This window comes from Natator depressus, chromosome 18 (genome assembly GCF_965152275.1).
Source record: "Natator depressus isolate rNatDep1 chromosome 18, rNatDep2.hap1, whole genome shotgun sequence".
NCBI lineage: Eukaryota > Metazoa > Chordata > Testudines > Cheloniidae > Natator > Natator depressus.
The window spans coordinates 20649893-20794071 of NC_134251.1; the positions used below are offsets into that span (position 1 = coordinate 20649893).

The 144179-nt window shown below is 44.9% G+C and overlaps 1 protein-coding gene across 2 annotated transcripts; it reads left to right on the forward strand.

Moving 5' to 3' along the window:
• The first annotated feature begins 2611 nt into the window (after nucleotides 1-2611).
• Nucleotides 2612-120998, forward strand: AJAP1 (adherens junctions associated protein 1). Of its 2 annotated transcripts, XM_074933935.1 has the most exons (6): nucleotides 2612-2889; nucleotides 50135-50910; nucleotides 97861-97948; nucleotides 102889-103131; nucleotides 105162-105293; nucleotides 114761-120998. In XM_074933935.1, the coding sequence occupies exons 1-5, from the start codon at nucleotides 2861-2863 to the stop codon at nucleotides 105232-105234; spliced, it is 1209 nt and encodes a 402-aa protein (XP_074790036.1). In that variant the 5' UTR covers nucleotides 2612-2860; the 3' UTR covers nucleotides 105235-105293; nucleotides 114761-120998. The 2 variants fall into 2 exon arrangements, with proteins under 2 accessions (XP_074790036.1, XP_074790037.1); XM_074933936.1 differs by lacking the exon at nucleotides 105162-105293.
• Nucleotides 120999-144179: the final 23181 nt, after the last annotated feature.

Sequence of the window (144179 nt, forward strand, 5' to 3'; positions counted from 1 at the left end):
TGGCACAATGAACCCAAGTTTCCCGAGTCCATAGGCAGGGGAGTTGTTTAGTAAAACACACAGCATTTGAATCTAGCCTTTCTTCTGAAACATTCCCCAGGCCTGCTGACAGCAGTGCATCCCCCACCACCCCGAACTCTACTGTAGACACAAGAACACAAGACGTTGTCAGCGTTTTAACCACATTGTCTCAACCGGCTTTGAAGAGGTGTACAAAACATGGTGGGTAAAACACTTGCTGTTGGTCTGTGCTAGTGGTCTCACTAATGCTTTCACTATGGAGATTCATCACCCTCACCAGAAGCGGGGCATATTTCAGTGCCCTGGAGGTACAAGGTACTGAATATAATATATCCGCTTCTCCAGTGAAGGAGTAGACCAGAAGTGCCACTGTTTATTGATCTCTCTGGATTATCGGAGGAGCAATTTTCAACATTGGAACGTACCACATTAGACTATTGTTGTCAGTCCAGTAATCCTGCCCTGCCTTTTATCATGCTTCCAGAGGGGGGGCAAATGAAACCATAACAGTGCCTACCAACCTATGGAATTCACTGCCACAAAAGGAGATTGCGGAAATTATTGTGGCTGCAGATTAGAAAAAGATGAGGGATTTTAGGACCCGGAATGTCATTCCCTGGTATGCGGCTAGGACAAGGGCAATCAAATGTCCTGTGATTGCCAAAGCGGCCAAGTCACAAGTCCTACCCTATGTACAACCGTGCACAACTGGCTCAGCACACTGCTTATCCTCCTCTGAAGCATCATGCACTGGCCACTGCTGGAGCCTGGGTGGGCCAGCGGACTACCCCAGCATTGCAAACCCTACGGCCCAGTAAAACGCCTGGCTAATGTGTAATGTTAGATGGGGCTAGGATGACCAGATGTCCCGATTTTATAGGGACAGTCCCGATTTTGGGGGGCTTTGTCTTCTATAGGTGCCTATTACCCCCCACCCCCATCCCAATTTTTCACCCTTGCTGTCTGGTCACCCTAGATGGGGCAGAAACACCCATTCCCAACCCTGAAGGGGAGCGGCGAGTGCCCCGGAGGACAGGGATCCATTATTACCCGTTCAGTGGAACCAGCGCAGCAGCGGAAGGGGGTCTCCCACCTGCATCCACCCCTCTGCCCTCTCCCACCTGCATCCACCCCTCTGCCCTCTCCCAATCATGCAGCCCCAGCACACTGCCCAGGCAGTCCTCCCGCCCCCCTTCAGTTCCCTCCCCCTCTCCAACTCCCTCTCCCTCCTAACCAGCCCCTTCATCCCCCTGCTGCACTGGGGACAGGTGGGAAACTTCCACTCCTCCACAAGCCTCCCAGTTGCCATGGAAACACTCTCACGCGCTCCAATCCCAGCCCTCCCTAGCTCCTGAAAGGCTGAAGGGAGGGCGATTGAAAGGAGCCGGTGACGGCACAGAGCTCGGGATAAACCGCCAGGCAGTGCAATCACCCTCCCCGTGCCCTGCCTTATAACCCCACACAGCATAACCCCGCAGCCCCTGCAATCCTCCCGCCCTCAGATATGCGGGGCAATCCCCCATGCCTCCCTGTGTAGTGCAACCCCACTGCAATCCCCTATGCAACCCATGCAGTGTAACCCGTCTATGCATCCCCAGATGCCCTGCAATCCCCTACATACCCCTACCAGTGCAACCCCCCAGATGCCCTGCAATCCCCTATGCACCCCAGTACTGCAACCCCCCAGATGCCCTACAATCCCTGTGCAACCCCCAGATGCTAGGAGTGCAACCCCCCAGATGCCCTGCAATCCCCTATACACCCCCAGAAGTGCACCCCCAGATGCTAGGAGTGCAAGCCCGCAGATGCCCTGCAGCCCCAGATGTGCTGCAATCCCCTATGCACCCCTAGGAGTGCAACCCCCAGATGCCCTGCTGCCCCAGATGCGCTGCAATCCCCTATGCACCCCTAGAAGTGCAAGCCCCAGATGCTAGGAGTGCAAGCCCAGAAGCACTGCAATCCCCACGCAACCCCCTCTCCTAACCACTGCACCCCCATGCCAGTCCTCACGCCCCCCGCGCAACCCCCCCCCCCCGGCCGACCCTGACGCCGCCTGCGCTGGGCCCGCCCCCGAGGCCGGGTGGGTGTCCGTGGGGGCGGGAGGGGAAGGGGGGGGTCCCGCTGCTAACGGGGTTCAGCATCCTCCGGCGGCGGGGGGGGGCGAGTGACGTCAGCCGGGGCTGGCCCACGCGGGCTTGGGACCCGCTGCCCGGGCGGCGGGCGGCGCAGAGCGGCCGGGGCAGCGCGCGGGGCCGCACCGAGGCACCGCCGGCTGCCGGGCCGAGCCCCTCCCGCCTTCCCCGGCGAGCCCCGCCCGGCGAGCCCGCCTCCCATGGGCTAGGCAGCTGGCGAGCCTGTCGGCCGGCGGGCAGCGCCGGGCTCTCCCGCGCGCCGGAGACGCGGCTCGGCTGCGCATGGGGCTGGCTGGCGCCTGGCGGGGGACGCGCGGGGCTCCAGCACCTCGGAGAGCGACCTGAGCCCGCGGGCAGGAGGGCGCTGCCCCCGCCTCGCCCGGCCGGCCGGCCGGCTCCCTGGGGCTCCGGCCCGGGCTCTGCTGCCCGCGGGCGGCCCCCGGCGGCGGCGCTGCGCTTCCGTCCGCCCCGGTTCGATGCGGGCACGTCGGGGTTCCCGGCCTCCGCCACGCGTCCTGCCGGCTGAGCGGGGCGCGGGCTGAGGTGGAGGGCGCCCCTCCGTAGCCCGCCTCGCGAGCAGGGGAGAGCGGGCGCAGGAAGGAGCCCCCCGGGCGCCAGCCTGGTTTCTGAGCCCGTGGTGTCACCGCGGGGCGGCACAAATGGCTGGGGAGAGGAAGATCTGATCCTAACATATTTGAAACGTGACAATGTGGATAAAACAGCTTTTAGCAATCAGGTAAGAGGCGCGAGGGCACCCCCCCGACCCCTTGGTTTTGGATCGTCACGAGTTTGTGTAGCTGGGTTCCTGGGATCACATTTTGTTTAGACATCCCCCCCCCCCCCCCGTAGCTGGCGTGGATTGTACAAGATGAAATGACCTTTTGCTTCCTCCGCTGTAGTTTTCGCCAGGCTAACGTCTGTGGGGCAGTTTCTCTTGCAGAGTTCTGGTGAATCAATACATTGAGGAGAAACCGGGTTAGTTAAAGATTAGACCTGGCACTGCCAACCATGGTCAGTAAGTTACTTTTCAGCCCAAGTGTTGATCTGATTTGCCCAATCCTTGGGACTTTGGTAGGACCAGATTCCTGTGTTGGGCGGTTGGGTATGAAAATGCAATGCTATGTGGAATCACTATTTCAGTCTGTGCATCCATGTAATTATATAGTTCTACATAGGCGCAGTCCACGCACCAAGAAAATACCTTCTCCAAGCACATTGAGGATGTTTGTACAAAAGTATGCATATATATAGATATATAAAAACATTGCATAGAGGTTTTATCAACATGCTGATGGCTGCAGTGATGCTGACTGAAAAACTGCACTTGGTTAATGCGTGTGTCTATATATCTGTTTGTAAATAACCATGTATATATATAAACACGTGCATATACTGCATAGGTTGTATGCAGGTGTATGCAACAGTCTCTATGTACACATGGAAGCATATACACAGACATCTGTGTTTGATATATGTATTTGGATGTTTAACTAGAAGGAAACAGTGGATGAATAGAGCCGTATAATAAAATAACTCTAGCATGTAAGTATCTCCTTGTTCGTCATCTTTTAAGAATGGAAGAAAAAAACAATTCTTTCTCTTGCCTCTAAAGTGATAGGTTGAAATAAATCATTGGGATTCAGATATTAATCTGATAAAAGGATTTATGCAGCTAGGGATGCATATTTACACACACATATATAAATTACAAGTGCTGAGGAACGTCAGACATGCTAAGGATAAAGGGTACCAGCTGTATCGAAGGCTTAACTTCTGTGTGCAAGTATTTGTGTTCCTTGGAGATTGAACGTTTTGATACTCTCTGTAGAGTGATGGGGAGAAATTGTGAAAGCAAATGTGTTTTTCTTATGTCTCTCCACTGGGATGCACTAGACTCTTGCTTTGGACAGAGAAAGAAAGGAAAAGGAACCAGATTTTATGAGCAAACTCCCACCTCCGCTAAAATCTTTCCAAACACAGTGAATGATGATCGAGATTCATTGCAAAGCTATGTGACTCAATTGTCTGTTTTGGGGGTCGTGTGTGTGTGTGTGTGTGTGTGTGTGTGTGTGTGTGTGTGTGTGTGTGTGTGTGTGTGTGTGTGTGTGTGTGTGCATTAACCATTATTCTCAGACTGATACATGTATAAGTCTGAGAGTATGGTTAATAGTACACTCTTTGAAATGCAGAAGTAAAATACCAATCTTGTAAAATACTCCAGGAAGTTTCTATGTAAGAGTAGACATCAGTTGGTTTATTGCATCAAGATAGTATCAACCCGATGTAGGATTATGTAGGAGTTTTCCTGTCACTATGGAAGGACATATGGTGCAGTGTTGCAGTGAACATTCCAATGAGCATATTTGTTAACATTTAGCAAATCTGTTTCACTGAACTGTACTAAATAAAGGCCTTTTCACACAGATTGTGCTTTCACAAAGGGAGGGGGGAAGCAGCTATGATGGGCCTTTTAAAGAGTTTTAAAGCTGAGATTGGGTATTGAGTTGAGTGTGACTCGAGATGGCTTGTCTACTTTCAGAGAAGTACTCAAACAGACCCTAGCTGGTCTTTGTTCCAGACAAAACAGAAATGCTCATTCAATGCCCTATCAAATTTAGTGTCTAATTTTCTCAGTGCTTTGCCTTTTGCCTCCTGTTTTCTATGAACTCCCGAAGCAGCAATCAGAAAACTCGCAATTCTTCCAGGTGTTTCTTCAGTATAGTGAAGGGTATCATGTGATTACTTCTGGTAGGAAAGTAGGTAGACAGACAGACAGATGTGTGCAAGTTGTAGATTAATCAAGAACTACAACTGAAGGGGAACAGAATCTAAATGTTATGTAACACATATTTATTACTGCTGTGAAGTCATCTGGCTGAAGTCTTGTTCTTACGATGATGCTGCATATAGGAATCAAAAGCATGATTCTTTCTGCTGATGTTTGAATAATTAAAAGAATCATTATCTTTCTTTATTTTCATTGTGTTTTAGTGGGGTTAAATTTAAAGTGGCAACATAGAAAAAATGGCCAGTGAAGAATAATACGTTGCTCTATGATTCACAGCAAGACACGCCTAAGTGAAATTAAAGAGGATTGTACTATGATTTTGGTCGAATGGGTAAGGTAGAGTTTAAGTCACAAAAATAAGCTGTGTCTGCTGTTTGGAAGAATGTTATTAATGTGTATGTTTTTATTTTCCTGGTGGGACAGTCATATAGCCTCTTCCAGTCTCTTGCTGTAGGGAGCTGCGGGTCCAAGTGTCTGCTAGACAGACTTCTCTGCTCATTCCAGCTTACTGCCCTTTGCGTGATGGTTTGCTTTGCTGTATAGCACCAGTACAAACTACTTATAAAATTGTGCTACGCAGCTGTCACTCTGCAACTGAAAACCCCGGGGGTGGGGGGGAGTGAGGCTGCTGAAATGGACAGGTTGAGATGAAAGTAGTGAACAGTCCTAACCTAGCAGGGGCATTGACAACATGAGACAAGAGGTCTTTTCCATCACTAAGTCGCCATGTGTCTGCAGCACAGACCTGGTCTCATTAGGGACGGGGGCTTTTTTTTTTTGTTGGTGGTGAGCCTTGAGCCTGGAGAGGCCAACAGAGTAGGCAGTGTGGACTGAATTCTGAGAGAGCTGTGTTTAGGATAGCAGAGACCTTAAGCACCTGATCCAAAGCCCTTTGATGCTAATGGGGACTTTCCCACTGACTTCCCTGGGTTTGGGACCAGGCCCTAAGAGAGAACTGTCCACGGACTTTTAATCAAGCTCTCGCTTAAGCTCTGGAGTATGGAGAGGTTTTATTGTTTATTTTTATATACTTTATATTATTTTTCCTGAGCTTCTTACTGTGAGATTAGTATATACACAGCCACCCACCATATCTGGGGTGGTGACAGCCACGTGATTAATTCAAGAGCCAGGTGCCCAATAAATGGATCATGCACCTTGGACTTGTGGGAAGAGGGCAGTGGATGCAGGCAATCTCCCTGCACCTATTGTAACATCCCAGCCCTTAAAGCATCTTCAGACTGTCACAATCAATCAGTGAGGGAGATGCTGTTTAGTAGCAAGGATGAGGTCTTTAATGTGTCTGTGGAATGAAAATTGTGTCCACAATGACCCTATGGAATTACTGCTAGCTCAAGTATGAAAGATATTTTTCATTGCTTCCCCCAACTTGAATTGACTGGAAGGTGAAGGCAACAGTGAAGTAGACAGGGTTGTGGTGTCAGCCTGGAACTTGCAGAAGACAATACTCATGGAAACATCGCAGACTCTGCTCTTTAGTGCTTAAGCCTTAAACTATCAACATGAAAACCATGGCTATCACTTCCCTCTCCTGATCACTTTAGGGATTCCTTTGTTATTCCTCTGGAGTCCGACACACATTTCCATCTCCTCAGAACTGTAGTCCCTGCTTGGCTTTATCAGCTCGCTCTCTCTGCCTCTGTTTCATTTTTAAGAAGAGATAACAAGTAACTTTACTCCTAACCTTTTCTGCTGCTGTAGCCTCTCTCGCCAGCTTCCGCTTCAACTCTGATTACATTCTGGCTTTATTTCTGACCTTTCTCCTGTAATTTTTCTCATTTTCCTTTAAGAGCCACTAGGGAAGCAACATCAAAAAAAAGCAAAAGACCCTTCCGGCTCCCAGTTCACCCCAGCACCTTCTCCCCCTCTAGGCCCTCATGGCTGAGAGGGATGTTTCTCTGGTCCCCCAATGAAACTGATATCTCCTGCTCCAAGGGCAAAGCTGCAGGGTCTGCAGCAGCAGTTGTCAGCTTGGAGACCAGTTGTGCTCCTAAAGCAAGTAGGAACAAGACTAACTCCTAGACTCTTAACTCCAGTTTATCTTCAGTTCTAGCTTCTTCATTTCTTTAAATGGGAACTTTCCACTTCCAAAATTCTTCTGGGCAGAGAGAGTGAGTGATCCTCAAGAGACCCAATCTCTTTCAACAATTTTCTAATTACCCCCCCAGCCACTGAGAGCTTCCATTAATAGTTGTTATCCTGACCAGCACTGCAACTACCCTGATCCATCCCACCCCACCCCACCCCACTCAAAGACAGGAGTTATTAGTGCCATGTCCAGAAATGTGATTGTCCTGTGGTAAATTGGACTGCAGCTATGTATGTATAAACCCAACAAAATTGGAAGCTTCACATATTAGCTCTTCTTTCTTTTAGATGTAGCTGTGAACATTCCTTCTTTAGGTGGAAATTGGATATTTTAAACAATATTGCATAGTCTTTACAGCATTTTCAGATCAAAACCTATTGGTGGTATAAATAAACATGTTGCTTGCAGTTTCCCTTTGGTTATGTAAAACAAGTCACTAAAAGCATATAACCTGGCATATTTGCATTGAGATAACTTTAATGGCCTTACAGTTAGTGCTGAAACAAAAAGTTAACGTGCATTTCTCTCATCAAGTTCACACAGATTCAGCCAGCCATCAAAGATGTGAACCTTGCATTCTCAGTGCTAGTGTGAATACCAAATAGTGGGAGTTAATGGTTTCCACTAAAGAGGTTTTCACGTCTAGTAAATCCATGCCGTGTCTGAGTCCCAGCAAGCTGTTGCTGGATGAATTGATTGCCACAGAAATTCATCTAGTGTCAGCGACTATGATAGTTATCAGCTACAATAATACTTGAATAAACTGCACTTTTATGCAGCAGTTCATCCCTTGTAACAGGCAGCAATTTCACAGATGAGAAAAAGGGAGATGTGCTGATATGAACACCCCTCTTCCCGGTGGTATGAATAATTGTTGTAATAATATTGGAATCATCACAGTATTGCCTTTTATTGTGTGTATTCAACAGAGTGAGAGCTGGAAGCTGGCTGAGTCATTGAGCAAGCACCTCAGCCTGCAGATACTTTGGAGGCTTTTACTCTGGAGCGCCTGGTCCCTGGGCTGAGCGCACCAAGGAGCTTCGTAGAGATTGTACCTCATGTTCTCCAGGGTGGGGTCCAGCTTGCATTTCTCTCCTATGCTCGAACCATGGAGCAGCAATAATTTCTGCATGAGGCATGCCTGAGTGCTGTCCTAAAATGCCTCTGCTGGCCCTAGGAAGGCTACTTGCCAGTCCAGCGTTCGCTTACACAGTGACCCACTGATTCCTAGATTTCCCCAACCCGTCTTTTGGAAGAGTGCATCGTAGCTCATCCGTATCCGTAAAAAGGATACCTTGGATTGTTGTATGGATAAATGCAATGTTAGAATGATCAACTGGCTGCCCATCTGCTCTGGGGTTTTGAACAGTACTGCTTCAGTTTGCCTTATATAACAGTCATATGTTTAAAATAAGTCATTGCTAAATTTTCTTCAAAGGGTAACGTGCAAGCGGCGTCTAAACTGCTGTGAAGATTAGCTCTGAAAGCCGACTGTATGCCTGATCTCAATTTTTCTGTTTGAAGTCTGGCCCAAGAGGCCTCATTGTTACCCAGTGCCGTTCATGTGTGTATACAAGCAGTGGGGAGACATGAGCTGAGCTGCCTCACTCAGCAACTTTATAGGGTATATGTGGCCGCTCTGGGCATGTCTGAGATTAATTATGAAAATATGCTTACACCTTTAAATATAGCTAAGGGGAGACTGACTAGGAGGAAAGATTAAGGGAATTAAATATGCACAGCCTGGAAGAATGGAAGACACAGTTCTAGTGTGCAGATACCATACAGAATGGAGGAAAGCATTACTGTAATTAGTTAGGAGTGATGATAAATAGTTTACAGTAACTCAAGACCAGTCCTGTTTGGATACTGTAGAAAGAACCCCTTCTACCTCCTCCTCCTTCACAGAACAAACCGTATTGCCTAGGACCAACCCAGGGAATGGATCCACAATCCAAGATAGTTGGTGGAATTCAGACCCCTCAATATCCCGAAGTCCCAGCTTGGCAAGCACCTCTTGGGTGCTACCACTCTAAGGGACACTCAGAGAAGCCTAGTGAAAATGAGGAGGGAATGGAGGGGGAAGGCTTTTTCTTGTTTTTCCTTTGGACTTGCCAAAGCTGGGGACCTGGCCTAAACATCCAATACTGCACGCTAAATAGTCCCAGAGATGAACATCTCCCATTTTATGGGTGGTGACAGTGAGGCACAGGGAGATCATGGCCAAGATTTCCAAAAGTGACTAGTGGTTTTGGGTGCCCAACGAGGCCTGATTTGTCTGAAAGTGCTGAGCACCTGACTACTGCACTAAAGTCACTTGGAAATAGAACAAGTGTTTAACAGTTATAAATATCTATAAGACAAACCTCTGAACCCAACTGTTCCTTTGAAGAAAGAGTCAGAACAGCAATGCATATTTCTTTGTGACTCATTTTATTTTGACCTCTGCTATAGAGCTTGGTGGTTACAACCGACATAATTTCTTATGATAGGGATGCACTTAATTTAATTTCGCTCTGAAAGATGTTGATGGAATTTGGACTGCTGAGAGGTTTAAACTCAATCTCTGTTGCCTGAACTTAACTGTGGGAGATTTACCCACCTTCATCCTTCAACATTAATTTTAGTTTTAGGGAGATTCTTTCTGAATTGAATATTTGGCCTGGCATTGAATCTCTGCTACTTTCCAGCTTTTATCCGTTTCTTCTCTGGTCTCAGCATCTGTATTAGTCAATTCTGCATTAAAACCTGCCTCCGACCATTGTCTTGGAATGGCTTTAAGCTGATTAGTACATATCTGTTAAGAGATACGTGCTCAGACACTATGGTGATGGGTGGCACTGTAAAACCCTAAGATAGATAGATAGATCATTAACTAGAAAATAAGAGAAATTCTTCTTCCTGCATCATGTATTCGATAATTCTGGGAAGTATTTTAATTAAATAATACAGGGAAAGAGCTTTGTTGGTTTTAGTATTCCAGGTCCTCTAGGAATGAACTGTTTTCAGGCAGACCCTTTGCAGTTCAGCTCTGACCCAACAGCATAAACATCTCAGTTTCTCTAAGGTGCAGAAGAGTATTAGGAAGCAGATCCTTTTTGATGAGGTTTACTAGGTAAACGAGTGAAAATGAGTGGTATGGAAGAAAACACAATTTATATTAGCAGAGCTAGCTGCAGTTACACAAGCGAGCATACAAACATTTCTGAAACACACACAATGTAAGACCAAGGTGCATGGTACCGTTTAAAGAAAGGTCTCTTTTGGGTTTCTTTCTCCTGAAGGTGATTACTCTTTGGAATTCCTTGGCTCAGAGATTCTCTGGCCTAACAGGTTCCACATTACTGGGAATGAAGAAAACATGGAAGACAGGTATCAGTGGGTATATCAGGGTATAAAATAGGATTGAATATTGAGCAGTGAAGAATCATGTTGTTTAATTTAATCTCATGTGTCTCTCAAGGTGTTTCTAAGGTGCCCAGTCACCATAGTATTTGGGCACAGGGGCTCACATGACTCACAGGGTTGAACTTGCTAACTACAAAGTAGGAATTTTTTTTCCCCCTCAGCTCATATTGATGAGGAGCTTGAGGTCTTCATCAGCTTCCCGTGGAGCACCGAACAAGGAGTAAAGATGGAGGGGGCCAAGGAGCATAAAGTCTTGAGGCCTGCTAGCAAAACTTTGGGGCCTTCCATACAGACTCCTTCCATTACTCCTTGCATGGACTCTTGTCACCTCATGCTTCAGAGTTTACACCAGTCTATGGCTATTAGGGATTAGTATGAGACCTCCAAGGGGGAGATTATCCCACATCTGCCTACTGCAGTGTTTCTTGCCCCTTATTCTGAAGCATACGGTACTGGCCAGTGTCAGAGACAGGACTAGATGGACCGATATCTTCCCCTCAACTCCTTAGTTTTACTCCTAAATTAAACCTCCCAGTTCCACCCCCAGCAGCAATCAGCTGGGTCCAGCACCAACATCAGCTACCCTGCCTCAATGTTCTGGCTGTTCCCCCTTCTAACTCCAGGGAACCTGGTCTCCAGAAATCACCCTGGGAACATCCCTTAATACTCCAAATAATAGACATCCTGCAATTTCAGGAGAGCCTCAGTTCTTCCATTCTTCTTTTTCAAAGATTATTTAAAGAGAAACGTTGATACCTAGAAAGAGCATGATCTGTTGTTGCAGTGTGTCATACACATTAACGTTCAGCTGAGCAGTGGCACCTGAAGGTCTGGAAAGTCACCTGAACCAAGCAGTACGGAAAAATCTTTTCTTCAAGGTTTTGAAGACTAATATTTCATCTGGAAGGCCCCTTTCCAAGGAGATCATTTCAGAGCTAACAGGATGGATCAGTAGATAGTGGTTGATTTGCCTAGGATTTCCCTGTGGATTTTAATGATCTCAGGTGCTGGCTCAGGCTAGGTACTTGGTGAAGTGGAAATGCTAGTTAAAAGTTTCAGTGTGAATAACAATAAGGAGCAGACAGCATATGGCAAAAGGGAGTTTAAGTTCCTTGCCCAGCCAACCCTTTCAGCCTCCTGATGTCCAAAGGTGGGATAAAGACATCAGCGGAGAACCCCAAATGCAGGGGAATTAGGATGAGTTGGAGATTAATTTCCTTAACATTTCCTTCTATCAGTGCTCAGGGATGTAGCATTTCTGATGCCAAGCAACAATAAGAGGGAGAGCAACCAGGCTTGCTGGAGAGGGATGCACAGTTGTGCCTGAAATAAGCATGTTCCCAGGCAGTGGGGACATTTAAAAGAAATAGAGTCAGCTAGCATAGAGATAATGGCCTCTGCCAGAGTGATACCTCAAATCTTATCATTGCCTGCAACCACTCAAGTGGTGAGAAGGGGGAAGAGACAGCCTGTGAGATCAGGATTCAGTTGCATTAAGACAACACTGTTTCTCAGCACAGGGTCACCCTCCCATCCCAGCATATAGCCACAGAGAAATGCTTCTGAGCTTGCTTCTCTTATAACCTCTGCAGATAGCATATTCCACTCCAGCTGAGTCCAGCTCCGCCCTCCCCACCCAGGCTGGGCTCTCTGACAATCAGTGAAGAGAGAGCAAATACCTGGGTGAGATCTGTTGTTCAGGGAGTTAACACTCATCAGGCCAGCTGCTGGAGGGGTCTATACACCAGGTACTAAATCCTTCTCTCAGCTACAGGGACTTAAACTGGAGCTACTCCATTGATTCTTCTGGATTTACTCTGATGTATCAGAGCAGAATCTGGCCCCTGATACTCCCTCTCCTTCCATGGCAGTTCCATTATTTTTTCATTTTAAGTTGTTTTGTGAATTCTAGAGCTGGTGGAAGGTGTGGAATCACCAGGGCACAGGCAAGACTATGCACCCTGCCGTGCTGTGCCTCTGACGGTGTCTGGAGAACCCCTTGTCGCGGTCAGACTGGAGCACGGTTTGTACAGCCTTTCTGCCCTTGGCCCTCGGCTCACGCTGCTAGCTGGGTTCCTAGCTTTGATTCTGGTTTTGGTGCTGTTCGATCCGGGGGGAGGGGATATCTTTTATTGGACCAACTTCTGTTGGGGAGAGAGACCCGCTTTCAAGCTGCACAGAAAGCTTGTCCCTCTCACCCCGCCTGTCCCACCTTGTCTCGCTAATATCCTGGGCCTGACACGGCTGCGGCTACACTGCATGGGACCCAGCAGATATTTTGTGTGGACCCCTGAACATCTTTTGACCTCAGGTATTTAGCTGGCTCCCATCGCTGCAGTGTCCGAGTGCCCTGCAGCCTAATGTATTTATTCTCACAATACCACTGTGAAGCAGGGTAGTACTATGATCCCCATTTTACAGATGGGGAACTGAGCACAGAAAGACCAAGGCCCTAATCCTCCAAGGTATTTAGGCTCCTAACTTCCATTCAAATTAGTGGAGGTTAGACATCTAAATAGCTTTGAGGATCTGGGCCTAAATGACTTGCTCAAGGCCCACAGGAAATTAGAACAGCAGGAAATTGTACTCTGGTCTCTGAAGTCCCAGATTATGCCCCTAATGCCTGGATCATCTTTCCTCTCTCATAATTGACAGTAGCTGCTGGCTTGTACTGAATTGAAGTTAGAGGATAAAAGCTACCGTGTTCGTTTGCTGATCTCCCTAAGCAATGCAGCACCCGCCCCCTCTTTGCTAGTTATCATGAAGACATTAAACTTAAGTAAAAAAACCCCACCCCGACTCTCTCTGGGCATAAAGCATTTGACACTCTTCGTAGAAATGTTCATTTTCAATTTTAATCTGAAAAATGCCATCTCTGAAGAATTGTGATTTATAAATAAAGGGAGGAATTATATTTCAAGTCAAATAACGTGTTTTTTTTTTAAAAAAAACCATGCTCTGAAGGTCTTTCTCACAAGCTGTAATTTAATGGAAATGTTATTGCATTGGCAAGTGCATTGTATTCTTTCTTATAATAGCTACTGGTACGTAATAAATTCTGATGAGTAATACCACCAACAATTATAAATACAGTGCTCTTTTCACATGATACAGCATGTGAATTTGTGCTTGCTGCTTTAGGATATAAATGCCATTTGTTCGGAGCCCTTGCCTGCGAGTATCACAAAATGTTTCTGTATTTCTGTAATGAAGAAAGAGGATCTGTACATATCCAGCAAGAGAAGTGTGGTGCACAGGCAGACAAGGGGTATGGACTGAATTTACTTCTGGGCATGTTTTTAACTGCCCACAGTACAAAATGCTGTCAGTGTAATGTATGTGTCAAAGCTGGGAAGCAGGGCCAAACACTGGAATTTTTCTCAGTCTTTAATCTAGTGAAATCCCAATCGAACTCCAAGGGAGTTTTGCCTGAGTAATGGCTCTGTAAAAGCTGATTTAAAAAGCTCACAATCTGGTCCTGTCTGTCAGTAGTAAAGAGTCTCTTGCCAAAGGAATAAGGTTTGTGCTGGCATGGTGTGTGTGAGCCTGTGTTTGTGAGCTGAAGGAGCGAGTGAACGTATGTGAGTGTGCCCCAGTGAGGCAGAAATGAGCGCACAAGGGAGCTTGTGCAGATGTAGCTGTGTGTGTGACAGAGGGAGTGCACGGACTGAGCGAGAGAGGAAGGAAGGGGGGTTGTGCAGGTGTGCGTGTGAGAGAGAGTGGAAGGCTGAGTATGTTTGAAAAACTAAGTATGAGGGGAACTGAGGGTTTGATCCTACATGTTGAAGTCAGTGGCGCAGCTCCCAGACTGGGTAGTTTTAGGCCATGAATAAGAAGTGGAATGTATAAAGCTTTAAAGGGATAAAATCCAAGACGTGTGTCCCAGAACTTAAATGCAGCCACTTCCTCGTCTTTTTATGGTACTGAAATAAAAACACGGTTTTATGGAATTTAACCACAACCTCTTGGCAATCATTCACTCCCATCTATAGGGCACTTTGTCATAGCAATGTGCTGCTTAAAACCTACTGCTGCTGTAGAAATGTATGTTTTGCTAAACTCTCAAGCATTGGTTTATAGTTCTATAAATAAGGGATGTGAATGGCAGGTTAGCTGAGTAACTATATTAGAAACTGTGATGCTCAAGAGTTACAAAGATTGGTTGATCACCATTCAGGAAGCGTCTGGGTAGGTTAAGAGCAACTAGTCAGACCTGTATGTTTTGCTATTTTAATGTCTATTATTTAAGATAAGTGGCAGAGCTTGGACTAGACCTCATAACTCCTTGCTTTGTACTTAGTCCCCTAGACTTGACCCTGCATGCTGTAGAAGGCTTGGTGCACCATGTGTTCTGGTGTGAGCAATGTCACCTTTTCCAGGTGTAATGTTTGCCCCCATATAATTAATTCCCTAAAATGACACAAGACCTTGTATTATGATGTCACCGCCCCCTCTTTCTCAAACAAGGCTTTAAATGATGGAGTGTTAATTAATGCTAAATTGACGTGGATTAGAACATCCACTTCAGTACCCAATGAAACTGCAGTGATTGCCATGGAAGCAAACAGGAAATGAATGAATAATTATTTCCTGCTTCTTCAGTAGTGTGATCAGACATCTGCCTTGCCCCTTTGGAATCACTTTCACTTGACCAGTTGAGGTGCTACATTGTGAATCTCTGAAGAGCACGTGTGTGTCACGTACCCTGTGCTAAATCTCCTGTGTTTTTAATAAACTTTTTCCCTGCTTGGAACTTCACATGTTGGAATTTTTGATTTGAAAAACGCTGCATCTCCAAAAGGAATAAGCTCATTTTGTTACAAGCAGTTGACATTTAATAGGTTTTCTCATGAATGAATGGGGAGATGCTTTATATGCCTTATTGTTCCTTGCTTTATAAGAGGCTCTGTACTTCTCTTTAGCAGTGAAGTTCTATAAAGTGAAAAATTCAAAACTTATTCTGGGTTCCAGTCAAAGTGACACACTCTCTGCCAAAATTAATTTTGATAGTTTTGTTGCAACAGAACGGAAACATTTGTTATGGGCTTTACCTTGAGACTAGGCAGCACAAGCTGCTTTTAAGAGGAAAGGATTAAATTCGTTATACTCTCTTTTCATCCTTCTCTGAACTGAAAAGGTCCAGGCCCCTAAGCTTTGCAAACCTGCTGTCATGTGGACATGGCACTGATCTCTCAGATCACACATGCCCTGGTGCTCCCAGCTGGACCTTCATTTTTTTGCAAGTGCAAACAATTGTGGGGACAAGGTTGCTCCCATGTGTATTGTTGGGTCTTTTGCAAAGATAAGTTCTGTTCCCATCAAGAGCTGAGTTTCCTCTGCTCTCTGTGAAAGCATCTCATAGTGATGGTGAAGTACAGAAGACCAGACCAAGGGTTCTTCAGTAGGACTTGTATTTTAGAGGGGGTTGGGATTGACTCAATACTAGTTTCACATTGGCCTGCAAGGATCCAGGGAGTCCCCTATTCCTTTTTTTCCCAGGGAATGTAAGAGATGATGGCCATAATGCAAGATGAGGCTATAGCTTTTCAGGTATCAGAAATTGTAGTATGATATAGATTTGCGATTTAGAGATGGAAGGGACCTGTTAGATTATTTAGTCCATTCTCCCATAATGATAGCACAGGATGTGTCCATGTAGGCAAAATTGGGTTGAGAAGATTCAACCACACATTTTCACTGGATCTATTTGTTCAGGAGGAGTCTCTCTTTGTTACTCAACTCATGGGGATAGCTCCTTCTGGCCAAGTATGGCCAAGGGCGCATTGCCCTGTAAAACCTGCGCCAAACATGTATGGTCAGAATAAAAGTGCATGTATGGGGAGGATATTTTAGGCTCCTGCTCATAGTTCACAGTGAATTCTGTCACCAGAGCTCAGCCAAGGGGCCTAATTCTCCTCTCACATCAGTGTAAATTAGGAGTAACTGTTGAAGTCAATGGAGTTAAAGTGGTGTAAGATGGGTGCATTTGGAGTATTCTTGGGGGAAGAACAGTCAGTTACAACACAGCTTGTGTTGCATGGACAAGCCAATGGTGCGAGGGGTGAGCCCTGAAGAACAGCGCCTTCACTGGTGCCTTCACTTTCTGAAATCAAGAGCCAGATGGCTATTAAAGTCACAGTGACACCAGCGTGAGTGCCTAGAACTATTGTGTCCCCATGGTGCAGTGTGTCCCTGTGGTGAAATGTGTGTGATGTGTCCCCGTGGGGTGTGTGTGTGTGGGGGGAGTAGAAGTAAAGGAGTGTCAGGCACAAAAACGTGAAGCAATGGAAGGCCAAGAATGGTGGCCTGCCAGCCTACCCCTTCCTACAGGAATGCCTACAAGAAGCTGAGGTCAGGCTGCATCTGTGTCTTGAGGAGATTAAGCAATAATGAGATTGAATGAACTGTAAAGCTTGAAATAAAGCAACGAGGAAGGAGAAACCCCTCATCCTCATCTCAGTCTGCCAGGTTGAGACCCTGGACTCCCCTTTGCAGAGAATTATTTGAAATGTTTTATATTTCTTGCAAAAGTCTTTTCTTTTTAACAAATTGCAGCTCAATCTAATATCTGACTCGCAATTCGACTTGACAGCCTCTGGGCCCACAAACATGCTCCTTGCAAAAAATAATGCCCCCAAGGAGTCACATTCACCTTTATCCTGCAGAAGGTCACCCCTGCTGTGACTGTCACCATTATTGCCTCAGTCAAAAGTCTGCATGCTGCCAGCATGAGGCTGTGATCTTCTTCTCTGTGTGCAATAAGATGGCCGTGGCAAAGGGAATTCCTATCCTCCACAGAAAGGAGGAGGAGAAGAAGAAGAAGAAGAAGAAGAAGAAGAAGAACGTGCTTTACACTAAAGGAATGTTGTGGACCTCTGTGTGAAGGGGTCAGAGCCATTCCCCCGGGATTGCTCTTAGTGTCTTAGGTTTTTTGTTTTTCTCCATCTTTTTAGCTCGTTTTCATTTTCTGTTACTTAGAACCGAGCTATAAACCTCCTCCAGAAGCAAGCCGCAGTCAGCAGTTTCAGCAGCCTTCAAAGATGGTTTTTTTTTTTTTTATTGAAACTTGTGCTTTTAGGGATGAGATTGACACTAGAGCAGAAACTGGGACAGACAAGGACCTCCCTGGCACAGCAGAATGGGCTGACATGAGAGTTTCCAGGGTTCTCAACATTGGTTGTTATAGCTGTGTAATTTTATTTTGAAAGCCTGGATGCTGGCAAAGTGGTTAAGCCCCATGCTTACCCATAGCACTGTATAAATAATAAACAGATCAGCTATTGCACTGTGGAGGGTATCCCTGTTCCTGCTGCCTCTTGTTCTACTTGGAGTAAATGAATCGTGTTTCTTCTGCTAGATACAAACTCAGTACAGAAGAGACTGTCTTTGTCACATACACCACCCAGCACAATGGGGCCTTGATCTATGACTAGGTACTACCACAATACAGATAATAATAGTAATGATTGAATTCTACCCTTGGTTTTGTAGCCATATCTTTGTATCCATAGCCTTGTTGCACCAGGGCAGACATGCTTGAAGGCAGTGGAGTGGCTACGTCAGAATCTCTCACTCTTCTCCAGCACCTAAACTGAACCTTGCTTGTTCCAGCTCAAGAAGCCTGCCTAATTTCTCTGGTACATGATTGATTTGTCCTTTTAATGAGAGAAGTGCCCAGGAAATGAGGCAGGGCTCTTTAATAAGAAAAAATGACTTGCGTGAAGATGCAGCACCTGGAGTTGAGAGGCCATGGATTTTTGAAGGCATGAGACCTGCTCTGGAAGATTTGCTAAAGTCTTCAGTTACATCATTTTCACGCACAGTTTCTGTTTGGTTTCATCTAAAAGGGAAACTTCTTTGACTTCCTGTAGACAAAGGTGTAGGGGCTGAGTCTTCTCTCGCTTGAACTGGTTTTAAACCCATGTTACTCCATTCAATTCAGTGGAATTACTCCTGATTTACACTGGTGAAGGTAAGAGGAAAACCAAGGCCCCATGTATTTTAAGGCCCAACCCTGCAAACACAACTGAGTGTAGTGCTTACTTCTGAGAGTAACTGAGCACATCCGGAGTACTCACCATGGTAAGCACTACTCTCAGTGCTAAGTATTTGCTAGATTGAATAGTGTCTCACTCAGAGCTGGACATCACCAGCTGTGGCAGCTACAATGACATATAATGTAGTAACAATTCAACTTGACTCTTTTTTTTGCTGATGTAGGTTTTCACGAGTGGCTAAATTACCAGGTATTGCAGCAAGTGTGCAGTGAGATGGAAGATTCATTAAGAAGAACAAGGCAAACTTCCCCTCACCCCTTCACCTTCCCCTTGACTGTTGCCTTCTGAGCAGAGAGGACACCGAGGCAGTGTGGAGACTTGTGTTCTCACTGATCACATAGGCATTGAACAGAATCATCCGACGTGTAATAAGCAGCTGCAGGGAAGCAATGATCAAAGAAGCTAACGTTTGCAACAGAGCTTGTGCCACTGACATTACCGAATAACAACTGCACTGCAGGTTGCTGGGCTGGCTGGCTAGCTGTCTGTGGTGCGTCTCCTTTTTTTTTTGCACCAGATATTATGCCTTCATTTCTTGTAGTCTCTTACGCTGATATTTTAAATTTTCTTGCTTTTCTTGTTCCTTTTGTGTTCTGTAAACGTTTGTAGATGTTCCTTTCTCTCTTGCTTCCTCAACTGTCATTGGGTCTTATTTTGCTACCACCCTTTTGTCCATCATTCATTTCCTTGTGGTGATGTTCAGAATTTTTGATGCACTGTGCACTAGCTTGCAAAAGTACCTGCTACTTTAAAATCAGAGGGTCAGAGCCTGAGCTCAGTTACAGCAGTGTAAATCTGGAGCATCTCCACTGACTTCAATGGATTTGCACCCTGTCCCAGATCAGAATCAGGACCAGTTATTGTCAGTGTCCATCTAAGCCTCAGTTACGCATGTGTGTACATGATTGTGTAAGGCCATTGTGAAAAAGCAACTACACAATGGACTTAGGGTATGTCTACACAGCAAGAGCTGTGTATGGGTTAGCCTACTGGAGCTAGCTTGAATCCAGATAGTGCGGATAATAATAGCAGCAAAGACATATGTGCCCAGTGTCTGTGCCAGGCTTGTACCGCCCGGGCTGTGCTGTCTTCACCACTGTTGTTACCCGCATTAGCTGCATTCAAGCTAGCTCAGGCAGGCTAACCCATACACAGTTCTTGCTGAGTAGAAATACCCTTTGGCTTCGGTTCAGCAACTAACTTAGCACCTGCCGAACTTGAAGCATCTGAGCAGTCCCACTGGAGTCAGTGGTTCGGTTCACATGCTTAAAATTAGGCACATGCTCAAGTAAGTTACTGAATCAGGGCCATGGGCCATTGTCCATCGCCCGGGCTAGATGAATGAAAGAGGCATGGGGCCATGGGGGTCTGGGAGCCCCTGAAACAATTGTATTTAATTCCAGTGGTCCCAGGGATACCAGTGATCGAGATAGAACAGCCCTTTTAGAACATCCAGTCCCACTACAGGAGCCAATGCAGGATTGTGTCCTAGAGCATAGATTATAAGTGTGTTGTCCACAGAAGTTACAAAAGTCTTCCTTCCACTAGCCTGTTCTTTTATGACAAACAAACCCCAAACTGTCACCTTTCCAAGGGCTAACTGGATTCGTATCCCGCTTTTAAAATGTTGATTTGTTTATTTTGTCATGTAAAAAAAGCTTGATCATTCTGCAGAAAATCTGGTTGGTTCATAAATTGATTAGACAGGCAATAAACGTGAAAACGTCTGAGAATTCAAGAGCAAGGTAGAGCATCCTGTCAGAAAAATAACTCATTTTTCATTTGTGGCTATAAGGAAAACACAGGTTCCACATACAGCCACATCGATCACTGTCTGCATCAAGGATGCCAATAAACTAAATCTGGCAACTTTACTTTTCAACTTCTTGATGAAAAAATGAATATTGCATTGCTCAGCTTTGGAGCAATGGCAGCAAATTGGATAGCATTTGTAACAAGGGGTATGTAATAAAATAACCCCCTGAAACAATAGTGTGGCTTGTATCACACTGTTACGATGATGATTATTTATTTGTACCGCCCAAAATGGGCTTGGTGCTGAACAAACACAGGGGAAGACAAGATGCCTGCTCCAAAGAGTTGATAATCTGAGGGTGCATCTACACCGGAGCTGGAGATGTAATGTGGAGTAGATGCATGTGTTCTAGCTTTGATGGAGCTAGCATGCTAAAAATTGCAGCATGGCCACAGCTGGCGGGATGGACTAGCTGCCAGAGTGTGCGCGCAGAGGTCTTTGATGGGATTGTATTTGGCAGCAGCTAGCCTATCCTGCTGCGTGTGTTACCGTGGCTTCACTTATATTTCGCTTGCTAGCTCACTGAAAGGTAGCATGCCTGTGTCTGTTTGAGCTGGAAAGGTTGGGAATCATTAAGAAAGGGATAGATAATAAGACAGAAAATATGATAACGCCTCTATATAAATCCATGGTACGCCCACATCTTGACCACTGCGTGCAGATGTAGTCTCCCCATCTCAAAAAAGATATATTGGAACTGGAATAGGTTCAGAAAAGGGCAACAAAAATGATTAGGGCTATGGGGATAGCCTGGAGCAGAAGCAGGGGAAGTGGATACTGGGAGTGAGCCAGGGTTGGGGATTAGTGGGATAGAGAAGCAAAGGAGTCAGGAATGGAGGGATTCAACACCAGAGTCAGGGGAAAGAAAGTTGGTGGGAGGGGCAGCAAGCCCCATAAGTTCTGGCTGAATTAGAGGGCAGCTGTTAGAATCTGCCCTGTCCCCTAATAAGGGAATCTGTTGAAGGTCATGCAGTAGTAGCCGGCCTAACCCTCAGGTCCTTTGAGTGCTCAGGCGGGCCCTCGCCAGTGGACCATTCTGCCTCCATAGCTCAGCGCTGCTTTATTGTCATTCATCTTCCTGCACCCCAAATCCCTGGGGAAAGAGCAACATCATAATATTTTGTCAGCCACGAGGGGCAATGGGACTCTGAGGTAAAAGCTCATCAAGATGCTGTTTGATCATCTGGGGAATTAACAGACCTGTAATTTTGAAAGGAATATGTATTTAGTCTGGTCAGTCAAATCAATATCATTCTGAACTTGCCTGGGCCTGAAGCTAACGTATCCTGTTTTTATATATTCCTCATAGCATTAGAGATAATCTCTAAACACTTTGGTTGATTGGTTTCATACATAGGTCACGGTCGTTTTCCTTTAAAAACACAACTTTTGTGTGTTTTAATGCTTAGGTGAGGTTCTCTAAGCCCTCTGGGTATGAACAGGAGATAAGCACAGAGCGTGCAGGCTTCCCCTACATGCACTGACCACAGCTCTGGGTTGGACGGTCCCGCTCTCGGGATAAGAGAAGTTTTCCAGGCTAACGCAATCTTTCTCTGCTTAGCCTGCCTGAAAAGGGGGCAGCTGTGGTCGTGGCTTGTGTGGTGTGGGCCCACCCATTGAGAAATGAGCGGAGGTCACTAAACACACTTCAAACAGTCCATTAAACCCGCACAGACAATGGTTCTGAGTCACCAGGATGTTCGCTGGGTTTTGTGCCAGTGTAACTCCCCCGGTTTCAATAGGGTTATACTGCTATTGAGCTGGGGTAACACTGAGGTGATTCATGTACTCTGTGTCATTTCTAATCCCACAGACATGACGCTTTCAGCTCTTTACAAGTCTATTTCCTGGGCTTATTTACGTTTTTTTTTTTTTTTTTAAAAAAAAGCTCAACAACCCCCAGACCTTCCTATTTATTTTAATTTCTCTGCCTTTTCTTAGTTGCACATTTTATTGGGATGGTTCGTAAGTAACTCTGATTTTCCTTGTACTCTTTAAAAGCCAACAATTGTGGACCCCCCCCCCATGCCGCTATCAAAGTAGCTCTTGTGTTTTAGTTCTCTGGGTGCATGCTAGGCCTTCTGGCATAGGCCCTTGTCATTCACTGCTGCAGCAAGAAGGAGTAAGATCTAGTCACCGTCCTATGGGAGCTCCTCTAAGGACATCCATATATGCTGCATGTCTTGGGATTCCAAACGGATTCAATTAGATGCTTGCTAATTAGGGAGTATAAAGTGAATAGACAGTATATCCTTAGCCTACCCAATAACATAATGTGATAGCTCATTATAAACATATAGGTCATGTTCGTTTTTGAAGTTTAGCTATTGCTTTTGCAGTTACTCTGCTGTATATTGAATTGTATCTGTTTTCTCTGTGTTGTGGATCCTTCCTTTGTCTTTCCAACATATTGATATTTTGAATACATGCATGTGTGTCACGCCAAGAGCCAGATACACTGCTACTAATTAGATATTTATATTTGCACCCATCGAAGGCCTGGTGCTTGCTAATAAATACAATGGCTTCCAGTGGAGGGAGAACCAGAAAGCTGTGTTTCCTTTTGGTTTGTTTTTGGAGCTTTGTAACCTGAAAATCTGAGTTAAGGAGTACAACTTTTCTAGAAAACTTTCTAGTGGATTTGGAATTATTACTAAGACAAATTTCCAAGAATGTTCTGTTTGATTTATTTAACTCTTCCCACTAAGATTCTGAACCAGTAACGGCTACCAGGGAGAATCAAGGAGGGAGCTGCAGTTCAAAGAGACAGGTGCAGTTTTTAGTTTAAACAGCCAACTCATACAAAACCCCTTTGTCAAGACTGGACAAACGCCGAGTGTTATTTCAGACAGTTGGATGAAATGCCCTACTGTCCCTCCAGAGCACACTAAGTACATGCAGTGTTTGGAAAACTCCATTGGAAGCCTGCATTTTCAGAAACACTGACAGTGTGCAAAATTGTTGCAGACTGCAACAGAGAACAGAGTCAGAGGAGAGGAGCTATCAGTGATTTCTTTAAATGGCCCCTGTCTTAAAGAGAATGGACGTTCACCAGGGAAGGAGAGATATGCTAGGCACAATCTGCACTAGAGGGTGCTGCTCTGACGAGCTGAAAAGAAGAGCCGTAGCCCTGAGAACTCATGATTTATTTCTCTCTCGAATCTCTGCAGCCTCTTTCTGGGGACTGTGGCTGTGAAATTCTGGCCATCCCATGTGCCCGTTGATGCATTTTATTTCCTCTTGTATTTGCCAGCTAATCATTCAAAAATGAGGTATTTTCCAGTGCAATGGGGATACCTAATGCTGCCAGACCAGAACGGGAAGCATTTTACATCCATTCATCCCTCACTTGGGACTAGAGTAAATGGTGATACTGAATGCTGGGCCATGGACAGTTTGGTACATGCCACCGTATTCCCTGCTGCCTTGTTGGAGGATTGAAGGAATTGATTTCTTACCACAAGATCCTAGGGATTTTAAGAACAGAAAGAGTTTTTCCACACGAACTTACTGGCACCTTTTAAAATCTATTTTATCCCCACCTTGTATTTCACCAGCCTCTGCTCTTGTCCTCCAACCCGTTTTCCTTCTCCAGACACCAACCATTTCCTTCATATATACTCTTCATATTCTCCTTGCCTCTGTCATCATCCTAGTGACACCATCCTTTATCCGCCGCATGGAACACTTTTGCACAACTTCCCTTCAAGTTTCTGTAATTTTTGGTGGCATACTTTAATTCTGGACAGTCTCACCAGTGTGATTAAAGCATCTTTAATCAGACACAGGCCCTTGCTGTGCTGATCAATTCTGGATCCAGGTTTGCAAGTGGATCCACACTTCCCCCAATATTGGGTGTCTTTGAATGTTTTGAGTTCATTATAGAGACAGGACTTGAGCCATAAGGTCCCGACACTGCACTGCATACACTTCCCCCCGTGGAGAACAAGTGACACATGACAGATGTTATTCATACCACGATATGCTCTCAGATACTACAGGGCTGAGCACAGTGAAAGAACCTTTGCAGAACAGAATCTGAACTTTCCACGACTGTGAAGGTCTGGATGTCAGATCCGGGGTTCCACTCGAGGCCCATTTTTCTTTTTAATTGCTCACAGCATTTCCAGGAAGAAAACCCAGCTCCTGTAGCCTTTCCTCAAAACTTCTATTTTTCAGGTCCAGCTGGTAGCATCTTTAATTGCCTTTTTCTGCCCCTTTCAATAGAAGTGAAGCCTGTCACACAGAAAAGACAGAAGCTGATGCCATGCGTCCTACAGCTTTCCTAGCACTTCCTTGTGATTTCTGAAGGATGAAATTATAATCCAAAGACTCTTCCTGGGGGACCGGAGTGTACATGGTGGGGTATAGACTGCTTCGAGCAGCAGCAGGTCAGAGCAACCTGTGAATAACCGAGCTTGGATTTTAGATTTCATGGGGTTCTTCCCTTGTTTCACCACCCTTCCCTTTCACCCCGTAGCCTGAAATAATCCCATGAGAGCAGTGAAAGCACCCAGAGATTTGTGTCTGACATTTTCTTCGTGTTAGTTACAGCAAATCTCAGGTAATTTTTTTTTTCTTAAAGGATCTTAATTAAAATTATCTGGTGCTACATGAGCCCAGTGCCAGTGCACCGCTATTGGTGCCCTTTGAATCACTCTCCACTCACTCCCATGCATGTCAATGCGGGGCAGTAGCCACGAAGACTACACAATGTGCTGCAATGAGGTTGGGTACCGACCTCAGCCGAGAATTGAGCCTGGTGTGTGCCAGCCTGCACTTATTTCCCTGTGTCCTGTAGATGAATTTGTGAATAACAAGGCCATGGCCAAAATTTTCAAATCTGGGTGCCTGAAGTTAGCACCTAAAGATCAATTTAAGCGCCTAGATATAGGTCTGATATGTGTCTGATTTTCCAGAAGTTCTAAGCACCCACAAATCCCATTGACATCAATGCAAGTGCTCAGTAACTCTGAAAATATGAATTTAGGAACCTGATTTTAAGCCTCCAGCTTTGAAAAATTTGGCCCACGGCATTAATAGAGATTAAGCAGCTGGCCCTTGTGAGCTAAACTCCTAATTCTCGAGTGTTCCCCACACATTGTGTGCCTAGACTTGTAGCACATTGAAGGGCAAACCATCCGATGAAGTGGGCTGTAGCTCACAAAAGCTTATGCTCAAATAAATTGGTTAGTCTCTAAGGTGCCACTAGTCCTCCTTTTCTTTTTGCGAATACAGACTAACACGGCTGCTACTCTGAAACCAGAAAAAAAAGTTTCTCATATCACTGAGAGGTCAAAAACATTCCTCTGGTACAGAGATGAACTTCACCTTCCCCATGGCCTTGTCTGGGCTCCTAGGACTGGCAATGCAGGGCTTCGGATGTCTGCTAAACAAGGTCCATACCCTTAGCCAACCTTAGCTGGACCATCACTTGGTTTTGGAACTCTCTTCTCTGTTCAGTATAAGGCACAGACACAGGATCTAAATCTCCTCCCATGGTGATTTTACCCTGGGGTAACTCATCTGACTTCAGTGATGTTACCCCTGATTTCCATCAGTGTGTGCCAGAGGCCTTCGGGTGTGTTGGATTGCTGTCCCCCCCTACTGTTACTCACACCTTCTTGTCAACTGTTGGAAATGGGCCATCCTGATTATCACTACAAAAGGCTTTTTTCTCCTGCTGATAATAGCTCACCTTAATTGATCACTCTCGTTATAGTGTGTATGGCAGCACCCATTTTTTCATGTTCTCTGTGTGTATATAAACTTCCTACTGTATTTTCCACTGCATGCATCTGATGAAGTGGGTTTTTGCCCATGAAAGCTTATGCTCAGATAAATTTGTTAGTCTCTAAGGTACCACAAGTACTCCTCGTTCTTTTTAGAGTTAATAATGGTTTTGATGTATGTGCTGAATTGGAAAGAATCTTGACTGGCCAAATTCATCCCTGGTGCAACTCCACTGACTTACAGCGAGGGACAGACTTGGTGTACTGTGTTCTTAGTTACCATCACATCTTGTACTGAGCACAGACCCAATCATATGTCAGCAGATGCAAGAGACCACTGGGTATTAATTATGACTAGGCTTGAAAAGATTAGATTTTTACCAGTAGTTGTCAGTAGATGTTGATTTCACCGTACGCATTGGCCGTACACACAAACCAATGAAAAAATATTGCCATCAATAATAATCAAAATGTATAGATAGGCAAAGTAAGAAAAATGCTTCTTGAGAACTTATTGGAGTTTGATCTGAACATATTTACTAAGTATCTTTTGACATGGGATGTTGGATCATTTGTATTTTAATGGTTATAAAGCTTTAACTTTTTGACTCCCAACATCTGCTGTCATTAAATAATTACTGTCTGACCCCCTGCAACTGTGAAAATTTAATTAGATAAAAATTGGAAAAAAAATGCTTAAAAATAAACCTCAAGGAATTACCCATGTAAATGATAAAAGAATGAAATTCGACCAACCCTAATTATGACCTTTCACTCTGACTTCTAGTCACATCTGAAGGTTATTTATTTGCGTTTGGGGGAGCTACAGATTGTTGCAGAAATGCTATATTACTGCACCGTTCTCCCTCTGCTCTTCACCTCTCACATCTGCACCGTCCTCTCTCCATGTGTGTATCCTCAAGATGTTTGGGACAGCATAATATGCCTGAAGCAGAGGAATTACACGTAGCTTTTTAGGCTGGGGTTTTCATCAACACCTGCAGAAATTGAATGGCTACATCCCACTGAAATTCAGTGGCAGGTGGGTACCTACCTCTCTTTGGCTCCTTTGAAAAGTCCAAGCCTGAAAGAACTTAAGAGGGGAAAATGGCAACATAGAATCATAGAATATTAGGGCTGGAAGAGACCTCAGGAGGTCATCTAGTCCAACCCCCTCCTCAAAGCAGGACCAACCCAACTAAATCATCCCAGCCAAGGCTTTGTCAAGCCAGGCCTAAAAACCTCTAAGACAGTGGCAGATTAATAATTTTGTGGCCCCTAGACCCTGAAATAATTGCCCCCCAGCTCACCTCCGCTCCACCTCCGCCTCCTCCACGGAGCGCGCCGCCAGGTCCTGCTTCTCCCCGCTCCCTGCCAGTGCTTGCGTGCGAAAGAGGCTCGCGAAGGAGGGGGGAAGAGAGGGGAACGCGGCGCGCTCAGGAGAGGAGGCGGGGCCAGGGCGGGGATTTGGGGAAGGGGACCAACAGGGGCAGGGAGGGGGCGGGGAAGGGGTGGAGTTGGGGCGGGGCCTGGGCCGGAGGGCGCGAACTGGCACCGGGGGAAGCAGCCTCTGGCTGCTATTATAAATTTGCCGCCCCTGCAATTTTGCTGCCCTAGGCCTAGGCCTTGTCGGTCCAGGCGTTAATACGCCGCTGCTCTAAGGTAAACATGCAACATTAAGGATGGGACTGGTTGTTGGATGTACAGGGGACCCAGACCCTGATTTGCTGCACAGGTTATGACCTGATCTTGCAAACACTCCTACGCGCTCACAGAAGCAATGCCTTCTGGACATATTATAGCTCCTCTCACATGGTGATTGCACTGGGGCAACAGGCTGCAAAGAGCCTTTTCCCTCCCATGCGCAGTGAGTCCATGGAAGGAGACAGTGAATGGTGTTCTCTGAGCTGAAAGGAGGGCTGCTGAGAGGGAACCTGTGTGGGTGGGGATGGCACTGGGCTCCAGTTGTGACAGCATAAGGTGGCTCACTGAGCTACTGCATCCATTTACATTAAAAGGTTTGACTAAATGAATCTAATGGGAATGGTTATTTTTGCTGTTTACCCTGTTCGATTGAGCTAGGATTGTTCTTGTTTATTCCGTGAACTCTAATCTGAATACCCAAGTGCCTCTGGGAACATAAGGGTTTTCTTTATGCCTGGTTTATGCTGTTGATATTCTGCTGGCTTCTGCATTAGGCACTGGGAAGAGTGGACTAGTTTAGGAAACAGGGGCTATGTTCCCAGCTCTCATCCCAGCCCCTTCCGCACCCATGTGCTCCAAGACTCATTATCTTCAACACCCAAAACCTTTTTTAGAAACAAAACTCTGGCTGAACCTGTGGTTATGTTGTGCAATCTTCGGCTGTGGCTCTCTCACATCTTGTTTCTGCCAAAACTGGAACCGGGGAGTGCCAGGCTGCTCTGAGAAAAACTATTCTCATGGTGGTTCCATCTACAACCGGCAGTGCTTGTCATCTTGCCTCTTACCCTGAGATTTTCAGCCCACTTCGCCCTGCTTCAGCCCTGCTTCGGGTCTTGTGTGTGGTAGGAAATCAGTACCTGTTTTCCACTACAGTCGTACCAAGAGCTGTCTAAAGTGTAACCTTGTATAAATCGATGGTAAAAATCCTTTAGCCCTCTCTAGACTAGTTCTTACACTGTTGGTAGCAATGAAGTGCTGCAATGCGCATGGCAAAGTTACTAGTTTTCCTAGTCTAGATGCACCAGGCAGGTTGACTAGTTTGAACCTGGCTTGAACTTTCTGGGGTTCGCCCCAAACCAGGTATTGGACATGAGCGCCATGTGAAGAGCATGCCACAAACCCCAAAGCCTTGTGAAATTCACTTGGTTTCTGTTTTTTTTTTTTTTTTTTAAAAACCCTGAAACCCCTTTAGAGGTTTGCTCTGGCATATGAGACCGCCAAGCAGACCTAGCTGGAGCTGAGCGCAGGTGACTGATGAATATCATGGGGACTTTTTGGAGTTTGGATGGTTTAGATGCTAAACCAGGTTCAGCTGGGTAGTTTGGGCTCCTCTGAATGTTGAGATTTAGGACCCTCGCTTGAGACTCCTGAGGTGTGAAAATTCTCCTGGACCTGAACTGCAGGAATTGTTTGTACACACTTTGCAATCTCAGACCAATGTGCTTTTCTCATCTGTTCTCAATCTTGAAAGGTGCTGGACCATCCTGTGTGGTGTTGACAGCTCACAGCTTCCCACCTCCTTCAGCGAGAGGAGAGGGTGTTCAGCACCTGGCCGGTTTGAGCCCCACATGAGCTGTCTGATCCACAATATTCCCATAATCCACAGAGACCTTCCTACCAACACTACAAAAAGAAGGATTCTAGATGGACTCCTCCTGAAGGTTGAAACAACAGACTGGACTTCTACATAGAGTGCTTCCGCCGACGTGCACGGGCTGAAATTGTGGAAAAGCAGCATCACTTGCTTCATAACCTCAGCTGTGCAGAACACAATGCCATCCACAGCCTCAGAAACAACTCTGACATCATAATCAAAAAGGCTGACAAAGGAGGTGCTGTTGTCATCATGAATAGGTCGGAATATGAACAAGAGGCTGCTCGGCAGCTCTCCAACACCACTTTCTACAAGCCATTACCCTCTGATCCCACTGAGGGTTACCAAAAGAAACTACAGCATTTGCTCAGGAAACTCCCTGAAAAAGCACAAGAACAAATCCGCACAGACACACCCCTGGAACCCTGACCTGGGGTATTCTATCTGCTACCCAAGATCCATAAACCTGGAAATCCTGGACGCCCCATCATCTCAGGCATTGGCACCCTGACAGCAGGATTGTCTGGCTATGTAGACTCCCTCCTCAGGCCCTACGCTACCAGCACTCCTAGCTATCTTCGAGACACCACTGACTTCCTGAGGAAACTACAATCCATCGGTGATCTTCCTGAAAACACCATCCTGGCCACTATGGATGTAGAAGCCCTCTACGCCAACATTCCACACAAAGATGGACTATAAGCCGTCAGGAACACTATCCCTGATAATGTCACGGCAAACCTGGTGGCTGAACTTTGTGACTTTTTCCTCACCCATAACTATTTCACATTTGGGGACAATGTATACCTTCAAATCAGCGGCACTGCTATGGGTACCCGCATGGCCCCACAGTATGCCAACATTTTTATGGCTGACTTAGAACAACGCTTCCTCAGCTCTTGTCCCCTAATGCCCCTACTCTGCTTGCGCTAATTGATGACATCTTCATCATCTGGACCCATGGCAAAGAAGCCCTTGAGGAATTCCACCGTGATTTCAACGATTTCCATCCCACCATCAACCTCAGCCTGGACCAGTCCACACAAGAGATCCACTTCCTGGACACTACGGTGCTAATACGCGATGGTCACATAAACACCACCCTATACGGGAAACCTACTGACCGCTATTCCTACCTACATGCCTCCAGCTTTCACGCAGACCACACCACACGATCCATCGTCTACAGCCAAGCTGTACGATACAACCGCATTTGCTCCAACCCCTCAGACAGAGACAGACACCTACAAGATCTCTATCAAGCATTCTTACAACTACAATACCCACCTGCTGAAGTGAAGAAACAAATTGACAGAACCAGAAGAGTACCCAGAAGTCACCTACTACAGGATAGGCCCAACAAAGATAATAACAGAACGCCACTAGCCATCACCTTCAGCCCCCAACTAAAACCCCTCCAACGCATCATCAAGGATCTACAACCTATCCTGAAGGACAACCCATCACTCTCACAAATCTTGGGAGACAGGCCAGTCCTTGCTTACAGACAGCCCCCCAACCTGAAGCAAATACTCCCCAGCAACCACATACCACACAACAGAACCACTAACCCAGGAACCTATCCTTGCAATAAAGCCCGTTGCCAACTGTGTCCACATATCTATGCAGGGGACACCATCACAGGGCCTAATCACATCAGCCACACTATCAGAGGCTCATTCACCTGCACATCTACCAATGTGGTATATGCCATCATGTGCCAGCAATGCCCCTCTGCCACGTACATTGGGCAAACTGGACAGTCTCTACGTAAAAGAATAAATGGACACAAATCAGATGTCAAGAATTATAACATTCATAAACCAGTCGGAGCACACTTCAATCTCTCTGGTCACTCGATTACAGACCTAAAGGTCACAATATTACAACAAAAAGACTTCAAAAACAGACTCCAACGAGAGACTGCTGAATTGGAATTAATTTGCAAACTGGATACAATTAACTGAGGCTTGAATAGAGACTGGGAGTGGATGGGTCATTACACAAAGTAAAACTATTTCCCCACCCTCCCCACCCCCCACTGTTCCTCAGACGTTCCTGTTAACTGCTGGAAATGGTCCACCTTGATTATCACTACAAAAGGTTTTCTCCCCCCCCCCCCCGGCGCTCTCCTGCTGGTAATAGCTCATCTTAAGTGATCACTCTCCTTACAATGTGTATGATAACACCCATTTTTTCATGTTCTCTGTGTATATAAATCTCCTCATTGTATTTTCCACTGAATGCATCTGATGAAGTGAGCTGTAGCTCACAAAAACTTATGCTCAAATAAATTGGTTAGTCTCTAAGGTGCCACTAGTACTCCTTTTCTTTTTGCGACTATTCCCCATAGCCTCTTCTTGAGGGAGCTTGGTGTTAAATGACTCCTCCTCTCCCTACCTTAGGGTGACCTGGTTCTGCATCATCTATAAAGACTTCAGGAGATGGATACAATGGTTTTGGTCTTTGAATATTCAAGCAAAGCATCCAGAGTGCAGCTGTTTCACTATCCGCTAATTTTCCTCCATATTAAATCCCAGCCTGTCCAAATGTTGCCAGTTTAATAGCTCCTGGAGGGAGAGGGAGAAATTAAGCAGCTTTACACATCTTTAAAGTTATTTTGTTAAATAATGGTTTTATCAGGAGGTAATCCTGAAGCTGAGTTCTGTAATGTAAACATGTATTGACGTGGCCCATTTAATTTACCTGGATACTTCAATATGTCAGCTTTGGGGACTTCATAGCTGATCTCAGCTTTAAGTGTTTTTAGAGCCATGTTTTCTAATAACTATAAACATATTATGTTACCTGGAGTCGGATATTGTTTCATAAGGGACTATAAACCCTACCAGCCCTTTTCTGCCAGGCGTTATCACGTTGATTTGAGAGGTGCTCTTTTGGGAGTACAGCATTACTCATGTGAGTAAGGGTTGTGGAAGTAACATCTCAGGAAGATGACTGACAGAGACTAGGGTGACCAGGTGTCCAGTTTTCGACTGGAACACCAGGTCAAAAAGGGACCCTGGTGGCTCCGGTCAGCACCGCCGACCGGGCCATTAAAAGTCCAGTCGGCGGTATTGCGGGGCTAAGGCAGACTAGTCCCTACCTGTGCTGGCTCTGCGCTGTGCCCCGGAAGTGGCCAGCAGGTCTGGCTGCTCAGTGGGGGCACAGGGCTCCATGTGCTGCCTCTGCACTCCCATTAGCTGGGAACCGCGGCCAATGGGAGTTGTGGGGGCGGTGCCTGCAGGTGAGAGTAGCGTGCCTCTGCCTAGGAGCTGGACCGACTGGCTGCTTCCGGATGCAGCATAGAGACAGGACAAGCAGGAAGCCTGCCTTAGCCCCCCTGCCACGCTGCTGACGGGGAGCTGCTGGAGGTAAGCCCAACCCTGAACCCCAATTCCCTGCCCCAGTCCAGAGCCCCCTCCTGCACCCCAACCCCTCTTCCCCAGCCCCACTCCAGCACCTGCACCCGCAGACAGAGCCCTCACCCCCTCTTACACCCCAACTCTCTCTCTCCCAGCCCAGTGCCCCTTCCCATACCCTGAACCCCTCTGCCCCACCCCCCCCAGCCTGGAGCCCCCTCCTGCACCTCAAACCCTCATCCCTGGCCCCACCCCAGAGCCCTCACCCCCAGCCAGAGCCCTCACTCCCTCCCGCACCCCAAGCCCTGCTCCATCCCAGAGCCCTCTTCCGCACCCTGGACCCCTCATTTCTGGCCCCATCCCGGAGCCGGTGTAGCTACAAGGATTTACACCTGCTGAGGCTCTGCGCCTGTATTTCAAAAACAACCAGAGAGCCTGCAGAAGTGACTGCCTCGCAGAGAGAGTTTAGCTATCTGTATCCTGTCAACATTCAGGCTGCTCCTTCCAGATCATTGGGGCTGCAATGTACTGAGCCATGACCAGATACAAGAAAGCCAAGGGAAATGAATGGCTAGTCTGAGCGGCTGCCCTGGTGAATATCTTTTGTGTATCCCATGAAGTTTGGGGCTTTCTGTAAAATACCCCCAAGTGGCTGGCCTGATTCATATTCTTCGGAGCCATCTTTCCTCAGTGTGGACTGAAGCTTCTATTAACCTATAGAGGAATCAAATGAATCCAAAATGTGACAAGAGCAGAGAAGAGTAAAATATTCAGATTCCTCCCTCTTATTAGCCCCTGAAATCTGTGTGGTCCGGCCACATGAATGCATGTGTTTCTCTTAAGCTACCCGTGGATAGCTTTCACTATTGAAGGGTGACCTTCCTTTGAGGAACAATTTTCCTAAACTGTATATCCAAGTAAATTCATTCTCCATCACTGGAAATATGTAAAACTAGACTGGGCCCGTCACTGGGAAATATACTACAGAGAGAGGCCCTTTACTGGCTGAGAGATGTGACCGGTTAACTCTATTCTGTTGCTAATTTCTGGGACTCCTTAGTGTACCTTTATTGTGTTTTCCACAGTCTTACTTCCCGGGTTTGCTCTTTGTATTTGAACAGGGTCTTCCTGTCTTCTTCTCTCCCAGCCCAGCTATCTATGCCATTCACTCTTGCAGTGCTGAATTGCCATGTATTGTAGGTTCATAAACACAGGACAGTGAATACACTTCAGGGTTTGGCCCAAAGAAAAGTTGAGCTGAGGAAAGAGAAACGCTGCAGCACAAACCTAGATAACTGCAATACCAGCAAAGGGAGCACAGACAAATACAGGCCATGTAAACTGCTGTCTGCAATGACATTCGCCTCTCCAAACTTCCAGTGTGAATGTCATCCTTTGAGACATGCCTTTTTTTTTTTTCCCACAGGAAGAGAGTGAATTCTTGTAAATTCTCTCATAATAAGTCATTTTCTGCACTTCATTGCAAGAAATAAAACTGTCCTGGCAAAGATGCTTCTTCTTGCTCTTCAGCACACAGACAGTATCTGCCTGATTAAAGGCAGGCTGCTGTGAGGAAGCCAGGTTTTGCTGGAACAGAAGCGAACATCACTTTACAGCTCTCCTTACGGCAAGTGGCTGTACTGCCGGCTTTTGTGCGAACATTTTTTTTTCTCAGTTTTGCTTGGTCTTTGGAGCTGTAAAATGCTCTGAGTTAATAAATCATCAAAAACAAGGACATAACCTTGATTCTGTGTGCAATATCAATACATTACTTAACGCAATCATGAAATGGAAGAACAGTTCCATTTGTATAATTCTGCATTAAAAACCAGCAGATCTCTGCATTTTAAAAGCAGCCTGCAAAGTGTCTCCACCACCATGGGAATGAAGGGCCCCCTTTTTTAATGGGAAATAAGTAGCCTATGAAAAGAATGCAAATGAGCATTTTTGTGCCATTGCCTACCCTATAGAGCCACACTCCAGTCGTGCTTTTGTGGCTTCAGTGAAATGGATTTGCAAATAGCCTGCAAGCTGGTGACAATTTGTGTGTTGCAATTTGTCTAAGCCATTCTGTGGCTATGATCCTAGTTAATTGCTTTGACAGATTACCAAAATCAGGGATTTCGAGTCTGGTGGGCACACAGTGAGTATCTTAATTTGTCAGCTGCTGGGATTAACCCCTTCCCTGCCACATAGGATGTTAGTAGCTGTCCTGGGGTCCCACCTTCGTCTTGCTGGGAGCCCATAGCCCTTTGTGAAGGAAAGATATTTGTCTGAGGGCCATCTCTCTCAAGGGAAAGCGCCTTCTTCTCTGGTCCTAGGCCTGCTATTGATCACATGATTAATATAAAGCTAGTAGGAAGTGATTCCTTCATTAATTTCTGTTTGCTGAGTCCCTCTAGGTATAGTCAGGGATTTCAAGAGGCAGATGGAGGGTGTGTATGTTTTTGACCTTCTAGATCCTAAGAACATTTCACCCCAAACCCAATATGAAATACTCTTTTCCCCCCCATTTCCCTCTTGCTGTTCATCATAAATGTTAAGCCTATATTTGCTTTATTCCCTGTTCTGAGTGCAACTGTCTTGCTGAGTTTCTTTGTTGGTGAATCTCAGAGCACTCTCTCTCACTCTTGCTCCTGTGTCATTTGCTCTCATTAATCCTATGCTGTAAAAAATCAAAACCAAAACTAACCACGCTCCATGCTAGATGTGTGTAGGAGCAGGAAGTTAAGCCCATGTTCTGTGGGTGGAGATATAAATGACACATTGTGGGCTGACCGCATCTCCATTTATTTACTCTTCTATGGTGCTAAATACCATGGTATCTGAGCATTTCCGCTCACTTTGAGAAGTTGTGCTCTCTTACACCAGGGCAGTGTTTGGCTCAGCAAGTCCGGTAGGTCTGTAGAATGCTAAACAACGCAGCTGGCTGAGATCTGACATCAGTTTTGCCCCATGGCCCTACTCACAGGTTTTGAGTGGCTTTCAGTAGTTTCCAGCAGCAGGTTATTCAAAGATGTCTCACTGAACTGGCTCGTGTTTGATAACTCTCTGGCAGGGCCATTTGCAGCCACTCTGTTGCGCAGCCCCTGCTAAGCCTTTGATTCTGTGTGAGAAATCGCTGAGACAGACCAACAGAGACTAGCCGTTCTCTGGGCAAGCAGCAATTGAAAGCTGCCCCGAGTGACGCAGAAGTGGATAATTTCCAAAACAATATCACTTTCCCAAAACAGAGCTGGATTTTACAGACCTGAAAACATGGCACCCAGTGAATTAGAAAACAGGCCTTTTCCCAAAATACCAGTTTTTCTGAAAGGATCTCTTTCTTGTCCAGTAAGGGCATCTTCAAACTGTTTTGACCTCCTGCTCCCTGAGTCGCAGAAGCACAAATAGCTGGGATAAAGAAATTAGCTAGTGCAAAGTCAGGGACTCAGTTGGCCATTTCCTCAAGGCCTCACGTCTCAGCATTTTCCCTTCAGCCAAGGAGAGTTACCTGCGATGTGCTACATCTGCCCTCCACACCACATTGCTGGGCCACTGAAGAGCAATGCCGGGCACCTGGTCTGCTGGAGGCTGAGCACCTTGTCCTCTTAGAGGGAAGATTTGATAGTGTAATACAAGTAATTCATAGTAATAAACAAACGCCAACCAAGATCAGGGACCCACTGACCCAATGTGGTACAAACACATAGCAAGAGACACTCCTGCCCTGAAGAGCACACACACAGTGGTAATGGAGAAGACAGGCAAAGGAAAGCACTGTTATCCCCCTTTTACCAAGGGGAAACTGAGGCCCAGAGAGGCTAAATGACTGGCCCAAGGTCACATGGGGAATCTGCTGCAGAGCAGAGAACTGAATCCAGATCCCTGAGTCCCAGGCCAGTGCCTCAACCACAAGATCATCCTTCCTCTGGGCACTGGAATAAAATGCTTGTGGTTGGCAGTTCACACTAGAGATAGAAGACGACTTCTGGATCAGAAATGGATAGCGCCGTCAGCTGCAACTCAGAGTGAACTCAGCCCATTCTGCACTTTGCAAAGGTTGGATCCTCGTGCTGTGCTGTAGTTCATCATACTCTCTGTATGTCCGATAAGTCTGATACCACCTTGGGGACCAATACCACATACGGGATTGAACTCACAGAGAGTTTGGCCAGCTCTGCTGGGTCCCGTCTACAAATGCTACTTTCAGGTCAATGTTGTTTATAGTTTGGAGAATCTTTGTCTATTTAACCAGTTAATCTCGGTTTATTTCTGTTGTCACCCAAATGGCAGCTGTGCAAGGGACTTTCATTGCACTTCTGAAGCAGCAACAAGTAGCCAGTCAATTGGAAGGAGAGAGCATCAGAGATTGACTTCTGCTGTGGCAGATGATTGGCCAGCTCTGAGCAGCTCCAGAGGGCAGGTCAGAGTAGACTGTAGTGACAGCAAAGAACACAGGCAGCCAAGGCAGCAGAGTATCAGAGTTTCTCCTCCGCCTCCCCGCTAGCCCCACAAAGGGTGCGCTATCCTCGCTATCCTCGGAGATCTGTTACAGTCTCAAGAGGCCTGTCATTTCCACTAGAATATTGCAGGGATCATATCAAAAGGAGGGAAAGAACATTTGTAATGGGATCCACCTTTGAAGAAGAAGAAGAAATCCTCTCTCTGCGAAGACAAGAATAATGCTCCTTTTCAAAAAGAAAATTCAAAGGCAGTCCGGGCTAAATAAATAAATACACCAAGCCCCATGTGAATCCCGCTGATTTAGCAGTTCGATTGTTGTTCTTTTGCCAAAGAGTTGCCTGATTGCGTGTTCACTTGCTAATTCACTACATGGAAAGCACCTATTTTCTAAATTAGCAGCCAAAGGTGCAGTCATTATGAGCGTGTGCATGCGAGTGCAAAATGGGAAGCTAATGTTGCGAGTCAGGACAGAAGGTAATTTACTCCAACCGCCTTCATTGTTTTGAATGAAATTGTTTTTTCAAGTTTCTGTTTGCGGGGTATCACTCAATGCCAAGTTCAGAACCCTGGTGATATTATTATACTAGGAAATACAAATTGCATCATTATCTTCTTTGGAAAAAACAAACACAAACTTTTCTTTACTGCTCATTATCTTTTCCGACCCACAAGATAACCACTCACGTATCTAAAGAATGTTTGTGTGGGATCAGATTGTGAAACTATACAAAAATGGTGGACCCCAATCTGACATGAGGAGGTAGATTTCCAGAATGACAGGACACAAGCCACCTCTCTTGGGATGCTGTCAGACAGGCTGAGAGAGGCCTGGGGCTGTGTTTGCTGTCCACTATGCCACTCATTTACCCATGGCACAGTCAAGGGCACAGGTGAGCACTTAGCGTATAGGGAATAACAACAACAGCAATAATAGCCTTACACTTACACAGCATCTCTCCTCCGGAGATCTCAAAGCATTCAGGGATCTCAAGGACATTAGCTGAGCATCACAGCGCCCTTCTGAGGCAGGGACTCATTACAATCCCTGTTTTTACAGATGGGGAAAACATGGCACAAGGAGGTGACGGGACTAGGGGTGCTCAGAGCCAAGATTTGAACCCAGAACTTCTAAGTCCCAGAGCTCCTGGCTATCGATCGCTAAATGATGCTCCCACTACAGATGCAGCAAGCTCAGGGGAGGAGCTCCTCTGGGTATGTAGGCTTCCTCAAGCTGGCCCAGGGGAGCTACAGCATAGACTTTAAAAGGGTCATTTCTTTTTGAAGCAGCGCTATAAATGGTTGGCTGCTGACCCAAACCTTGTAAACCTCCTGAGCCTAGAAACTGGGCTGAGAACTTAGTCAGACCAGGTTTTCCTAAGAGTTTTTCCAGCACTTCTTGTTCCCACCCCAGCAGGGAGTACAGCACAAATAGCGTTTGGCCACTCTGCTTCTGGTTTAGGCCAGAGCCGGGAAGTGAACAAAGTTGACTAGAAAAAAGAAAAGGAGTACTTGTGGCACCTTAGAGACTAACCAGTTTATTTGAGCATGAGCTTTCGTGAGCTACAGCTCACGTCATCGGATGCATCTGATGAAGTGAGCTGTAGCTCACGAAAGCTCATGCTCAAATAAACTGGTTAGTCTCTAAGGTGCCACAAGTACTCCTTTTCTTTTTTCTTTTTACGAATACAGACTAACACGGCTGTTACTCCTGAAAGTTGACTAGGACATTTAAGACTCTTCAAGCATGCGTCAGTTTGAGTTTAGCTCTAAAAATGGGTGCAGGCTTTAGGGGCTGCTTCTCCCATCCCTGACCTTGGATGAAGAGGGAGGAAACATACATTCTTACCGCCGAATGGATGGGGAATAAAAAACGTTGCCAGCAGAGAAGTCATGGAGCTGCTGTAGCAAAAGCACAGTTTTCAAAAGGATATTGCCCTGGCATGAGCGTGGAGTGGAGTGATTTGAAATTATTTGTTTCGAACTCCCTCAAATTTCTGAGTTTGGCTGCATCATCATCATCATCAGACTTGAGCCTTGGACATGAAAGCACAGCATTGGACTTTTCAAGATAAGCAAAGAGTGCAGTTTGCCGAGAGCCTGAAATTACTGTTTCCTAAATGCCAACTTCCTACTTCATCGAAGCAAATTGCTCTGTTTGAAAGTTTTTCCCCAGTATGAAAGTCCCTCTTTAAATTCTTCCAAACATATCACTTAAAGCAGAAAGCCAGGCACTTGGTTCTTCAGAAATGTCTTGCTCTGTGTTCAGAATATGAAACACAATCATGTTTTTTAAGCAGAGGGACCCTCCCTGTCAACCTGCCTTGGTTCCTGCAGCAAAGTTATAAATTTGAAGTTGAGACGACAAAAATAGCAGCGCATTGATGCCACAAGCGCAAGATTAAGGCTCCACACCTCGATCTGGCAGAAAAAAAAGGGGCCACCTATGAAGGAGTAAACTTTCCTCCACGCACAGGTAAGTGGATACCAGCAAAGGTGATGCAGGGTGAAACCAGCCAAGCAAACAGGCTGTACCTCTCAAGCTTGTCAGCCTAAAATTAGGCACCAAAACTCACATCCAGGCATCTAAGCAGGTGGCTTGATTTTCACTAGTGCTGAGTACCCACAGCTCCTGTTCAAGGCAGTAAAAGCTGTGGTTCCCTAGCTGGACACCAGGCCACTCTTATTCAGTTGCCTAAATACAGTTTTAGGTGATGAGCTTTAAGCACCTACATTTGGGGCTGTGCTGGCCTTGGCTGTGAGGACAGTCATGCTCTGGGTCCTTGGAACAGACAGCATTGGCAGCCCCTGAAATCTGCAAATGTAACCCCTTTTCCCCCATACAGCCCTGAGTGCAGGAATTGCCGCTCAGCATTTGCAGGAACTGAGCTGCAGAAATTTTGTTCTCTGGTGAATTTATTCATGATCCTTAATTCCAGAATTAAATCCTGTGCCTGGGCGGTGGATTTGTGTGCAGCGGGGACCCTGGACCCCATCAGGGAGCTGTGGCCTAGCTCCGAAACAGTGGCCTGCCACGCTCCTGCAAGTGGTGTGTCCAGTCCAGACGGGGAACAAAACGCCGTGTGGGAAAGTGGACCCCGCTACCGTGACCAACAGCTGTGCACTGTCGTTGTTGGGCTTGTAGTGTCAGTGAGCCCTTAGCTTGATCATCCTTATGTGTCGGCTGCTGGCGGCCATTCCAGGGCACGCTGAAGACACTGTTGGTGCAGGTAGAAGAGGTGCTTGGAGTTAGTTCTATTGAGGGATCATAGAGGCACATTTTCACAGCTGTCAGACCCCCAATTCAAAGGCACCATGCCCACCTCTCTGTCTCTCTCAGGTGAAGCTGACCTAGAACGCTACAGGCAGATTCTCACCGAGACGGTTGCCAAATGTGTGTCAGAAATGATTAGTGTGAAGGAGAGGAGAAGAACCTCCTTGGCTGACGTTAGGGGACAGGTAAAGGAGAATGCGTCAAAAGCTGGACCATCAGCCTTCACGCCCTGGAGAGGGTTGGGGCAAAGGGGGCTTCACAGCAAAGCTTCTCCCACTATCTCTTTTTCACCACTTCTCACACATGCCATGTTTTCCTGTCAGCTCAGTCCTATGGGCCCTGGCTCTGTGTTTGCTCTGATGAAGCGGTCAGAAGGGATGTCTGTCAGAAGGCAGGGGTTTCCTGCAATGGCAATGCTGCTTCCAGTAAATAATACACCTCTGGTGGGCCCGTGGCTAAAACTAGTGTAGCAAGATAGGCACCTTCCTGGGGGCATCTCACTTTCAAGCAAGAATAGCCCTGCCAAACTTACTACCCCAGAGCCAAATCCATCCTGGGGGAATGCCACTTACTTCGGCAGGACCAGGACAAGTTTGGCCTCCAGTAACTTTGTCCTGGAGACAAAGAGAACATCCCCTGGGATCAGTATGCTGGGGTAAAGTGACTCCCCCTAGGGAGGATATCCCAATGTACCCCTATTCCCCCAATGTCTCTATCCTGAGCTAAAGCACTCATTCACTACTGAGAATTAATGACTCCTTGGTGAGAATACTCATGGCCAAACTCCATCCCTTAGTATCTTCAGTTAACTCAGTTTAGGCACAAACCCTGCCCTTTATAGTCACAGTCACGGGGTGGCTGTCTGCAGTCACTTGAACGCTACCAGCCTTGCTCCCGCTCAGACCCAGAGGTTGCTGCCTCATGCCCCCATTCTGGGCCCTGCTCAGATGTGCAAGGGGAACACCCCCCTGTGCAGGGAATTGCAGGCGCTAGCCTCCCCAGAAAGGGGTCAGACAAGAGTGGGGTCTTGGTCCCCCCATTCCTGGGGCAGTGACAGTGGCTGGTTAGAGGGGAGGGAGAACACACTTCACCCTCTCCCAGATAGTGGAATGGCTGCTGCCTTGTGTGCCCTTTTGGCGACCCGGGAGGAACCCTGGCTGTGATTTCCTCTGCATCAGCCACGTGTGATGCAATGTTGGTCGCCAGAGGATGGGCCCTGTGCACCTTGCCTTGCCCTGGAAAAGTCACTTTTACTGCAGGTGCTGCTGATGCTGGCCCTTGTCTTCCTCTTGTTTGGGCACTGCATGGCTGTTCTCTGCAGTGGTACAGTGAGGACAGGAATTTGCTTCATCGTCCTCATTCTTTAGTTCCATTTCTGCGGCATGTGCTGAAGAGCAATGCCTTAACCCTCTCCCTCGGCCTCCCACCTCAGCCCTTCTCTCTACCAGCTATCCCCAGATTCTGCCCTAGCCACGCAGCCAACCTGTCAGAGCTGCCACCATCCCCTGGCCTTGGGCCTGAACTTCACATTTCCCACATATCCACTTTCTCCCAGAGACCTTCGCTCCCCCACCTTCTACCAGTCTACCTTCTTTCTTACAATCAAGTTAAAAGAAAAAGAACCTAATTAAAATCTAAATAACAGACTTGTAATTATCACAGTGTTTAATCCTAGATGTTGTGCCTTTGACGCACTATAATTTAATTTCATGACTAATTACAAACTAGCAAGAAAGCCAATCTATTTTTTGATAAAAAAGATGTAGTGCAATAGATAATGTACTCTGGAAGCCTGTCACAGCCAGCCTGACACACGCTCTTCTTGGAATGAAACTTTTCCAGCAACAGTTTTAACCAGTGCCGGAGCCATTGGGACAGTTACCACTAACGTCTCATGTTAGCCCCTGATCTGGAAAATACTTACCACTCTTGTGCTTAAAGTTAAGCGTGTAGGTGAATGTTTGCAGGAGTTGGGGTTCCTGTGGAAAGCTAAGGCTTTCTTTGCCTCGCATTAGATAACGTGAGTGAATTTAGAGCTCATAATGCGAGAGACTGATCGCGAGAAAGATGGGGGGAGGGGGGAATGATACAAAATGTCATTGACATTGTTTCCCATTTTTAAAAAATTGAAATTCAAAATTTTGATAATTTTTCTTAGAAACTCCAAAAATTCAGGGCAGCTGTAGAGCTGGTCGTGAAATGGGGAATAAATATTGCATAAGCATTCAATATTTTCCTTGTTTTCATTGAAATTCAGAATTCTCTGAAAAAATTCATTGCAACATTGAACTTCTGCAAGCCCCAAGCAGCTGCACTGATAACACATATGCAAGCCCTGCCATTGCATCTCATCCCTGGGCAACAGCAGCCCCTGCTATTTCATTTCCCCGGATGCACGCACACAGCTCTGCCACTGTGCCTTGTTCTTGCATGTAGCACATCCCCTTATAGTCCAGTCTGCATGTCTCAGCACATCAGACTGTTTAGCCTAACTTAGAACTTGACCCCATGTCTCCAAGTGCACCAGCCTCTCAGCTACGTGTACCTTCAGCCTATTGACATGTTTTTAATGGAATAAAACGCCTCCCTTTGGAGTATTTGGCAATAAATTATTTCAACTGCTGAGAATGTTTTCCTTAAAACTGTTCTTGCTCCGATCTGCTATCAGTGAAGAAGATGTGGGTAGGATAACTGAAGAGAGGGGAGTAGCCATTTCTGTGTGACTGACAATGATGAATGTCCCAGAAGTCCTGCATCTCAGAATGGATGGGCTAGTCTGGGGCTAATCCGAAGAGTATTTATTATGTGACGGATTCCACCTAGAGAATGCTCAAAACCTTATCAAGATCTTCCACTATGGACTAGTATCCCTAGTAGCTAGCAAATTGCTAAGTAATGGCCTAATTCTAAAGGCAGGAGCTGCTCCAGTGGTTCTATTCTTCACCATCCTGAGCACCATGACCTGACAAAGGGCTTACAACATGGACCCGACCTGTGATTTTGAGGATGAGGAGCAAGAGGGAGGCAGTAATTGGTGGATGCATTAATCCTGCCTTTAGCTTGCTTTATGAGGGAGGGAGGCATACGAATGGGATGCAAAGTTACCCAGATCCACGTTCCACCTTTTCCTGTGGTTCCCCCTAAAAGTTTAATGCAAATCTGAGTTAGAAATACCTGAAGTAGACAGAAAGATGCTGTCCAATCCCAGAGCCCTTTCCACAGAACAGAACCAATTCATGTTAATTTATGGTAATTAATTATTTCCACCTTTATAGCCAAGGATGACTCTATCTAAGCCACCTATTGCTGTGCTAGCCACCCAGTTAGGATCTCAAAGCAATTTACAACCATCAGTTAACCCGTAAACCTCATGAGCAGCCAGTGAATGTGATCATCTCCATTGTAGAGATGGGAATGCAGAGGCATAGAATGGGAACATGACTTCCCCACTGCTATATAGTGGGTCGGGGAAGAATCTGGCATAGAACCCAGGAGTTCTGACTCCTGGTCTCCCACTCTAACCTCTTAACACACTGTGCCCCAAGGGCTGAGGGGAGGGAGCACCCTTCTTGGAGAGCACCAAGGGGCACTGGCACTGAAGTGTGCCTCGCTTGTTCCTTTGGAGTGGCTGCCACAGACTTTTCTGTCGGGCAGCAGAGTCCCTCCCCATTGCTAGTTCTGAATAGTGGAGTGGTGTGTTGCCTAGACAACCAGAACTCCTACACATTGCTATTTATTCTGAAAGACATTTTACCTTCTCTGCTGTTGCGAAATCCTAGGAAGAGTGGGGGTCACATAAGATTCCCTCCTGCGAGGTGATGGGGCTTCAGACTCCTACCCCAAATGCCCCCTCTTGAGGGGAGCCATTAGGCAATTGGGCAGTTTGCTTGTCTGGCAAAATGTCATTTAGAGTAAAGGCCCCTGACCTCACTCCACTCAAATGTACTGTAAAAAATAAGGCTAATTGGGATGTCCACATAAAACTGGGACAAGGTCAGATGCCAGCCAGCCAGGCATTATTAGCATTCCTGGTCTTTGCATTGCAGCAGTGCATGGAGCGTGCTAGGCACTGCCCATCCCCAGGAAGACCTGGTCTCAGCCCTTGTAAGCTTATACTCTAAGGGCAGGATTGTGTCTGGGAATGATGCAAGGAGCCTGTGCATGTGGTCCGGGTGGTTATTTTTGCTGTGTTCAGGCTGGTTTCCTCTGAACTCTTATGTTAGTATCTGCTAAACCTCCTTGAAACAGCAAACACGCATTTGCAATCCTCTGGGCTGCCTACGTGTTCCTGTGTCCATCCTGGCACTGCTTTTTACTGGTTTACTGCTAGCACCAACGTGCTGGCTGTGCTCGTGGCTGGCACGCTGCGTACTCGTATTGGGATTGTGGCCATGCTCGGGGCTAGGTAATTGCACTCTGCTGCGTACACTTTGGCAATGCAGCCGGGTCAGCTATTGGTGTGCTTGTGTATAATATGTAGACTAGTAACTACGAGCCTGGAGTTAGCAATTTTTTTTAATGCGCTGGTGTTCCTAGAAACAGAGCAACAAGGAGATATTAGGCCAGTTTCTCAGCTAATGTAGATTGACATGGCTTTGTGGATGTCATGGAGCTGTGCTGATTTACATGAGCTGAGGACCTGGCCCTATTATTTCAGCTTGGTCATGTGACAAAAGAACAAGGGAAATATGAGGAGTGTGGAATATACCATATTCTTGTAGGCTGTGAACCCAAAACCAGGGAGAGTTTGAATGGGTAATTGGGAAGATCAAACACAGCAGCTGAAGTGTGGCCACAATCAGAGTATGGTTGGACTGGGCTTGGCTGTCAGCATTTACAGGCTACTAACAAAAGCACATCGTTCCCATCCTGTTTTCTTCTTGAGAAACAGCCAAACAGCGAGTGACTGTGTATGTGTGTTTGTGTGCACAGGCCATAAGAATGTACTTCTTCAGCGGGATATGTTGTCAAGGAAGGCAGACTGCATCTTTCATTCCTAGCAAGGAGAAATTCCAAATCATATTAAAAAGTTAGACAAAGACCGAAATGGAGTCTGACACGCCAGTAGAATGACGGCAGGGCTGTGAATATTATTAAGGTGAACCTGTGTTTAATGTTCTCATTGGAAAACTGAACTCCTGGCTTCTAACCAGCAGAGAGTGGGTGTTACCGACTGAGCCACAGACATGCAGCATATGGGAAATGGCCCTTATGCTGGAATACAATTACTTTCACATAGCAGGTATGGCAAACCTAGGCTTTGAAAATCCAGCAGGGGACCGTGCTGCATGTTTGACTCCAGAGAACAAACCCTGGTACACATCCCATAAAAATGTATGATGAATAAAGTAACAGATTTGAACTTTTCTAATAACAAAACAACAACTCTGGCCAGTAGCTCCATTATGTGCTGTGAGATATACTTCTATCAGACTGTGAATTCTGCCGTCTCAAAGAGTTTGCCGCTTAGTGCAGAGAACACGAGGAAAGCTGGTGAGTGTGCAGTCATTTCCTGAAATCTCTCAGAGCGTCAGGAATCAGATTACTGTATGGAAAACAAATGGAAAAAACAATAAAACTGAACTGAGTTTTGGGAAAAAGACGCCACCCCTAGAGACCCATAGAACAGGGTTCCTCTCCGCAGCAGGGGCCACGCATAGGTGTGAGACAGGAATTCTGTCTCCCCTGCCCATTCCGTCCTTGGCTTCTGTGCAGCAAGGGGGCATCTGGTGCCAGTTGCACTGTGGTTTTTAATCTGATTTGGGCGCGTCTACAAGGAGCCGGGCAGAGCTGACTAGCTCCTTTGGCATGCTCTGCCAAACAGCCCGCAGATAAGAACCGCTTGTATTGCTGCTGGCAAGAGCTGGGCTCACACCAGTGACTTGGAGGGGAAAGGCTACATCTGCCATTCCAAGTTTGCAGGATGGTCCAGCCATCCAGAGGCAGGCTGGTATAATGCAGCAGCCACTGTGAAGACCCGGGGATGGTTTGGCGGCTCCCTTTGTCTTTCCTCCTAGTGCACTGAGTGTTACTTCAGAGTGCTGCTCTAACCACACTGCTCCACCTGCTTTGAATCTCTGCTCTGACTTCCCATTCTCCACCACATCAGAGCCAAGCTTCTTGTCTCTCTTTAAGGCATTTTCATTATTCTGCCCATCCCTGCTGGTCAGCTGTTGTAATGCCCTCCCCTCTGCTTTCCCAGTGGTCTTAGAATCATAGAAAAACGGAACGCCCCCCCAAATGAACTCTCTTTGGGTTTTTTGGCGTTCCCTCATTTCACTGCCTTGTTCCTTTCACAGTTTTTTGTTCCATTTTTCTCCTTATTTCAGCCAAAGAGAATGGGGCACGATCAGGTACTCAGAGGTGAAAGGACTCAGATTTGTGCTTGTGTTTCAGTTGTGGGGGCAAAGCATGAGGGCAGAGCATCTAAATCACGTCTAAAAATTGTCGTGAATTTTGCTCTGACCTCTCAAGGTCCCTTCAGCCTTACATTTGGGGGGGGTGTTCCATTTTTCTGTTGAATAATTGGAAAGATTAAAGAAGACGGAAGTTTTGAATGAAAAGTTTTGACCAGCTCTGTTTGCAAGTACAGTGACTTCTAAGAAAGAGGAGGAGGATGTGATCTGGAAAATATGGCCCTACGCAGAGAGGTAGCTTTTTAAACCAGCAGTGGACTGTGTTTCTGAGTGTCTGGGCCTTAGTCTTATCTACCTTCATTTACTCAGGCACCACATGGGTGTCAAAGTGTTACCAGAAGAGAATGGTAGGTATTCGCCTCTGCTTTGCACTGGCATGAATGACTGCACAGGATGTCAGGCAGGAAAGGGTTAGTCCATCTATTCATGAAAGGCACCCATTAACTCCCACTGACTTCAGTCCCAGCTTTCCTTGGGTAAATGCTGTATAAAACCAGCTAAGGATTTCAGGAGTTTTAACAGTAAGAGTAATTAACCACTGGAAGTGCTTACCAAGGGTCGTGCTGGATTCTGCATCACTGGTCATTTTAAAATCAAGATTGGATGTTTCTCTAACAGATCTGCTCTCGGAATTATCCTGGAGAAGTTCTGTGGCCCGTGTTCTACAGGAGGTCAGACTAGAGGATCACAATGGTCCCTTCTGGCCTTGGAATCTATGATTTGGCCCAGTGATTCTTTAGAGAAAAGGATATGGGCGTGTATCTAAGACATTGCGCTGATTATCGTTTTAGCAAACTACTTTAGATTAGTTAAGTAAAACTTTAGTGGCGGGGGGCAGGTTAAAACTCAAAATTTTGTAGTCCTGGAATAAAAGTGGAGAAGAAGAAATGCTTCAATATGAAAGAAAGTCTGAGTATTTTAAATCAGCTCAAAATAAAAAAGTGACTTATGGTGACAATTCAATGCGAAGTGCAGCTCTTCGTTTTATGTAAAAAGACTAATTAAAATTGAAGTGCACCCCACTGCACTTTCTTTATTGCCTGTAACATACCAGACCCCTTAATAAAACCTAGAGCGCAGGGTGTACTGCAGGGACGTAAACTGGTAGTTAATGATGTAATATACAGTGAAGTGCAGTGCTTAGCCAAGCAGGTCAGCCTGGTAAATGAACTCCGGAGATAGCTGCTCTGTTTGAAGCACCTGGTTCATAACAGTGGGTTACACATGAGGAGGAAGAGTGCAGCCACTCTTAGCCTGGAGCTGATTAACAAATTTGCATTCCATGCACTTCCTTATGAAAAAGAGAACATCACGTAGAATATTATCAGTTCCCTGGCCTGTTCTGTGTTAACTCTGTATACCTCTCTGATCATGCCAGATCTGGCCATTCGTTATGGACAGTCAGCAGGCTGTAGTTCATCTATTTTTCTGTCCCCTCTCGTTCTGTTTCATTTCATAAAATGTTTTACAGCCCCGTGGAGGTGCAGTGTAAAAAGGAAACACAGACCCTTTTATTCCAGGATCACGTCATCACAGAAAGGAGAGAAGTGACCCATTAAGTCAATTTTCCTAGATGCTGTTGACAACAGAGGTTGAAGGATATAAACATGATCCCATAAGGAAACTAAACACATCATTAATATAATGTTATGTTGTTTTAAAGCTGTGTATTGGAACTGTACTTGTGTAAGTGGCCTCAGCATTTAGCTTGGTACTCTTGCTAGACTGTCCCTGGCATAGCTATTGGTATCTGTATTTTGAATGAAGTTAGGTATGTACCCAGATCTAGAATGTTGCCATGCCAATTTGACCATTGCTGACAGGACAGTTCCTGAAGATCAGCACCACTGACGTTCTGCAGAAGAATGAGGTTTCATTTCCTGTGGGCTACTTTCCTTATGGCTTTAGTGGCCTGGATTTGGGATTGGATTTAATTAGCGTGTAATGTCAGGTCTACTTTGGGAGCTTGTGAGAATGCTGCAGGTAGGGAAAATGGATCAGTCAATGTGTGTGTGTGTGTGTGTGTGTGTGTGTGTGTGTGTGTGTGTGTGTGTGTGTGTGTGTGTGTGTGTGTGTGTGTGTGTGTGTGTGTGTGTGTGTGTGTGTGTGTGAGAGAGAGAATTTCATCTTACTGGATTCTACCCTGAAGTTTCAGAAAAAGGTAATTTGTTGTACATTGATATATTTTCTGTCTTTGAGTTCAGAAAACTCTTGCTGCTGACCTTCTCATTTAATTGTCTCATCTCCTTACTTCTAATGGGCATGGACTCCAGGTAGATAAATAAGAAGGAGACGTAGGGAAAGGTTTTTTGTTTTATGTAGAAAAAAAGAATTTGATATGGAAAACCTGCATTTGAGATGCAAAAATTAAAATATATAAATTTATAGATAAACATATTTAAAGGCAGGGAAGGGAATGAAAATGACTCCTGTTAAGGCACTGTTATTGAACGTTTCTGGTGTGAATCTGTACATTGATAATTAATTAATTACACAGAAAACCGGGGGAGACATCTTACCAGCAAGTGAAATGTTTATTCTTCATAACTACAAAGGCAGCCCCAAATTTTGCAATGTGTTTCATACAAGCAGTGTGGAGTATCCTTGAAGTCATTGAGGCTCAGGGGTCTGTGCACACCATCGGTTGCAGGATCTGGACCTTAGAGGTAGATTTGAATTAATGAAGTCAAGCCTTTTATGCCAGGATTAGTAACATGAGTCTCCTTCTCAACCCGGCCATGACTGGAAATGCCTCTAACCACTCGAGTTAGATTTAAGTTTGTGAATAAAGAGACGGGCTGTTGGGAGCATGACTATCGGTTATATACTGTATCTAGCTAATATACAGTTCAGCTAAGAATGCTGAGGTCAGAAATGCACACACACTGGACATATTGCTAAGGACTTTTCAAAGTAGAATCCATTCTTGAGTCATTCAAAGCATGGCAGTGTACAGTTCCTGTTTCATACCCCTACTTAAAAAAATATTTAGGCCAAAATTTCAAAACTGGACATTGATTTTGGATGCCCCAAGTTTTGGGGGTTCAACTTAAGACACCTTGAGGTCACTTCTGAAAATGTTGCCCTTAATATGTAGAAAAGCAGATGGCTTATTCTTTTGAAGCTAGAGAAGTCATTTTCATTATGTTTCTTCTGGTCTGGTTATCAGATTTTTCTTCTCAACATGGGTAAATCTGGCATGCTACTCTAATAGATACATAAACATTGCATTGTAATCTGTTACATAAATCATTTTCTTTCTCTTTTTCTAATACAGTTCGATGTCTGTCCGCAGGTCAGGTTGCCCGGTAGGAAGCCGTGCTTGGATATTAATAGCCATGTTTCAACTAGCCATGGATTTCACCATCTGTGAATCTGTAGCCCAAGGCCAAGGGTTTAGGCTCCTGCAAAGGCCTTCTCACTGGCATAGATTGTCCCATAGTCCTTTGTGGAGTTTTAAAAATGGACAGCAACTGAGGATTCCTGGCCCTTTTTGGAACCATGTTTCTTCTCATCCTGAACGATCTCATGGGCAAATACAAACATATCATTCAAAAAGGCCACACAAAGCCACAGACCAGTTAGCAGGCTTTTATAAAAGCATGCAGTCCAAGCACTCTGCTACTGCAAAACCAGCCCCTTCTGTTGTAGATGGGAGCAGCAGGAGTACAGACCAGCAGACTCATTTGAAAAGGGGGAAAAGGCACCTCCGAGGAAGCAGTTTTGATCACAGAGACAGGAGGCCCACCGCGGTGCCTGAAGTAATTGTATGGGGCCCAACAGGGGAAGAGGACTCCATAGAAACCAGTACGTTCCCTGGGAATTATGGCACCACCACAACTTCCGCTTTACAAACCAGAACGACTACTGTGGCAACCACCACCACTTCCACTTCCACCACTGTACAGTCTAAGGGGTTCACAGCATCACCCGTGCCAGGGCTTAACAGACACAAGAACAACCCTGGCAGGATTAGCACAACGGAACCCTACACCAGCCACAAGAGCAATGGAAAAGAAGCCCGTCCACCTAAGTTAATGGGAGACACTACAGGTATTTTCTGTCTGTTTATAGGGTTTTGTTTTAACTGTTGATCTGGTCTAAGTAAGAGCAAACAACCTATTGCCGAGGGCAGAGGTGTGTCCTATATGATGGGCACCAATGAGGAGACGGTAGTGCGGGACAATGCCACAATATAAACAAGGTGCAGTGTCTGACGAAGGCTTCATATTGTGTTGGCTTTGCCAGGCTGCAATCATCGTTAAGGAGTAATTAAAGAGAACATTATAGTATAATGTCCAGGTTTCAAAACAGTTAAGCAATATTCAGTTAGGGAAAGGTGGGTGAACAGCTTTGAATAAAATGAAAACTGACCTGAATTTTTTTCTGAAATTTGATCTAAACTTTTTTTGTGATCTGCAAAACATTTGTATACTCTTTCTACTGTATTTAAATCTTCCTCTGCCTTCTTGGGTTCCCCAGGAATATAGCAGTATTTTTGGTTTGATCAGCAACAGGAAATCTCACAGGAAAGACTAGCCCAACAAGATTTGCAGCCTGGTTTTGCAAACTCAAGAAGCGTCCAGATTCTGGGGTGTTTGTCCAACAAAGTATTTTGCTGTTCACATATTTCTTTCTAGTCCCTTTCATACAATATGTCACTAATCATATACACACTGTGGTTGCTAGCTCTGAACTGCAGACAGATTCTATATGCAACATGCAAGTCTTAACAATCCCTGAAAAGTGTAATAATAATCAATGTATTAATGTGGCACTCTGACACAGTACAATATGCAAACAACCTAGATTGTTGGCGTTTCAGCTTTGGTGACTGCAGAGAAAACTGAGTTTGGTTTTCACTATTCTTTCCCTGATTTAGATGCCGTTTTTCATTACACAGAAGCATACAGCAACACCTGCTGAAGTCATTATCATAATTGTTTTCTGCCTTACAGTAGTACTTTTTTCTCATGCAGACTGGACACAAAGGTTACTTTAGTGCAAATTAAGCTGGGAGAATTCTGCTAAAGAAATCACAAACCTTTGTGTCAATGAGAGCTACCGATTCCTTTCATTTCTATTCAGGACTCTTCTCAATTGCTCTTCACGAACATTTGTTGAGCAAGTGCGTTTGCAAGAATGTTCTCAATCAGAGAACATGCGGTAACTATCCATGTTGTGATACATATGCATGCGTGTTGATGATAAATGTGTGTGGGCCATCTCAGAAGCTCTTTTTGGCCTCAGGAGTAGGAACAACTTCACTTGACTTAGGTGATCAGACACACCAAGTTCTGAATACTCAATGAAACAGTCGAATTGAGCAATTCATGTGCTGAAATGTGATCACTTACAACATTCCTCAAGTTATTGTGATTAATTAATGTATTGGTAAAAAATCTGCAAATTTGAAAAAAAAAAAAAGCTACAAAAAACCCCATGTTCTAATTTCTTACTAGAGTCAGGGGATAAATCCTTCATTAAACTGTTCACTGTGACTAGTTTGTTCAGCATAATTCAGGCTCACATCAGAGACTCCCATCTAGCCTCTGCCAGGGGTTGTGAGCTTCCAGCATCTCACTGATAGAGTTGGTTTCTGATCAGACTGCAGTGTAAGTGTTAGCCGGGGATCTCAAATGCTCCCTATTCTCCTCAGCATCATGTACAGTGTATGATATTAAAAATAAAAACAACCCATCAGGGCAGCACTTTGGATTACCTAGTTCCCTGAGGAAGATAGTAATGGGATCAGGCTACAGGCATAGAGCATTGATTAGTGCTTAGTACTGGGACACAGCACCTAGCAAAAAGGGGTTCTGGTCCAGGACTCTTGGTGCTACCACAGTACAAGTAAATAATTTTAATAATAATAAGCCTGGGGTTGTGTTAGAGGCAAGGTCTTCTGTCGGGTAAGAATGTTGCAGAAAATTGAGAAGAATTTGGGTTTAAAAATGAACACTGGGTAAGCCGATGAGAACTCCGATCCATCATCTTTATGCAAGACATTTGCTAGGAGTGTACAGCGTTTGCCTATTGCCTCTATAAATCCACAAGCCTAATTAAATTTAGTGCAGCACTCATTTACTATAGTATTTAGTAATATTTAGAAAAATATACTATTTTCCACCGACACCATTTGCTGTGTGGGAAAGCAGTTTTCCATTTATTCCAAATTATATTTATTTATTACTAAAGTTATACCACGGAACAATATTATGTATCTTGGCCAATTAATTCACATTACATGGACGCTGAGTAGTCCAACAAGTCAGATGCTTATCTGAGAAAGAATTATAGGGTTTCATGATGCAGTCTCCATCCTGATTAATTTCTCTAATAAACCCTCTTCAGAAAAAATGTCACTCCTAACTTCAAGAAGTTATTCATATCTGTGAAAAGGAGCCCTGCCTACACAGCAGATGAGATGTCAGCCTCAGCTGGCTCAGTTAGCGACAGAATATCAGTCACACTCTCCAGCACAAGAAATCTAACCAGTTCATACTAAGACATTTGATGGAATGCTAAGATTTACTTCCCAAACCACATGTTGTTTTCAAAGCAGATAATGTCATCAAGTCCTATTGTTATTAGCAATACTTACATCTGTAGCTAACTACATTTGTACACATGCGTCTGAAATCAAATAGGTGCCTTGCACTGAGCAAATTCCTGTTTATTGCTGTGGCTTAATTGCAAATGGTATAACACTGTCAAAATGTTACAGGGTATTGTTGAGCTGCTGGGATATCAGAGGAGTAAGTCAGAGGAGAGTCTTCCTCACCCTGGACAGATGACATAGGCTTTTTGTCTAAAATGTGACTCATCATTTATTATCCCTGTAATGTCAAGATTCATTAACTGTGTTGCCAGTCAGTGGTCCTGTATCTGGGACACCACTCTGTGATCTAGGCACATTGCCTAGGTCAGTAGTTTGTGTCTAAGTCGTTGCCTTCTCCTCTGGTCTTTATATCAGGTAGCCAATGTTATGATATTTCAGAATTGACCAAGGTTTACTGAGTAGTTCGAAGATAACACTGGCAGTTTGGTAAGGGTATCTGACAGATATATGTCACTATTCAGGAAAACATTGCAATATGTTTCTACTTGAACTATCAAATGACCACTGATAATTGTCACTGCACAAACTGGCCTTCAGCAGATTTCTGTCCTGCCCACTGGGATGACAGAGAAATGATCTCAGTAGATCCAGTAGAATGTAGGATTGGGATATTGAGGTGGTGTTTTTATTTGCTTTTCTCACCATTGTACTTTTGGTTGAGTTGATCTGTTCAGTACACGGACTTCAGCAGAGCCACTCCACAATGAATTTGCTCTCCTGGCTTGGCTCAGAAGTGCCCACAGTGATTGTAGTGAAGTCTTAAATTTGTATTGGTGATCGACCTCTGGAGGTTCAGTCTGGAAGTGTTGTCCACCATTAGACAGTAGCTGGAGCAAGCCTCTAGAAGGATTCCTGCATTCGGTTCCTGGCTTAGATGCTGACTGGGTCTATTAAGTTGATGAAATAACATAACAACTCGGTACTGCAATTTACCCATCCGTAAAGGGTCATGGGGTGCTCTACTCACCAATGGGGGGGGTCTTCCTTCTGGCAGTTCTGGGGATTAGCTCCACCTAGTTCAGCACCTCCTTTCTTCTCTTCCATCATTGCCGCTCTCCTCCCGCTCATGGAGATGTAGTACAGCCATTTCGTGACTCAGCCCTTCAGCCAGGTCACACTGTGTTTTTCCCTTCCAGGGGAGTCTTTCAAAGACCCTCTGCACCAAGGTTTCTACCCCCTTTCTTTCTCCCTTACCTCAGGGAGAGACACTGCTGGCTTCTTCCCTTGAGAATCCTGGCTTGATAGGAGCCCTGCTTGTTCCCTCACAGATGAGCTTCCTACTAATTAGCGCCCTCTACACAGCCTAAATCTCCCCCATTTGCAGCTTAATTGGTTGATTGGGCCCACCTGGCCTAATTCAACTCTCTCAAGGTAGGTGTGGGGAGCACACCCCATCACAGGTACACACTGAGCACTTTGTGACTATCATACCCCTTTCAGATATCTAAGCTGGGCTCCCAAAACCTGAGGCACCTAAAATCAGTAGTCACTTCTATAAATGTAGGCCTAGAATTCTAGTGGCTCTGCAGTTGTGTGTGAGGCGTGTTTAACTGCTGTACAGTGAGGCCCTACAATATACAGCACATAAGGAGACAAACGTAAGCATGTTCTAATGAAAGAAAACCCTTTGATCTTCATAGCTATTCATAGTTTGTTCTCCAGCTTAGATCAATCAAAACTCAAGGATGAGATAGCATGGACTGAGATGGAACAATGCTTGGTAATTTTTATTTTGGTACTGGAATTCGCTTACACCTTTTCAAGGATGTTCCTCCAGCTGCTTTGTCCTTGTCAGCATGATGCCTCCAATATCCTTTACCGCGCTGACAGTCACAAAGTTTTGCTGCGGCCTGACTGATGTGGCTCTTGCTGGGATTTTACCATTTGTGGGTATTTGAACAGCTTCCTAGCCTCAGCTTCGCAGTCCAGCTCAGCTGTGAGAGCTGGATGCTGTTCTAATGAGAATCACAAATGAAAGGGCAACGTGCATCTCCCAAACCCTATATTTGGGTTTAAATCCATGGTTGTTAGTCACCCAGGGCCGAGTCCTGTGCCCCTCGTCCAACTGAGTATCCCTTCCTCAGGCCGCAAAGCTGCTTGAAGCGACAGTCGCTAGGTTGTTCCTGAGGGCTCTGCAGGACAGTGATTCACAGAATGCTAGTGGATCTGCACAGATCAACAGGCCTTCATCCTGCCCTGCCTCCACATAGCCTGTGCTGAGAGATTCCAGATCCAAGCCAGCCTGTCCCAATTCTCCCATCCTGTCCCAATCCCCTGAAGGCTCATGCTCAGCCTGTGCTTCTAAGATATCTGGGAATTGAAACTCACCAGCTGACTTTTATCTTTTAGCTCTTAACTCTCATTAAGGAGTTTTCAAAAAGATTTGAGTTTTCGTTAATTGACCTCTTTTACTGAATAAGTGAATACAATAAAATACTTCTGTTGGCTAAAGGACCTTTCTGACCTTAGCTGTCCACCCTAACTTGAATAAAACCTAAACTCTGAATATCCCTTTGTTTTCTTCATCTGCATTAAATCATAGAATCCCAGGGTTGGAAGGGACCTGAGGAGGTCACCTAGTCCAGCCCCCTGCTCAAAGCAGGACCAATCCCCAATTTTTGCCCCAGATCCCAAATGGCCCCCTCAAGGATTGAACTCACAACCCTGGGTTTAGCAGGCCAATGCTCAAACCACTGAGCTGTCCCTCCCCTCCCCATATGCTGGCTGCCTCAGAGACTTTTTTTGTGGGGGGAGAAGCTTTCCACTCAGCTCTTTCTCACTCCCTAGGTTAAATCCTAATAAGGGCTTGCAGTTGTTTAGGTTTAAAAAAAAAAAACCAACACAAACAAAATGAAGACCTCCCCCAAGATGGTTCATGATTCATACACTGGGGCACAAAAGGTTAAAATTCTAGCAGGGGATGAGATGGGTAGAGAGTAGATGTTTGATAGAAACTAGTACATTGTGGGAAACTGATGAAATAAATAAGAGGATATATGTATATACACACAGTCTGGGCGAGATCTTCCTCTAAACTCCAGTGATGGTTAAGGGGTGTGAACTGGGATGGAGCATCCTCAGGGAAGGAAACCTAGGTAAAATAAATATTGCTCCAACATCTAATATAACCCCCCCTTTTAAGACAAATACCCTATATAGGTACTTACTGATTTCACCTGCTCAGCTTCCCATTGGGACACCAAATTATGTCTCGGTCCCTGGTAGTTTGCTCTTACAGTGTGTGAGAAATACCAAATATTGCTGTGCTGAGCTGCATTAAATTGGAAGAAACATTACAATAGCAGTGGGGTCTCCCTGCATTTCCCGTCACTTCTGCATGGAAGGGCAGCAACCAACTCTGTCTTTAAGCAGTGAGTAAAGTATCCTGTCTTTAATAATGCCATACATATGTAAGGCCATGCATTTTTCAAATTCTGCTGCTCTCTGCTACACGAGGCTGAGGCAATGGAAGTAGTTATACTTTGCCTGGAAGTACCATATGGTTAGACATTAAGACTATGCGACTCGTCTGTACTTTTTTGTCTAGTTCAGTGAACATTACAAATCATTGTCTTGCAGTCTTGTTACATTAGTGTTACAATAAGCAGAACGGATAAGTAAAGTAAAGCTTTCAAGGCTGGAACACTTCCGTTTTCCACAACAGATCCAAAAAGTAAAGATTTCTATAGTGTTTACTCCCTGAAAGATTCAAATGAAGAGAAATAAGCTTTGGTAATAGAGAAGGTGGATGTGAAAGACCATGGATTGTACTGCAGAGCTGCAAACAAATAATCAAACTCAGCTGGCCTACAACAAAACCTCTGTTCCAATCCCACACTGTTTCATATGGATTGAATGCTGTTTACCTCATGAAAATGTCTCTCTCCCTCTGTTTCTGTCATGCACACGCACGTACACACGAACACACACCCACCCGAACTTGTGCATATGCACACAGAGACACTCATACTCAGACATTGGAGTCAGTCCAGATTTAACCACAGCAAGAGAGAAAAATGTGGTTCCTATACTTTATGGGATGAATGGTACAGAGAGATAGGACTAAACAAAGTTATTGAATATTAATATTCTCTAGAAATGCTCTGAATGTAGCAGTTGACACTACACCACCCATAGATGCACCTGTACACCTATGCGATGTCTTTCCTGCTCAGTGTATACTAACAATAAGGGCCTTGGGAACAATCTTGGTATTTCCTCGGGGATTAAGAATTGCTACATCGGAGAACATCAGCTCCATCCATCTGGTTGTTAATCCCCAGAGGTGCTCTGCTCCTCAGTCCTATCTTTGTTAATGGGTCTGTGTCCAGTGTGATCGGCCAGCATGCATTTTACTATTATTATTTTAAAGCAGTGCAGGTGTTTGTTGAACATTAGTGATAGCCCTGCCAGTGAACAAGATCTGCATCTTGAAGACCCTGGGGACCAGATTTTGGCTCCCATTTCAGCCCCTCTGGAACATTTGGTATCAAAAGGGCCGTAAATTGCCTTAACAAAGTGACCGAGCTTTGTCCTGGCAGGGGGGACCCTGCGTGCCTTAGCATCGACAAAGGCGCTCTATCGTCTCTCCTTCCCTCCAGATGTGTCTGGGGCCAGAGTGTTGCTGCATCCCAAGAACGCTTGGATGGCAAAAAGGCCCCATTGGGGCTGTTACCAGCTGACGTAGTCATTTGGAACGGCATCTGCGCTATTCTACTCTCTCAGGGACAAATCAACCCCCAATAGCTCTGGGAATCAAGGAAGCAAAAAGGTGATGTACAGTTACCTTAGCCCACCCGACTGCCTCAGCCAGATTCAAGTATTGGGGACAATATATTGAATACATCCTGTAATCCAAAGGTAACTGGTTTCCCCGTTGTTCATAAAAAGTCTTCCTATTCAATGACTGTATTGCAGTAACAGAAAACGCCTGGAGCCCTGACATGTACTAATGCACCCTGGCATTAAATTAGTTTTGAGATAGTTAATTCTGATTAGATACCTAGCCTATTAATACTTCTATATATAGCTAACAATACATCACTGTTTCAAAACCCAGAGGACTGGGTGGGAACTTACTTGAATGGGAATATAGCAAATGAAGAAAGAAGAATATGGCCTGGGTTAAGTGGCTGTACCCAGACCTGTTCATCTGTAGACTTTCATACTTTCGAGGGAGAGTTTTTCTATGGAAATTATACTTTATTTTCTTTGCGTTAAGTAGACTCCACTGATACATGCGTAGACCCCAGTTCTGCAAACACTGACGTGTGCATTCAGATCTGTCCATTGGAGCAGTCCAGTGTTGTTATAATATTAAAGTTTGTTTATATTGTGGGAGTGCTTAGGGGTCCAGGCCATAGACCAACACCCCATTGAGCGGGGCACCCATACAAACAGAGAACAAAAAGATGGACCCTGTCTCAGAGAGTTTGAGAGATTGCTCATATACATAAGTGTTTGCAGGGTCCTGGCCAGAGATTTTAATTTACTTATTTTTATTCTGGTCCAAATCTGTGAGGGTCTCACTGTGAATATAGAATCTGCACTGGTTGCTGAGTGCTGGGCTCATTCCCTTCATACAGTGCCTCTCCGCATTTTCCAAACCAGGCGCCCCCTCCCAGCCTCTGCTTCAGTACCTTCATCCTTTATCAGTAGTAATGAGGTGCGCCTCTTGTCCTCTGGATGTCATTGGTGCCCTATACCGTTACCTTAGAGACCCTGCAGATTTGTGTTGGAAGGCTGGACTCCCAGAGGCAGAACAGGTAAAATGCTGCATTCAATGTACGGTTTGTTTTTCTTTAGAAACCACCCCCCTTAGGCAAAAATTCTCTCCCTCCCCCACCTTACTGAATAAAGGGAAACCAGAAAACAAGATTTATCTGTGAGCCACTAGCTGCAAAGCAGCTCTTAAGGTAAACTCATGTGGAATAGAAAATATTCTGCTGGTAAGTAGGAAAAAGATAGAAAAGTGAGTGTGTTTAATATAAAGTATATACGTGAAGAGAAAGACTAGTCGCGGGTGGTGGATTTAATTGTCCAAGGCTTTTTGGAGTTTTGGTTTCCCATTGAGGCAAATAAAATCAGGTATGTTTATCTGTGTGCAACCCCAATTTGTTCTGTGTGTGGCACTCCAGGCATGTGTTCACCCGGGCATAGTTTACAATTATGCTTTTCAAAATGTACACCTCCTTTTGGGGGGGGGCTGTCATAATCATTTTACAATAGAGCATGTAAAGAAAGAAATAATTAAAATTCCATATTGCTGCCAGACACAAAGGTTGTAATGGGGCTTTTAACACAAGGCAGAAATGATTGTCTCTGCAAAACATGGTGTCTTTTGCAAAATGCTGAGTATCCTCTTTTCCTACTGGCTAGGCTAAAAGAAAAAGAGGGCATTTTTTTTTTGTAGTCTGGGCATGTCTGGCGCTCACTGAGTTCTCTGAAGCTTTCTTTTTATTATGATTAGAATAAAGTAATTAAACCTGTAAGTGCTTTCTACGGCATAAGGCAGCATAGCTCTCTGTGCAGTCTGCTGCTCTGAATAGCTGTTTGAAATGTGGTCAGTGTCTTAGTCCTGTTCTTAATGGACAGGTGTCCACATCGCAAATGAACACTGCAGCTGGTACTAATTAGCACCCTTGTTGAGAGTGGGGAAAGAGGTCAAGGATTGACTGGGTCCGAGCATCATCCTCCACCTCTGTCCAGTCTGCCTGTGTCCATCTCTGAGTTTTATGGGACATCACTCCTCATAGGCGCTTTCTTCATCAATTGAGACACTTAGTGTGGGAACCTTGTTTGGTACTGCCTAGAGGGCTTCACTCTCCAGGGCTGTCAGTTGGAATCCAGAACCCCCTCCTCCGCCCCAAAACCCAGGTCAGTTCACTAAGAATTTAAAATGAATAGACAAGAACCAAAATATTCTGCTGCCCCACTGAGAAATGACCCCCATCTTCAAAAAGTGGGTATAGGATAGGGGGTGCTGGATGAGCAATCAGATGGTGCATGCCAGAGGCTTCAAAGGAATTAATTAGAGCTAAAATATGTTTAAAAGAAAACCCTGAGCAGTTGGAAGAGAACTGCCTCTTTGATCTGCTTTGCTAAGACATCATGATCTGCTGTAGATCTGGGAGTTCCAGGAGCAGCAGAGAGGAGTGAGAGAAATGAGGTTAGGAAAAATTTACTGGGAGACAGTAAATTTACCTCAAGAGGTGGCTGGTTTAAATTGTATTAACAGTGCAGGTGGATTTGACAATGATAGCGAGTTACTGATACTTGCAATTCTCTGCTCCGTGGATGCTGTGTAAGGCACCCTGCCTAATCACAACTACACTAATGCAGAGCAAAGGGGCGCCACTCCATTGTGTAAGGGGCAAGCGAGACTCGTAGCTCCACATCTTTTTGAAATGCCCTGCCGGTCTCTGCGGTGCGTTTCCCTGAGGACAGTCTCCTCTGGCAATGGTGCCATTTCCTCCACTGCATTCACGTATGGTGTGGCTGCACCTTGCTGCAGCCAGGTGCCGCGTCCTCCGTTGGATGTGCACAGTACATTTGAAGCCCAGCCCCCCTGGGTTGCAGTGACTCACGCAAGTAGGCCAGAGTTAGGCCACCACCTCTGAGATGTCAGTGAGGTCTGAGGCGAGCTGCAGTGGGCTGTGAATGTGAGCAGGCCCCATCAGACAAATGCTTTGGGCATTGTAGAGGTGGAACCCACGTTCTAACACTCTCCCGTAAACAAAGTGGTGGCAGGTTGGAGTGACTGATTATTCATCAGTGTGAGCTTCGTCTTCCGAGGAGTGCGTCATCATTTCTAAGCCCTTTCACATCTTGCACTGGATAATGTCAGGCAGCCTCTTTCAGACTCAGTGAGAGGAGATGTTACCTGTGGTGAGGAGGGAGGGGAACAAAGCGTATTAAGGGATCCAAGAGTCCCGCTGTAGAATTACAAGAGTCCCTGATCTTTAGCCAGTCCTTCTTTTGGAAGTGAATTCGGCGCAGCTGGATAGTCACAGGCCGGAGCTGTGGAATGTAGCTGCAGGGCCGGTGGAGCTGGGAAGCTGCAGGGTGGGTTTGCTACGATGCCCTTGCCAGAGCAGTTCAGCCCTGACCTGGAGAGGACACTGGCTGGTGTGTTGAGGATGCCTGTGTGGAGGAGAAAAGGGGGGTGTTCTCCCAAATGGGAAACATACTCAAACTTGCCTTGGCCAAAGGGAAAGTCCACCAGGCCTAATGGATCTTTTTCAGCCCTATTTTCTGGGTCTTGCATCTTCCCTCAGCTGGAGCAGGTTTGCTGCGACCATCTGATGGAACTAGGAGATGTTTCCATCCCAAACTCTTGCCTGTATCAGCAGGGATCCACGGGAAGAAGGTAGGGAGGCCCGAGGGAGGGGTAGAGCACACAGGACTACCAGGCAGGGGCCAGGTCTTTTGGTCTGGCTTCCCTGGAAGAAGGCTGATCCACCCACCGCTCTGCAAGGGTTGAGAGTACAGAAGGCAGGACGAAGGGATTTATGGCTGGGTCCAGGTTTCTGCTGAGCTGCGTAGTGAGCTGTTTTGTTCACTGTGTGTGTGATCACAGCTTTGACAGGTTGGGGTGGAGGCAGCTAGGGCTGGTGCCCTGCCAGCAAGATGACGTTGGGAGCGGGGGGGTGTTGACAGATAGGGGGAGAGGTCATAGCACCTAGCCTAGGAGGAGAAGCGTGAAGAGGTCACATTTCCTGCGGTGTGGAGTTTGAATCCTGAAGGTAGGTTGTGGACGGGGGAGGAGGCTGTGCTCGGGGGCGTAGGGCTGAGCTTCCAGCAGGTGGGGACCAATGCAACGGTACACAGTAAAGGGGTAGCAGTCACTGCACCGGGGCGGGGGGGGGGTAGGTCGGTGTGGCTGTCGTTTATAAGGTTGCAGCCATTGAACCTTGAACGCAAGTGTTTTATCTCCGTGTGGGGTTTTGTGGCCTACCTGCAGGAACAAACAGGTCCTGTACCTCCCACATCGCTCACGGGGATTAGGTGTGTTCCTTCTGAAAGGGACAAACTGATCTCTGCCCCCCGCGCCCCCCCCAAACAATACCTACTGTTGCAACTGAATGAACAGCTTCACTCACTCCTTGGGGCTGAATAGCCTGGAAAATCTCTGCCACTTCTGTCCCCCACTGCATCTCCAGATGATACCAGTGGAAAGATCCAGATCCTTGTCTGATGTAAATCAGCACAGCTTCATTCACTGCAGTGGGGATATGCCAATTGGCAACCGCTGGGGTCTGGCCCTTCAAGTCCACAGTGTAGCTCACCAAGCAGCAGTGCCTGTCACCCTTTTAATCTCCTTACAAGCGTGTTACCCCAGCTTCTTGCATTTGCCTGTGAACAGCCCATCAATACTGCAGCAGTGAGTCCAGCAGACAGAAGAAAAGGAAAGAGAGACAAACTCTCTTAAGTGCTCACCGGGAAGTCTATTGATTTGCACGTTTATAATGGCTGTACTCTCTGCTGATTGAAACCTCTGTCCAAGGCCTAAAATAGCTTCTTACATGCTCAAGTTAACCAGAAAGGAGATGTGCTTTTATTAACTGGTCAGCCAGCTCATTTTCCTTCCTATTCACCTCCAGGCAGGGAAGAGCACTTTTGTTCCGGTGCTAAGTGTTTGCTTGCTCCCTGGTTTGGCAGGTAGGGCCTGACCCTCCAAACCTGTGCTCACAGGAGTGGTCTTATGGCTAGGTTGGCTTGGCTGGGTCCTAACCCAGGAGTCTAGACCTCAAACAGGTCAGAGCAGACAGGCTGTCCCATCCTTTGGCTACAGACCTTCATCCATTCTCCTCCTCAGTGCAGATTCCTGCCAGCCACGTTCCTCCCCACTGGGGGTCCTCCCTCCTTTTTGTCTTCCTGCTAAACATTGTCAGCACACCAGGCATCCTAAGCTGTTCCCCCTCCCCACACCCATCTGCTATGACAATGCAAATGGCCATGGACTCCATGGAATTTAACTAGATGAAAGTCAATAAAGACAAGGGAAAAGCACGACACTTAGAAAAGAAAAATCAACTGCATGACTGGCTAGGCAGTGGTACTGCTGAAAGGGATCTGGTGTTATGGTGTACCACAAATGAAATGTGAATCCACAGTGTGATGCAGGCACCAAAACGGCTAATTTTCTGGGGCATATTAACAGGAGTGTCATATAGAAGACCCAGGAGGTAGTTGTCCCATTTCACTCAGCACAGATGAGAATACTGTGTCCAGTTCAAGGCGCCACATTTTAAGAAAGATATGGAAAATTGAAGAGAGTCCAGAGCAGAGTTTCCAGAATGATAAATGGTTTAGAAAACCTGACCTGAAAAGAAAGGTTACGAAAACTGGGAATGTTTGATCTGGAGAAAAGAAGACTGGTGGGGAACCTGAGAACACTCTTTCGATATGTTATGGGCTGCTAAAAGAGGATGCTGCTCAATTGTTCTCCATGTCCATTGAAGACAGGACAAGCAGTGATCATCTTAATTTGCAGCAAGGGAGATTTAGGTTAGATATGAGGAAAAACTTGCTAACTCTTAAGGGTGGTTAAACTCTGAAATAGGCTTCCAAGTGTGGTTGTGGAATCCTCATCACTGGAGGTTTTTAAGAACAGGTTAGACAAACACCTGGATGGTCCAGGTTTACTTGGTCCTGTCTCAGCGCAGGGGACTAGACTAGATACCCTCTTGAGGTCTGCAGTTCTCTGATTCTGTGGTGTGAAGTACAACAGACTACATCAGCAAGGGGACACAGTTACAGTCACCAAGAGTACCAGAGCTCGACGTTTTTGTGCACGTATGATCTCTTAGCTGCAGCTTTGCATTCATGGAGCTGGTTGGGGGGAGGTATTGCTTGGTTGGTGTTTTTTGCATTGCACTACCTACAAGAGAAAAGGAGGGATGTGACATGTACAGGAGACCAGTATGGGCCTGCTCAAAAGTCAGTTGCAATTTGTTCACTTGAACATGCCCTAGATAAGTGGGAAAAAGAGTTACTCCTGAGGGCATTCTGCGCCATAAAAATTCTGCGCACAATATTTTACAATTCTGAAAAATTCTGCAAATTTTATTTCTCAAATAAATGTGGAGGCTCCAGCATGGCACTGGGGAGCACAGGCCACTGGCTGCACAGAGGTGGGAGATCACTGTGCAGCTCTCCCCCACCAGGACATGGACTCAGCGGTGAGGCTGCACCCAACCCTGACACAGCGCAAGGACCGGACCTGCCCCAGAGAATACCCCAGGGCTCTGCCCCTCCATTCCAGGTGCACCAGGTGTGGGTAGGCAGGCTCAGCCACGCAAGACCCAAGTGTGCAGGGGCTTAGTGTGGGGGGATCCAGATGTGGGTTGGGAGGGTTCTGTGTGGGGCAATCTGGGTGTGGGCATCTCAGTGGGGGATCCGTGTCGGGGGGAATCTGGATGCACACAGGCTTGTTGCGGGGTTTTGGGTGCAACGGTAATGGGACTCTGCAGGGGGGTCGAGGTGAAGATGGTTGGGGCTCAACAGGAGAGGTGTCTGGGTGTGGGGGTGATAGAGCTCAGCAGGGGGGTCTGGGTATGAGGGGGTCTGGATGCATGGGGGTTGGGCAGATGGGGGAGCAGCTCCCTGTACAGTGATCCCTCCCCCTGCAGCTGAGGAGCGATGGGTGTAGGAAGCAGGGGCAGGGGATTTGCAGAGTTTCCTACAGCTGGGGGAGAAATCCCGGGAGGTGGGTCTGACACAGCTCCGGATACTGTGCAGGGGAAGAGGAAGTCCCGTCCTCCCCAGCCCAGCCTGGACTAGCAGCTGAGCCCGGCGCAGGGTAGGAGCCACCAGCCGGGTCTTCCTTAGTCCTGCCTCCTGCCCCACAGTGATTTACCTCTCTGCCGGCTGCACCCGAAACATACTGCTGGGGATGGTCACATTGCATGACTGCTCTTGTGGCTTCTTTTTGCTTCCCCATCAGAAAGTCATTTTTCTGCAGAGAAGCAAAGAAATCTGCGGGGGACATAAATTCTGTGCATGCGCAGTGGCGCAGAATTCCCCCAGGAGTAAAGAGTAAGTGCATGTGTGGATGAGAGAGAAGACTGTTATTAATTAATACACTCGGGTTTTTTGCCTGTTTGAGAAGGCCGCAGCACATGTACTGTATGCCCATTGCCCAGTTGGAGGGGAGCTGGAGATGCTGTTGACAAGCTATCACAGATTTTTTTTTATTTCTTCAGAAAAAATAATTTCTTTAATTGCTGCTACTTCGCAGCTGAGTGAAACAAATCCTGTCCTGGTAGTATTTATAAGGAGATCTGAAAGCTGGAAGGTCCCATATATATGAGAGCTACCCAGCTTATTACATGCTCAGGCTCTTCCTAAATGAGGTGCGTTTTATGGCAATTCACTCAGAGCTGGGCTGTTAGGATGACCTCTGTGATCTTTCAGAGCAAGCCTCTGCCAGATTCAGGTTTGCATGCCAATTAATTATCACAGCAAAGCAGCTGGAGGATCCTCTTTATAACACCAGGGAGAAAGGAGCTTTTTTATGTGTGTGAGGCACAAGAAATGCAATTGGCTTTTTTCTTTCCCCTTGGATGTTTCTCAAAACTTCTTTTTAAGACAGTCCATCACCTCCCCAGTCGATCCACTTTTCCTGGAGATCAAGGAACTTGGAAAGGGCTGGATCTGGAGTCAAGGCAGCATGAAATCAATGCATTTGTGGGCTGAGCAGTTGTGTGTTTCTCCAAAAGAGCCCCAACTCTTCCACAGACTGACAGAGGCAGCAGCCCTGGCTTCCTGGTAAAAAGGCTCTTTCTGCTGCCAGCTGAGGGCAATTAGGGTTTTACTGCTATTGGAACTGTGCACAAATGGGATCCAATTACCACTCTGATTCTCTTATGGATACACGACATTTCCCTTAATAATAGGCTGGAGTCAGCCTCTAGCTGGACAGCCAGCCAGAGTATTCTACTCCCTGAGCCCTGCTTTCGAAAGCCTGTCCCTTAGCCTAGCTTTGCTCTGCCTTTCCTGCCTTCACTTTTTCCACCAGAGAAGCCACTAGAATACAACAGGGAGTGAGAAATGGCCTGTCCAGGAGTGTTTGCTCTGTAGAAAGGGCTGGAATATTAAACTTTGCTTTCCTATAGCAATGTCATTGGAGGAACTCAGAGCACTTTGCATGCATTCAGCCTCGCAACACCCCCAAGCAGTGCGATCCTCCTGATTTTGCAGATGGAGAAAACGAGGTGAGGGAAGCTTTAAATGTCTCTCTCAAGGTCACCCAGCAAGCCAATGATAGAGTGCTAAATCCGAGTTCTACTCCCAGCTCTGTCACTGGCTCAGTGTGGGTTCTTGGGTAAGTCCCTTAACTTCTGTGCCTTTGCAGTTGGATACAGACCTTCCCACCCTGTCACAGGCAGGTATTACAATGCCCATCTTCCTGATGGGAAAGCAAACACCGTCTGGTTTTGTGCACACCATTTTGTTTCAGGGACTCCCCTCTGTATTGCAACCTTCATTCTGGAGCAAGACCTTCCTGTTGTATTGCAACCTCCAGTGTGGATTAGAGCATCCACTTTGTTAGTAGGGGCTTGACACCTCACTGAACGACTGTCTGAGAAGCCAGCACAGAGCAATCTAGTGCCATCAACTCAGATTAACTCTCCACTACTGGCTCCTCCACAGAAACCTGGCTGAGGGACAAGGCTGAAGTTCCTCAGGGACATGGCCCAAAGGGGTCAGAGAGTATATTTAAGGGAAAATTCCCTCTATGGGGTGGAGTGGGGGGAACAGGCTATTGTGACATGCAAGAAGACTGACTCACAGGCTGATGAGCATGGAGCTACACTTTTATTAAGAGTAAAGTGCCTGTGGTTAAGAAATCTGTTTGCTAACCCTCTCTCCCTTGCTTTCCTGACACATTGTCCCTGAAATGATTAATTGAGGAGCTCTGAGCTCCACAGGGAGAGAGAACTCCGAGGGAATGTGTATAAGCAAGTGGGGTCCCAGGCGGACTGGGGCATGGTTCTGGGGTTTAAGGTGTCAGGCATGGGATCTACACATGGGAGTGCGTCTGAGTGAGCCAGAGCGAGGAACCCAGAGCCTGTCACTAGCCAGATCCAGGGAGCTTAGAAGCATGTGGGATACAACAGCTGGGTTCACACGTGACAGACTGGAGTCTGTCCAGAGGGGGACACTGGCCCATGCTCTGATGCTACCTGCCTGCCGCCTGAAGGTGTTAAGAGGATGAGTCAGATAATATCTTTACGATTCATAGAATTTAAGGCCAGAATGAGCCATTATGTCTGACTTCCTGCATCACCATAGGCCAGAGAACCTCACCCAGTAAACTCCTCTAGCAATAACTTCTGCTTGAGCTGTAGCACATCTGTTAGAAAGACATGCAGTCTCGACTGAAAGATTCTGAATGATGGAGAATCCACCTTGGTAGGTTGTTCCAAGGGTCAGTTACCCCATACTCTTGTAGTGTCCCACGGACAAAGCAAATGCATCTGTACTGGACGCTGGGTGCATCTTCCTCACCTTATGCTTTTAGCTTCTGTGTCTGCATCATCAGCAAACACATGAATTCTTTCTCCAATTTTTATTTTCCACAGTAAAATTGAATGAAGTGGATATGAGACACAAGTGACACAGGATAGATTTCCTATCTGCAGCTCAGGCAGGGTCAGCCACATTCAGGCAGGGTCAACTCAGGAGAACCCCCTGACATACCTATTAAAATTGATCTAGAAATAATTGGCCTCCCAGCATCAATAAAACTCTGACTGTCAGTTCTGTGACAGCACCTGCCCCTAGTGAACCGTCAGCTCCCCTCCCTGGCTCACGCGGGATGCTAACAAACTTCGCTTTTGCAGTCTAACCTTTTTTCAGTATTTTTTTAAGCACAAAAAATGTCTTAAACTACCCAGGGTGTTCTTGAGAAGCACATTCCCAAACCAGTATTGGGGGTGGGGGTGGGGGGGAGGAAACAACTCAAGGTACAGCTCATTCCGAGAAGTGGGAGTCATTGGAACATATAAGCTGAGAGTACTTAGGTGCTGAATGTGAAGAAAGCTCTCATGGCTGATAAGGAGCAGGTATTCAAAGCACTGCAGAACATTAGTCCCAAATACGTTTTCTCATTAAATTAATTGCACTGGTACTGAGCTGTCTGGTGGCCAGTCCCAAGGACTGTAGACTGCACCGAGCTGAAAGGTGTGAACTGGCCTAGTGGGTGGGGAGGAAGCGGTAGATGTGATGTATCTTGGTTTTAAAAGGCTTTTGGCATGTCCCTGCATGACATTCTCATAAGTAAACTAGGGAAATGTGGTCTAGATGAAATTACTGTAAGGTGGGTGCACAAATGGTTGGAAGACCGTACTCAAAGAGTAGCTATCAATGGTTCGCTGTTGGACTGGGAGGGTGTATTGAGTGGGGCCCCCCAGGGGTCAGTCCTGGGTCTGATACTATTTGATGTGTTCATTAATGGAGGTGAGATGATGGAGTTGAGACGATGCTTATACAATTTGCAGATGACACCAAGCTGGGAGGGGCTGCAATCACCTGGGAGGACAGGGTTATAATTCAAAATGACCATGGCAAACTAGAGAATCGGTCTGAAATCAATAAGATGAAATTCAGTAAAGACAAATGCAAAGTACTTCACATAGGAAGGAAAACTCAAATGCACAAATAGAAAATGGGGAATACCTGGCGAGGTGCTTAGTACTGCTGAAAAGGATCTGGAGGCTAGAGTGGATCACAAATTGAATATCAGTCAATAATGTGAAGCAGCTGGGGAAAAAGCTAATAAAATTCACAGGAGGTAATTGTCCCACTCTACTCAGCGCTGCAGAGGCTTCAGCTGGGGTACGGTGTCCAGTTCTGGGCACCGCACTTTCGGAAAGATGTGGACAAATTGGAGGGAATCCAGAGGAGAGCAACAAAAAAGATAAAAGGTTTACATAAGCTGCCACAACAGGAAAGGCTAAAAATGCTGGACAGATTTTGTCTTGAGAAAAGAAGACCGAGGGGGTCCTGTTACCAGTCATGCCAAGGGCCGTTATAAAGAGGATGGTGATCAGTTGTTCTCCATGTGCCCTGACAGTAGGGCAGGAAGTAATGGGCTTAATCTGCAGCAAGGGGGATTTATGTTAGCTACTAGGAAAGACTTTCTAACTCTCAGGGGAGTGAAGCTCTGGAACAGACTTCCAAGGGAGGTTGTGCAATCCCTGGCCTCATTGGAGGTTTTTAAGACCAGGTTGGACAAACCCCTGTCAGGGATGGTCAGGGTTCACTTGATCCTGGCTCAGTGCAGTGGGTTGGACTTGATGGTTCCTTCCATCATTTTGCTGGAGTCTGTGATTTTAACTCTGTGTAGTCTTTTTTAAAAAAACTGTTATTTTTCTGCTTCTAGTGCATAAACTGCATTTTGTTTTGTGTGGGGGAGATGGTGTAGGGCATTTGGGAGTGGATTCCACAGCCTGGTGTGTGTATGTTTGCATCTCCGTGTTTATGAGTGTGTGTCAGAGTGGAAGTATGTGCAATGGTATTCATGTAAATGGGTATTGGGCCTTCTTTCTACCAGTCAGTGTCAGTAATATTCTTCTAAAGTCCAGCAAAATAAAATTACCTGCCAAAATCAGTACCTAATGAAGCTGAAATTAATTCCAAGCCCAAATGAGCAGATCACAGTCTGAGCTGCTCCTAACCAGATGGGAAGCTTGCCAAGTACGGTGTTTGCTGGACACCTCAAAAGAGTAATGACTGCCATTTCCAAGTCCTTGCCCAATGGTCTGTGGCGATTGTTTTGACCATGGCAGTATGAAACAAGTGACTTAGGTTTGTAAATTTCCAGTCTTCTTAGGCCTTGTCTATGCTGGCAGAGATGACACCTGTGAATCATGGTGGCAGCTCCACTGTGGTTACTACTCTGGTGAATTACACATCTTATTTTGTCCTTGCAGCTTGAGGGCAGGACCTCCCAATGCCCAAAGGGGGAGTCTGCCGTAAAGAGAACTGACTTATCTAAGGTTCTGAAACACGCTTCATCTCACTCTCTCAAAGGTTCCCAGTGCAAAATCCTACAGGATAGAAGCTGGAGGAAAAGAGGATCCTCATCATTTCATTTGGAGCTAGAAGGGCAGAGGTTGTGGCCCAACTCATTATCGCTCTCATTATGTACCAGAGCAATGTTTGAGGAGTATTTAAGGCTCTCTAGAAAGCAAATTTTTTTTTCTGCCCATTTATAATGAATGTGTCTAATAAAACAGAGATGTAAGAGGATACCCCTTTGCCATGAAGGGTGATCAGAAAGCATCTTACCTTGCTCTTGGATGAGTTACAAATCAGTATCATGGAATCACAGAATATCAGGGTTGGAAGGGACCTCAGGAGGTCATCTAGTCCAAACCCTGCTCAAAGCAGGACCAATCCCCAATTTTTGCCCCAGATCCTTAAATGGCCTCCTCAAGGATTGAGCTCACAACCCTCGGTTTAGGAGGCCCAATGCTCAAACCACTGAGCTATCCCTCCCTGGTGGTCCCAGTTGAGACCTGTACCAGGGCCAGGTGATGGTGGAAACCTCCAGCACACCCTCAGGAGCCTCTGAGAGATGGGACTCAAAGAACAGCTCGCATCCCCACCAGTCTTCTGATACTTTTAAACCTCCTTCCCCTAACATGAGTACCAATTCTGTGGCTACACTTTAAATTCCATTACACACCTCTCCTGTAATTACCCTTGAGTTACATGGTCACTGAGTCAGTTTTACTGGTAAAAACCCTGAAGCGGTAAAGGATTTGCAGTCCCACTGTGATTATTATGTAATTACACTTTGTACAGCTCAAGGTGTTTCCTGTGAGACCTATGTTGCTGTATCAGAGAAAGAAATATCCCTGTATTTATCCAGTAATAATATGGTTCATGCTATGTAATTATCAGCCCATTTACTACATAGTAATTAACAGGTAATTAAATGGTCACGTGTTCCCGTAGTTGTTAAAAAGAACTTAGGTGACACTGGAGCTTTGCAGTTTAAAGTGTTACCAGCGTTCTTCATTCAAACGGGAGAGACTTCCAAAGAGTTACACAGGTTTTCACCCAGCACTCCTGAACAACCTCACAATAATAAGCTGCTGGGCAAACCTTCAGTACCAAACCACAGTGAGTTCAGGGGCCTTCTGAGCAAACACGACAGTAGCAGAGAAGTTTGTGCACAACCTACATAAGATTCATAGATATTTAGGTCAGAAGGGACCATTATGATCATCTAGTCTGACCTCCTGCACAACGCAGGCCACAGAATCTCACCCACCCACTCATTCACCCACCACCTACATTCTCAAGCAAACCCTGTAATAACAAATCATCCTCAGGAGTAACCCCCTGCAAGAAGAACCTAATCTCATTTACAAGCATTCAAACCATAATGACCCAGTGTGTGCCTATATTTCAGCAAGTATCAGGACCCTACAATAATAAGGAATTTATCTGAGTGTCAAGCTTAGACAGGATTATTAGAAACAGTGATTTAAAAATTCCTTTAAGATAGGATGAACACAATACCTTATATATTGTCCTTGCAGCGTCCAATAAAGGATCAATTAGTTAAAAAAATAATTATACCAGCACCACTACTACTCCAGTGTCTCTTGCCCTGTAGACCACCCAACCCCGTTCACCACCCTTCGCCGCTTCAGATCTCATTTTGTTACTTTTTTCATGCATAGAGAAGAAAATACAGACAGAAAACTTATTCACTCTTTCTCTCCCACGTGTCCACAGTGGAAGTTATCATTTCCTCATATAGTAACTGCCATAGTCTTGGTGGTGACACTTTCCAGCCATATTTATTTCCCTGCCGATGCTTATCTGACGTTTTATTTCACCTATAACAGGGAAAGGAACACAAATGCCTGAGCAGCTTTTAAGTAATAGAGACTTCAGCACAATATGTTCGAATGCTGTAGACACATCATATGAAATGCTTGCTACAAATTGTCTCGGAAGGAGCTTTCTCTCCTCTGAGCTTGCCACCTGCACACTCCCAATTACTAATGCAAACAAAGTTCCTTCCAGTGCCGTTTGCATGTCTGTCTTTTCAAGACAATAATAACAGTATTCATGAAACACGGAGACAGTTACGCTGCTTTCCGGAGACCGAGCAGTGAAAGTACCTAGAGAAATTGCAGGCCTCCCCCTTCAGCTCAGGCTCAGCACTCAGCTGCATTCGAAGAAAGTTGATCTTGTGAAGTTGGAGTCAAGTTAAACTTGGGATGTGTCTTTTGAACTGGTTTGTTTCCCAGCAAAACCTTTACAAAGAAGTAAATAACGCCAGGTTAATAGAACTGGCTCAGAAAGTTTGAGGTTTTTTGTGGGAAGAGGGAGGTTGTGAACATTTTTGATTGAAATGGAAAGCTGTTCATTTTCCTTGTAGTTTTTGGGCGGTTTCATCAAAAAACCCAAACACCTGGGGGGAAAAGGTTTAAATTAAAACTCAGTAAATGCCAAGGAAAATGAACATTTTCAACACAAAAAAATTGTTTCTATGAAATGCCAATTTTCATCAGGAACCCCTTTCCCCCCCATCTGTGAATGAAAAGTTTCAGCCAGGTCTCCTGATTAATGACAATAGCCCCATTCTCTACAATCACCCCTCAGTGAAATCCTTTCCACTAAAGCTTGATTTTCCAAGGTGCTATGTCCCTTCACTGCGACAGGAATGGTGGGTTGCAGGAGTTCTGCTTTTTACCATAGGGGCCGTGATTTCCCGAGGGTACTGAGCATCCCCCTTGAAGTCAACAGATGAGGGCACTGAGTACCTCACAGGACTGGATCCATAAAAGTGGGCCAACCACCATAGGTTTGGGGTGAAATCTTTGACTCAGTGGGAGCTTTCCTTTGTCCAGACCCCTTGAATCTGCAAAAGTGGGCTGAGACTCTCTCAAGAATAGGTTCTCTCATGCTATTTGAGCACTTCTGCCTTGGTCTCAGCAGTAACCTAGATATGCAAAAGCCCCTGCTTGAATATGAGGTTCATTTTGAGTTTGGGTTCTCCAGCGGATGAAGGGTTGCAAGTGGGCGGGGTTGGAGGTGTCGTGGAGGAGGATAATTTTTAATTTTTTAATTTATTTAATTTTTTAAATTTAATTTAATTTTTAATTTTTATGGCACCCAAAATTGTGCTAGTTTACTTCCTGATAAAAATTAAAGAAAAACAAGCTGGATTCTCACCCAAGCTGTTGATCAGTTTATAAAATGAAGCGTAAGGATAAATAATCCCTGTATTATTTTCATAGCTAAATTCACTGCAGACATTCTTTTTCATATAGAGTTCCAGTGTGTTGTTTTTAATTTCGCCAAGCTATTTGCCTCAGTACTATCATGCGGCAGAGAGTTCCCTAGGTCATTTACTTTGAGAGACCATATGGCCTAGTGGCTTGAGTACTGGACTGGGACTCAGGAAATCTGGGTTATATTCCCAGCTCTGTCACTGACCTGCTGGGTGACCTTGCGAAAGTCACTTCACTGCTATGTGCCTCAGTTTTCCCATCTGTAAAATGGGACATTTTAAGCACTTTGAGAGCTACCAATGGAAAGCGCTGTATTGGAGCTAAGTATTATTATTGATTATTATGTGCAGAAAGATATTGCCTTTCTTATGGTTCCTCTTTAAACAGGAGTCCTTGATTGGCCACATGATTAATTCTTTTATACCCCTCCCATCTCTCATCTGACTTCTTTTCCTTACCAAACTAATGGATTGATCCAAAGCCTATCAAAACCAATGGAAAATCTCCTGCTGACTTCACTTGTCTTTGGGTCATGCCCTAAATATTCTGGACAGGTTTGCATAATCAAAGTCAATCACAGTTTATCATTTGAAATTTAGGAAGGTGTCAGCTCCAAGAGGCGTTAAGTAGCAAGTTCTGGTTTGGTGAGATTCGTGTACAGGGCAGCATGTGGGACTTACGAACTGGAACTAGAGGGACAATGTGCAGCAGCAATGGGGGAAAAACCCTAATTTTGCTTCATCTGCAGAACAGGAAAACGTTCGACAGTTTCGCAACTTTTTTTTTTTGTCAGTTTCAACAAAAAATGAAAATAGGTTTTAGTCTGTCCAGGCTATCATTCACTGTGACAAGAACCCCTGTTCATTTGCTTAGTAAATGGCAAATCTGCGTTTCAGGCAAACCCATGCAAATGTGCATTTTGCTCTAGGGTGGAATTCATTCATTCTTTCCTTTGCACAACTCTGCTGGATGAGGGAAATTTCCAAATCTTGACATTGACCAAGATGGGCAAAGCTCACCAAAAATTCTTCATTTTCCACATGCAAACATTTGCAAAGTCAATATTGATCATGTCACATGGCTCTTCTTAGTGCTTGAAGCCAACATAAACCTGTTTCACAGAGTGAAACAGTTTCATCCAGTCTGAAGTACCTTGCTGCAGATATCTGAGCTGCTTATGTAATAATGCTCTCTGATGGCTCAAGGGTTAGTGCACAGCTGGCTGGAGGCGACTGGGTGATGTGCAGAGTAACATCTTGCCATTTCCAATTCAGCTGTTGGGGCTTTGCCCACAGAGATTCAAACAGACAACCTTTGCTGAAAGAATAAGTAAAAGAAGGGGCTTGTTTAAAGAGAATGTCCCTGTGTAGGAGTACCCCAGAGAAGGGAATTCATGGCTCCTTACGCTGCAGGACTAGAATGACACATTGAACGATGTTCCGTTATCAGTATATTTCTAATCTTATCAGAAATAATAACAACAACAGGGGTTGTTATTATTAACCAGCTCTAGAGGGGAAGGGTTGTCTCATGGTTAAGGCCCTGGATTGGAAATCAAGAGAGCTGGGTTCAATTTCTGACTGTCGCAGTTTCCCTTGGGCAAGTTATTGGGTAATCCCACTCCTTGTCTCTATCTTGTCTGTTTTGTCACTGAGCAGTTAAGAGCAGGGAGGTTTCTTACTATGTATATGTACAGCGCCTAGCACAATGGGAACTCTGATGTTTGAAAAGTGGATTTCATAGTGTCCTTAGTTACAGTCCAGCCAGATACTAGCTAGCTCAGCCTCATCTCAGCTCATAGCAGCTTAAGTAGAGTTTGGAAAATGTGATCTTTATGTAGAAGAAAACACACTGGGTGAAATCCTGGCAAAACTCCCATTGACCTGAGTGAGGCCAGGATTTCTCCTGTCATTTTATCAATTTGTTCATGGCCTTTCGGGATCGTGTTCCTTACTAATGAAAATATTTGGAAGGTGGCTATACTAAATTTAGGAATTTCTGGACTTTATTTTATTTCATCATTCTGACTGATGCTCCATAGTTCAATTAGACTCTTCTGTCAGCGTGACAAGGAATCAGAAAATAATGGAAACTCTCATGTAACTATTATAGACTTCAGCTTCTGCCCCTACAACACACAGCACAGATGACCTTGTGACATAGCTAAGGATGCATCACATGTATGTATTAAGCCTATCAACTTTATCCACGGCACAGACCTTTGGAAGTTGTCTGGCAGTCTTTGTGCTGATGAATTTTCAACAAGGTTATTCAGCACTAGAAAAAAATAAGGTTTCTTACCACTTCTTACTGAATAATAGTGCACTAATGTACGGAAAAGGAAACATTCCCCTGGAAGCCGCCATCACGGGGACTTTGTGAATTTATATATTGTTATATTCCCCTTAGAACGCATCCGGGCATTCTGTCTCGAAAAGTCACCAAGAAGAATTGGATTGCTGTTTGCAATAATTGTAGATCATTCCCTGCAGAAGTGCATTATATTTAAATCCTTCCTTTGATAGACCCAACAACCCTTAGCGCACCTACAGAACTTTTTGTTCAAGGGTGTGAAAGTGCTTTAGAAACTTTATCTAATTAAGCCTCACGGCAGTTTTGTCAAACAAACGTAATTATACCCATTTTGGAGATGGGTAAAACAAGGCACAGAGCTTAAATCCTCAGGAGAATCAGCATCAGAGGTAGAAACAGAATCCAGGCATTTTGGCAGTTCATCCTTGCTCTAATCACTAGACCATGCTCCCTCCAAGAACCAAGAATATAACCCATGAGTCCTGACTCCCAGGCCTCTGCTCCAACCAACAGAACAAACTCTCCCAGAGCTGGGACTGTGATCCAGGAATCCTGATTCCCAGTCGTTGTCTCCCTAGCCCCGCTGCTCTAACCAGTAGGTCCCATTTTCCTTACCTGCTTTGCCTCACTCATTAGCATTCAGGTTGTCAAGAGGCAGTTAAAATAATTTGCCAAGACTCATTTCTTCATGTAGGTTCTTTTCTAGTGAACCCATCTGATGCTGCGTAAAATAAGATTGACCCCTTGGCACAAGAACTAATTGATCAGCCAGAGCTGCTTGTGGTGCAGGGCACAGCAAATTAACAAGGAGTCTCTCTTTGGACTGAGTGTGAGATGTGACTCTTCGGACTGGCATGTGCGGTAGAGTTGGAAAAGCCAAGTGAGAGGCAAGCTAAGAAGATTATCTAATACACATGACTCACAATAATTCCCCTTTTCAATTTTTTCCTTCTTATTTCCAAAAGTTTAATTTTTAGGGCACTCCATTTTCTTATTTATTTAAAGTTACAGACTCGCAGCTACTAACATTCAGCGTGAAACATTTTACTTCGTTCACTAAAAAAAAGCAGGGTTGTTTTATTTTATCAGCTGTTGATTTTACACTCCATATTCCTTTCTTCCACACAGATTCTATAGCTAGATTTGCTCTCCAGGGCCTTCTCTCTCACTCACATCATGTCCACTGTGGCTGTGAGGAAATGCCCCAAGTTCTTATATCAGGTTTTGTATCTTGCATTTTGTTTCCTTTACATGGTACCATGTACTGCTTTGAGGGCATGCAGGAAAGGATGCTGCATTCAGCAAATAAGAGAAAGTACACCTTCCCTATTAGCCTCTCCTCCTTCCAGAAGGACAAGTAGATGCCAGTCAGTGCTGTCACATGTTTATTTCTTTGCAGTGTTTTTGACACCTGGTTTGCATTACTTGTGTATCTATGAATTGGTAGTTACATGACTTTAGTCTACTTCACCATTGAGCTGTGGTATCCTACAGCAATTGCATACCTACAGCAACACAACAAGCTTGTGTTATCAGGACGCGGGGCAGGAAGAGGATAGCTCAGAAGGCAAATGGGGAAGGGGAAGATACTCTTGGAGATTTAAGTTTGTCAGATTCAAAACTCTAAGTGATGGTTGCTTCCATCCCCTGAGAATCAAACTGCAGCATTTCCGTTGCCCTGTAGTGTTGACCTTGCTGTCCTGGCCAGGATTCCAGCTTACGTAATTACACTGCCTCTTGAAATTCACCTACCCATCTATGCAGAGTTGTACATGAGGGGGGAAGGATCCTTCCTGACCCCTGTGATGAACATCTTGTACCCTGAAACATAAGACTTGATTTCCATTTGTCCCACCTAGAGCAGAGTGAATGGCAGAGTTTTCTGGTTGACAGGCAGTTCTGAAAAATCAGGAAAAAAAATTATTTCAGGTTGAACCAAAAATATTTTCTCCCCAAATTTATAGCAAATCTAAAAAGTAAAAACAGCCCTTAGTTTTAAGTATCGGGGGTAGCCGTGTTAGTCTGTATCCACAAAGACAACAAAGAGTCTGGTGGCACCTTAAAGACTAACAGATTTATTTGGGCATAAGCTTTCATGGGTAAAAAACCATTTCTTCAGACGCATCCCTTAGTTTTGTCAGACAAAATGTTTCATTTAGATTTTGACCATTTTTAAATGATTTGTTTGTGTCTTTAATAAAAATTGAAATGTGTGGATTTTTTCCCCAGATATTTTCCCCCCAACCAAAACAATTTGGTGAAACAGACACTAATTTATAAAACGTTTTGGTGTCACCAAATATGCATTTTTCACTGCAAAAAGTTTTGGCTGAAAAATTTCGCCCAGCTCTAATCCTAGCACATATGGCAACTCCTCTTATTCTACTGATCTAAAATTACCCAGCCCTTCTTTAAATCTGCTCTCTGTGCCTTCTGCTTGGGTAGTCGCAGCTCCTCTGTGGTGCTGAGCCACCTGCGTTTCTACCACCTCTTCCCTACTCGAAGCTCCTGGCCTTTCAGAGGGATCCAGCACTAACGTGTTCTAGTATATTTTTAGAATTCGTTCCTTTTTTTATCTTTTTGCAGCAGTGTCCCACTGGGAGCACGTTCAGGTTTTTTTGTGTGATACAGTTAGATTGATTGCACTTTACTGCTGCTAGGATTTGTATTGCTTCTGACCTTGGGACGTGTGTGGCATTTGTGCTTCGACATGAACATTTATTGAGGCATATTAGACAGTGCCTCTTTGGTGTGTGGGGAGCCAATCCGTTTGGTCATCCGATCTGCAATACCACCTGCTGTATTGTGAGTGTACTCTGGGCAGGGTTAATGTAGATGACCCCTTTGCACCTGCCAGTCTGTCTCATGGGGTAGCTGGTGGGGTCTGATTCTAACTCTGCCTTCATTCCATTATCCAAAAACTACTACATGGCATTTCTGAGTCAAAGTTGCTACAGAAGCCCATCCCTTCCCCGAGGGCATGGTCCAACACATTTGAGTGGAAAGGATCTCAATAACTTCAGAGGGTTTTGGTTCAGACTGGAGTGTCCGGCGCTCCTGGTGTCACAAGGACATTCAGTTACTGCTGGACTTTCTGGAACTCCCTTGTCCCACTGGAAGAGGTCAAAGAGCGAAAGCCCCATCGCCTCTTCTCCATCACGAAAGAAAGGTTGGAGACAGAGCAAGACACGAGCAGTTGTCAGGCCCTGGCTCGAAAGCTTCTCTCATGAAGCAGATAATCTCTCTGGTTAGGGTATGCGGGGAGGCAAGGACAGTCTCCACCAACAATGGACCAAATGTCTTCCTAATAGATTCCACTGGCCAAGAGAGACTTGGCTCCAGATGGTAGGTTCCAGTTTAGAATTCCCCTAAGCACCTCCAGTACCTCTCTGAGCAAAGCTGGCCCTAACTCAGTGAGGAGAGACACTGTATTTCATTCCTACAGACACAAAACCGGAGACCCAATGCATGTCTGTGAGACAAAACCCGTGTGGGTCATTCCATTGTCGTCATGGCAGCCTTGAGATCTTGAGACACCTCTGTTGATATTTAGGGTTAGGTCCCCTCCTTTCACCTCCTCTGCCCTTGCTTTCCAGGAGCACTGCTGAGCCGATACCTTTGGCATTCCTCTGACGGCTGTCTGAATGACCAAGTTCCATGCCACCAGACAGAATCCACACCCTGACATGACTGCCCATCTTGACATCCTGCCAAAAGAGCATCCTGCCCTTCTCTGTCCCTCTACAGTTTTTTCCTGGTAGTAAATGGCCTGCTAGATGATGAGGGTTCCCTGTAGGAATTGCACCTGAAGATGCTGACCGAATGTGCAGCCAAGACATCGAATGTGTTGTTGCTTGGGCTTTATTTTACTTGTCCCTTTATCTTTTGCTGTTTTTAATCAAATGGAAGCTGGCAGTGTAAACACAGTGGCTGCTATTTCACTTAATGGCATTGCCCACCAGGAAACCTTTCAGAAATCCCCGCAGAACCCCGTGGGAAGGCGATTGCTATTTAGCTTCTGCAGTTGTTTCTCCCCCCGCCCCTTTCAAAGTAACAAAGCAATTTCACCAAACTTTCCCTGCTCCATAGAGATTTTAATGAAACACTGAGATAACTATCTTCCTCCTGCTGCCGGGCTGCATTAAAGCCCCAGTGGACTCAGGGGGCGCTGGAGATAGTCAGCTGGACCCAGCCAGGCTCTTGTTTGGAAGCATTTAACCAGACACAGATGAGCTTTCGCTGTTACCTCTTCACTCCCCACCCCCAGTCTCACTTTATGAGTAAATTAGACCTGATGACTTGACATAGCTGCTGCCTGTCATTCACCAGGGCTGATTGGTAAAAGCAAAGGCCTGTGCAGAAGAGTTATTCACTTTATAACAAAGCAAAAGGAGCCAGCTACTTCAGTGATAAAGAAGCAGCGAGGGCGGCTTGTCTACTAGGACTGGGATTAGCAGTCAGGACTCCTGACTTCCATTCTCAACTCTGCTGTTGACAAGTTGTGTTATCTTGGGCACATCAGATATGGCTTTATTCCATAACTGCTGAGCACCTGCAGATCCCATTGCATTCAGTGCATGAAGAATAATATAATATTATATTATTATTAATTATATTATTATTAAGAATCATAATAATGCTCCAGTGCTCTTTGCCTGGTTGGGAATGCAGAGATGCCCCTTTTACTGGGAGAGTCATCTTTCCATCATTACAAACCATGATCATTTGATGGATATCGCAAGTGTATTACTCTTTGGAGGCATTGACCCTCTTGCTGGCACTGATGGGCAGCCGTTCTCCACAAGCAGAACCGCGGTATAGTTTGCTTGGTACATTGAAATGTAACTGGGAGTAAATGAAGGAAATGAGTCATCTGCAGAACTGATGCTCGAGCTTGGGGAGGAAAAATACTCTCGTCTCACCTCCGTCTATTCCATTTCTCACCACAAAGACATTGCTGGCGCACTGGCCAACAGCCACCCCTGCCATTAGGAGCGGGGAGAGATGAGGCAATTCACACAGGATTGAGAAGAGGGAAAAACCCTTGAAAATCAGAAAGACGTACATTCTTGAGCATTCCACTGCCCCTAATTTTAAGTGAGTCGGAGCTGGAGAGAGGCGCTGCTCACAGAAAGCCAAACTCTCCTGTTTGCCCACAGGAGATGTAAAGAACACTGTGAGCTGCCCGGACCCTCACTCTTCTGCCTCTCTGCCAGTGTGCCTTCCCCAGGACCTGGACAGGGGTCTGCTTTCTGAATTTGAAGCTTAGAGTGAGTAGGCGTTGTTAGCAAAATGGATCATTCTTAGCCATTGTGGCTAGCACTTAGCTTTGTTTACGACTGTGACAGTCTTTGTTGCTGAAAGGAGTCTAACCTCCCTGCCGCCTGCCAAAAATATCTAGCCAATCTAGACATGCATTGGAAGGAGCCATGAGCTAAGCTAAACCTCAAATATCCCCTGTGGGGTTTGATCATCTAATGGCAAAAAAGTGGGGATGCTAAGGGGAGGAAGCTTGGTCTAGTGATTAGAGCATAGGACTGGGAGTAGAAGGACGTTGGTTCTCATCCTGAGGCGGAGACTGGTTCTTTGTGACCAAGAGGAAGTTGTTTCACTTTACTGTGCCTCTATAAAATGTATTGCTCACCTCCCCGACGATGACTTTATCACCAGTGACATCTGCCCAGTCCCTCCTCCTCCCACGCCCCAAAGGTCTCCTGTCCCTTTTTAAGACATTCTGAAATTCCACTCTTGCTTCACGTTCTCCTCATCAGTCTTTCATTCTCATGCCCCTAAGATGCTGGCAAACACTGAGTGTGTCTTTCTTTCTATGTACCAGCTCCCTCTTCGCTTTCATTGTTTTTAATGCTGCAAGTCTCAGCTGGGGACTGAAATCCTGACATCTGATATTTCTGCAAATGACAAGACTGGGGCAATGTGGAAAGCAAGCTGCTAATCCCTGAGTGCTTTCAAAATGTCAGCACCGCAGTCAGTTTCCGCCTCCTCCAGTTATCAGTCCCTGCTGACTGTCTCACAGCGTTAGCACTTTGAGTAGAGTGAGCCTTCCTTGGCTGTGTGCCGGCAGAGGAGACATTTTACCTACGTACACCCTGAGGTCAGTAAGAGAAGGGAAACCAAAACCCAGACTCCACCAATTTTGCTCATCAGGTGGCCTGTCAGCTGAGAACCTCTGCTGCACAATGGAAACTGCAGTGGGTCGTTGGTGCAGAGTGGCTGCTTTGGATCATAGGGCCATGAGGCAGGCCCCACACCTGGCCGTTCTGGAGAATGCTCCTGAAGAGAGGGCCACTGGCACCAAAACAGAGCCAGAAACACAAAACAGGGTAAGAATGAAGATGACCAAATTCTCTAGGAGATTCTGACACACTGAATGGAGAGGAGAAAGGTCCCCTCTCACAGAGACGCTGCCCTGATCAGCAGGGAGGAAGAAAGGGAGTTGGTCATAACACACACAGGCGCTGATGGCTGGGGGAAGAGGACAATGAGGCATGGGGAGGTGGTTTCTGTAGAAAAATCTCACACTTCCTGGGGGCCCCCGTGATCCCAAGGTCCTTGATAGCAAGCCTGAGGAGAGGCAAGCTTGGAAAGATTCTCCACCCTAAATGGCTAAGAGACACCTGGGTCGTCTCAGGCTCTTGGAGGGCTCCTGCAGTGTGAGATGGGGGTGTATGAATGTGTGTCTGGAATGGCACCTCTCGCCCAAGCTGAGAGAACTCGTTGCTGGTGCCTGCAGTCCAGGGGGCCCTAGACCAACTCAGTCCTTGTGGGCAGAGAGCCTGCTGTGGCTAGCACAGACCCAACTAGGAGCAGCTGCAGGGCAAGCTGAACATGATTTCAAACAGGAAGGAGTGGGCCTGGTTTGAGCATGAGTTGAGGGGATGGTGTGTAAGGATTGGGTGACACGTGTTCTCAGCACCTCCGGTGATTCATTTTGTTCACCTTTATTACCAGAACCGGGCAAACTCCGTGGAATTGGCGGGTCTGTGAGCCCCATAAAATATTTTTTGAGTTCACAAAACCAGTCTCTGTTAATGCACCTTTTCTCTATCATTTAAACACATTCCCCGCCTCCCCACCCTCCTGAGGAGAAGTTAATAAAAACTGCTGATTCCAGGACTGAGTTTAACCCTTCTCTTCTTGCTTCAGGGAGCTCTAGATATGGATATAGATCAGAGGTGGGCCAACTACGGCCCCCGGGACCATTCTGCCCGACCCCTGAGCTCCTGGCCCGGGAGGCTTGCCCCAGCCCCTCCCCCGCTGTTCCCCTTCCCCCGCAGCCTCAGCTCACTGCGCCGGCGGCGCGATGCTCTGGGCGGTGGGGCTGCAAGCTCCTGGGGCAGCCCAGCTGCGCAGCCTGGCCTGACCCGGTGCTCTGCGCTGCACGGCGCGTGGCTGGCTCCAGCCGGGCGGCACGGCTGCCTGTCCTGGTGCAGCTGCCCCCCAGCCACCAGTGCTCCAGGCAGTGCGGTAAGGGGGCAGGGAGCAGGGGAGGGGGGTTGGATAGAGGGCAGGGGAGTTTGGGGGGTGGTCAGGGGCCGGGGGTGTGGATAGAGGTCGGGGCGGTCATAGGGTGGGGAACAGGGGGGTTGAATGGGGGCAGGTGTTCTGCGGGCGGTCAGTGGTTGGATGGGGCAGGGGTTTGCAATCAGGAAGGAGAGGGGGGTTTGGATGGGGTGTCGGAGGGCAGTTAGGGGCAGGGGGTCCGGGGCCATCAGGGAACAGGGTGGGTTGGATGGGGCAGGAGTCCCAGGGGGGCCGTCAGGGGGCAAGAAGCGGGGGGGGGGGCAGCTAGGGGGCAGGGGCCGGGCCACACCTGGCTGGGGGGGCACAGCCTCCCCTAACCGGCCCTCCATACAATTTCTGAAACCCGATGTGGCCCTCAGGTAAAAAAGTTTGCCCGCCCCTGATATAGATAGATGTATCTCCCTGCAGCAAGATATAGCTATATAGATGTTAATGTAATTTTAATTTAAAATGTGTCTTCTGTCGATAGCACTATTGCATTCTATTGTGCACTATTAAAGAAACAATGGCTCGAGGTAGAGGGACTATCAAGTTACACATCAGTCTGCAGGGTTTGATTTTATTACAAACCACAACAATACAGCCATCAAGGGGGGGCGGGAAATCCTATTGATTGATTTATAACTTGCTGGTCCATCTGTCCCCAGCCATTATTCCATGTATAATTTTTCATTATGTGCATGACAACTGATTCTCAGCCACATTAAGACACAGTGTGCAATCACGGAGGAGTACAAAGGACCACTAAATATGTTGGAGTTATAATGCTGACAGTAAAACTTTGAGGGAAACCAGAAGTGGCTGTGCGGGCACTGGGACACTCCTGGAAATGGAATTTAGTTATTTACTTGTTATAAGGAATATTAAACAGCAGTAACTGAGAGGCAGCGGGGACAACTGAGGTCTGCAGCTGGCTGCATTACTACCCTTGGTCAAAAAGAAAAGGAGGACTTGTGGAACCTTAGAGACGAACCAATTTATTTGAGCATAAGCTTTCGTGAGCTACAGCTCAGCTGTAGCTCACGAAAGCTTATGCTCAAATAAATTGGTTCGTCTCTAAGGTTCCACAAGTCCTCCTTTTCTTTTTGCGAATACAGACTAACACGGCTGTTACTCTGAAACCTACCCTTGGACAAATCACTTCACTTCTATGTGTCTGTTCCCCTCTCATCCTTTGTCTTTTTAGACTGCCTTCGGGCCCAGGATTGACTTGTGCTGTGGGTATGCACAGGACCTACCACGATAAGGCCTCCATTTCAGTTGGGGCCCGGGCACTAATATAGTAATAATGGAACAGTAGGACCAACAGGACAACCTAGTCACCTTCACCAGCACCTAGTAAGAATGGCCAAGAGATAGACCATGGCTGCAGTGTCCACAGAGGGATGAGTTCGTCTGATGTACCCTAGGAACTTTTCTTTCCGGAGATTCTTTTGAAAGCATCTCCGCCTGTGAATGGACATTTCCCTCCAACACAGCTGACACAGCCATCGTGTAGCTCTGCATATTAGAGTAGGTTGAGATTAAGGCCCAGGTGGGTAGTGTAGTACTTGGTTGCACTGAGCCTGGCTAGCCCTTGGTCTCTGTCAGCCCCCCATGGTGAAGTTAGTGAATCTGGATGTGGTGTCTTGTTTAGATCTTGAGGTCTGTGTCTTCCCCCACTTCCCCCTCCCCTCCTGCGCCCCTGTTAGCCGATGGCCAGGGATGTTTGGTGAGGTGCCAGCTATGCCCGTTTATACCATCCGTGACTTTAACCGCTAGGACGCACTGTCCCTTCGCGGAGGGCAGCCCGGGCTAGGCTGACGGATGCCCCAAGGTCCTAACCACCCGTGACTTTAACTGCTAGAGCTCAGAGCTCCTTCGCAGCGGGCAGTCAGGATTGACTGACAGGTGCCCCAAGAGTTTGCCCCGTGGAGGCGGCACAACTCAACGCTAGGCTCTTAGTACTCTCACCTAATGGCCAGGCTTTATAGCCAAAACGGCTGAGGTTCTTTAATTGTGTTGGCTGCTTTACAGTAAACCAGAGAAACAAGTCAGGCTTATGCATAAATGGTTACCAAAATTTATTAAACTAGATTCTAATCATGTGGTTACAAAATTGCTAGTGCCTACTTATTTAAGTGTAGAGATGTTACACACACAAACAAGTTACAAAACTGAAGCTACAATCCCAAAGAAAGAAAACAAAGTATAGAGCTCTATTTCAAAATATGTGTACACTAAAGATAGGAGATCAGGTGTGGGTGCTTCTTACCCTCCTTGCATCTCTCGATTCCAGCGGTGCCAAGCCAGGATCGGTCACTCAATTCCGCAGAAAGACGAATAAGGGACAAGGCTTAGGGACCCTCTTAGCTGCAGAAGCCTTGGGAGGCTGTCACTTATCTGACCAGCAGATAGATAGTGAAAAGCACTCAAAAATCATGGTGCTGTAGGTCCCCTACTTATACCTCTGTACTCCTTTATTCTCTTTCTCCTTTCTATGCTAAATTGGGGCTGGTCTGTCGGGGTGACGCCAGCTCTCGCAAGAGTAGTTCACACTTGCAAGGGAGAAACAATAAGTTTCGACTACTGGACATTTCTTTTATCAGGGTAAATATTTTCCCACCTAGGATGTTGGTGTGTGTGCATCATGCTGTTTTAGTAGGGGCTAAGAGCCATGTCTGTCACAGCGCCTCTGCCTGCTGTGAGCCCAATTGTTGTATACGTTCCCAGAGGCACATTGTCGCAGCACACCTGTGCTTCTCTCAGCTTCAAAGGCTGTGCTGGAGTGCCCTGGTGTTTTGGCTCCCGTGTGTTTCCAGCAATGCTGGTCTGAGGGGGGGGGCTGGCTGTCTGGCTACATTCCACCCCCTGATGCACCACACTACATCCCAGATTGCAAGGTGGCGGTGATGCCAGCACCTCTTGCCCTCCTTGGGGAAATCTAGAAATACCCAACAACCAAATTAGAGGATGAGGGTTCGCGGAATTGGTTAGGATCCCTTTTTAGCTCTAGGTATCTGATTTGTGTGGAGGAAAGAGCAGTTTGAATCAAACGCTTCATAATACATAAAGTTACACAAAAAACAATTACAATAATTAAAATGGTTAAAACAGTATTTACAACCGAATGTAAAAACGGGGAGAGGGAAAATCCCAAGTGTTGAGCTAACCATTGCATCCATGAGGTTTGTCCATTCTCAGCCACTGCATGTAAAATTTTAACTGCACCTTTAATAGCAACCACATCTTGCTCTATTTGCCCTGAATGATTTACATAAACTTCTTTAGATGATCCCGTTACATATTTCACAGGCCGTCCCCAAACAGTGCGATGCCATTGTCCCACCCCCCCCGAGTCAATGTGAGGGTTGGTGGTGTACCATGCTGGTCCCCACTGAAAGATGTCGCTTTTGTTCCACCAATCATTTAGGCTGAGTGGTACAAATTCAATTCCCAGTCCATTGGTTGAATTTAGCAAGGTGCACATCCAGCAATTTGTAGCACCAGCAGCTGAGGCGATGGTTTGGATTGCTCCCCGAAGAGGATGTTCTGGTATTGCCAAGGTGACTGGAGCCAACAGAAGGATCATGAGGGCTTGCAGGAACATATCTCTGGTGGGTCGTGGTCTAGCTAAAAAAAACTTATTTTAAAACCAAAAGCAAAAATTACACCTGCTATTATAAGTAATGGCAAATATATCAACAGTCCATAGTAGTCTCTAGTGATCAAACAGGTCTGCTGCATGGTCCATTTTGCTGACAGGTTAGCTGGCAGGTTGCTCGGAACCATGGGACCATTCCTGCAATAAATCACATGGTCAGCCGGTCTTGGATGCGATCCAAGCCTCTGTAATGGTTATTAGCCTTTTATCAGCATTTAAGGCACTCCATACACCTTTCTCTTTATAGGCGTGCAAAACGCAGGTAAAGGTTCCCAGGGCTGGGTGTTTAATCACCACAGTGTCTCCGGGAGCATACTTGGAACTGTGCAGTGGTGTTCTGGCAGGGGAGATAGCTTTCCCTGTAGGGAAGAATCCCCTGCTGATTGGACTTCCTGTAGGAGTCTGTCTGTTGTTTAATCTCTGCACCATTTCGTCCAGTCTGTCTCCCCATGTGCCGTCAGTAGGCTTCAAGTGATTCTTTAGCAACCCATTCCAGCGCTCGACCATGCCATTAGATTGAGGTCGATATGGAAGGTGGAAGGTCCATTGGACTCCATGGTTAAGGGTCCATTCCCTTACAAGTTTATTCTTAAAATGCGAACCATTATCTGATTGGATTTCTTGAGGCATTGGGACAATTGCTGTTAAGCGGTTTAGTCCCATAATTGTGGACAACCCTGTTGCCAATCGGGTTGGATATGCAAAACCAATCCCTGAAACAATTTCTACCCCAGTCAAGATGTATTTCCACCTCTGCCTTGTAGTGGGCAGTGGTCCAACATAGTCGACCTGCCAGGTTGCCCATAGTGTTTTCCCATCTCTTAGCCTGGCAAATCTTTGTCCTTCTGCTATATGTTTTCTAGTCTCAGCACAAATAGTGCAGGCTTGCACCAGGTCTCTAGCCTGTCTGTGGGTGATAGGCCACCCCCTGATATGTGCTTGCCGAACTAACTCATCACTTCCTGTGTGTCCTAAATTATCATGTAACCATGAATATAAGCGTTCCCATTCTACTTGTGTGGTAAAGAGCTGGGCAGCTGTATCGGCTGAATTGTTTAACTGTGCAGCTGGGGTATTATTCCTCTGATGAGCTGAGACATGTCCTATAGACAGGGGTTGTTGCAGGGCATGCTGATATAACCACTTCCAGTATTCCAGTCCCCATACTGGTTTACCTCCTATTTCCCAGTGGTTATTTTTCCAGTTAGTGATCCACTGAGTGGCACCTGCCCATACCGCATAGGAATCCGTATATACTGCGGTGGCTCCTGCTTCACAAGCCAGTTTAATTGCTGCCAATTCTGCAAGTTGTGCTGACCCATCAATTTCAGCAGTTAGGGGTGCTGCAGAGGTGTCTGCAGGCACTGCTGCAGCTTTTCCCTTCCATTTTCCTTTTACCAGCCTGGCACTGCCATCAGTGAACCATACTCCCTCAGGCTTAGAAGGATCAAATGGGGCAGCATCCTTAATAGGAGACTGCTGTGGAGGTAGGCGGTATTCATCAGGCATTCCTACTTTCCATAGGGATTCCTGAATCATAGTGGGGTTTTGTGCAGTGTCTGCACTACCTACCCTGTGGTGTATGTAAAGTGCCCATCTTTGGATAGTCATTTTTTGTGCTACACCAGGTGGTAACTCTTTCCCTTCCAATATAGGTTTAATGATTGGAAGAGGAGTGTGAATTGTGATGTCCTTATCCTGAGTTAATTCCTCAGTTTCTCTCAAGGCTGTGTAAGCTGCCAGAAGCACCTTCTCATAAGGCGTGTAGTTAGCCTGTGACCCTTGCCATGACTTGGAACCAAACTGAATTGGTCGTCTGGGAGCAGTGTCACTTTCTTGCCAGAGAGCATAAGACATTCCAGTGGCTCCCACAGTTAGGTACAAATGGAATGGGGCTTCAGGATGTATGGGACCCAGAGCCTGATAGGTGTGTATCTCCCCTATCAGTTGCCTGAGGGCTTCCTCATGGGCAGGAGCCCATTCCCAGGCAGCACTTTTCTTTAACAAATTGTACAATGGTCTGGCTATAATGGCAAAGCCAGGTACATGTTTTCTCCAAAACCCCAGGGTTCCCAAAATCTGTCTCAATTGATCTTTACTTTCAGGGGAGGGTGCCTGATTTAGCTCTTGCACAGTGTCATTAGGCACAGACCTCCTACCTCCCATCCATACAGTACCTAAGAATTTTATCTCTTGGGAGGGACCTTGGCATTTCTCAGCTGGTAACTCTAAATTAAGGGCTTCTAGTGCTTCTTTGATTTGATTCATAGCCTCCTGTACCTCTTCTGAGGTTTTCCCACCTATTAAGATGTCATCAATGTATTGCACAGTTTGTACATTGGCTGGCAGTATAAGGTCATCTAGGACCTTTGCCAGTGCCCCATGGCAAATAGTGGGTGAGTGTTTAAACCCTTGTGGCATTCGGGTAAAAGTGTATTGTACACCTCTCCAAGTAAAAGCAAATCTTTCCTGGTCAGCTGGTTGCAAAGGGACCATGAAGAACATGTCCTTTACATCTAATACTGCTAGCCAAGGTTTATCCCAGGTTTGTATGGTGTTTACAATATCTGTTATGCTAGGGACTGCTGCAGTTAATGGTCCAGTGTTACTGTTTAGCTTCCTATAGTCTATAGTGAGTCTCCATTTGCCATTTGGCTTCTTGATGGGCCACACAGGAGAATTAAAGCGAGAGTGGGTACGAATTAAAATTCCTCGCTGTTCCAAATCTTTGATCAGGTCAGTAACAGGGCTTATGGCCTCAGCTGGGACATTATACTGCTTTATGTTTGTTACTGTTGAGGGCGGGAGAGCAGGCGCACTGCTAAGTAAGTTTACAGAATAGTGGGGAGGGCTTTCCTCTTCCAGGTGGGTGGCATGAGGAACAGAACTGACTCCAAAAGCCCATCTTTCCCCATTAATCCTTCCCTTCTTTCCTCTTAAAACGTCCATGCCCAGTATGTTGGCATTGCCCAAAATCACCTCATATTTTCGGGGCTGATGGTGGGGTTGCAATGGGATATCCAGTTTTATCTTAACTAATGGGTAAGTTATGGTACTGCCATTTACTCCTGTAACAAGTACCTGCTTTCGGCCAGTAAGTGGCAAGCCCTGAAAACTTTCTCGCTTAATCATGGACATTTGAGCCCGTGTCCATTAAGAAAGGAATAATGTGTTTGTCATTTACAGTTACATGTATCCGGGGGTCTTTTGCTGTTGTTTTCTCCTCTTTGGATTTAAGCTGGTTTATTAGGAGAGGAGATTGACCCCCGCAAGCTAGTTTCCCTGCTCTGGTAATTCTTGCAGTTGCTGGAGCAATGGAGTATACAGAGTGTCTGTAGGTGGGGGGGGAGGAGAGAGCTGCAGAGGTGCACTGGGAGTAGCATTAGTTGTCTCCCAGTCAGCTCTTTTGAAGGTGGTGAATAATTTTAGCCGCTCTGTGGGCAGTCCATTTATCACCTCTCTGGGATAACCTAAAGCCAGACATTGTCTCCACAACTTGGCTCTAAGCTCCTTTTCCTCCTGGGTTGGCTCTCACTTGTTTTTATGTCCTTTAGATGGTGCCCCCTTATTTCCCTGAAGGGAACGCATCTTAGCTTTGCCTGTCAGTGCTCTGATGTCTCCGAATTCTCTAAAGTATGACACCAGAAGGTTTAGCAGTGCCCGAAAGGTACTGTTATGTGCTGCAGCTTCTGATCTAAGGGACAGTGCCATAGCCCTATGGTTACTCGGAGCTCCCTTAAGCAGGGGTCTGAGATCATCTACATTTACCTGACCCTCCCATGGACTTTCATAGTTTAACTCTTGAGGGTTTTGGCCAAGCATGCTAATGACAGCCACAGTTAATAGAGCTGCTTTTACCTCATCTATGTTGGTCCAGTGCATTACTGTGGGTTCATCTCGGTCTGCTGGGTAAATTCCTCTTGCCCATCGACAAGCCAGAGACCAAAGTGTTTTAGGGGTGTTCCCCTCTGAATGTTCCAGGAATATTCCTGCACCTAAGTTAAGGCGCTCAGTTTCTTGGGCTGTCAGGCGTATATATCCACCCCCAGTGTCCCAGAGGCGGACCAGCCACTCTATTATACCTTCCTCAGACTTTTTAGCAAAATCTCCCTGGATTGTTTTTAACTCCATGGGAGTATATTGGCGGGTGGTAATTTTGGTAAAGTGTGTTGGAGCTTTATTCCCTTTTCCCTTTTTACCTCCCCTCTTTGTTTTTGAAGAGGTGGATGGATCATTGTCATCCCCTTCTTCATCCTGCTCTGCCCCACTCAAATTTCCCTCATGTTCTTCTGATTTGTGCTGTGTGATAGCTGGTCTTAATTTTACAGAGGGACCTTCCTCCTCAGAGGAGGGGGACTCATCTGCTGAATCCCAAATATCTCCATCCCATTCCTCAGGGTCTAGCCAGAGAGCAGCCTCAACTTTAGCCCGGTTGATTCTGCGTGTTTTAGTCTCCAGCTTTTCCCTTCGTTCTATCCCTTCTTTCTCAATTAAGGGAAGTAATCTTTTCTGAAGATGTTCCATATCCCTATTCAGTGTTCTTACTCTGGTATCTAAATTCTGGCATTCCTTGCGCAGTGTGTCCCTTTCCTGTTGTAGCCTATTAAATTCTATTGCCAGACTATGATAATCTTTACAGGCAGCTTGCCAAATGTTAGTAAGCAGCCATATACAAGCACCTTTTCCTTTCCCTTTCTTCATCTTGCAGGCAGTTCTCCAGTTACAGAAATGCTGCCAGATCTCTGCTGGTTTTCCCCAATATTTCTCCAGCAGTTCTTTGCTCCACAGAGGATTTCCCCATCCCTCTTGGGTCAAACTTTTCTCTAGCTCAGGGAATTCTGTGGTGTTTATCATGACTGGTTTCATTGTGTTACTGTAGTGCAGCCTATATCACAATCCTGTTCGTGACGCCAAATCTGTTAGCCGATGGCCAGGGATGTTTGGTGAGGTGCCAGCTATGCCCGTTTATACCATCCGTGACTTTAACCGCTAGGACGCACTGTCCCTTCGCGGCGGGCAGCCCGGGCTAGGCTGACGGATGCCCCAAGGTCCTAATCACCCGTGACTTTAACTGCTAGAGCTCAGAGCTCCTTCGCAGCGGGCAGTCAACACTGACTGACAGGTGCCCCAATGGCAGCACTAAGAGCCTCTCCACACCCGTGACTTTAACTGCTAGAGCTCAGAGCTCCTTCGCAGCGGGCAGTCAGGATTGACTGACAGGTGCCCCAAGAGTTTGCCCCGTGGAGGCGGCACAACTCAACACTAGGCTCTTAGTACTCTCACCTAATGGCCAGGCTTTATAGCCAAAACGGCTGAGGTTCTTTAATTGTGTTGGCTGCTTCACAGTAAACCAGAGAAACAAGTCAGGCTTATGCATAAATGGTTACCAAAATTTATTAAACTAGATTCTAATCATGTGGTTACAAAATTGCTAGTGCCTACTTATTTAAATGTAGAGATGTTACACACACAAACAAGTTACAAAACTGAAGCTACAATCCCAAAGAAAGAAAACAAAGTATAGAGCTCTATTTCAAAATATGTGTACACTAAAGATAGGAGATCAGGTGTGGGTGCTTCTTACCCTCCTTGCATCTCTCGATTCCAGCGGTGCCAAGCCAGGATCGGTCACTCAATTCCGCAGAAAGACGAATAAGGGACAAGGCTTAGGGACCCTCTTAGCTGCAGAAGCCTTGGGAGGCTGTCACTTATCTGACCAGCAGATAGATAGTGAAAAGCACTCAAAAATCATGGTGCTGTAGGTCCCCTACTTATACCTCTGTACTCCTTTATTCTCTTTCTCCTTTCTATGCTAAATTGGGGCTGGTCTGTCGGGGTGACGCCAGCTCTCGCAAGAGTAGTTCACACTTGCAAGGGAGAAACAATAAGTTTCGACTACTAGACATTTCTTTTATCAGGGTAAATATTTTCCCACCTAGGATGTTGGTGTGTGTGCATCATGCTGTTTTAGTAGGGGCTAAGAGCCATGTCTGTCACAGCGCCTCTGCCTGCTGTGAGCCCAATTGTTGTATACGTTCCCAGAGGCACATTGTCGCAGCACACCTGTGCTTCTCTCAGCTTCAAAGGCTGTGCTGGAGTGCCCTGGTGTTTTGGCTCCCGTGTGTTTCCAGCAATGCTGGTCTGAGGGGGGGGGCTGGCTGTCTGGCTACAGCCCCTGACCGTGGCTCTGTGGGAGTACGGGCAGTTCCTTCTGGCAGGGAGTTTCTGCCGTGGTGAGCAGTGTGCCTGAATAAACCTCCTCCCAACGTTGTCTAAACCTGAATCTGCAGCATAGGTTCCTCTGCTGACACAGTGCGCAAAAAGCCTTGAGCTGGAAGGAGGAACTTGGTGTCCATTAATGCTTCTGGCGGCCATCGCTTTGCGTTTACCCAAATCTTCCCAAACGATGATGCTGCAGTGGCCATCGGCTCATTAACAGCAAACTCTGCAGGATGTTTCTCCTGAAAAACTCCCCGTATTTCATTCACGTCCATGTGACTAGATTTTTGGTAGATCTGCTTCTAAATGTGAAGCTTACATTCAAAGGAGGCGAAGCATTAGCCTGCTGTCTCTCATGCCGGGTTACTGAGGCGGCCAGGTATCTTCAAAACAAAGAGGTCTGACAAGAGTTGCTGACAGAATAGTGAACCATCAATGAGCCTCTGTGTCACAGTTCCCTTCCAGATGCCTAGCAGGGTACTCATCAGAGCTGGCTGCATCCTATGGTTCTAAGCGGTACTTCTGCTCTCTGTCATATCTAACAAGCCAACTTTTGGGGTGGGGGGAAGTATCCAGTCCATCGCAAGCTATCATTACCCGAGCACTTGGCAGTGAAAGTGTTGGTGAATCCGGCTTGTTAAAGGTGACCTTGGTTTTATTATATTAAACTGTCAGAGTTCACATTTCTGAGTGTTTGATTTATACTTGGCATGCATCTTGGCAGAGAAGTCTGCACCACTTCTTAAAAAGATGTCACTTCTCACTGATGTTTTCTACATGCTATGAACAGCTTCGATATTTTATCCCTTCACTGCAATGTTGAGTAAAAGTCCACCTCCTCCAGGAGGCTGCCAGATGGAAAGTGAGGCTGCTGCAATTTAAACTTGAGTAATGAAAAATAAATAACAATAGTGAGTAGTGCACATGGTGCACCGGTGCTCAGTTCAGCAAAGCATAAATATGGAGGCAGACAGATACGTGGATAGACAGAATCTGGAGGGCCAGAGCCTCATCGGATGTAAATCAAGATCCTTCCATTCACTACTGTGGAGTTACGCCTATTTACACCAGCAGAAGATCTGTTTCTGAGTCTTTAGTGCACACAGGTCATCTCGAGTCTGCAGGCTAAAACAGTGGAAGAGAGAAGGATGTATCTATCAGAGGGGCCTTTGGAAATGTGGCTCTCTACAGTTGAGAGGTAAGCGAGTAATCCCATTGACCTCCTAAGTAAGAAATAATTAGTGTGAATAAGGGTTGCGGAATCTGGAAGGAAAGAAGCTACATAATGGCTGTTCTCTGTTGTGACATTTCTCTTCCTGAGTGACGTGTGAAGGGTGTTTTCCCTCTGCTCGGAAGCTAACACATGTCACAATTGACTTCAGCTGTCAGGTATTGGTCCATGTCTTTCACTCTTCTTCAGGTCAGAAACAAACGTCAGTGACATTTCTGGAAAATTAGCGGTACTTTGAATATGTGCGGGCAACAACTCTGAGTTAAGGTGAAAGCCAGTAGCACCTGCGAACATCTCCAGATACTCGTCTCTGTGTCTGACTTCTCTTGGCGGTATATCGATGCCCTTATATTGACAGGGGGTCTCAGCCTGTCAATCAGCTTCTAGAGCACGGGTTCATCTCCTGGCTGGTGCGTGTAGGGGCTGTCCCTTTCAGGCTGAGCTGTCAGCCCCTGACAGGGGAAGATACTAGCACTGTCACGCTAGTAGTAATGAGAGTCATTAATCCTGATGAGACACATTGATAAACAGGAAAAAAAAGGGGGGGGTGAGTTTAAAGGAGAACTGAAGGCTTTGTATTTGATAAAAGAGTAAAGCAGTAAATACAGGGCTAGATTGTGACTTGGACTATGCAGAATAGAAGGGAATGAGAGCCCCCTTTACATGCCTGTAAGGTCTACCCAGACTTTGTGTCCAGGCATGTAGGAATAAACAGAGCTATGCACCTGCATATTCTCTTCCTAGAGTGGGGAGCAGAGAATGGTTGGAGAGGGGCAAGAAACAGGCAGAGCCTTGGCTGCATCTGACACATGGCCAGCATGGGTGTGGGGAGAAGGTAAAGGTCCTCTTTTGGACAGTCTGTTGTGGAATAATTAGTGCGCTTCACACCAGGGGCTAGTCTGGCATGCCTATTCTGCAATAACCACGCCGATCAATTTCCACATGTAGACAAGCCCTTCCTAACTAGTCAGCCCCCCTGCCTCTTTCACTACAGACTGTGAAACTCAGACTACTGGAAATTTTGCTTCAGAGTATTTGATTAATGGGCTAGATCCGAAGCTGGGGTAAATTGTCGAAGTAGTACAGTGACTTCAGCTGAAGCCCTTACAATTTACGTCAGCTGAGGATCTGCCCATTATACCAGATCTTCTTTCTGAATGTGGTATTTACCCCCAGGGAGCAGGCTGGGAATCCCTTGAAACGGAGCACTTTCTTTCAAGACATGGAAACAATCAAACCAGTGGATTATACACACACATACATTTGCTGCTTTCAGTGCCACACTGGCATTTATTTATTTATTACAAGTATCTTGCACCAGGATAATATTCACTAAAGCTCTAACATCTGTTTGCGATAGACAGCATCCTTGGGCAGCAGCCAGCAAAATCATTTCATTACAAAATTGCAACTGTAACACACGCACAAAGCTACAAACCTACTGTACACTGAGATGCTTCTGTTTTCAAACTACTCATTAGGAATGATGCACAAGCCAAAATTATACCCCGTGTAAGGGGAATTAGGAGAAAATGAGCCCATCTGACCTCCTAAGTGATAGCACTTAGTACTGTAATTACTATCTATGGTTAATCCCACTCTCGCTACAAAGCTGTACCGAAGTTTCCGTCTTTCCTCCAGAGGGTATATGTCTTTATGTTTCTTCAGTTCTTCATGCCTAATTCAGGCTGACAAGGAACATAGTTGAGGGGATAGAAAACGAGAAGCCTGGTTTAAAGATTATTTTATATAATGCAAGACAGAAAATTAAGTTGCCACTGTCTGATGGTGGCTCGCTGGCCCTGAGTGAAATGATTTGGGAGGGTGATAGGAGGATAGGTTTTTAGGGGATAGGTGCCAGGAGCCAACACTGCAGTGGGTACTCAGAGATAATCTTGTTGGCAGCCTCAGGAGACAGACAGAGACCTGCCTGGGAATGGGGCTGCATTTTCGCTCTGTGTGGCTTGGCCAAGTCCGAGGTATGTTGTGTGGCCACTGTCCTTGCCCTAGCAGTCTTTTGGGAGGGCTTTGATGCCCAAGAGGTCAGTCCAGCACTTTTCAACTAAACCAGCCTCACTGAAAAAAGGTTATTAAAAATCATTATGGATGCAAAATGCTTCGGGCAGGACTGTGATCCTCTGCTATGACTTCAGTAGGGCTGTTTCCCATTCCACTGCAATGAAGGTATCCCCAACTGGCCCTCAAGGACTGTAAGGCATGGGAAGAGGAGCTGGCGGGAGCACGGAGAGAATTAATATCTCCTGCTGTCCCCCTGAGGGTGGATACATGCAGCAAACTCTGAGACAGGGTGACCTCAGTGGACGAAGCGGGGTGTACAGGGAGAGGATTATTTCCCAGTGCCACCCGACGGTTATTAGGGTTTTTTTCGGGAAGGCAGCAACGATTGGTGGTGTATGTAAATTTCATTCATATTCCCTGTCTAACTGAATTACACGCTGTCAGACTCCCACGCTGGTGTCAGGAAGCACCCCTACAGCCTCCCTGTGATGCAGTTATCCCAGAGCCAGACTCAGGATCTCTAGAGGGTTTGAATCCCAGCCAGTCAGTTTCAATTAAAGAAACTCTTTCATTCCCCGTGAATTCCAGAACCCCTCCCTGCGCGTCTATGAATGCAGTGCCAAGCCCAGGGCTTAGGCCACTATGTCGTGCTGGAGCAGCAGTAAGAACCCGGAAAGGTTGGGCTGAGGAGAGGGAAGCAGAGGCCATGGGAGCCTTGTAGCCCTGTTAGTAAAGACGGGGCAGCAGCAGTGCCCTGAGCCTTTGGAATCTAAAGGGCAGGTAGGGAAGAGGCAGGATCTGCAGGGTTGCAGGGACCTGCTGTGCTTTCTTAGGAAGAAGTGGCCAGTGCAGACTCAGGTCCAAGCACACAGGGACACTGTGAGTTACAGAGCCACCGGGCCATCTTGGGGTCCCCAGCCTGTACACCCTTCTCAGGCTTCGCACTCTTGTGTCATCCCCAAAGAACCTGGGTAGAATTATAGCCTTGTTGCTGGCTCTGCATTTGCTTCACAGAGCTTGGAAGTCTTGACTTGAGCAGAGCTGGAAGTTTTACCAAGTAATACAACTGCAGGTCGGGTCCTCGCTCGTTATTATCCTGGATTCCTTTTGTTTCCTATCTCCACTCTCTTTTGATTTTTCTTCACAGGTCTGGCAGTCCATCAGATCATAACAATCACAGTGTCCCTCATCATGGTCATAGCTGCTCTGATAACAACTCTCGTCTTAAAAAATTGGTAAGGACCACTGTCAATCTGCTTGGTCTGAGTGTTGGTGCTGGCTCTGGAGTGTGTGGAGGGGTAGACTGGGGATCAGGAGGGAGGGACAGGAATAATGATTCTTTTGAATTGCAATGAATTAAAAAAATCAGTAAATACTCAGATATCATGGGAATGCGCTCCAAAGAATTGCAGGGAAATTAAAAATAATCTTTGTTTGGGTTGAGATTTTTAAAGAAGGGCCCTCAACTCTCTTTTTATTTAGAACTTAGAATTTGGAATCATGCCCAGCCTTGCACTATCCAGATATGTTAGCAAGAATGGAGAACAACATGGGCACATGAAAAAACACCCCTCCTGCTAAGGTATCAGCTAAGCACTGTGGTGAGAGAAAGAGATGGCACTCTATGACTACTGCTAGTCAATGCACTCACTCCCCAGAGTCTTATATCAAAATTCAGGTTACACAACTGCATCTCATTTTAAGGCCCCTAAATCTGGGAAGTTTGCATATTGCCAGAGCTAAGGGATTCAGCTTCACTTCATAATACCCCTTGGACTTCACACTGGCAAAGGATGGTACTGCACTCTCTTAGTTTAGGAGCTACAAAATGTCTCAACAGTGGCATCTTCTGGCGAGGTCAGAGTAATTTACTCTACTGCTCTGGGTTTCCCCACAAGGGTAATGCACCCTGCCCTGAATAGAATGACTTTATTGCTTGTGTGCTGAGTTATTGTCTGAAGCTAAGCTATTCCCTTAAACACAAGACTGGCTTAGCATATAATAATTATATTTTCTGACCTTTTCTACAGCTCTAGGGACTGAATGCATCTTCTGAGCCTCTTGAATGCATCCAGTTTTACATTTGCCATATCCCCTAGAGTGCCCATGCACTCCTCTAGCCTAATTTGCTCTCATTTATTCCTCAACATCAGCTATGCATAGAGTAAAATAGGTTAGTTCTTAGCTTCAGGCATTCCTGCCTTTACCTATTTTCCAAGAGAAATTGTCCTACTTTGAGGTCAGTTTTGCTGGATGTAATAATGCTATTGCACCCGTGGGTAATCTGAAAAAATGCAGCGTAACTCTGCTTCTCCCCTACACAGTTCTGAGGCCTGTAGTCCCCCGTCCCCCCCCTGCCCCCAGCAACTATATTCTCTAATAGCTTCCAAGCTTATCAGTCATATAGTGTAAATTCCCGCAGGTGATCCCAGTACTCTCCTCAGGTGATTGGATAAAATAAGATATTGATACTAGAAATATATTGAAAAGTCTGATTGAGAGTCAGGAATCCCCATATTAAACAGGATTGAGAAGGCTCATCTTAGGTTCTGTGTAGTTAGAGTATTCACACCTTCTCCACTGAAATGTTTTTGAACAAAAATCACAATTGGGTATTGTTAGAGTCTTACAAAAATGAAACGGTTGAAAATGTTTGCAATGTTCTTAGAGGAACTGTTTTTGTCAACCCAGTAGCAGAGATGTATACTTCCACATGCCATTAAAATATGTATTATAAGGCAAGAATTTCTCAAATAAAGTGATTTTGGATGCCTCTGTTTCTAGGTGCCCAGTCTGTCTTCTTGAAGAGGACTGGTATTTCTTAGAGCTGGACAAATACTGCAAAACATTCTGGGAGAATATTTACTTAAATTTATAAATGAGTTTGCTTTGGACATGTGGGTGGCTCTCTTCTGTCTGCTTTCTGCAATTCAATTTTCCTGGCATGGATGCTCACAGAAAGAGGATGTCAGAGTTTCATGTACCAGCATTTGTAGAAAGCTAATTTTAAATTCACAACAGAAGTGCTTATTAGACCTGGCCAACTTTTTGGATTTCAAAAATTGAAAAAAATTATCAAAATTTCACAATTTGATGACAAAATTGGGAACAAGGAGGAGAATCCATGACATTTTTGTCCTCCCCCTTTTTTAAACCAATTTAGCATCAGTTAAATTTTTAAAAAAATATTCAAAAGCTCATCAATATTTCAATGAAAAAAACCAGGAAAACATTCAACAAACATTTTTGCCATTTCCCCCCTCTCTTTCCTGACAAACTAGAATGTTATACACACATCAAAACAGAAAACTGAAACAATACGACATGATTTATGTGACCAATCTCAACTAATTAGCACAGGTCAAATAGCAAGACTTGGAGAGAACTGCTTGTGATCAGTCCAGTGTGGGGAAAAAATCTGCCAAAACAAAATATTTTTGGATAATTTCAAACAACAGATAAAATATCAGGAAATCTCACTCTGAGATATTGCTCAAGAGCAAAAAAGAGCCAAAATCCCTGTGGCATTGTGATTTATTTATGCAGCTCTAATCTTTGTCCAATTGTATTTTGAGTCCTTGTATATCCCAAGGAACCAAGGGAGGCAATGTGGTGGAGTAACAAGAGTGGTAGACAGGGAGATAAGATGTTTGGATCATGAAGCCCTTCATGCCAGAGACTGACTAGGTGACTTTGGGCAAGCCATGTAACCACTCTGTGACTCAGTTTTCAGTTGTATGAAATGGGGTTAGTAGTTTACCCGCTTTATAAACACTTTGAGATGAATGATTGCTCAATGCAGTGCAAAGTTTATATTATCTGTGTAAATTCACAGTATGGGGAACTGCTTATCTTTAGCAGGTGTCTATTTCAGTTTGAGAAATCAATGGAAACTGTACAGATCGGCATTATGGATGGACGTCTGGATGTACACAAGGGGCCAAAACGATCACTGGTGTAAGTGGTCGTAACTTTGTTAACATCAGTGGAATTGCTCCTGCTTATGCCAGCCATGAATCTAATTTATAGAGTTATTGGTTAGGATTTTCAAAAGCCTCTAACATACATAGGTGTCTAACTCCCCTTGACTTTCAGTGGGACTTGATTGCTTAGTTTCCTCAGGCCCTTTTGAAATTCCCACTTGATATTTATAGCCAGCTTTTTCGAGCCTACAAGTCAGGATCTTAATAAATCCATATTTTACTAAATAAAAGTGCCCAGCCATCTCATGTGCTACTGAAGTCAATACTCAATGGTTTTGCACATTAAATCATTTCTATTCAGGATTGAGGCAACTAGCTTTTAGCACCTAAGTTTGAAACTTTAGGCTTATTTAGAACGACATAAGAACAGCCAGACAGCATCAGACCAGGGGTCCATGTAGTCCAGTATTCTGGCTCCAGCAGTGGCCAGTAGCAGATGGTTTGGATGAATGCCCATAATGGACAGTTATGGAATAATGTGCTCTCAAAGGAAAGTTTCTTATTCACCTGCATCAGCTAGCTTGTTTTCTTATGATCTGAAAGAAAAACAATATTCTATCAAGTGTAATATTCCCATTATCCATACAAATGCATCCACTCAAATTCTCTGTTGGTGTAAATCAGTTGAAATGGAATTATGCCAGCAAAAAATTTAGCACCTAATCGTTTTCTGAATTTTACTAAGTTCTTCACCTCAATTATCTCTTTTGGCAATGATGATATTTAAACCTTGGAAAGCCACGGTGGTTGCAGTCATAGGTATGGCTCATCACAAGTCTGAAAATGACCCCTAGTCCTTTTTAAACTTCAGAAATATTTCTAACAATCCTGGGCTCTTTGGGAACTGGAAATACTAGAAATGCAACTATTCTTGGCTGGACTAGGGTGTGGGAGAGATCAGGGATGAAATCCTGATCCCAACCAAGTCAATCTTACCATTGACTTCAGTGGGGCCAGGATTTCACTCCAGGAGTGAAAATACATGAGTGTTTCAACCAAATCAGGGAGAATAGGTAAAAGGCTGGTGGTAAGAGAAGGTTGCTCCAATGGTTGTGCCAATGAAAAATACTGACACTAGCATGTGGGAGGCTAATTTTTCAGTATTTCTAACTCAGCCAAAACCAAAGGGGCTGTATGTCTCACAAGAAAGCTTTTTCTTAGGGGATAGGGAAAACAAAGGAGTTGAGCTAAGCACCCCAATGCTTATCCTGAAACTTTGGCTCTAGAGGTAGCCTAACCTCTAGAGCCCAAGTGTTCCTTATCAGTCTTAAGGATCCCCTCTCCCCCTTTTCTCTCTAGCCCTTCCTCCCGTTATTGTTATATGTAATAACAAATGACTGTACATCTTTCTTTTTTTTATCCTCATGCACCTGGTGCCTGGGGCGTCCACCAGTTTCCACCATTTATTTTGATCTTGTGCTGGTCTGTTTAGGCTTCTGAGTATTGTGCTGATGGATTTGGCTTCTTTCTCTATTGTTCTGTGTAATGTTTCTCTAGGTCTTCATCTTTGAATTGTATGACCATACATATGGTTCTCCAAATTGTCCAGGACATATAATGTCCGTGTAGCAGGTGCCCTGTTGTGTGCCTGTATAGATCTTGAAATACAGTACATTTCTCGAAAGAAGAAGAACATCCTATGTCAAACTCATGAGGTGCAGTAGGTGGAAGGGGATGAAATACAGAATCTCCCCTGTAGACTAATGCACCAATGAGTTATCAGGCATGATTACATGGGGCTTCAGAATCAATGAGTGAACCATATCCAATGTATCTGTAAATGTTCTCTGAGTCCCAGTGCTTCTCTCTCAGACCAATTTCCTGCCATTATTTGTCACAACAGCTTCAAGGACACAAAAGGGTTAAGTTGATCGTTCTTGTTTAAAATCTTTGTGCAAAGAAAGTTCTAACTTCCTGCAAATACGGCTGCACCTCTTATCTCAGTAATTCTTCTGAGAATAAAAGGCGCACATTTAAAATTTAACTTTAAACATAAAAGATAAAGGGAATTGATTGCTTGATTATGGCGGATCTTTCCTAAGTGCTTGTGAATTGTAATCTAATATTAAATGATGGATAATTAATGGTAGGTAATGTAAGTTCCTCTCTCAAGGGTCACAGTTGTATTTTGGGTTGTGTTTTTTTTTCTTTTCTTTTTTCTTTCTTTTCTTTTTTTTAAATTTAACACCCAGTTGTGTGCAAAGTGGAAACACACGGCGGAACGGCCACCAACGCAAAATCAATCAGCAGGAAGAGAGTTGCCAGAACTTGACAGACTTCACCCCAGCCCGTGTGCCCAGTAACCTGGACATATTCACAGCCTACAATGAAACACTACAGTGCTCCCACGAGTGCGTCAGGACACCAATGCCAGTGTATACAGAGGAGATGTTACACTCACCCGGTGATTATAAAACAACGTTCAATGGAAACAGGTAAGACAGGCATTGAGCAGTCTCTTACTCTACAGTCTCTCACGCACATTTACATTTAGAGGATTCAAATTTATTTGGGGTTAAAAAAAAGCTCCTTAAGCTATTACACTCAAGTTATTATTTTGATATGTAACAGAAAATTCCAATTAATAATCGATATTGACAAAATCCAGTAGTGAAGGAAATTGACACCATTGGATTGCAATGGTTCTTTAAGCCATGATGTGCATTTTCCTTCCCAGATTTACCTAGTCAGTTAGAAACATTTACCTGCTATGAGTCTAGTTTGGTTAGCACCATCTACTATGTAGAACCAGGAATACCAAACTTCTCTGTCTTCAAAATAAGGACAAATGATTACTCATGACCTATGTGACCCATAGCCATAGGCCATTGATTATTTCTAATGCCTGTAAAATGGCAATTTTAAGTCCTGCTTTTGTCCTTACAATGCCAGCTAGGCTCACCTGGAACACATCTTCTTAAGCTGTGCTGTTGTATAGTACCACACATTTTTCAACTCCCCTCTACCACTTCCAGCAAGGAAATTTACCTCAAATCTATCTTCCAGAATTTCCATGCTGCTTTTTTAAGTAGCATCTGTCAAGCTGTTCAGATTTAAGTGACAATGTGATTAACACAAGAATAGGCTGCATGAATCCATTTTGTCTGGTATGAAATAATGATACATTAATAAGGAGGAGTTGACAGAATTTGGAATTAAAGATTTGAGCCATCCTTCTATATGTCTGTTGTCTGTGTGGAAAGTGAGGCTGATTGGAGAACTTGGTAAGTTACCTTTACCCACAAAGAAATACTAAAAATGTTAGCCTTCTAATAAAGGGTTAATTGCATGGGGTGCTGGGTATGTTGCTAGTTTTGTTTGTGTTTTTAGGAGGAGGATTTTCACTATTGATTGGTGCAGAGATTTTCCAGAATTGCTCCGCACAGTAAATGTATGTTTGCTGTCAAAGCTAGAAAACAATTTATTGGAAGTGAAAAAATAATAATTCACCCCACCCCCAAGCCTTCTTCAAATTTATAACCATGTTGAACTCTAAGGGATATTTATTATAAAGTCCTTTATTCTAAGTGCATGAAGAGCAGAAGTCTAAAAGCAAACAATGATAATAAACATATTTTTAAATATCTTTGTGTGTGTGTGCGTGGAATTTTGCTAGCTGTCATATTCTGGGATTTCCTCCGATCTTGGGAGGCAGAGAATTGGCAAGGATTTTCAAACCATTTCATTGAGTGTATGTATATGTTAACTCTCACATGAACCCCAGCCACCAATGCTGGGGCACAAAGCGGGGAGATTTTTTTTCTGTTTTCCTGTCCTGTCTCTGCATGGTACTGAGCATAGTCCGTGTCTATTGTTTGCACTGCTATTAATGCCATCCATTGGTATATGAGCATTGGTTGGAAAGGGTTCATTGCTTTTTTGTCTTAAGGTAATGCTTTGTTGGAATATATTGGCCTCCACACTTTTTGCTGAAGCCTGGTTCAGTCTGAGCAGTCACATTATAAGTCACTAACAATGGCAAAGTCATATGTTCTCCCAGCAATAAACCAGCTGTCCCCCTTATGTACTGCATTTTTCCAGGTGACCAGTCTCTATTTGTCATTGCAGTGTTGGGGCGACAATCATGCACTGCAACTGGGAAAAACAGGAAAGTAGCTCAGGAGAAAAGGAGAGAGGAAAAAAATACTTAAAAAACACAGAGATACTGTGACTCATCTTTGGACTGTCTAAGACCCCCCAGATTTGCATCCTTAATTGGCTTAAGAGTTACCTTATTTCAATATTTTCCATTTCCACTGAAAACACATGGCATTAAATTTCATCTTCTTTGTACAACCCTCAATTGCCAAGGCCAATAAGCCCATTCAAAGCATTATTTTAGAGAATTTTTTTCCTCTTAAAAAAAAAGAAACGGAAACGCTAATTTTGGCAGCAGGCCGGATGAGGCTTGCTCGTTGTGTGTTACGTACCAGCACGTGCAAGCCCATTTTTCTGCTCGCTGCAGACCCTCTTCTTCTGATCGGCATCTAATTCCTGTGGCCTTTGTGTCTGAGAAATGGTTTGAAATCTCCTGCTGACTGGCCGAAGTCTGTTTTACTTCCTGGGGGCAGGGCAGACGCCATGTGTCTATTTCCTGGTACGTACCACTCTTACAAATTTTTTTTCAACCACTCCACCTCACATAACTATGAACATTTCTGTGCATAGCGAGGTCTCCTTCACCATTGTATTTCCTGTGTGATGCTTACCAGCTAGCTGATCCTTTTTTTAAACATTTGACTTGACCTAGGTGCCCCGAGCAGGGGATGATAAATGTCTTCTAAGATAAAAGGGGGACTTCGTACCAACATGGCTTTTCCGTTTGGTGAATTAGAGGTGGGCAGGAACTAAAATTCAAGACCCATTCACCCTGGATTTCATGGAGTGATGGCCTCTCACTCTTTAGAGGGCCAAACTAGATCACCCAGATGAGAGCACGCTTAAACTTTTGAGAAAGTTCACCTCTGGATCCAGACCTTGAGTCCCATGCGGGAACATCTCTAGAACTGGTTTGCTTTCAGCAAATGTTGTGAACATCAGTGCTATTAAACGGCCTCCTTTTGTGATTAACTTTTTGTTGCATGATGGAACTCCAGAGCCTGCGCGTATTCTGTGCATAGTCGGTTGATAACCTAGAGCTCACGTGGCTGGGATTCTGTAATAAGGGACCTTTTCATGCTTCCACTGCAAGAGTAGCGACAAACCCCTTCTTTACCTTGCAGGAAACCATATCTGCCATCCTTTAGGCTGTCTGGGGAGTCTCCAGACCTTGGGGGCTGATACACCCACACTAGTATAAAAAACATTGTTTTGCAGATCTCTCCCTCTCTCTTTTTGTTGGGTTTTGTTTTTTTTTTTTTAGCTTGTGCCATTTCCTCCTCCTTTTCTTTCTTTGGAAGGTGGCATTGCAGATAGCAGTGGGAGGAAAAGCAATTAGGATTAACTATGTGGCATTTTACTGTAGGGCAGCACTGCCAGTTTGAGCCATGCGCTCAGGCAAATTAATTGGTCAGTTCCAAATCCCTGCTGTAATGAATCACATATTCACTCTAAATGAAATTTCCAACCTTCCCTAACTGCAACTTGCTCGAAATAACCTTTTTAACTTGATGCTCAGTTTTTGAACACAGAAATGTAATTAGATTAGAATGGAAAGAGAATAAAAAGTTAATAGTCTCTGCTGTGACTTGGTATGGTTTTGTCTGGGCAGGCAAGGTGAAATGTGCCCGTCTAGCTAAGTGCATTGATTAGGACGGGATATACAAGACGGCAAATATTTTATCAGGATTCGCATCACAGTCTTCCTTCTTTGTCTGCAATGCTATAATGATCATGCTGATTAAAGCTACAAATGACACTCCTTTTGTAGCTGAAAATGAACATGGCAACCAAGAACCTGGTGTATGGCTGGAGGAGTTTCATTTTTGTTGTGGTAAAATCTCTGTACCAATCAGAGCCAGACGGATGCAGGACTTTGCCGTTACATTAGAAAGACAATATGATAAACCCGCTGCACCTTGTAAGCTATCACACACACCCATGACATGGGTGGGACTCAGGTCAGTAGCAGGAAAAAGTTCTTTCCCCACATGTACAGAAATTCCTCTGTAGGGGGTGCAGGAGGTAAATGGGGACTGGCCAAGCCCCCGCTTCACTAACGAGGGGGATGTGAGTCGAAATATAAAGCTCTGAATCCCAGGATGCATCGATGCCCCAAGCACCTTCTTTTCCAAAGCGGGTGTTGGCTCATGCTGCAGGATATTTCTGGAGGTGTACAGAGAGCACTGAGCACTGCAGTTGGATTGACCAGGATGGGTTTGACCTCTAGGTCAATTTTGCTGTGTTTAATACCCAAAGCAAGGACGGTTTAGTTCTACGTCCCTTTTTATCTGACCCTCCAAATTCAGTGGGGATAGCAAGAGTCTACAGTTCTGGACTCTTGTCTTTTTTTTTTTTTTTTTTTTAAAAACATTCCAGTAGTGTTGTGACGATTTAATCCCAAACGGCATGTAGGCCAGAGACCCTGCCCCATGTGTGGCCCCACTGGGCTCTGTGGAGCTACTCACAGACATAAGGTTCTGCAGGACTGGGACCTTAGCTGGGTCAAACTGAATACTTTAAGGTTCACACGTCACTACCTAGGACAAAGTGTCCTTAGAACAAGGATTGGCTATATGGAGATGTTTAGCTTGGGAATTGTTACTTACCATTCTACTGCGCTGTCACTGGATTGACCCTTCAAAATGCAGTGAGAAATGGTGAGCTTAAGACTGTTTCCCAGCTCCTATTTCTAGGACTGTGAGTGGTGTAAAATGTATTTAGAAGTTCTTGCTGACTTCAGTCTGCAGCCATCTGCTGCAGGTGTGAATATCTTCTTGGCTGGATTTGATAGTACCAGCAAAGCAGCCTGAAGCTGAGTAAGTCACCTTTAACCAGGTGCATCTCAGGAGAGATGGAAAGACTTGCTAGAGAGCGCAAAACCACTTACGTTCAGGGGTTGGATCCTGCATTCCTTTTCCCAGAGCATTTAAACCTCTTTCACTGAAGAGTTTGGGGTGTGTAAGAAATGCAGGATTGGATTAGCTGTAGCATGACCCAGGCCACTCAACATCCCGTAGTGAAATCACCCTAAATCATAGTTTCATTTATGGAACAATATAAATTATATCAGACTGAACATTTCTAGCACCTTTCCTCAAAGGAGCTCAAAGCATTTTACAAGTGTTAATTAATTACACCTCACAGCACTCTTGGTTAGTAGTTATTATCCCAATTCACAGATTTGGAAACTGAGGCACAGAGAGGGTATCTGGCTAGAGAGGGAAATGGTGAAGAGCCAAGAACAGAACACATGGATGGGTCTGCACAGAGCTTTTGTAAATTAACTGAAATCAGGTGAAACTAGTTCTGACTGCAAGTTGAAAGCAGATACTGAATACTAAAAAGACCACCTGCAGTGAAAAATTTGTGAGCAACTCAGAGGCTGAAATATGTTCTCCTTAAACATTAGCTGAATGTGAGTAAGTTAGGACAATGAATAGTAATAGTGATCTGCTTACAGGGGATTTGCAAACCAAAAAGTTTGAAATTTGATGAATAGTTCATCCAGTTCCAATTACAAACCTGGAATGCAGGGCAAGTTGGTGACCTTCAGAGGTTTGCTAATTTAGGAGGAATTTCTGGGGACCCTGGAACAGACTACGATTTCCAGTGGACAACTTGAAAATGACAGAGATTTTACATGGGTTTGACCTGGAACCAGGCAAAACTTGGCTGATTTGGTTGAATTTCATTTTGATTCTTGGCCTTTGTTCAAAACTGAAATTCGGAGTATCTCCGAGATAGAAACTGAATGGTTTTGCACAAACTCCTGTGAATCAAAATGTGGTGTTTCACCTGGTTCCTGTCCTGAATTCTAGCCTCCTGCTGTGTTTGACTGAACAACCTGGAATGAGATCATATAAAATTCTATAAGGCACATCACTTGCTGACCGAGTTTGCACACGGGGGCCCTTCAGAATGCAATATAAATATTACATGCAGATTACAGTGTATTAATTAAATAGCATTTACACAGAGTTATGTAAGTGTTAAGCATTATTATTATATAAATGACTATTTGGGATTCTAAAATGCTGGCAGTATCAGAGGGCTGAAACTGCCCCATCTTTCACACAGAGTAGGTCGAAGTCACAGCACTTCGCGGTAATTCTCTGCTTTGAAACCTGCAGCCTGCTGCTGTGATGCCCTCGTTCTGCCTTACAGCACACATTTTTGCGTTAATATTAACAGATAATGAGTCATCATAAAATATCCAGGCTTGTCTTAGAAAGAATAACAGCATTGCATACACAGACCCGTTACAAGAGATTAAGTATTCTAAAGCATCCAGTTAATTAAGACTTCAGTGCTTTCCATGGGTGAAAGCTGGTATTTCTGTCGTCACCTTCCAGCACGAGAACTGAATAGATTGCATTAAAAAACGTCAAACAAATTACAAACTATGCTTTTTTCTGTTACAGATAAAATTTGGGGAAGGAGCAAAGGGTAAATTGGGCTCCCATCTCCCTAAGAACAAGTTCTTGATAGTCTTTGACTTTCTCTTTTAGGAGATATTTTTCACTTGGGCAACCAGGGCACAGAGAAAACATAACCCAGAACAAATGTACTGTGCCAGCAACACGCTGTTTGGCTCCAATCCTGCCAGGAGCAGAGCACTCGGGCTGGGCTGAACACAACAGCGCAGCTCCTGTGCTTAAAGTTCAGCACATGCTTAAATGCTTTGCTGGCTCATGGCAAGCTGATCAGCACCTGGCATGCTGAACCCTTTACTGACCAAGGACATCTGCCAGTAGCTTGTGGTCTTAAACGAAAGAATGAGCGATCTTAAATTAGAAGCATTTAAAAAAACAACCAGAGAATCACCTTCTGATAAGATCAATAGCACTTTCAGAGTCTCAAGGAAAGGTCATTGAGAAACCATCAGGAAGTCGTCCCCACTGCATGACAAATCGGTTCCTAATACTCAGGTAGAGGTCTAAGTCAGTTCTACACCAGAAACTTTTGTCAGTGCAGCACTATCAGTGATTTGGGGTGACATTTTGATACCAGCAGTAGCTCTAGTATAAACACAGTTATACCAGCATAAAATTGCTTTTGCTGGTATAGCTTATTTTGCTCAGGGCACCGGTATAAATTATGCCAGCAAAAGCAGTAGTTTAGACACAGTTATACCAGTGTAAGATCATAAGGATAGCCATACTGGGTCAGACCAGTGGTCCATGTGGCCCAGTATCCTGTCTTCCGACAGTGGCTGTTCCCAGAGACTTCACAGGGGATGAACAGAACAGGGCAATTTATTGAGCGAGCCATCCCCTGTCATCCAGTCCCACCTTCTGGCACTCAGAGGTTTAGGGACAACCAGAGCATAGGGTTGCGTCCTTGACTGTCTTGGCTAATTACCATTGATGGACCTTTTATCCTCCATGAATTTATCTGATTCTTATTTGAACCAGTTCTACTTTTGTCCTTCACAACATCCCCTGGCATCAAGTTCCACAGGTGGGCTGTGCATTGTGTGAAGAAGTATTTCCCTATGTTTGTTTTAAAGCTACTGCCTATTAATTTCATTGGGTGATGCCTGGTTCTTATGTTATGTGAAGGGGTAGATAACACTTCCTGATTCACTTTCTTCACACCAGTCATGATTTTATAGACCTCGATCGCAGCCCCCCTTAATCGTCTCTTTTCTAAACTGAACAGTCCAAGTCTTTTTAATCTCTCCTCATATGGAACTTGTTCCATTCCCCTCATCATTTTTGTTCCCCTTCTCTGTACTTTTTCCAATTCTAACGTATCTTTTTTGGTAGGGGCTGGCCAGAAGTGCAAGTGGTATTCAAAGTGTGGGTGTACCATGGATTTATATTGCGGCACTACAATATTTACTGTCTTATCTCTCCCTTTCCTAACGGTTCCTAACATTGTGTTCGCTTTTTTTAACTGCTGCTGCACATTGAGCAGATGTTTTCAGAGAACTATTAATGATGACTCCAAGAGCTCTTCTTAAGTGGTAACAGCTAATTTAGACCCCACCATTTTGTATGTATAGTTGGGATTATGTTTTCCACTGTGCATTACTTTGCATTTATCAACACTGAATTTCATCTGCCATTTTGTTGCCCAGTCACCCAGTGTTGTGAGATCCCTTTGAAACTTTTCACAGTCAGCTTTGGACTTCACTATCTTTAGTAATTTTGTATCGTGTGCAATCTTTGTCACTGTTTACCGCTATTTCCAGATCATTTACATGTTGAGCAGCACTGGTCCCAGTACATATCCTTGGGGCTCCCTGCTATTTACCTTTTTCCACTGTGCTATGAAAGTGCTTTTTTCAGGTATAGCTTATTTTACTCAGGGAACCGGTGTAAACTACACTGGCAAAAGCCTTGTTTTGCAGGTCTAAGTTGCACCTACACTAGGAGAACTTGCTGGAATAGCTTACAATAGTATAGCTATACATTAGACCTTTCCTAGTATGGACACGTCCTTGCCCTGCAGAACTGAGATGTGGCAACCTGATCCAAAGCTTATTGAAAGCAACCGGAGTATTTCCATAGAGTTCAGTCATCCCCAGGGCTTGATTGACGTGCATGTAGCTATGATGGATGGGAAGAACTGGAGGTATCTCTGTTAATGTTGAGGTGCAAAAGCCTGCCTCCCACGTGGTTGCTGGCGCTATGCTGGGTCTGTGGACGTGACACTCCACAAACAAGCAACCTCAGAGGCTGTTTTTCTTTGCTCCAAACCCCATGACAGTTGCATGCATTTTTTGTTGCGTTTGAATGATGTCGGTATGATATTAGCATTAGAGGAAAGCAGTAAATATCATCCCTCTCCCTCTTTTGATAGAAACAAAGAAAAGGAAGGCAAACAAGTATCTTAATCCTCAGTAAATACTTAAAGTAAATGTAGAGAGCCACATTTTTGCCCTCGGTTATAACGGTCATGGGTTTGCCCAGTTGTAACAGAGGGCAGAAATTGTACTGTAGTGTGTGTTTAGCATGGGGTGCCTGTTTCATAAAGGTTGAGTCAAAGAAAGACTAGTCTTGCAGTGAAAGTACTAGACTGGCCTCCCAGAAACCTGGGTTCAAGTCCCAGCCCTATCACAGGTGCCTAGTGTGATCTTACAGAAGTCTCTGTTTGCCTCAGTTCCCCCTTATTAAATGGTGGTGATGATGATACATCCTTTGTCTGTCTTGTCTATTTAGAATGTCAGCTCTATGGGGGTAGGGATTGTCTCTTACAATGACTTTGTTTAGCATCCAGCACAATGCTCAGACCTCTCTCTATGTGCTACAATAATTAATAAGAAGGAAGGTGTTTGAGGACTCGTTCCTCTCCATTCACCTTAGTCAGAGTAATCATTATTGAGGAAATACCCTTTTGATTTAATAAGATACTTATCTAAAAGACAATAACTATCAATTAATTGTGAAGATTTAATTAATGTTTAATAACTAAAAGAGATATGTATCTCTTACATGGCAGTTAAGCCGCTATACATATATTTTAATTATGATGTAGCATTTATTTAACATACAATCTTGTCTTTTTAAATCTAAATTAAATGCATATTTGAAGTGTTTAAAGTGTTATGAAAATTTCACTCATGCACACACTCGTGCACTCACTGCATGTAATGTTTGCACACATATGCACTCTCAATTACATGCAACAATGACATATGCACATGCCTCACAGATCACACAAAAAGGTGTGCATACTTCATGTCTACACATACACATCCATACGGAGTCAGCTCATGCATGGAAAATCCACCACTAAGCACAAATCATATATTCACACATAGACACAAATAACTACACACATTTATGCCAACACACATACATGCATATACGCAAAAACACACATGCACACCAAATATATGCAGCATATACATGCAGATTCAAACGCTAACATGTGCTCATTATTAGAAGCAACAATTTCCATATAGAAGATTTAAAGACTATTATGTTGTGAGTGAGCTTTAAGAAGATGACAAATTAACAGCTAAAGAGAAATTTCAGTGGGATCTCTATTGTTTGTGTTTAACCAGTTTTCTATGGATTCCTTTAGGGCATTTAAACGTTAGAAAATCATGTTAGTGCTCATATTCTTCTTCGCATCTGCCAAGCCACTCAATATGCTGCTTAGTCTGAATGTGAAAAGGTCTAGAATTCAAAGATGATCAGAAATGCATTCTGTTTTGGAAAACATATTGAGGAGATAAACGTGTGAAATAAGAGCAGCTAAGCCGCTGAGTCATTCCCACTGTTCTCGAGAAGCATCTCTACCAACACCATTTCTGGAAAGCTGCAGCCTACCCCAAAAACACACTCAAGGTTTAGGTGAGCCGTACAAATCTGAAGCTTTTCAAGAGATGTTTGAGTAGTAAGCCAATCTGAAATGCATCAGATGAAGTGAGCTGTAGCTCACGAAAGCTTATGCTTATGCTCAAATAAATTGGTTAGTCTCTAAGATGCCACAAGTCCTCCTGTTCTTTTTGCAGATACAGACTAACACGGCTGCTGCTCTGAAACCTATTTAAAAACCATGATTGTGCTATATCAGTCTTATAACAGAAATATGCAATACTGCTGCTAGTGATGTGTGACTATTAACAAGGTTTGAAGATCCAGGAATTCTCTGGGTAGAACAGTCTGGGTACATGCCAAGCCACAGAGGACCTAGTTATGGGTCCCTAGTTCTAGATTCAGTTTTGCCCCTGTACACGGTACCCTCAAAAGTAGATGACTATGGCCCCCTAAGTCGTTGTTCATCAAGTGAGTAGCAGTCGGTGCAGTAGCATTTTGCCCACATTCCCTCTTACCAGGCCCTTCATAGCAGGGTTTGCAGAGTTAAGTGAGGTAGGAGCTGGCTGCCCAGGAGATTCAGCTGCATTGCAGATCCTTTGGACCAGAAGAGAACTGCAAAAAGGCCAGCTTGCCATTGAGAGGCTGGCCCCAAAGTCTGGTGGTATTTTAAGAACATTATCCAAAATATCCCAACTTCTTGGTTTTTTAAAGTTGGATTGGACAGCACATGGCAATATGCATCCCTATTGAGACCTTCCAGTGTTTAGTGCTTCTGGTGTGACTAGCAAAACCATCAGAAAAGATTTTCTTAAGGTATTTTAATAGTCGGGTAATTGCTGATGCATAGTGGCTCTCCATCAAACATCAGGGCTTCGGGTCCCTCATTTTGGTAAAGGTCCCCAGGCTCCAGGAAAGCAGCAGAATTTGCTAGCCACTGGCCAGCAGGCTTCGCCTATCCATTTACATCAATCTGACTGTGTGGTTGTGTATTTACAATATGGATTTTTCTGCTCAGCAAGCTCAACTAAATGAGGAGCACCTAGTGCTCTTCCTCATGATATCCTGCAACCCTTCCTCATAACTGTGGCTTTTGTAGCTTTCCAGCCAACTGGTAAGATATTAATGGACTCAGTTTACTCATACAGTAATGAGTCTAGCAGCCAGGTTACTTTGTCCTTCACAGGAGGAGTCTAGTATGAAGGAAACTGGAAAGTGAGTTAATACTCTGCAGTGTATGCAGAGAAAAGGTACCGCAGGCAAACAAATGAAGTGGCATACATTTGGGATGCAACAGTTTTAATGGATGCAGGAGCTCAGCATGTCATTTCTGTGTGATGTTTAATGATTCATTTTGCAGTAAGACTAAATGTCCCAGGCTGGGCGATAGAATCTATCCCTAACATCATTCTTTGACTATGAACTATTACCATTGGGACACTTACCAATTACCATTTTCATTTACATCCATAAATCTTATTGTGGTACTAAGTTTCATGCAAGATGGAAGCATCCAGCATTTTAAGAGGATAAATATTAATAATTATGGTTTTAATGTAGGGAAAAGAACTAGCCAAGTATTCATGAAAACATGCGTGACTGAGACATTACCAAAAAAAAAACAAACCCAATATATTCTGGCTAAATTTACCCGTTATAATTTAATCTTTATTTTTCTTTTCATCCTTAACAGGATTCCATTGGTGAACCTGTAAAAAAAAAAAAAGGGGTTACCAATACCTACCATTTCTGTTTACCAGTAGGAGACTCAAACAGCAGCACTCTATGTGCCAAATATATTTTTATAAAAATGAACACACCTGTAGGAAACTGCATTTTCAAAGCGCGCATTTATGGGAGAAGAGAAAAAAACGTGCAAGCAAAGAAGCCTATGAAGAAAGGGGAAGTTAAGACGAAATAAAGGAAAAGGACTGAACATCTGGAGTTTGGGATATGGACTGTGATTCTGAACCTGTGCCAATAATACCATTATGTGCCATGTACTGATCTGAAAGACTTCACAAGAAGCTGAAGCTAAGTGAATTACACATAGAAATATTAGAGCAAACCGGGGTGGGGAATCTCTTCTGATAGAGTCAGTATTTCTGGTTAATATACATATATACATATAGATATAAATATATATATATATATACACAAACACACACACACACACACATACACACACTTTTTGTACTGTAGCAATTTTTGAAAATCGTAAATATTCATTTTTTAAAAATTGTGTCATGGGTTACAAATCTGATTTCTTTAACATTCTTCGTGTGAACTAAATAAACTGATGTTTTCTACTTTGGCAGCTTGCCTTTAAAACACACACACACACACACACACACACACACACACACATTTGAAATAAATTTCCACTAGTGAACAAATTGTTTGCCAGGCCCAATAAACCATTGGTTACAGAGGATTCCCTGAGAAGGCTCTGAAACTCTGTTAAAGTGACAGTTCTCTTATCCATTGTAGAGTTGCCAGGGTGTTGGCAAGACCCAGAAGGGATTATGTTAGACCTAAAGCAGAAACGTATGGCAGTGTTCATTTATATGATCAGTTGGTTCTGATAGTTCTGAAAAGAAAGAGAATGGTTAATAAATAGTATTTGGGGCTGTTTTGAAACAAAAGCAGAATTGAGATGTGTTTTGAATACAGTTAAAGTATGGATGCCTCTGGGCCAAATTGACAAAGACCATTCCAGTTATTGTGAAATTAAAAAAAAATCCCCAAATTTAAACCACACAGGCAAGGAATCAATAGGAGATCCCATGAGCACGGCCCTCAGATCTTAGCCCAGAATTCAAGTAACGGCACTGCTATGAAATAGCAATGAGCTGGAAGAACATTCTGTGTTTGGAGGGTAAATTTAAAACCAGACTTCATTCCAAATGGCCCCAGTTGATACTATTTAAATGGCCTGGCTTCTGCTCCATGTAAACCATTGTGCCCTGGCCAAGATCGTCAACAATTATCTCGTGCTATTTTCTGTGTGGTAAAATCAACAGAGACAAATTTCCCCCTTCCATTCCTCAACCCCAGTCACTAGACATTGCATCTGTAAAGACACCAAAGTGATCAACTCTCCATTGCACTTTCTAGTTTATGGTAAGACATCTGAGGCTAAGATACACTGGACTGGACTGCTGAAAATCTGAAAGCCGAGTCTGAAGGCTGCATCGGCGCCTGTATCCATTCATTAGACAATAAATACTGAAGAAAGTTCACAGAAATGAACAGCTGAAACCAGCAGCAAGGGTTACGGTCACTTTAAACCAGGTATAGGTGTTATAGTGGTTGCCCAGGGAAATGGAGTGGAGAACTTTTTTTACCTTTTGGATAAATGTATCAAGAAGGAGCATAGAAGGAAACCCTGAAAACAACTCTTAAGTTTCCTCTGTTTTATAGTGCCCTGACCCCTATTTGTATGTTTATGGTGTTATATCTAGGGGCTGGCCAGGGACAAGTTTTAAACATTACTCAGTTTGTGGGAAAATGTAGGAGAAGGTTCCACTGTTGACACTTGTGTTTCGCTCATATCAATATCATCTTATCATGGCAAATTATGAATCACCATATTTACACAAAGCCACTGCATTGATGATGGGTGAAGTAGCGTTTTACAATCCTTGTTCCCTCGTGGAGCTGCAGAGTACTTCCAAAAACAGGTGTGCAAATATTCATTCTGATTTTTAAATGCATTCACTATGACTGTGGCTCTGGGTATGCCTCTTCAGTGTTTGCTTTTTGTGAACTTGCTATTGATGGTGTTTTATTGCCATAAAGTGAATTTCTAAGTCACAGGTGAGTGCTCTTGAAGACTGAATATCAGATTTCTGTGTGTGATTATTCATGCCAGAAAAGCCTGTAATCTCATCCTATCAGAGAAGAAAAACAATTTTGTGTGACTCCTTTGGCCAATAACAACTAACCAATGTTGGACCTGATCCAAAGCCAACTGAAGTCAGTGGTGTCCTTCTATTGACTTCCCTAGGCTTAGATTACGTCTGTAGCACGAATAGCAAATGCTGATAAAGAACTACCGGTACCCAGCCAGTAAAAAAGACCTCAAATTATTTCGTATAATGAATAAAACTGAATGAATGTGTCAGTCTGCTCACAGAGATTCTGCCAGCAGAAAAGGTGAAGGCAAATTTCTTGTGATAAATTATGCTTTTGTTTAAGCAGCTCCAGTCTCTTTCTTTTTAATAACATATCACATGTCCGTTCTCGAGGTAGTCTTTTTTGCTAAGGGTAATAAAAAACTGTTTTGAACTTGTTGACCTATGCACTAAAATTTGCTGTTTGAACCTTTGCAGTGGGATGGAGGTTCTGATAATTGGCAGTAGGGTAGCAGGCGGAGCTGTGCTGGATAGCGAGATCAAACTCAAAGTTCAGTTTGGCTGTCATCTTTAAATACGAGGTATGGGAACAGCTCCACCCCACTAACAGCCGCTGATATCTATCCAGGGACTGCTTCTGCAGATTGAAAGGTGTCCTGCTGTGTGCACACTTCGACAAATAAGTAGGTGACTCTTCAAGATAGACTTTAGCAAACAGTTTTCAAAGGCTCCTCCTATCTCTAAAGTCTGCCTCCCTCCCATGCATGAAAGAGGGCATCTTCCATTTTACAAATGACTTATCAAACTCCCAAGGCTTGTAGCTATTTTTTTTAGATAGTGGCATCTGACTCATTTTAGCTGAAGCATACAGCACAAATCGTTCATATGATCTGACATGTCTAAAATACCAAACTCTGCTCTAGTGATTCTGATGTAAACCTGGAGTAACCAATGAAATAAATGTCAATGGAGTTAGTTTACATCAAGGTAACTGAGAGCAGATTTTTTAACCCAAAGCCCCTAAATCCCCTTTCTAAACTGCTCTCTCAACAGTGGGATTATCCAGAGCTACATCTATATTTATACATTAGGTACTAGACTCAATTTTTCTGTGACATTCAACATTTAATTATTTTAGAAGAGAGTGAAAACACTCCTCGTTATACCTAGGCAACGGTGCACATCGCACCTGTGAAACATTATAACTCATGCAATCGCTTGTCTTTCTAGATTACTTTCTATCCATTTTTAAAGCACCTGTGTTTTTCTAATCCACTGCTGAGCTCTGGGAGGAAATCTTCCTTGCCCTGCTCCACCATAACATCTGTGGGCCTGACTCAAAGCCCTTTGAAGACATTGGAAAGACTCCCAGTGACTCTGATGGACTTTGATTCGTGCCCTAAATTCTTTTTCTCAGAAGACCCAGCCACTCTAGAGCCACTCTGGCAATATAGATGAGACGTATAATAGAATTTTGTCAGTGTGCACTATTATATTTTTCCATGTTAAATTTTATCTGCCATTGTGCTGCTCAACATTTAATTGTCTACATCCAGCTTAAGTTTATCACTGTCCTTCACAGGTTTTATAAAACAGCTAATCAGCAAACTTCATCAACTCGGCATCCATTTTCCCTATGAATATTAACCCCCAAAGTAACCTAGTACTAACCTCTCTCCACTGTGTGCTGCAGCTGTACATTAGCAGTAGGTTTCATAGTGCACCTAATCAGTTTTTGTTCCATGACAAAACTTTTCTCCTGATACTATAGTCATTTATTGCCTGAGGGCCAGATTCTGATGCTCTTAAGTTGAGTAAATACCACTTGACTTCAATGAGACTGCTCACAGTGAGGCACTGTTCAGTATGAGTTAGGGGATCAGAAATTTTCCCCTTAATAATGTTTTACGGGTGACTTTAGAAAAATCTTTCAGAAAACACAAGTAAAATTGTGCTCCTGTGTGACATTATCTGCTATTTCAAACAACTCCAAGGCTAGGCAGACATGTTAGATTACACATACTTCCCCAAATACTCTGCTTTTGTGATTAGTTAGACTCTTCTATTGTAGCAGGGTGAAGTTTGCTGATCTGTAATTCCAGGATCTCCCAGGGCTACTTTTAAAAGAACTTCACCCCTGAGCACCACTGAAGTCCCACGTATAGCCTATTAAGCAGGATTTAAGCGGTACACAGTTCTTGTTTCCTGTTCTCTATACAGGGGAGAATTTCACATGAAAGGGCTGAAGCGCCTTCAGCAACTTCCCTTGGAAATATAATGTATGTGTATTCAGTGCTCTGCCTCCACCTCTCCAAAACATTACTGCCATCAGGGGCAGATACTGTCAGGCCCTTCCCCAGTCACCAGTGGAGTATTAACCCGTGGCCACGTAACAGCTTGACTTCTACCTCCTAAATTCAAATTCACTGAGGTGCTATGCTCATCCAGTGCGACATCCCAGACAGTATGATGCAAGCGCTATATTCGCTATATTCACGGAGGAGAACATACGCTAGATTGCTTTAGTAGTGCAGAAAGCTTAATTAATAAGCCTAACTGACTACCCTGTTTTGATGGATAATTCTACTAATCAGCATTATTATTTCTATATATATACGGGCCTTATTCTCCTCTGGCTCACGCTGGTGTAAATCAGGAGTGACTCCATTGGTGTCAGTGGAGTAACACCAGTAAAGCACCTTTAAGTGAGATGAGACTGAGACCCCCCCACAGCATGCACTCCTCAGAGTCCCACCCCAGTCTGTCAGCATATCACAACTTCCACACAATGAGGGTTACGCCGTCCTCAGCACCCCCTAGGGCACTCAACGGACTGTAGAGGCACTAACCACAATTAGCGATATACCTAATAAGCAACACTTTTTTTAAAGCAAGCAGTTAAACCAAAACTTGCACGATTAATGTGATTTTGGGGTGATTACTTTGGTGCAATCTGTTGATTCAGTATATGGGGGCTTTTGTATTTTACCAGTGTAAACAGTGCAGCCCTCAAAAACTATCAAAACTCGCCAGCACAGAGTATATACATTTTCCTTCTTTGTTTTACTTATATAGCATTGACCCTCTTCCAACTCTGAAGACTGTGTTTTGTACCTTTACCCATTGATCTTCTATTTATTTGTATTTGTTGGCTGCACTGTGTAGTACTTGTGGGTATTCCAATGTAATCCTAATGGCAGTTTGACATCATAAAATATATGTCAAATCCCTTATTCCAAAATGTTTGAAGGATTGTTACGTATTTTTGCATGTATGGTGTTAGAGTCTGAACTAGACTGCAGGAATATACTATAGTAGGGAATGGAGTGAACTTTGTACCCCATGTGAGGTAAGCAGGAGGGGCCCAAACTCCAATGGGATAAGCATCCTCAAGAGAGAATACCTTGGACCTCAGGAGACTCAAGTATGATTTCAGATGGCAACTTCAGGAGCCTTCCATACACTCTGCAAAAGGACAGCTTTGGTCACTGTGAGACCAGACAGGGGCAAAACAGAAAACAAAATGACATGCACAAACTTCCCTTCTTTGTAAGGACCAACAGCACTTGCACTTTATCAAAAGAATATTGACATCCCTCTGTATGCTAAACAAACCAATAGAGGGACCAGCCAGCAGACCCATCGGCAGGAGACATAGAATTCAAAACTGCAAATACGATTCACCGTGCAGAATTCTAATGTCCTGGCCTTTTATATGTTCAAATAAAAAACAACAAATTAGGTTTAATTCATTCCTTGTATCTAATGGTAGCCAAAAAAAAAAAAAAAAGTAGAATTATATGGTTGTGTGGAATAGATGCTTACCAATTCTTTTTCTGTTACATCAGGGAGAACAGATTCCCCCACACTCTGTATCTGATGATAAGAGTCTGTTTAGATTTACATTATGCCTTCAGCCAGATTTCGCCATGGGAATCTTACAACAGCAGCATGCCATCATCTTTCAGTGCATCCCCTTTCTGGTGAACACGTAGGCCACATCTGGGGCCGATGGTAAATGGCATAGTTCCATTGACTTCAGCTGTCACCAGTGGAACATCTGGCCCAAAATCCTTTAGCAGTGAAGAGCCAAATGCTTATGCCATAGAATTACTTTCCTCGTGCATGTAGTTCCACCGAGTTTAATGGGATTTAATCCTGTGAGAAAGCTTACTCGGGTGGATGTTGGTAGGATCAGGCCTAAGTAAGTATTTTGTATTACAGTCAGAACCAAAATCCCTTTTCCAGCCAAACTGCACTCCATAGGGTGGTGCGATATCCTGTACATCAAAATAGAGCATGAAGACCCCGGACAGTTTAGTTTTATTTACATTTACTCGGGGCAATAGCTTTTTCCACTCACGGGCAACCAATGTCAGAGCAAGTCTCCTGCAAATATGCCTTATATTTCAAGGGAGATATTGCAACAATGTTACGCTATGGAATATGGGGTATATATTTATTGTGAATAGATTAATGGATAATAAATGTCGATATGCAACCACATATAATACTAAGACTAGCATTCCATCAGAGGGTTCTGCTTGACACAGCAAGGATGGGCTGCTTTTCAGCCGAACTCCGTGACAGAGTTCTGTTGCGGCATATGTGGGATATATAATATCTATATGCAAACTTTAGAATGTTTCTTTCTGGAATTGTTTTCAGTTTACGTTCCGTGGGCTTGATTCTGCTAGGTTCTAGGCACTTACTGGACCCAGCTCAGAAAACTCCTTTCTCATGTGAATAGAGCTGATTTCAGTGGGAGCTGAGAGAGCTCAGCACCTGGTGGGAGCAGACCCCATGTTCCCAGAAAGTCATAATAGAGTACTATCAATGTGATGTCACAATAGAAGTTTTAGGTGGACAAGAGGTTTTGAGAGGCAGCATTGCCTAGCTGAATGTGCTAGGGGTTGTCCTAATCTCCTGTCCTAATCTCAGCTCTTCCAGAGACTTACTGAGTGATTTGGGACAAGTCACTTAAACTCTCTCTGCCTCCTTTCCTTCACATGTAATATGGGGATAACAACGCTTCCCAAATCTACCTGGCAAGGGTGTTGTGAGCATTAATTATCTGGTGTCTGTATTCTGTTTTGAACATGTTCAGCACAATATTCGTGCTAAGTATTATTATGTCCAATCAGTAGCACTGCATTGTCTGCTGGAATTCTCAGAGACCATAGCAACATTACCGATAAGATATCCATGGATTGCAGTGATATTCAGAGATTTGTATAACACAAGATACAGGTCGTAAGCCAGAAGTATGTGTCTCTCATTATATCATATTCCCTGAGTTTGTCATATCCTTAAAAATATACGTTTGATTTTTCATCTCAATGCATTGCAGATAATGCAGTTCAAACAAAGAACTGTGGTGTTTGTCATGCCAGACCATTTCAGTTCACCTCTTTCAGTTTCCATTCAGTTCATTTTATTTGACAAAGAATAAACAAATACACTACAACAATTAAGTTGCTATAGGATTCCAAAACTTGTCGCAATCTACTCTCTCCTTAGTGCATATGACTGTCTCTCAGTAAAAGTAATAGGTGGGAGTCAGAGGGTTACATACACCAGGAAGCTGCCAGTCCTTTCGCCCTGAAGCTGAACCTGCAACATGAACTTACTCTAAGGTTCAGAATAGTTTGGTTCATTTTTTGTGCCAAATCCATATCCAGGCCTTTTCCTGCCAATTGTAACGCATGTGAGCTGGGACTGGCTGCATCAGGAGAAGCCTGAAGGACCAGAGCCTTCCTTTTTACTTGCTCAGAAAAAGCTCCCATTGACTTCAGTGGGGATTTTCCCCCAGTAAGGACCGAGCAAAAATTGAGGAAGAACTTCAGGTCTTGGGGCCTGTTCTAAAGTTCTCTGAAGTCAATGGGAGTCTTTAGATCAGGATTTTTGATCAGGCCCAAGGCCCTCTTATCTGCTGGTGTTATCTGGAAATAGAAGGCAACCCATGCTTGTACTTCCAGCCTTATTTCCATGCCAGACAGATTCAGACAAGCATCCGGTCTTTTGGCTGCCTATCCAGAACATTGCCAATCACTAGTGGGAGAACAATTAATTCCCTAATTTATTGCAAACTAAATATTTTCAAAAGGTAGCAACTGGTGTTAGCACCACTTGGAAAGATGTGCATCTTTCAGCAGTGGTGAGATTTTGGGTAAATACTGATGTGGTTTTATTGTCCTCCAGCCAAAGTGAAAAATAATTGTCTTCATTGAGCAGCATCTTTAAAAATATCCAGATACCTCCTTGTACCTTAAAAGGTGGCCATTTCTCCAACCACATCTTCCCGGTTGGCCAAATGGCTCAACCCCTCTGAAATATTATTTTAAAGATGTGTTTCAGTTTACTTCTTTCCCACTTGTTCTGAAGGAGTGCAATGGAGCTAAAAGATTAGTCAAACAGTAAATATTCGACACATTATATATATAATTCACCCATGCCCTTCATATATAATGCAGTTGGAAATTTGATTCAACCAGGTATGAAATATGCAAGAGATTTGCAAACAAGTAAGAAATCCCTCCCCATTTTAAAAGCCCAGTTGAGGTCCGGTTTATACTGCAGAAGTCACATGATGCTTCCCACTCACTCTTTTTTTCTTATTCGCAACATTTGTAGACACATACTTAATATGTGTGGAAAAAATATATCTTGCACAAAACATACACTAAGGGCACAGGTTTCTGATCAAGATTATTTTAGCTTCCGAGGGGTTTATTTTTTACTTTTATTTATTATTATTTTACATCTGGAATACCTCTTGTTATTTTTCTGCAAAAATTATATACCATATGTGGGTACACACCCACCCACCTACACACACTTACACACACGCACACACACACATACACTACAAACATGTATGTGAGTTTATCAGTCTTAACAGGTTTAAATCATTGTGTCAGTTCAATGTTGTACTATCCTTTTCTAGGCATATCATGGCCATATTACTAATAATAAATGACAATGGGTTTTCGGAGGGAGTCGAATGGCTGCGATTCCATACAGGTGAACTATTTTATCCGAGAGTGTTTTTTAATTTGTTTATGTATTTCAAAGCTATGTACTTGGAAAGCACTGTATATGCGACCCTATAACAATTTCCCTGTGTATATTTAGTACTCTGATGTTGCTATTAAAAAACAAGATGAGAAAAACAAGCAGTTTTGACTTTAGGTTCCTATCGTCACAATTCTTTAAATATTCACAGGAAAAACCTCTCTTCAAAGACGTTGCGAATAATTTGAGAGCCTACAGAAATGAACGACGAAGTAGCTGCTATTGTTTGCCTCACTGTATTTATGGTGGCAGTTTTATTCCCACAATCAAAAGTTAATATAGGAGAAAAGTAGCAAACCATTTTTAAGGAAATCATATTTTATTCAGAAAAGCAAAGTCAGAAAAAGGTTAGCAGTAAGAAAGGCCTGATTCACAGCCAGTGGAAACACTCCCATTATTCTGAATGTGCTTTGCATCCCTTAATGTTCTCCTGGATGTTTCAAAATATTATCAGTCATTTAGCCGGGGGGTGGGGGGGTGGGGGAGGGGGAGGGCGGTCAGGGATTAACAAAGACCAAGGGGAAAAGCATAGAGAGCACGCAATGCACCCACTGAAATCACAGAGGTTAGGCAGGCCCAGAGCCCATTGTTATATCCTTGGATTCTGATCTGATTCCGGATTGCCCAGAAAGGAGCCCCTGAATCTGTGGTGCTTTGCCCGCAGATGCAATATGTGTAATTTGAATGGAAGAAAACACCTGTCCCCGTCTCTGCAGCTTCGCCAATGGCTGCGAGCAGCCGGGAGTTCTCTCTGGCTAGATATCACGGGGCTGGAACGTCTTCCGAGCAGCAGGCGTTCTCAGTTCTCTGTAGGTGCCGGATCTCGGTTACAGGTAGGCTTCTGGGAGCTTATACTGCACACTTTTGTTTTTTCGGCAACAGGCCCCAGCCCATCATGAATGCTGCCAACAGGCTGAGGCATAAAAGTCCTATTAACTTGTTTTTTTTAACTCTAAACTAGAGATAGGCTGGACACCACCCTGCATCCTCAGTCCTCCAAGCTTTGGGAAATGTGCTCCAGGGTCTAGTTCTACAATGGGTCGCTGTTTCCCATCTGCATCCAGCTCCTGTGACATCTTGTACGGCATTACTGAATATTAGGCTAAGGTTGTTAGCTTGCGTCCAGTTCAGTCCCATTCCTGCTAGGCACGTTACCACATCACCACTGGGTATTACCAGCCCCAGGGCTCAATAGGACACTGAGCTTCTCTCTGGCCACCACCAGTGGACATGAGGCATATGGGCGGGGTGCTGTGGCTGGAGTTTGACCAGCCTCTCCCCAGGATCCCTCCTTTGTGTGGATCAGGATGGGACTTGAGCCTGCCAACCTGTGAATCTGGCACTTCTCCGGTGAAACTCACCCCTGCCCCCAGGACAGCTAAGATCTATGTCTGTAAGGGGCCTGACTGGCTGGCTTTGAGAGGCTGATGGCTGGCACAATCTGCCTCTCTGGAACACATGGTCACACAGATGTACACAAGCGTCTGTGTGGGTGGCAATGCACACTTGGCTCAGCTCTGACTTGTGGCTCTCTCCGCAGTCTGAGGCGTCAGCAACCTTCCCACACAAAAGGCCGGGCCCTGTGCTCCCAGCCTTACTGGTGTGCACTAGTACCTTCCTCTGCATGGATTCCAGGGCCACTGGCCTGGGCAGGACGGTACCCCTCCGCATCAGTCTTCTTCTTAGCTTATGTGCAACATGCCTCAAGTAGCACATGACCTGGATTCATCACCGAATTTGGTCCGCTGGTTGGATCATTAGCTTCCCTGGTCCAGGGTACTGACAGGGAGTGTGACACGAACACTGATCCACGCCCCCGTCGGCATCAGTAAGGGAGACAGAATCTGGCCTTTCAAATGGGGAGTGCAAAGGGGCCGGTCAGGATCAGGGCCTGTTCCTGCTGGCTCTCGGCAGTGACACAGAGAGACATGGCCACTGCCTTGAAGAGCTCGCAGGCTAAGGAGGAGATTGGGGATGTGGCACAAGCCCTGTGCAGTGGTGCCACCTGAGGCATAGCCCAGGAAAGGAGCTGTCCCTTTGAGAACACAGTCCTTTCCTTGTTCCTAGGGGATAATATTTTGGTGCTGGCCTACACAAAGTTACCACACTCCCTGTGCTGCCAAAATATGTTGGTGTGAAAATGCCAGCTGATCCCTTCTGCCCCTCAGCCCAGCTTCATTTGGGCACCCGGGCTGAGGAGAGTCTTACGGAAGGATGTGGAGGAGGACTTATTAAAAGTGGGCCTCCCTTCTGTAAGGGACAGCATGGGTGAAGGCTCCACGTGTTTATGAGGGGCAGAGGGGTGGAGGAAGCTGGCACCATTGGCAGAGCTGAGGGGTTGGGGCAATGTAGTCAGAGACAAGAACAGAGAGGAAGCGAGGGGCAGAAAGGCGGGGAAGAAGCCTCAGACTTGAAGCTCCACATTCATTTTATAAGAACATAAGAACGGCCATACTGAGTCAGACCAAGGGTCCATCTAGCCCAGTATCCTGTCTCTGACAGTGGCCAATGCCAAGTGCCCCAGCGGGAATGAAGAGAACAGGTAATCATCAAGTGATCCATTCCCTGTTGCCCATTTCATTCTATATTTACAGTTTAGAGTTCGTTCTAACCAGAACAGAAGCAAAAAGAAAAAAAAGAAGAAAAGGGCAGTTCATCCTGTCACAGGCCATCCCTCTCAAATATGGGGTAGTGCTGTGGGCCTGGATTGCCACAAGAGATTGACTAACAGACTGGCTGAGAATTGTCAGTCAAAAAGTTTTCCCGCCAAAAAACTGAGGTTTAATTAAAAAAAAATTCCACAGGAAATTGTCATTTTTGAATATTTTTCCTCTATTTCAATGGGAAATGAAGTAAAAGAGTTTGTTTTCATTCTGTTTAATGTCCAATTGAAATTTTTGTTTCATTTTGGTTTTCACAAACTGAAAAATTTTGGCAATTTCAAAAGGAGTTGAGGGAAGTTAAGGGAAAAAGGAAAATGGAAGGGAGAAAAAAACCCAAACCCTAGAAACAAGTTTTTCTATTGCAGTCAATGGTGAAAAAAGGGGAGGAAACAAAAAATTGAAATTTAAAATATTTTTTATTTTAAGGGGGGAAAAAAGAGAGAGAGAGAATTTCAGTTTGAAACAAAATGAAACAAACATTCCATTTAGTTTCATTTAAAAATTTTCCTGCAAAAAATTAAAATTTAAAATTTTGAATAAAATCATGTCTTTCAAAATTGTACAGGGAGTAAAAAAAAAAAGTGTTTTGACCAGCTCTATTGCATCTATAGGGTGTGCACACCCCATATTTGCATGTATACAGGGGCTCTTCTGTATGCTGATTGGATAGCTGCTCGCTGACACCATAGGCACAAGGATTTGTATGTCAAAACCTGCTTGCACACAAGACTACCATCAGCAAGCTGGGACATGGGACTGGTGAACACAGCAAGCTGCATACACACATTTTGTGCCTGCATTTGAAAAGCTAAAGGCATAAGCCTGCATGATGCATCCTTTTACTTTGTGACTCTCTTTCTCTCGGAAGCAACCCAAAGTGTGGAATGGGCAGTGCCAGGCTTGGCAAAAGGTAAGACTGCAATTTCATTATGTACCAGAATTATTAATAGCCTCATCAATTACAGCTGCACACTGCATCCTGCAGCAGCCTGAGGACTGCAGTAATTTATGCATCTCCCCTCGTGAATGGTTTCTTTCTGCTCACGCTGAATATCTGTAGTTTACACAATGCCATACAAATTGTCTTGTCTTGTTTTCCCAGCAGTTTTTACTTTCTTTCAGAGTTGTGCATTCCTCAGATGAATGACCGAGAAATAACCTCCTATTCAAAAGGGGGAAAAAGAGCCTCATTAATCCCCAAAAGGCATAATGACCTCAGACAGATTGATGAATGAGGCTCATCACTGCCATCAACAAACAGAAACAAACAGGCCCATTTTGGTCATTTTAACGAATTAAAACAAAAGCCAACAAAAAAGCCTGGACGCAATTAAAATAAACTGATTTACTAACAAGCATGAGCTGAAGATGGTCTTTTTGCAGTGCACCTTCGGGAAATGGTCCAATTCTTACAGTCATGTCAGACCTCATAAAGCCTGGAATGTGCTGACATTCCCTGAAAGGGAGAGTTCTCAAATTGCTTCAGTTAGAGGCAGAAAAGATCTATCAAGGCATTTAGCCTCTCCCCATCTGGCTAATCAGGACTGTCCCTACAAAATGCTCTCTTGCACCCTGCCCCTCCCTGACACCCAGTGGGGCCAGTTGTGGCTCTGTGAAAAACACCTGGAAATAATTCAACAGGGCACGTCCAGCTGTGGGAACTTAACGGTCCAAGCACCTGGGCAACAGCATAGGGAAGTGCTCACAGCACCCTGGGTACAGAGGGTCGTGGATAGGTTAAAGGAGATATTAAGGAGGATGACGTATGAGCAGTCCCGTGGAATGCATGGGGGCGGGAGGATAGGCTTCTGCTAAAAACTTTGGGTTCAAATAACTTCAGGGGTCAATAATGTTTGCAGGAAAACGTCCACCCACGTTCAACACGGATGGTTCAGTAAATAGATCAATGTTTTGACTATGCACAGCCTTTCCTAGCAAATTCCAAGTCCTGGTCCCTGTTACTCTCCATGAAGCTGCAAGAGGACACCATAACTAGGGAGTCAAAAGCTGTTCCATGTGAGTGCAGTCCAGGCTACTCCTTATAAGTCCCTTTGCAATTACCATGGAGGAACTGTATGTGCTCTCTTGGCCGCACATTAACTAAGCATGTTGCAGAATTAAATTAGCTCATTTAATGGCAAAAGATAGGCCCGTTACAAAGTAAAAGCTAAGTGATAACATTTGAACCCGGGGATCTTGCACACAAAAGCTGAGCGCTGCTGCTTGAGTCAAGGACAGCTCTCTGCTTTTGGCCTGCAGTATTTCTACCCTCTGAATCTGCAATTAAAGCACCTCATAATGTGCTACTCAGTTACATGATGCAAGCTCTTGTGGTGTCACCAGATCTTGATGCTTGAGCAATGCACTTGTAGTGCCTCAGATGTCCCCTGTCAGCATGACACTGAATTAAGTAAATCACAGCAAACAACATAGCTGTCCTGCCACTTAGGGGACGACACTGAAAGCATCACTGCAACCCAAGCGCATTGACAGTGTTCTCATGGGTTTCACCGGGGTTGTTTTGCAGCACATGTGCTGTTCAAACAAAGCTCCCATTGTTATGGTTGAGCCCATGCAATCCATCAGGTCTCCTTCCCCTTGTATAACATGGGACTCCATCACTCCATAGAGTCCTTTTGGGCGGGGTTAAAGTGCCTGAAACAGGGAAGCCATTTAAATTTCATAGGACAGTTATCAAGTTAATTGAACATCATTAAAGATGTTTTAAATAAACAGCTATGCAATAAGATAAGCATCTTTTCTATAACTGCTTAACCTAGATACATATTATACATAACAAGTGGATATTTATTGCAAGTTGATGTATATTTTACTGTTAAAGTGATATTTATTATATGCGAAGTGAGGTTGAAATGGATAATAATAATTGAGATTTGTGTTTTTCATTTCTTGCCTTTAGACTGAACCTATTTTGACTGTTTTGCAGCTGCACTCTGATTGGCTCATGCAATCTTTGTTTGCTCAGATCATTAAAACCCCAGCACACCAAGGGTCACAGCAAGACACCCCTGCTCCATCATGTTCCTGCCTCTTCGTGTTCCTGCCTCCTACAGTATCACTGCCCACCACATTTGGGTGACACCTGAGGAGACACTGATCGTTTGAGCATCCAGATGCCAAATCAGAGTCTGAGCATCCAAGGTGGTGCCAGGTGCCAGGGACAGTTCAGTAACCCACTCTGGGTTTCTCCTGATGCAGTCCCATTGCCAAGATGCTGAGGGAATTCCTCTGAGCTCCATGTCTTCTTGGTTCATCATTATGTCGAGGTGAGGAACAAAATTCCCTTTTTAGTTGGAATGTCTGCAAACACAGCTACCTCTGTGGGATTAGAAAAGAGCTGCTCAAAGCCAGTGTGCTTTGAGAGGACAAACTGTTATCATACATATAAACCCAGCATGTCTGGAGAGCGGAGCCCAGCCAGAAAGCAGGACTGCGTATGTGCAGAGAGCATATTTCCTAAACACATCCGTGTGTAGAAGGTGTGTTGGATCCTGATTGTGCACTCTCCTTTTCAAAGACTCATCATCCTGGAAGGCAATTCTAAAGACAGTCAAACAACATCCCTAATCTATTGTGAAAACAAATGAATGCATCATGTGAGTCTTGGCTTTATTGTTCTCAGGATGCACAGTTGCAAGTCAATTTCTATGGTTCAAGTCACACATTCAGATCAGTTGCTCTGAAGATTGTGACTGAACATGATCCTAGACCCTCCTTTTCGTCAGCTGTTTAATTTTTTTCCCTAGGAAGGCATCACTTATAGCTCACATGAAAGATAAATGAGAACTGCTGCATCCAGTTTTGGTGTCTGAGGGTGACCTAATTGAAGAATTAGAGTCTCTAAGAGCTTTTATGTCAGCCAAATATCTTACATATCTATGGCTGTCTCAAGCCAATGCACATACACAGTGGAACTGAAGAAACACTCAGGTCCCCCAAAAATTCAATTTTAAAATCAAAGGACTTAAGAACATGCTTTAGTGCTTTGGTGGAAGAGGGTTAAAGCCAGTACATAACAGGTAGCTGAGCCTGGACCACTACTAATCCACTAATCAACCCAGGAGTATGTGTGTTCATGTATTTCTACCCATCCTTGCACCAACAAGATATCCTTCCGGACACTGAAGCTTGTTTGCACAAGAAAAACAGCACCACACTGGAGCATGGCCGATCACCCTGCAATTTGGATTTCACAAGCATGTTCCCAATGAAAATTGTCCTTGTTATTTGCCCAGGTTCACTCTTTACCCATGATACAGGCGCTGTCAAAGCACAGCGTGGCGTTGCGTGTCCCGGTAAGGATGGCTCCTTGCAGCGCCAGGAGTGGCTATTCGGAGCTTGGTGTCAGTTTGCCCAAGGGATGGGAATCAAATGGCCTGGTAACTTCTGGATAAAAGCTTCTACTTTTTTTTTTTAAAGGCCACCTGCAAGTGCTATTCTGATTGATGATCTTTTTTTGCATCTGTATTTGCCTCTCAACTTTCCTTGCTTCGTATCTGCCTCCTGCACACTGCAGCCTGTGACAACATAGACTGAGTAACCAAACTAGAAAGGTTTCAGAGTAGCAGCCGTGTTAGTCTGTATTCGCAAAAAGAAAAGGAGAAAGCTAGAAAGCTCCTGTATGCTCCACTGCAAGAAGAGCTGTGCTAATGTCAGCCAATGATACAGATGCATTTGTTGACTTGACACTGCAATCCCACTAATTCCTTCCATCTGTTTTTTCCCCCCTGCTCTGGGGGGTTCTCCCTCTGAGAAGTGACCCATTTGCCTGCTATATTGCAATCTATAAACTCACCCACCATAAAGCCCCGTGATGAACGCTGTAGTAAAGCAGCAGCATGATTTAGCAGCATGGATGCAGTGAAGAGAGGATATTACAGTAATTGCTGCACTCTGTTGGCCTGTGGCTGCGGCCAAGCTGCCCTAACAGAGCAAAGCAGGAATCCAGGCTGTGACTCCGAGAAGCTCTTCATGTTAATTAGGTTGCATTCCTGCTTCATTAATGATGCAAATATGTCTTGGAGGCAGAGCACCTTGTTTTACTGCAACTCTGCAGTATGATTGTTCCCATTATGCTCCCAGCACCACAAACTCTTGGCAAAGTGAATCTTCCTGTGCTCCGGGCCATGTCATCAGACACTCTGCATGCAGAAAGCCTTTTTCCCTTTAATTTTACATGTCTAATAAATTATGTGCCAGGTCTCAGCTGGTGAAAATCAGTCAGCAGAGCTAGGCTGATTTCACTGGAGCTGGAATGATTTACACCAGCTGAGGATCTGGCTCTATTTGTTCTGAGACCCCTTTACTGACCATTTGATATGCCCTTCGCTCTAGAAAAGATATGTCTATGTATCCTGAAGACTGTGGTTTGGAGAATACAACTGGCCTCAATGAAACGGGATGGTGACCTCGCTCATTCCAAGAGCGACAGAGGCTGGCATTACAAAATCAGCCATCACAACTGGCACTCCTTGCTGACACTTTCAGCCCATGATCAGCAGAGCTATGGAGGTGGGAATACCTTCTACCCTTCAGACTGATATAAAAGAGATGCTTATTAATTTTCATAGACATTAAAGCTGGGTCTTTCTTTACCATCTGAAAGCCAACAAGGAAATGTTGGAGTGATTTGGATGTGCAGAGGTAGCAAAGGAAAGAAAGGAAGAAAGAAAAAAAAGTTGGAACAAAATCATTTCTGGAACAACACGAATGTTTATCCTCTCCTGTGCCAAACATGACACCCAATGGCACGTGGAAAGTGGAACTGGATATGGTGGATATTACACAGCCTGATTTATCTGAATGTCTCTGACAGCACCCTGTGAGATGGGGAAGAAGGGAGGGGCAAAATGAGAAGCTCATTTTTGGGCCAAATTGCCAGCTTCAATCACCATGAAGATGTATACAGGCTAACAAAATGAGACTAAACATGACGCTATATGTATTTCAATCAGGGGAGCATGGTACATTGATATGCAAGTGAGTTTTCAGGGAATGAAATACTGTGCTGGAATTTTATTCCATTCCTTGCTATTTATCATGCCAGGAGACGTATTTAGCAGCTTGAGTTGTTGTGAGTGTCATTTCTGTAAAAGCAAATGAAAAATATTATTCTGAGCTGTGCGATACAGGAGATCAGATATTATGGAATTTGATGCTGGAGATGAATGGCTGGAGCAATATTGTGTTCTGTGCTCTTCTATATTTGAATGTATTTCATACAGAATACAGCTTCTCTAACGGACTTAGACAATCAATAACTCCGCAAGAGAAAAGCAGCAGACATGTCACCATTTTATTATCAGCAGCTTTATTTTTGCCTCATATTTATGTCCCAATAAAGATCACAGTCCTCAAGCCACCACTGTTCCTATAGAACTAGACATGACTCAGTTACTGGCCTAAGAATCCCTTGGATGACTGGTGCCTTTCTGCTACATTCCTGAATAAAGTACCATCTATCTAAGGTTCTTCTATGACGCCCATTACTGCAGTAGCTGAGCACGTCTCAGTCTTTAATGTCTGTATCTTCACAGCCCGCCCGTGAGGCAGAGCAGTGCTGTTATCCCCATTGTATAGACGGGGAACTGAGAGATGCAGGGACTTGCCTGCCATGGTCTGTCTACGTGCGCCCTGTGGACCTTTCAATAAGGTGCTTTGAGCTAGTGTTACCAGCGTGCCCGCTGGCGGTGAGACTGCAGCAGGCTAGCGGGGGGAAGAGAGTCGTACTCCAGCTTGCCACAGCTCGCTGTTTGTGCAGACAAGGCCTAAGTGACTCCCCCAAGGTCACACAGGAAGTCTGTGGAGGAGCAGCAACTTGAACCCAGGTTTCCCATGCGCTAGGCTAGTGCCCAAGCTGCTGGGACCATCCTTCCTCTCTGTGCCTCAGGAGAGCCCTGTCTCTGAGGGACAGTCAGTCACACTGCCCTCGTTACTCCTCAGACCTTGGCTTCCAGGCTCAGACCGCCAGCAAAAGAGATAAGCGGTGCCTGGCTTGTGCTGAGCCACCTCTCCCCACTGCAGCTGGCTTGCAGGGACCCCGGGATCACCACACACAGCACCCCAGGGCAGCCACATTCCGGTTCTCTACCTGGGCCAGGTTGGAAGCAGAACCAGAGAGGGAAAAGGCTCTTTCTCCCATTCCCAGTCCCCCTGAGCCAGCCAGTCCTCCTCCTCTTGCAGATTTTAATATCAATGGGCCATACGCTCTGCCTCATCGCTTGGCAGAGCGCTCGGTGTACGTGGCTGTGCGGGTGGGCAGCACATTGAAGCAGCATCTTCTGTCTTGACAAGTTGGTGCCTTGTGGTTCAGAAGGAAGGGGCGGGGGAGCCAGGAGAGACAGACACAGATTAATGCAGAGGCCACCCTTCGTTTACACAGGCACGTTGTGCAGTGCTCGGGGAGAGCTGTGCTTGCTGCACAGGACAGGGCCACATTGCAAGACCCTCATGGAGTCTGAGATACTTGGCCTCAGCAATAAGCTGAGGGGAGAAGGGAGCCCAGGAGGTCCGACTGCAGCACAAATGGCCCAGCATCTGCATCCCCATCTGACTGGCCCGGAGGGGATCTTCACAGCTGTTTGTACAACATCTGTGCTGCTGGCCCAGGAGTGAGAGTTCGGTGCTGGCAACAGCCCATGGGCATGTTCCACCAGGCCAGGATGGAGGCAAGCACAGGGAGTGGGAAGGATCTGTCCCTTGCTGCAATCAAGCCCATAAAGCACAAACAAGTGTGAGTCTCCTGGCACTGCAAGCAGGAAGTGCTCATCAACCCCTGCAAACTGCAAGCCAGTCCACAGCCACATCCCTGGGGGTGGCAGGGCATGGACGCAGCGTTCAGTACCCTGCCATTGTTCAGTGCAGGATTTTCGGGCCTCTTATAACTGATGCTGGAATAGAATCAGGAAATAAAGGGTTTGCTTTGGAGAAAGCTCAGTGCTGGTTCGCCAGTCTGTCCCACGAAAGGGAGGTGAGGGCCAAAGGCATACTGAGCAGTTATTCCTCCCAGGCCAGGTCACCCTTCACCCAGGTGACCCATTTCCACATGACAGGTGCAGGGTCTGCAGGGCTGGGGAGGAGTATGCACATGTCTGCCGAGTGGTAGCAGATGTCAGGCCTTGAAGTTGGCTACCTGTTGTCAGAGAAATCAGGGATGCAGGAGCTGGGTATATTCTTAGTTTTCACAAGCCCTGGAACAGAGGTGATCAGCCGTCACACACAAGCATTCCCTTTGTTCAGGCATCTCAGCCAGCTGTGATTGCCTGGTTCCCAGGGACCAACTCTGTACCAAGAATTGACTCTTCTCAGAGGGATTATGGCAGAGAGCAATCTCTGTATGCAAATCCCAGCCTCCCTTCCATGTGTGCCTGCCTGAGATGTATTTTGGAACAATAGTTCCTTTGCTCACCCAGAAGTGGCCCCGGCCCAGAAACCAAAATCAGTTCTCTTGATGGAAACACCCTCTTCCCCCACCAGGCCTTGGGTTTACCCCAGAACATTTCCCTAACACCTGCTCCTCTTATGGTGGCAGCAGAAATTTTACCATGTGGGGAGCAAAGGAATGAGTTCCGCTGGTATGTGCCCTTTTTGCAATGCATCCTCCTCTACACCCCATTGTCAATCCAGATCCCCACAGCTCGCTGCTCACAGCACAACCCACAAACATTTCCAGTCAAAGTAAACACCTGCCACAATTCTGCGCGCTGGCCCAGTGAGATTGCTTTTCACTGTCAATGTTAATAGTCCATTGTAAGATTCTTTGTTTGAACCAGCCTCTCTGGCTGTGCTTTTCAAACCCATCATAGATCAGCTATGAGGACAAGAACTTTGCTGCCTCTTAATCAGAGCTGGCATTTCTTGGATCCATGGTCAGTAATTGACTGGAATACTCATGCAGCTGCCCCTTTCATCCAAAGATCTCCAAGTGCTTAACAAGCATTAATTAATTACATCTCAAAACAATCTCATGGGGCCAGAATTATCGCCATTGTTCAGATGAGAAACAAGGCACAGAGTCACTAAGTTACTCACCCAAAGCCAGGCAGTGAGTTCGTGGCAAAGCCAAGCATGGAACCCAGGAGTCTTGACCATGTAGCCCTAGTACTAGACTACACTAGCTCCCATAAAAGGCATTTCAGCAAGTCCTAGCTCACACAACTGTAGGAATACAGTGGAAAATAAAACTTTACTGTATTGGTGCGTTATTCTTCTAAACATCAGCACTATCCATGCTTAATTATTGTAATTATACTAGAGAGAAGTAACTGCCAGAGGTATTTTAAGCATCAGGCAACATATTTCGAAAAAGGAGTTTCTGATTTTTCCAGGAGCAGGTACTAAGCACCCGCATGTAACAACACACACTTCAAAAATACTTAATTTGGCCTCTTTGCCTTTAGCAAACATGAAAAGCATTTTATTTGGGGTGATGAAGGGATGGCTTATATTATGTGCAATTCTGCATCCCATATCCTCTCATGTCAAGCAAGAAGTATGTCAGCAGTGGAATTTTTACAGCTGCAAATGCCACACAACTGTCTCAGCGCCATATGTAAGCTGTCATCCTGCGCTCGTCTGCACTGAATTCTGACCCAGCCACAATGGAGTCTGGCAACAGCACAAACTGTTAACTAGCACAGAGCCTAGGCACTAATAGATGGTACCCAATGCCCACTTGGTGCCAAGATCATCGGGCTCACTGATTTGTGTGGCAGTCTTTCTCACGCCTGGGTGTCAGGCTAAGTGAGCTGTAGCTCACGAAAGCTTATGCTCAAATAAATTGGTTAGTCTCTAAGGTGCCACAAGTCCTCCTTTTCTTTTTACAAGACAGTAAAACACTCGGTTCTGGGCGAACAAACACCAGCTAAAGAAATGTGAGCGATCCATATGAAGTCACATAAAATTGATTCAAATTTGGCTTATTTGTTTTTTTTTCTGAAGACTTACTTTATTTTCTCCTGCAGTTACTGAGATAATGGCCTGTATGTCTCTCCATCAAGTCTCTCCACTCTTGCTTAACTGTATGTAAACTAAAATACTTGTGTTTCCTTGATACAGAATGCAACGATTATACAAGACGATCACCTGTTCTGTTCATTCCCTCTGGGGCACCTGGTATTGGCCACTCTCAGAAGACAGGATACTGGGCTAGATGGACCTTTGGTCTGACCCAGTATGGCCCTTCTTATGCTCATATGTTCTTAAGTAAGATACAATTAATGTATGATCACCACTTAGTGGTGAATAAATGACACTACACTTTTAAAGTAAGGTTTTAACTGCTGTTAATAAAGTTGTTTGTTCAAAAACTAGGCATGGAAATAATCAGATGATCTGGCAATGTAGTGATTGGTGCACTGCTAGCCAGGGTTGGAATCAGGCCTGCAAACCAGCAACCTAGAACTGGCAGATTGTTTTCCATTTAACAATGCGCTGAGCCATCCAACTCCCCAGTATTGCCTGGATCAAGGGTTCAAAAATAAGAAGTCAAGCTCCCCAAATCATGAGATTGGCTTTAAAAACATGAGTTTAAAAAAATAATACAAATTGAGGGTGTTTCTGGTGGGCCTACTGGTTACTGAGAGGTCAGGATACGTTTGTGTCATGGTTTCAGGCTTTTCTCTGCAACCATGAGGCTTTAAGAAAAAACACCAAACAGCAGGAAACTGTGTATAAAATTGTGTGAGAGAGCACACAGAGTACACCTGGCTGTCCATTTTCTCTGTACCCTTAGTAATATATTTGAGGAATCTTGGCTGGATACAGAGTGATTTAATGATGTTAAAATCATTTAAGCTTGTTATTGAGATTTCAGTGGCTCTCTGGCTGGATGTTACAAATTGTCTGTATAATTCTGGATCATTCTTAACTCATCCAGGAAAGGCACCAGGGCTCAGAACTGAAGCAACAGCAGGTGCTTCTGTTCAGCAGATGCTGCAAATGTGCTAAATTGGGTGGTATTTCTTATTAAAAGTTTTAGTACGTCATCTGAGCTGATGGGTCTTCGAACCAAGATCTCCATGGGTCCTATTATTTTCAAATGTCATTAGTTGTATAGTAAAACATACAGTCCCATGAAGACATCAGCAGATCTGATATGTAATAGACTCTCTGTCACCCTTGCTTCCACTTAAAGAACATCTTTGGGGAAGAGATGCCCCATCCCTTGACCACACCTTCTCTGTATGTCCTGCATGTTATTGCAGATAAGACTTGACTTGCAACTCCTGAGTCCCCAGGCAGAAGCTGCACGGGGTGAGTTCCTCCTAGCTGAGCTTCTTGGGTCTATGGTGCAGTTGCCTCCGCTGGAAGTTGTTCTTTGCATGGGTTAAATGTAGTGACATTTGATTGCTAACTCTGTGAACTCTAGGACTTCCAAAAAGATGATATGAAAAGAAATGACCTTTTGTGTGTATCTCTGGAAGGCAAGAGGCAGTTTTATCATTGCTTAAGGACACCGGTTTTGTTCAATATCTTCATAAATGATCTGGAGGATGGTGTGGATTGCACTCTCAGCAAATTTGTGGATGATACTAAACTGGGAGGAGTGGTAGATACGCTGGAGGGCAGGGATAGGATACAGAGGGACCTAGACAAATTGGAGGATTGGGCCAAAAGAAATCTGATGAGGTTCAATAAGGATAAGTGCAGGGTCCTGCACTTAGGATGGAAGAACCCAATGCACAGCTACAGACTAGGGACCGAATGGCTAGGCAGCAGTTCTGCGGAAAAGGACCTAGGGGTGACAGTGGACGAGAAGCTGGATATGAGTCAGCAGTGTGCCCTTGTTGCCAAGAAGGCCAATGGCATTTTGGGATGTATAAGTAGGGGCATAGCGAGCAGATCGAGGGACGTGATCGTTCCCCTCTATTGGACATTGGTGAGGCCTCATCTGGAGTACTGTGTCCAGTTTTGGGCCCCACACTACAAGAAGGATGTGGATAAATTGGAGCGAGTCCAGCGAAGGGCAACAAAAATGATTAGGGGACTGGAACACATGACTTATGAGGAGAGGCTGAGGGAACTGGGATTGTTTAGTCTGCAGAAGAGAAGAATGAGGGGGGATTTGATAGCTGCTTTCAACTACCTGAGAGGTGGTGCCAGAGAGGATGGTTCTAGACTATTCTCAGTGGTAGAAGAGGACAGGACAAGGAGTAATGGTCTCAAGTTGCAGTGGGGGAGGTTTAGGTTGGATATTAGGAAAAACTTTTTCACTAGGAGGGTGGTGAAACACTGGACTGCGTTACCTAGGGAGGTGGTAGAATCTCCTTCCTTAGAAGTTTTTAAGGTCAGGCTTGACAAAGCCCTGGCTGGGATGATTTAATTGGGGATTGGTCCTGCTTTGAGCAGGGGGTTGGAGTAGATGACCTCCTGAGGTCCCTTCCAACCCTGATATTCTATGATTCTATGATCAGACATGGCAGCCAGTTCATGGGGACTCTTCTAAGTGGTGAGCCTCCTGGTAAAAGCTCTGATCTGGGAAAGGAAAGTCTGACCTAGAAATGGAGTGCTTCTCCATTTGTACTGAACTGTGTTACTGAATATACCCTTGAATCAGGGGATATGACACAATCCCCGCTAAGAAGAGTAAAACCAGACACTCTAACATTAATAGGCTTAGCACAATTGTCTGGAATAAACCTCAAAAGCACCAGCAAGGGAGTTGCATGTGCAATTTAATTTCCTCCGCTAATGTCAATGTGATTTTTGTGCTGCATCCCTTGCCTCCACTTTGAAAATTAACTTTACACTGATGCAGACTGGGGGATGGATCCTCAGCTGGTGTACATGGGCCAAGGTCCAATGGATTTAATGGAACAATGCACAGTTATACCTGCTGTGAGAGAATACATTTGCAGGTTTAGAACGTTTATCTGACGTAAAAGCCTGTAATAGTTCCCATCTGAGGCACCCAAAGTGTCTCGTGAGCACTTGGCTCAAGAAGCAAGGCTCCTTTTTCTATGTACATTGTTCATATGAAGGAAGGTGCACTCCCAATGAATAGCTAACATTGCAAAAGTGCTTTACTACTTCAAGGCAATTGCTGGTAATAAGCAGTTTCAAGCTGCAAAGTCTCTCAGCAAAGTGTTGAATTATGGAAGAAATTCATTTAGGAGCATGAATTCTGAAAGAGCAACAGCTAAAGACAATTTTGGGAGGGGAATAATAATTATAATAATCATAAAAAGCCACCTGCAGCCTCCACAGTTGAGCTCATTGTCATCCTCAGTGGCTACATGCAAAATCCGTCTGTCCGTCTATCCGGGGTATTTAGTAGCATAAGACTGGAAGCCACCTCCTGGGTCATCGACTCCAGTCCCCTGCTATCGCAGGAACCCCATCAGATAATCCCTTTCAAAAATGTTTCAAGTTCCTGCGTAAAATTAGTTAGGTTGTTTGCTCTTGTTACTTATACTGGGAGGCTGTTCTGGAACCTCACCCATCAGATGGTTAGAAACGTCTTCTAGTTTTCAGCCTGCATTTATTCATGGCCCCGTTAGTCCATTTGTTCTTGTGGCAGCATTGTCCTTTAGGTTAAATAGCTCTTCTCCCTCCCTGGTGTTTACTCCCCTGATATATTTATAGAGAACAATTTATAGAAAGTATTTGCAGAGTGCCAATCACCATATTACTGTATCTGGGCAATGACATATTATTTCCCCTCTCTGATTTGCAGGTCTGTGTTGCAGTGTCCTCTCCTAATTCCACATGAGAAGCATTGAGGCAATGCAAACCTAGAGATTTTCAGGTGCAGAATATGACAACTACATTGCAGCAAACAGAGCTGCCGTGCATAGTAAGGAGGATAATCTGGCCCTAAATTAGCTGTGTTATCCACAACCAAACCTTTGTCAAAAGACATTAGAACTTATCTTGCATTGCGAGGAGTGTGGAGCGAATGATTTATTTGTGAAATTCCTAGAGGATGGGAAGGCATGCACAGGTCAGTGAGCTGCAGGCTGAGGCAAACAGTATGTCACAAGCTATTTACCCAATGATACCACACACTAGAGCAAAAATCGTAAAGGGAGTAGGGGACAAATGCCATCCCTGTATGGCAACTTAGTGAGCTTTTGGAACAGAACACAAGTCGCTTAGAGGGGAGGATTTTTCTCTAGCTTTCTCCTCCCCAAACAAATCCCCATCCAAAGCTTCTGATGCTCGTATTGTGAGGTTGCACTTGTGAACAAAGGTTCTACCAACAAATATGAGGATTTATAAATATAGAGCCAAATTTAGGACTCACCTCACTCACTCAAGCAGCTTCATTGGCTTCACCAGAAGTCAACTAGCTGGTCTAGAGCTGACTATGGGCCAACAGAGCAATGGATCCATTCCACCAAAGGATAAGTTTTTTGTGCCTATGTTTATAGATTTTAAGGTCAGACAGGACCATAAAATCACCTAGTCTGACCTCTTGTGTAACACCGGCCAGAGAATTTCACCCAGTTACCCCTGTCTAGAGCCTAATAACGTCTGTTTGACTAAATCATGTCTTCCAGAAAGGCAACCTGTCTTGAAGTGTTCATTAAAGGTGGACAGTATGATTGACAGTATAAATTATTTTCTTATACCAGTGGTGGAAAAGAGGGTGTCAGGTGGAAGATAAGAGAATTCAGCAGAGCTGAGAAACTTGGCCATGTTCAGAGGTACTTACCCAGCCCTTGTTTGGTACAGCTAGTTCAAAAGCGATACTGATTGACTTAAAGGTCCAGGATTGGGTCCATAAGCACTACATATCTCCTTTGCAGGGACAAAAAGACAAAGCTAAAAGTCTAAGCAAAAGCATTCTCCTCCCTAAAATGGTCTTTCTGGACCAGTGGCTTCTAAATTTGGGTTTTCTTAATACAGCCACTCCCAGGGAGAGTATGAGTAGGGAGGTGGAAGAGCATATAAATGATTTGAGATGTTTCCTTTGAACATGAGCATTCCTATTCATCTATGATTTATTAAAATGAAGGCTCAGGAAGTGTGTGTGAATGGGATTAGCAGGGTTGCAAGTGCCATGTTGATTTTAGATCCAGTGGTGGTTCTATTGCGGGTGACGTGATCTGATCTCACAGGCTCTGACCAGCTCAGAGTTCTGCCAGGAGTGACATGTCCATATATTTTTAATAAACTTACAATAATGAAATTCTCTCTGTATTTGTAGCTCTGTTTATACTCTAGAGATACTATTAACTGAAAGGCACAATCACAGAACTCACATTTATCTTAGTCTCATCTCAGGCTTTCACTAGGCCACATGTTTTGGGGGCTTGTTGGTTTTGTCCCATTCAGAGATTGAAGTGCAAGTGATGAGTATCTGAGGATGTGAAATACATGTAGCAATGTGAATAGTGCACTGAGCAATCTGCTCGCCACCCCCAGCCGGCTGCTCATCCAAGCAAATCTCACTTGACAACTGCTCTGCCTTGGGTAGTGGGAGTCAGCCGTGCGCCAGATATGCGGTGAAGAACATGGAGGGAAGACAAGAAAGGTGGCACCTGTGAGACCTGTCCAGGAACTGACTGTGCATGAAATCCCTGTATTGGTTTGTTCTGGAAATGCATCTCTCTCTCCTCCATGAGGGGGAACCTGATGGATCTCTCAGAGGGGCTTATCAGAACCACTCACTGCTTTTCTTTAAAGCTTGGCTGAGCCAGGCTCTCTTTCAAACCTGCTCCCTCAGAGAAGGGGAAACGGAAATGGTATTTACAGGCCTCTCAGGAGACTGCCTCCTAAAAACCAGGACTAAGAAGATGAAATGTGGAGTAGAGATTGGATGTGACTGACCAGTAGGTACTCAACTAATTTCTAAGTCAAATTATGATCCCTGGAGAAAATATATTTGCCCACCAAAATGACTGGTTCCCAGCTATGAGGAATCACGTCTGACTCGCTATGACTTGTAAAGTTAATGTGATACAGTGAAGATCAATCCTTTTGTTTTGTTTTCAATGTATGGACGCAGTCTGGAGAAGGGGCAGCAGATCCGTCTTTGGGATGCATGGGGCAGCAGGTGGTACCCAGGAGCTGCTGATTCCAGCCTGTTTTCACGGAAGAACAGTGCTCTTTGTCAGCACTCCCTCCAGAGACCTGAACTCCTGCTTCGACTGCACTTGCCAGAAAGAGCTGAGCTAAGGCTTTGTCACTTCTCCGGGTTGAAAAGGTTTCTTACCGCCAAGAAAAAAAGAAAGCTGGGTTTGCACACGGAAGCTCTCCCTTACATGTGCAGTACAGGAGTCAGGTGCTTTAGCAACGCTGGAGAACAGGGGCCTCGGTACTGGAATATGGCGATGCTGTGAGTGGTGCATTGGCAGCGTTGTGCAGAGAGCCTAGAACTAGAAAAGAAAGGGTGCTGTAGGCCAGTACTGAAAGGCATTAAGAGATCTGTGTGTGGAGCCTACGACTTGATTAGCAGTTTGCTGAAGGTCAGAGGTCTGTGATGTATAGGTTGCGGGGTGGATGGAGTACATAGTACTGGTACACTCCATCCAAGTATCTTACACACTATGTTCACTTGAAAAACAAATACATTCTTGGAAACATTTCCTGCTCTGTGGATTAAAGTCTCTTGGCAGGTACAATATTTATTGACCTGTCAAAGGGCTTTAATATGGTTGACCACTCTCTCCTCCTACAACAATTGATTTCAGTCAGTTTAAATCAGAGAGCAGCTGATTGCTTTGTCTAGTATAGTACTTATTCTCCAAATGGTAAGTATTGGTGAGTCTATCATTTAGCAATTCCAGCTGGTTGGTATTGCTTAGTGATTCCAGCTGGGGAGTTTTGGGGAAAATATTGCTTAATGATTTGAGCTACAGAGTATGGGCCAATATATCATGTAGTGATTCCACCTGGGAGTATTGCCCTTTACTTTTAACTTAGGACTTTGGTTTCTAGAGAGAGCAATACTAAAACATTGCTGATCCAGCTCTATCTAGCACCAACTCTCCAAGGTTAATCCGGTTTATTCTATTTTTTGGCAAAGCTGCCTCCATGTGCTTTGATTCCCGCCAGGTCTCAAAATCTAAGCAACATTAGTCTTGGGCAGTACTCCATGTAGGAGGCCTCCGGTGAACAGCATCGGGACATTTGCAGAAGGCACTTCTGCACAGATCCAGTACCTCCCCAGTGCTCCCAGACCCACCTGAGGGGCTGGTTCCCATGAGGTCCTTTTTGGATGCTGCCCCCAAATCCCATCAAGTTGGTGTGGGAACAACATGCCAGATGGCGCTGACAGAGTCAGCATTTTCTTTTGCTGGAAAATCACCATAGGTTTCAATGGGGCAGCAATGTTAATACCTAATTCTGGTAGCAAGTTCTAATCTGCTCATTGCTGAGAGCAATTTACCCAGCAAAAGCCTCCTGGGGCCAGATTTTCCGTTGGTGTAAATCAGGTTTCCCCTTTGAATTCAGTGGAGTGATGCTGATCTACACCCGGTGAAGCTCTGTCACACCCAGCAATGGTGTAAACAGCCCAATCCTGGTACACCTTTGCCAGATCTCAGTGGCA

Bases quoted from the DNA above. Each gene is read 5' to 3' on its own strand.
- AJAP1 (XM_074933935.1), top strand. From the start codon at position 2,861: ATGTGGATAAAACAGCTTTTAGCAATCAG. The intron at 50,911-97,860 runs GTATTTTCTGTC...TTTTCTTCACAG, and splicing joins GTTAATGGGAGACACTACAG to GTCTGGCAGTCCATCAGATC. The intron at 97,949-102,888 runs GTAAGGACCACT...TTTAACACCCAG, and splicing joins ACTCTCGTCTTAAAAAATTG to TTGTGTGCAAAGTGGAAACA.